Source organism: Siphateles boraxobius, unplaced genomic scaffold, assembly GCF_051911475.1.
Source record: "Siphateles boraxobius isolate OS27281-9 unplaced genomic scaffold, OSU_SipBor_1 17, whole genome shotgun sequence".
Classification (NCBI taxonomy): domain Eukaryota; kingdom Metazoa; phylum Chordata; class Actinopteri; order Cypriniformes; family Leuciscidae; genus Siphateles; species Siphateles boraxobius.
The window spans coordinates 3,006,626-3,150,804 of NW_027508777.1; the positions used below are offsets into that span (position 1 = coordinate 3,006,626).

The 144,179-nt window shown below is 42.3% G+C and overlaps 3 protein-coding genes and 3 long non-coding RNA genes across 6 annotated transcripts; 2 read left to right on the forward strand and 4 right to left on the reverse strand.

Annotated features, from left to right (window-relative positions):
• The first annotated feature begins 46,616 nt into the window (after positions 1-46,616).
• LOC143740231 (uncharacterized) lies at positions 46,617-47,643 on the forward strand. The gene is made up of 4 exons (XR_013204807.1): positions 46,617-46,779; positions 46,898-46,965; positions 47,231-47,274; positions 47,477-47,643. It is a non-coding gene; the product is annotated as an uncharacterized LOC143740231 (long non-coding RNA).
• A 4,582-nt stretch (positions 47,644-52,225) lies between these two features.
• On the reverse strand, positions 52,226-52,996 carry LOC143740179 (uncharacterized). Its single transcript, XM_077232225.1, has 4 exons — positions 52,921-52,996; positions 52,732-52,843; positions 52,504-52,590; positions 52,226-52,425 (listed from the first exon to the last, which is right to left on the reverse strand). The coding sequence occupies exons 1-4, from the start codon at positions 52,981-52,983 to the stop codon at positions 52,226-52,228; spliced, it is 462 nt and encodes a 153-aa protein (XP_077088340.1). The 5' UTR covers positions 52,984-52,996.
• A 69-nt stretch (positions 52,997-53,065) lies between these two features.
• Positions 53,066-55,568, reverse strand: LOC143740180 (uncharacterized). Its single transcript, XM_077232226.1, has 9 exons — positions 55,392-55,568; positions 55,082-55,251; positions 54,900-55,001; positions 54,410-54,642; positions 54,151-54,329; positions 53,968-54,058; positions 53,690-53,834; positions 53,355-53,554; positions 53,066-53,212 (listed from the first exon to the last, which is right to left on the reverse strand). Exons 4-9 carry the CDS (start codon positions 54,629-54,631, stop codon positions 53,066-53,068), a joined length of 984 nt encoding a protein of 327 aa, XP_077088341.1. The 5' UTR covers positions 54,632-54,642; positions 54,900-55,001; positions 55,082-55,251; positions 55,392-55,568.
• Positions 55,569-56,184: 616 nt separating this feature from the next.
• Positions 56,185-56,990, reverse strand: LOC143740230 (uncharacterized). The gene is made up of 3 exons (XR_013204806.1): positions 56,894-56,990; positions 56,313-56,427; positions 56,185-56,215 (listed from the first exon to the last, which is right to left on the reverse strand). It is a non-coding gene; the product is annotated as an uncharacterized LOC143740230 (long non-coding RNA).
• A 23,348-nt stretch (positions 56,991-80,338) lies between these two features.
• On the reverse strand, positions 80,339-82,481 carry LOC143740181 (E3 SUMO-protein ligase ZBED1-like). Its single transcript, XM_077232227.1, has 2 exons — positions 81,653-82,481; positions 80,339-81,363 (listed from the first exon to the last, which is right to left on the reverse strand). Exons 1-2 carry the CDS (start codon positions 82,479-82,481, stop codon positions 80,339-80,341), a joined length of 1,854 nt encoding a protein of 617 aa, XP_077088342.1.
• Positions 82,482-139,260: 56,779 nt separating this feature from the next.
• Positions 139,261-140,238, forward strand: LOC143740229 (uncharacterized). Its single transcript, XR_013204805.1, has 2 exons — positions 139,261-139,429; positions 140,019-140,238. It is a non-coding gene; the product is annotated as an uncharacterized LOC143740229 (long non-coding RNA).
• The last annotated feature ends 3,941 nt before the right edge of the window (positions 140,239-144,179 follow it).

The following is a 144,179-nucleotide window of genomic DNA, read 5'->3' on the forward strand; positions in this document are numbered from 1 at the left end:
TGACACCAGTCGGCTATTTTCCCAAGGTTCCAGAGCCGAAACGCATTTCCTGTCGAGCCTTAGGCGAAACAGACCAGAGGTCCATGCCCGGTGTGGAGCTCGCGCTTTCAGCCATAACTGCAGTGGGCGTATACGAAGCAGGCCCAGCTGAAGTACCGAAGATGCCGAGGCCATGAGGCCCAGCATTTTCTAAAACCTTTTGAGCGGGACTATAGAGCCGCGGCGAAAGGATTTCGCGGCGCGCTGAATGTCCAGTTCGCGCTCCAGTGACAGACCTGCTGTCATAGACAGCGAGTCCCGCACTGTTCCCAGAAAAGAGATTTTCTGGCTGGGAAACAGCGAACTCTTCGCCCAATTGATTGTGAGACCCAGATTCTCGAGATGCTCGAGTAATGTGGTTCTGTGTTCTATGAGCTCTGAATGTGATCGAGCTAAAATCAGCCAATCGTCCAAGTAGTTCAAAACTCGCATGCCCTGAAGTCCATGCACTTCGTAAATGTACGGGGTGCTAGGGATAGGCCGGATGGTAGGACTGTCTATTGATATGCCTGGCCCTCGAAGGCGAATTTCAAGAATCGCCTGTGACGTGACGCTATTTGTTTTTGTAAAAAGGCGTCTTTCAGATCTATTGACATAAACCAGTCTCCCTGGCGCACTTGCGCGAGGATTTTCCTGGTTGTCAGCATTCTGAACTGGCGCTTCATAAGCACTCTGTTCAGCTGTCGCAGATCTAGAATGGGTCTGAGACTCCCGTCTTTTTTCGGTACAAGAAAATATCTGCTGTATAGCCCCCCTTCCCTTTGAGCCTGAGATAAAGGTTCTATGGCCCCTTTTCTCAGCAGTTTCGCTATTTCGGCTCGAAGTAGATGAGTTACTTCATTGTTTACCGTGGTTTCGACTCGCGCAGTGTAACGGCGGGGATGTTGAGCAAACTGTAGCGAATAGCCTCTTTTTATAGTGTTCAACACCCATTCTGATACCCCGGGAAGCTTTGCCCACGCCTCTGCGTGAATAGCTAGAGGTAGAATGAAATCCGGGCTCTAGCCGCGGTATAGCGGCGGCCGCAGAGCTTCGGTGTGCTGAGACATAAACACTGTGTTTACAGTGTGCGAGGCGGGAGACACGCCGATCACGGCGGGCAGCCTAGTCGCGCTCGAATTCTCTATGACAGATTGTGGAGAGAGAGCAAGTGGGACAAACCCCATGGGGTTGAGCGTGTCTGTGAGGGAATGTGGGCGCGGGACAGCGGGCACACTCACTGCACTGAAAACACCGTCGGCTTGTGCTGAATGTCGGCTTGTCGGCTTGTGCTGAATGCACTGAACATTGTGTGAATGTGTGTCGGTTTGTTTCTACAGAAACCGAGGGACACGTATCGTGTAGTGTTTGTGGGCACTGTGTCGTGGGCACATTCACTAAATTTTTTTTTTCACAATCGACGAGTCGATGTTATTGGTGCTAGCCCTGAACTGTGGCGGGCTGTGTCTGTGTGTGGGAATGGGCACCGAGACGTGGGCATTCTTACAACACTCATAACACCATCAGCCGTGGCCGGAATACCAGAAAATACACTCTTTTTTGGGATTTATCTGGGTCGCCGTAAAAATGGCGTTTGTGTGCAGGCAAGCGGGCTGTGGTACCGGCTTGTTTACTGCGAAATACACTGGAACAGTCACATTGTTTGGAACTGAACGAGCGAGAAGTTTCGGTGGAGTCTGGCCGCGGCGAGACAAACACCGTGGGTCTTAGCTGACTGTAAGTGTGTTGGTTTCGTTTTACAGAAACCGTGGTACATGCAGTGTGTAGTTTTTGTGGGCACTGGGTTGTGGGCACATTCACTACATTTAATGCACAATTGACATGAGTCGACCTCATTTGTGCGAGCCCTGCACTGTGGCGGGCTGTGTATGGGTGTAGAAATGAACACTGGGCTGTGGGCATTTTTATTACACTCATAACACCATCGCCTGTGGCCGGAATACCGGAAAATACACTGCTTATATGATTTTTCTGGGTCGCCGTGGAAACGGCATTTGTGTACAGGCAAGCGGGCCATGGTACCGGCTTGTTTACTGCAAAATACACAGGAACAGTCAAATTTTCTGGAACTGAACGAGCAAAAGTTCGGTGGAAGTCTGGCCGCGGCGAGACTTTTTTTTTTTTTATCTGCTGCGAGAGCTGGGATCGAACACGGGTCTCTCGTGCGGATAAGAGAGCGTCATCACAGTTTTGTGTGTGTGTTGGCGTTTGTTTGCAGGCGTGCGTGTTATACAAAAGGCTCATTGCTGCAATATTGACTTTTTCAGCCGCTCAGACTACGAGGAGCTGAGAAATGTTTGAGAAATGTAGATTGGTCCAGCCTCGGCGGGACAAAAACACACTCTTTCCTCATTTCGCCGGTGACGCGTGCCCACGGGTTGAGAGCGTCATGACAGTTTTGTGTGTTTCGGCGTTTGTTTGCAGGCATGCGTGTTATACAACAGGCTCATTGCCGCAATATTGACATTTTCAGCCGCTCAGACTACGAGGAGCTGAGAAATGTTTGTGAAATGGAGATTGCCCAATCCTCACTGTCCGACGCCAGGATAAAGCAGCTGGCCTTCTCTACAGATGCAGCTATCTCGTCGTCATTAACGGCGGAAGTGGCGGCGCGCGGCAGCCGTTGTCCGTCAGCGAACGACTCGAGTGAAGCTGGTGAAGCTGGCGGGTGAACCGGCGAGCTTTCACGGGCTGGAGAAGGCTCGGGGACCCGCTGAGTACGGCGCTTTTACGGCGCGGCACTACAGCAGGCGGAAGAGCAGGCTCTGAGAAGGATGCCAGACGAGTCCTCAGAGTCACCATGGGCTCGTAATGAGGGCATTCGCCTTCAGCAAGCGCGAGAGTTGCGTTATCCTCACCCGGGCAGGAAGCGCAGATGACGGTCCCCGTTGCTGAGTGTAGCTCAGCACGAGCCGCAGGATCTTTGCATCTTTAAAAAGACGCAGCTCTTTTAGCAGAGAGAGATATACAGTGAGAGTGTGAGTTGCAGCGGCGAACACACACTCTTAGCAGTGAAAGGATATAGACGCCGGAAGTGTAGCAGGTACGGTGGCTGAAGGCGGCGAGGTGAAGACCAGCGGCTTGAGGCTCGAAGGCTTGTCCCGCAGAAGGCTTTCTGTCAACGGCGCGGCTTCTCACTCCGGATCCAGCGATGCAGTAGTGCTTCGCTGAAGAGATGAAAATCAGTTTGTATCAGCCTGTCGAGCGTATTTATAGGCCAAGGCCACGCCTATTCTGGCGAGACAAAATGGGCGCGAAGCGCCCCCATTGGTATCACGTCACGCAGGGCCTCTCTCGATAGGCAAGGCAAGGCAAAGCAAGTTTATTTATATAGCACATTTCATACACAATGGTAATTCAAAGTGCTTTACATAGAAGAAATTAAAATAATCAAAAGAAATCAGAATAATTAAAACAGTGTAGAATAAAAGATAAAATACAGAAATAATCACATGAAATCAGAGTAATTAAAACATAAAATAAAATACAGTACAAACAGTCGGACGAACAGTGGCACAGTGCTCATTCAGTAAATGCACAGCTAAACAGATGTGTTTTGAGTCTGGATTTGAATGTGACTACTGTAGGAGCACATCTGATCTCTTCTGGAAGCTGGTTCCAGCTGCGGCTGGCATAATAGCTAAAAGCAGACTCGCCATGCTTAGAGTGAACCTTTGGTATTTCTAGCCGATGTGATCCTAATGATCTGAGTGATCTGTTGGGTTTGTATTCAGTGAGTATATCTGCAATGTATTGAGGTCCTAGGCCATTGAATGATTTATATACCAGTAATAATACTTTAAAATCAATCCTAAATGTAACTGGCAGCCAGTGTAAAGACCTGAGGACTGGTGTGATGTGTTCATATTTTCTGGTTCTGCTCAGAATCCTAGCAGCAGCGTTCTGTATGAGCTGCAACTGTCTTATGGTCTTTTTGGGAAGGCCAGTGAGAAGTCCATTACAATAATCCACCCTACTGGTGATGAAAGCATGCACAAGTTTTTCTAAGTCTTGACTGGAAACAAAGCATCTAATTCTTGCAATATTTTTCAGGTGATAGTATGCTGATTTAGTTATTGCTTTGACATGACTACTGAAACTAAGGTCTGACTCTAGAGACACACCCAGATTCCTGACTTGATTTTTAGTTGTTTGACCCCTAGACTGAAGGTATGCGTTCACCTTGAGAACTTCATCTTCATTTCCAAACGCAATGACTTCAGTTTTGTCTTTGTTTAACTGAAGAAAGTTTTGGCACATCCAATTGTTTACTTCATCAATGCATTGGCAAAGGGAGTCAATGGGGCTGTAATCGTTAGGCGATAGGGATAAGTAGAGCTGTGTGTCGTCTGCATAGCTATGGTAAGCGATTTGGTTCCTTCACATTATTTGGCTCAATGGGAGCATGTACAGGTTGAATAGGAGTGGCGCAAGAATTGAGCCTTGAGGGACTCCGCATGTCATGGATGTCCACTCAGACTTATGGTCTCCAATACTCACATAATAACCTCTGCCTCCTAAGTATGACCTGAACCATTTTAGGACTATCCCAGAGAGCCCGACCCAGTTTTCCAGCCTGTCAAGAAGTATTTTGTGATCGACAGTGTCCAATGCAGCACTGAGGTCGAGTAGTACCAGCACTGATAATTTGCCTGTATCAGTATTTAAGCGAATATCATTTATTATCTTTATGAGCGCGGTCTCTGTACTGTGGTGCGGTCGGAAACCAGATTGAAAATGGTCAAAGTATCCATTCGAGCTTAAGAATTTGTTCAGCTGATTGAAGACAACTTTTTCAATGATCTTGCCTATGAAAGGAAGATTTGAGATCGGTCTATAGTTGTTTAATATGGTCTTATCCAGATTGCTCTTTTTAAGGAGGGGCTTGACGACAGCAGTTTTCAGGGAGGTCGGAAAACTCCCAGAGAGAAGTGAGGCATTTACCACTTCTAGGATATCTGCTTCTAAGCTGTGTAACACATGAGTTGCCGCAGGGCAGCCAATATGCGCGCGAGCCGTCTTGCCTATGTCTGCATGCTGCCGCACAGCGTTTTACATTAATTCAAAATTAAGGATAATTTTTGGCTTCAATATCTCGTGGAAAAGAGGTTTTCCCCATAGTGTAAGATATTACGCAGTACGAGAGATACTCTCGTAAGAGAACCCATTTTCTTGAGAATACTGAAGCCAAAAATTATCCTTAATTTTGCATTCATTTAAAACGCATTGCTGCACAGAGCAGACCTAGGCAATGCAGCTTGCGCGCCTATTGGTTGCTCTGCGGGCGCCTTCGCGCATCACGTCCCGCCAGAATGGGCGTGGCTTATGACTATACAAGCCGAGTCCAGATAGGATGTTCTTTAATTTTTCACCTCTTCTGCGAAGACACCACATCGCTGAATCTCTGGAGAAGCCTGCGCCGTCGAAAAAGCCTTTACAGCGGGACGAGCCATCAGCTTACAGATCAGGAGTTGGCCATCCTCGCCGCTTCACCGCCATTCCTGCTGCGCTATCCGGCGCTCATATCCTTTTCCTTATTGCATTGTGTGTTCGCCCCACGAACTCACACTTCCCTAAAAGAGCTGAGGCGTTGTTCCAAATGCCTCGTTTCACCAAATGCGGCTCTTGCAGAGCCCCTCTCAGCAACGGGGACCGGCACATCCTGTGTGTTTCCTGCCTGGGACGGACCCACGCCGACCTCGCGCTTTCCCAAGGCGGCTACCCGGAATGCGACGACATGGCTATATCGACCCTGCGGGCTCGTCTTGCCACTTTCGACTTGGACCCCACTCCTCCGTCTCTCCTGTCTGGGCCGTAAAAAGTGCCGTTCACAGAGAGCTCCGGAGACCGTTCCCGTGAGCAAATGCACAGCGGACATCTCCCCGTGTGCATCGCCGCCTGGATCCCCCACCTCGATCACAACCGCCCAGCCTCCGTCTGCTGCCGTCATGCATCTTGAGTCGGACGGGGACAACGCGGAAGAGGACAGCTGCTCTCCTGCCGCTTCACAAAGCGAAGGTTGGTCAGGCTCCAATCCGGACCCCGCCCCTTCACTGGAAGAGTTGAGCGGCGTGCGGGCCAGCATCAACGCCGAACTGCTTCGCCTCGTCACCAAGGCCGTAGAAGACCTCTGCCTCGATTGGTCGCTGCCCGAGAAACCCGCACCCAGCAGGCTGGACGGCTGCTTCCCTCCCGGTCGCCGCTCGACGCCTCAAACGAGGCCCACTCTCTTCCTGCCAGAACTGCATGAGGAGCTATCTAAGAGCTGGAAGGTGCCATTTTCTGCCAGGCTGCGGTCTTCTGGCTCTTCAAAGCCCTCCGTTGTGGACGGTGCGAAGGACAAAGGCTACCTCTCCATCCCTCCGGTCAAGGAAGCGGTAGCCACTCACCTATGCACGCCCTCAGCTGGATGGCAGTCTTGTTGTGGTTTTCAATCTTTCTGAAAAATAACTTTGCAGAGATCTTTGATGCCAGAAATAATTAGACTTTATTTTCGAATGCCGTTCCGTTCCATAGAACGACACTCTAACGCTCTGGCCTGCGGCCCACTGGCCCTCTGGCCTTCCAGTGCGCTCCCGAGTATATTTTGGTTCAGAGTTATATACATACATCTTCTTCCAAAGAAGGTAACACACCCTATAGATAGTTTTGGGTAAAGGTCTTTTACCATGTGACTTCTCAGAATAGAATTTTCTGCAGCAAACAACATTCCATTCAAGGTCTTTCACATACACAGAGGAAATCCAAAGTCACAGACAGAAGAACTAATTGTGTCCAAATATATAGCAAAATTACTTGTTTTCTAAATAATAAAATCTTCAACATTCCCTCCTCTGAGGCTTATTAAGCCTCACATTCACTATCCTTTACGAGAGTATAGTTTCAAAATCCAGCTCCCTCAGTTATGCTACCTGGTGACTCAATTGAGTCACTCATTCTCCTTTCCAATTACTGGATTAATCCACCACACTCCGGAGGAGCACTCGAGCCAAACATCTTCTTCCATACATTTTTATTTCTTTTAGTTGTTCTTTCTTTTTTGTTAAATGGAAAAAGTAAAAGAATCGAGTTCTCCCTAATCAGACAAACTTAAACATTGTTATAAGTGTGTGTATACCTTTGTTCTTGCATTGCATGTTATTGTCACAGTTATGTAGAGTATATCAAACATAAAAGTCTCTTATACTATTGAAAGTTTTCTTGCGGTGTAGATATCCTCTAGGGTCTGGCTCATCAATCATCTTCTTCGTCCTCAATTCCTCATTTACTGGAATCAACATCCAGGGTTTGTAGATATCAATTTGGTTGCCCTCTCAAATTAGTTTTCATTATCTTTTTTCCGCATTTTCATTCGTTTAACCGTGGTTTTCCAACTAATTATCTTAATATACAAAGTACACAACAGAATAATAACCCACTTTCAATATCCCTAATTGAGCAAACCTTAATTTTCAAAACTTTTCATTAAGTTTTCCTTAACTTTTGCTCTTAAGTTTTTCTTGACTCAATCGTAATCGCTAAATTTTCCTCCCTGCACGATATTATTTAGTAAAAGTGCAACACTGATCACCAAACATAAGTCATTCTACTTTTTTCACATAATTGTTTTTCTCCTAATGCAGACAAAGCATTATAATAAATATCTGCTTATTATAGTAGTCTAATTGATTTATTATGCATTTTTGTTCTACTTGATCCATATGACTATTAATTCAAAATATTGCTGGGTAAACATAACTCTCTCGTTTTTATCACTTCTTATGAGAGAATATCATTTCTTAAATTCGAAGAATCCATCTTTTAGTCAGTCAATTTTAGTGAACATAACACTTTACACCTATCTAATAAATTGCAATACATTTCGCTTACTGTCTATTTTATTACCAAATTTAAACAATAAATTCCAATTTGACCTTTTTGATCTCGCGTGTTGCTTCCTATTCTCACTGTAGCTCCTCAGTTCAAGACTAAACTGAATACATTTTCTTCTTTTCTACTAATTTCTAAATAAACTATCATGAATAAACTAATTATGTCTCATGTAATCACTCTAACTAAGAAAGCTTCAGAGCAATGTTACATTTATCTCATAAAAGTCATTCAATAAACTCATTAGACAATAAGAAAAATAACTCTAGAAAATAACTTTTTGCACTATCTTACATATTCCTTATATGTACATTTCTTTTTCTTTATATCTAATAATCTAAAAGTTTGTCTATCAACCATTTAAACCATTAGCATTATAACTTAATTATTATTAAAACTTCCTTGTGTTCGTATGCAACTTATTTTTAATCTTTAATACTTCTGTTTAGTTGACATATAATCTGACCTTATTTCTGATAGTTTTTCAATCTAAGGATTACTTCTCTGTTAGAAATTTAATTTCTGTTCCTGTCCCTCCTCTGCTGGTTTCATTGCTTTTACCCATCTATATCATGTCCACATGGTATACTGATATATGGCCTATTTTTGTCGCTGTTCTTTTCTTAACTTTGTTTTTGCCACAAATTTCACAAAACTTTGCAAAAATGCCTTTTAATTTAAAATGCCTATAATTTTATATTCATTTTAATTTTTAATTTCCTTATCTTACTCCCCCCTTGGGTGGGGATCTGGACTGAGAATATTCAAAAGTATTCATTGGTTCAACAATCTGTCCTTCATGTGAATGCTAAATATCTATTCTTGACCCCCCTCTGGTGCCATTTAGATTGTTCACAAGGGCCTGTTAGTTATTGGATTTCAATAAGTTCTTGTAAGTCTATAAACTTTCTATCCTTTCTATCAAGCATATCAAAAATGATACTTGATATCATTTTAATTAATCAATTGCATTTTGAATCAAATTGTATTCTTATCAATTAAAATTAAAATTTAATATTTGTTAATACTTGCTTTAATTTCAACTGTAGCCTTAAATTAATTAAGTATACCCTTGTATTGACAAGTTACATCTGAGTACCCCTTAAAATTTATTTTAAAGTTATTTTTAGTTCTAAAATTTTCCTTCATGAATTGTCTTAATTCCCATTATGCTATATCAATTTCTTAAATTAATTGTTAACATTATTTTAGTTTCTTTTCTTTTTTTTCATTATCATTGTTTTCTATGTTGCTTTAATATATTTTTACTTTCAATCATTTTTGTTATGGTGGGGTTATTATTAAGTTGCTACTGAATCTATTCAAGGGCTGAACATTCAATCATAGGAAAGTTGGTTGATGTTGACTATTGTTTGAGCTTGTACTCATCTCTGTTGAGTCTCTCTTTTGCACAGTTCTTCTCATTCCTGTGTTTCTGGTTAAGTTTGTCTTTTCTTCCATTCATGATTTGATCATTCTGTTAACCTTGTCATCAATCATTACATCTTTCACCAGGGTGTCTCCAGTGAGTCGTTCGTTGCAATGGACTCTTTCTCTCATTGTCAGCATGTCCTTGATCCCTCACTTCAGTTGTGGGGGGTTGCTGAAGTCAGTTGGTGTATTTTAAGTTGAGAGGCATGGACTCAAATGTCACACTGTTGATCACTTCTTCTGAAATTACAAAGCACAGTTACTGGTTGTTAGACTTGTTCCAGAATCCTTCCTGGAATCGAGCTGCTGCTATCTGTAAATTAAAGCTTAATTATTTTTGTTAGTGAAAACAACATGTGATTTCAATCATCTGCTCATCTGTCCCATTGTCCTTCTCGATGTTACCTGTAGAAAGGTCATGTGGGCTGAGTGGTGTCCTTTCTGCTTTCATTAACAGCAGGACTTTAATCCATATATTCCTATTTGTTTTTCATAAATTTGACTTTTCATCATTATTTGCAACTTTTTGCATTTTTCTCACAATAAATTTCAATGTACTCTTATAATTAGGCAATTCAACTCAGTTATCTCTTTGTCTTGAGTTCCACTATCAACCCACTATTTATTAGGCATCTTGGACAATACTCAACCCACTTTGACAAAAGTTACAAGACAATATTTCATACTTTTGACAAAGATCAGCTCCATCACGATATGCTGAAAAGAAAGGCAGACGTGTTATGCTGCAAAGAAAGTCAGATATGTTATGCGCTGCGCAAATGTGGCACTGTTTTTTCTCTTTTTATTTTTCTCTTTTCATTCTTTGTTTTTTCATGTTGTTACTTCAGTTCCTGACCAGGAAATTTAACCAAATCCATCCATGGTCATTATTTTACTGGGCAGAATTTGCCCTGTGGGCCCACATGTTAAATTTTAAATACAGCTATATTGGCAAAATAATTGATTTGCCTTAGATGTCTCTTCAAACACCATCTCTCACTCATTCACACTCAGTGTCTCTCTCACACCCACTGGCCAGCATACATTCTTGCAGGTTGTGCTCTAAATGAGGCATCCTATAATTTTAGCCAAGGGTTGATCAGGTCAACACAGCTATGTCAAACACTATTGAGAAGTGTCAATGATCATAAGGTTTAGTTTAACACCATTGTTATAATCCTTTTTTTTTTTTCATTTTACAAATTCTAATAGACTAAGTATTTTAGAATAATAAGCCATTTTTCAAATGCATTTTGTCATTTGTTTTTCTGATTTTTCCTATTCTTTTTTGTTTTTTGCTCATGAGCTGCTTTATGATATAAATTGGAGATCTCTGCATAATCTTGGATCCATGGCCAACAACATTTCCATCTCATTATCCCAGTTCTGACAGCATTTGCGATTTCATAATTTTGGACTTTTGGAGTAATTTTTTCTCCAATCTATCTCTAAAAAATTATCAAAACAAAATGGAGTGACCAGTATCATTGTTTTGTAAACAATAATGATAATTCTTTGACAATTTTTCCCTATCTTTTTCTTTGCTACAGATTAATTTTTCTCATACTTTTAGCCCTATAGTTGTTTAATGTAATAGCCCTCACTATAACAAATCCAGCCTCAGATTGAACTATTTGGTGAGTTGAGCACCCACTTGTCTCTTTCAGTGTATTCTTTCTTTTTTATAGGGCTGGACTTGAACCTACAGAAAAAGCAGAGAGGGTTAGTTTAGCAGAGAATATAAAGAATTGCTTATGAGATCAGTGAATAATCAGAATGAATAAAGTTAATCTAATAATTAACTAAATTTGAAGCAGTCTTGAGAGTGATAATCGGAGTTGCCACACCTGTGTTGCCCGTAAGGGAAGGGTTTCGGTCAGTTTTTCTGTTTTTAGATTATCAGTCTGTTGAAGCTTCATGGCTGTCGCTCTTCATGTGTCGTCAGCCTAGCTGTCACTCAAGGCTTGTTGTAGTAGACTGTATATTGGCTCTGTTGTTTCTCTGCCTCTGCTGAGTTTGGGCTTTTGATAGATTTTGTCTCAGCTTTGCATCTCAGGATTTTCCTCTTGTCCTCAGGAAAAAGTCTCCAGTGAAATAGTGAAAGTTTCACCTTTTCCAGCATTAAATCAGTCTTTCTCCATGCTGAGTTTTCCAGAAAGTGGTCATCTTCAGAAGGGGAGCTGAACGCCCCTCACCCACTCTTCTTCTTCTCTCTGCAGTTGTGTCTTTGACCTTTCACCTCTTCCATTCGACACTGAAGCCATCTGAAACTTGAACACTCAGAGAGCTGCATAGATCAAATTAGTCTTTATAAATATTTGTTCCTGAGCTATTAGCTCTTTATCTAAATTCCACTTTTAACCATCTTTTTCCTAGTTCTTTTATACTATATAATAATCACTGGTTGACAACAGCAGTTCTCCCATTCTGTTTTTAGTAAAGCAAGTTCTTCATTGCAGGAAAAAGCAAGCTATTTCTTCATTGCAGTATGAGCAATAATCTAACTTTTGATTTTCTGAGTATAATACAATTAAATAATTTTCCCTATCATAAAATCAGCCTTCAATCTTTTTCATATATTTGCATGCTGTGCTCAAAATAATCTAACATGGTGAATCAACTTTTCCTCACCCATTTCCAACAATTCACATTTACTACAATTCTAAGATTGCTGTAAATTATTTATGACTGTTGAAACTTTGTCACTCAATCTTGTTCACTTTTAGCACACTGCACAAGTTATTTTTTCTTAGCACAAACTTAATTATCTACAATGGAATCATTTTTCTCACTTTGTCTTCAGGGATAATGAGATACAAATTTTAGACGTCTTCAGATATAATATATAATATATTAAGCACGTGCATTCTTATTTATCATTATCTATTCATATATATCATTATATCAGTCCATTTATTAATTAAATATATATTTTATACTTTTACTTATTTCATGCTACAATAATCTGTAAGATTAATATCTTGAAACAATTGTTTTCTTTTACTATTTCCTTTATTTTTACTACCCATCATTTATACAGTACTTGTCCCTCAAGCTCATTCACACATTCCTTGTCCCCTATTTTTAACCACAGGCACAGTCAAGCAGACACACAGGACAGGATCCTACATACAAATACACAGAGCTAAATTCTACTCACAGTGTTTCTCACTGTTTTTACAAACAATACTTCACTGAATAACTTTAAACTATCACAGACCTCTGCGATTCAATTTAGCTTACCCGAGCAGTCCATTGTCATTCCTATAACAATGCGGTAACCATAAGCTAAACTTATCTGTGCGCATGCTATCCTATTATCCTTAATAAGAAACACAGATAAAACTGATAACCTTACCAGTATACTCATTATCCTTAACGAGCAGAAAATGATTAACCTTAATCATTAACATTTACCATTATCCTTAACAGTAAATATAAAAAAACAACTGATTAACCTTAACCAGTACACTTGTTAAACTTAACAAGCAAACATCTCAAATCCTTACATACGTATGACAAAACCTTTAGCGGCACATCAGCAGTACCAATATTCATACAATCTGCACCAGGTTATATAAACACAGGCAAACACTAACGGGAGCTCCGCCACGCTATAACACAGTACTTGACATCATCAACAACAATATTTATTTATTTCTAGAATCAAAGATCCTCTTTTCAATTTTTTAGTTCTTTAAACTTGGAGAAGCATTTTAAAGGGTCTTACCACTCTGGCTCACTGGTGACAACACATACTTTTTCAAAAGCAAAAATTGCTCACCTCAAATTACAGTGGCCACTGTTGTCTGTGTCGGTCACCAGAGTCGCCTTTCGTGGTTCCTTCTGCTTCAAAACCCAAGCCCCACGTTGGGCGCCAAATGTTGTGGTTTTCAATCTTTCTGAAAAATAACTTCGCAGAGATCTTTGATGCCAGAAATAATTAGACTTTATTTTCGAATGCCGTTCCGTTCCATAGAACGACACTCTAACGCTCTGGCCTGCGGCCCACTGGCCCTCTGGCCTTCCAGTGCGCTCCCGAGTATATTTTGGTTCAGAGTTATATACATACATCTTCTTCCAAAGAAGGTAACACACCCTATAGATAGTTTTGGGTAAAGGTCTTTTACCATGTGACTTCTCAGAATAGTATTTTCTGCAGCAAACAACATTCCATTCAAGGTCTTCCACATACACAGAGGAAATCCAAAGTCACAGACAGAAGAACTAATTGTGTCCAAATACATAGCAAAATTACTTGTTTTCTAAATAATAAAATCTTCAACAGTCTAAACCCGCTCTGCCCTCGAAAGCCTGCAGGATTACTTCGGCTCTCATCGGTTGCGCCTACGCCACCACCGGTCAGGCCGCTTCAGCGCTTCACTCTATGGTTGTGCTTCAAATTTACCAGGCCAACCTTTTCCGCACTATGGACAAGGCGGGCCCGAATCCTGAGAACTTTACCGATCTCAGTAGCGCAACGGACTTAGCTCTACGAGCCACCGCTGCACAGGCCATCGGGAGGAACATGGCGGCTCTCACTGTTACTTGTAATTCATAAGAGATTCATAATTCATTGCCATAAGAGACACTTATGGTTGACGCTGTCCATCATGAAGGAGTCCGACAGAGCCACCTTCCGCGACGCGCCCATCTCTCCGTCCGGTCTCTTCGGCCCGGTGGTCAAGGGTTTTGCTGAACGCTTCACTGAGGTGCAGAAGACGTCGCAAGCCATGCGACATTTCATCCCCAGGCGCTCCAGTCCCCCCCGGGGACCCCGCCCTAAGATAACGCTGAAACCCGAGCCCTCAAAGTCTTCCTGACCGCCGTGGCCGGACCGCCATCAAAGAAGACATGTCTAGCTCTCTCAGTCCCCTCAACAGAGCTGGCTGGAGAAATGTATTTTGCAGTCAACAAGCCCGTCACACGACCCGCTCGCCTGTACCCAAAGACCGTTTTCACGGCTACCCAGATAAATGGCAAAGAGAGCATTTTGTCTGTTTATCCGGCTCACGCCGAAAATGCTGTAATTGTAAGAAATGTGCCCACTCCCCAGTGTTCACCCCTACACATAAGCACGGCCCGTTCAGTGTCACATACTCATTCACGGCCCACCCCAATAAATCTGGCTCACACTGCACGTGTGACCTGCGGTTTCTATCTTTTAAAACCGCTTTCCTCATGGCTCTCGCTTCAGTCAAGCGGGTGGATGACGCCCTTATATGGGCAGTAATTGATATATTATATATATATTTTATATAAAATATTAATAATTATATTTTTACATTGCACAATTTCATAAACTCAAACTTATATAACTTTTTTCTGTTTCATTTTTAATAATTTCTACACTTCTACAATAATCTGGAAAATGTCTTCTTTAAAACAAGACCAAGCATGGGTCTATATTCCAAAACATTCTTGAATTACAACCATTTAAGTTTGGATAGTGATTGATATGTCTTTTTATGTGAACAAATGGGGGGTGAAACTTAAACAAACTTCACTGCCAGTCCACTTCACTGTTCACACACACAATTCCATTGCAGGCTATGGAAGTCCCCTCTTGGCCAGTGTAGAGCGATAATCCCGTTAGTAATATATGCATATATGCAATGGCACATAACAATGGCAAGTAAATTGTTAGGGACTGCATAACCAAGCATAGAAAGTGTCTATGAAGAGAGAGCGCTAAATAAGAAAAATAATATTATGAATGATAGAGGCGTCTTCTCGCCTCTGTTTTCAACTGTTGCTGCCGGGCCGACGGTATTTTTTACCCCGTTGTATGAAAAACAGATTCAAATGGTCTTCCCTCATGCAATTCAAATGTTTTAATTTTTTATAACTGATGGGGTTGGTCATTATTTTTTTAATTGTATATTGTATATGTAGGGTATCTGGCTAAATCATGGGTCGTTCATCTGAACACATATAAATGCACATTCCTTCTGAAATCACAAAGCTTTTAGCCTCTGAACTCATGAAGGCAAATTATGCATTAGGCTCCGGCCAGTCTGCAATAGATGATTCGGGTGACAACTTTATGGCACCCAGAGGTCCAAAAGACAGCAATACACCGAGCTTCACAGAGATGTGTTATCACCCAACTATCCCCCCTTTCTGGCAAGGAAGAACTCAGGGTGAAGACACACACACACACACACACACACACACACATGAAACTTTCATCATATAAAGACTTTACCGAAATATATTTGATATGTTTTTATGTGTGTCGGCATGCCCAAGTCAGATGGGAATACATATATTGCTGTTGTAGTTTTAAATTAACTATAACGTGTGTAATTATGTATCAAGCCGTATCTTTGTAATTCCTATGCTTTTTCATGTTTTGTCTGGTACCAATGTAAATCTCGCAGTTTATCCCAGCTGAATCCATATCGTATATTGTGCTGAAATGTATTTTACTATGTTTTATCATCTCTGGAGTAAAATTTAACGCATTTCTGTCACTGTCATAAAACATCTAAATGACCTACGTGACAGGACAAAAGAAATTCTGCCCGCCAAAGTTTCGTTGAATGTCACTGGCCAGGGCTCCCCACAGAGGTGTGGACTTCAGTTCCTTTAAGAGAACTGACCCCCCTGCCTCCTCTCTCTCTTACCCTCTCTCCTCCTCCTAGTATCATGTAACGGATCCGCGATTAATCCCGGGATCTTTTCCTTTGTTTCTTTAAGTTTTTATTTTCCATTTCCGAATTCTCCTTTGTTCATTTCCACCGACGAATGAACTAAGCCTGAATCATCAACCGGCAACTTCACCTCAAACGGACATTCAAAATCGCTGCGCTTGGCTCGCTCTGGAAGAGCGAGTGAACGTGACGCTCCCAGGATCGAGACACACACGCCTTTTTCATATCAGCCACACAACAGGGCTGATGTGCAAGTATTTTGTTTACTAGCTTTCATAGCAGTAAGATTTGTTTATCCCCGTTTAGGGTGATATTGATTTCTTGTGGTCTCTCAGAGGGTTTTGGTCCAGGTGAATTTTGCAGAACTGTGATCCTTACGGATCTCTCTCTCTCTCTCTCTCTCTCTCTCTCTCTCTCTCTCTCTCTCTCTCTCTCTCTCTCTCTCTCTCTCTCTCTCTCTCATTCTCTCTCTCATTCTCTCTTTCTCTTTATTGATGCATTCTCTTTCATTGTCGTTGTATTTTGTTGTAAATACCTTTTATTCCTTGTAACGTTAGTAACCGTATATGTAGTTTCCTTTATTAAATTCATTATATTCATTTATTGATTCTGTCTCTCGCTCATATACAAGTCCCTTTAATGTATAAAGTTCCAAAGCTACGTGCTTTACAAAATGTATTCATACTTAAACAGTATCGTTATAGACCAGGAAGGTTGTCCCTTGTGGCCAGAGGGATAACTTCTCTTGAAAGTTTATAAGTGGGATAATTTTGGTGAGGTTTGATTAGCAGTTTCTCTGATAGACATTTAAATTAAAGTTGCTGTCATGATAAAAACACTTTTACTGCACTCAGGGGCCTCCCCTGAGTCCGTAGCACCAAGTCCCATCCCAGAATTCCACTGACCACGAACCCACTATTTTTTACAATGGAACAAATGCTACGTGGGATCTGACAGTTTCTGTGATAGTCATTTTTTGAAAAGTTTTTTTCTTGATAAAAACTATTTTACTGCACTCAGGGGCCCCCCCTGAGTCCGTAGCACCAAGTCCCATCCCATAATTCCACTGTCCACGAACCCACTATTTTTTACTATTGAATAAATGCTACGTGGGATGTCCATAGCTCTGGTCAGGAAGGGTCTAGAGCCTCCATTTTTGCCCTCAGGTCTAAGTCCCATCACCCTCTATCAGAATCCAGAGTTTCAAGAAGATTGGAGAAACTCAAAATCTCGACCCGAAAAACCATTTTTTTCTGGTTGGAAAAAAAAGTTCGTGGACAGTGGAATTATGGGATGGGACTTGGTGCTATGGACCTCCCCTGAGTGCAGTAAAATAGTTTTTATCGTGATTTGGAACTTTCATTAAAACGTGTTTGACAGAAAATGTTTCCCATCCCACGTAGCATTTATCACAGTACCAAAACGTGGTTTCGAGGACACTCGTTTTAATGCAAACTAAACACTGAAATGACTTGAAAATTAGTGAGATGTGTTCAGTGGGGTGTGCTTAGTACAGTAGAGGTGGTTGGGGCTGAAAAAGAAGTTTTTAATCATCTGAAAGTCCCGTTGGAGACATGGGTGACAGCCATATAACCACTGAACGTATGTGAATGTTTGTTTTTCTCGAATATCTCGAAAACCACACGGCGAAAAAAATTCAAACTCGGGTCTTCTGTAGGCCTCGAGGAGCCCTGTCCAACGAGGCCACCCCCGTCCCCGAGGGCCTCGGGGCCAGGGAGTTACGTCCGGTCAAAGGCGCAGCTTTGTCGGCTTATATCTCGAGAACCCCTGGCTCAATGTTCCCCAAACTCTAATAGATCGTAGTGCTGGACGGGCCCTTTCGAATGAGCCCACCCCCGAGGTCCAACTCGCCCGGGTCCCCGAGTTATAGCCGTTCAAAGTCGGGGGGCCCAGCGATCGGCGATCCCGTAGGGGGCGCTCCCGAGGCTCGTCACTCCAGGGTTCGAGCAAGGGCCCTACTGGGACCCCCTCACCCGAATTTGAGCTCTCTGGGTCTTCGCGTTCCCGAGATATGAGCGATTTTGTTCCCGAGGTCGTGACGTCATCAGCGAGCGCCATTTTGAAGTGCGCCCGATGGTTTTCGGCTAATATCTCCGCGAAAACACGGCCAAAATTCAGGATTTATTTATCATTCTTTTCAGCTCAACTAGACGGTTCCAAAGAGCCCAACCACGGCCGGATCCGTCTAAGTTTTTGCTTAGATAAATGTGTATTTTCATCTACATCTCTGGCCCCCGGGGGCCCACGGGGCCGTGGGTGGTCTCAAAGTAAAGGTCTCGTCCCCCTCTAAACGAGATAAAATTTTGGTGTCCGTAGGACCAAGTGGGACATCACAAAAAATTAATACGTTGTAATTTTGTCCAGTCACCATCCACAATCAATGGACTCATCACAAACGGGGGTTAGGAAACGCTTAGAAAGCGGCTAGGGCCCTCAAACTCGGGGGCCCCACTCAGGGACGGGAGACGACGGCACTCGCCGAGTTTCGGGGTCCTACGACTTTCCGTCTCCCTGTGGCAGCGCGTTCCGTTGGTTTGACCTTTTTGACCCCGTGACGTGTTTTTCACCCTTTCGACCCCTGAACGAGGACCCAGGGCCACCAAACTTCTCCGCCCGCACCAGGGGGCCGTGGCGAGTCGGAAAACGGCGCCCCCTAGTCGGTCGGCCCTTTAGAAGCGGCGTCCGCGAAACCACTGTGTCAATACATTCATTTAATGGGCGAGTGGGATTTTCTTGGAAAGCTCCCAGGGGCCCCAAATTCGGCACGGTGACCCCTGGGCCCGCCCCGAGCGACGTACCGAAAGCATTGGGCCCTCGAGTAAAGGCAAGTATTTTTTAGCCTCTATGCAAAATCTCTCCCTCGAGGCTGTTTTTCACTCTCACACTGAAAGAGCCTTTCAGGCCTTTGAATGATTTGATGGCGGGGGAGGGGCGATTTTTTGCAAAGGTCCTCGAGTCCCAGGATTCGGGGCCCCGCGTCAGGGGCCCCTGGAGAGTCGGAATCTGAAGTCCCGGGGTTCCACGACCCTCCGTCTGCGTACAGGGGCCGTCCCACGAGCCATTCAAAAGGCATAGCGGTTTCGCGGACGAGCGTCCCTTTTTCGACCTTTCCGCCCCTGAACGAGGCCCCAGGGCCACCAAACTTTCCCGCCCGCACCAGGGGGCCGTGGCGAGTCGGAAAACGGCGCCCCCTAGTCGGTCGGCCCTTCCGAAGCGGCGTCCGCGAAACCACTATGGCAAAATACATTCATTTAATGGGCGAGTGGGATTTTTACAGAAACGTCCCAGGGGCCCCAAATTCGGCAAGCTGACCCCTTGGCCCTCCCCGAGTGGGATTTTTACAGAAACGTCCCAGGGGCCCCAAATTCGGCAAGCTGACCCCTTGGCCCTCCCCGACCGACGTACCCAAAGCAGGGGGCGCTAGAGCAGAGTCAAATTTTTCTCAGCCTCTGTGCAGAAATCCTCTCTCAGGGCTGTTTCCCTCTCAGACTGAAAAGGCACTTTCAGGCTTTTCATTTTTTTTCGGGGGAGGGGCGATTTTTTTTAAGGCCCCAGGGCCCCACGCTTCGGGGCCCCGCGTTAGGGGCCCCTGGACAGTCGGAATCTGAAGCATCGGGGTACCGCGACCCTCCGTCTGCATACGGGGGCCGTCCCACGAGCCATTCAAAAGGCATAGCGGGTTCGCGGACGAGCGTCCCTTTTGCGACATTTCGGCCCCTGAACGAGACCCCAGGGCCACCAATCTTGCCCGCCCGCACCAGGGGGCCGTGGCGAGTCGGAAAACGGCACCCCCTAGTCGGTCGGCCCTTCCTAAGCGGCGTCCGCGAAACCACTGCGGCGAATACATTCATTTAATGGGCGGGTGGGATTTTTTTCAAAATGTCCCCGGGGCCCCAAATTCGGCATGCTGACCCCTGGGCCCGCCCCGAGCGACGTACCGAAGGCGCAAGGCTCTAGAGCGAAGGCAACACTTTCCCGCCCTTTTAACACTAATCTCGGCCTTGTGTGTCTTTCACTCATGTACTCTAAGAGCCTTTTGAGTGAAAGTTGGTTATAAGTGGCAAACTTTTTTTAGGAAGGTCCCAGATTTTCAAGATTCGGGGCCGTGAGTCGGGGGCCCCTGGAGGGTCAGAATCTCAAATCTCAATGCGCCTGGACCCCGCGTCTCCGTACGGGGGCCGTCCCACGGGCCATTTAACGGCGCAGCGGGTTCGCGGACGAGCGTCCCTTTTTCGACCTTTCGGCCCCTGAACGAGGCCCCAGGGCCACCAATCTTTCCCGCCCGCACCAGGGGGCCGTGCCGAGTCGGAAAACGGCGCCCCCTAGTCGGTCGGCCCTTCCGAAGCGGCGTCCGCGAAACCACTGCGGCGAATACATTCATTTAATGGGCGAGTGGGATTTTTTTCAAAATGTCCCCGGGGCCCCAAATACGGCATGCTGACCCCTGGGCCCGCCCCGAGCGACGTACCGAAAGCACCGGGCCCTTGAGCGAAGGCAAAACATTTTCAGCCTCTAACCCTAACCGTCACGCTAACCCTGACTCACGGTCCCTTTTTTGACCTTTCGGCCCCTGAACGAGGCCCTAGGGCCGCCGAGCTTTCCCGCCCGCACCAGGGGGCCGTGGCGAGTCGGAAAACGGCGCCCCTTAGTCGGTCGGCCCTTCCGAAGCGGCGTCAGCGAAACCACTGCGACGAATACATTCATTTAATGGGCGAGTGGGATTTTTATAGAAATGTCCCAGGGGCCCCAAACTCTGCACGGTGAACCCTGGGCCCGCCCCGAGCGACGTACCGAAAGGGCCCGGGCCTAGGGCCTGAGAAAGTATTTTTTATCAGCTTTGATCCATCTCTCTGTCTGCCATTGAGGTCAATGGCAGACACTTAGAAACAGGCCCGTTTTCAGCCGTACACTCGTCCGGACTTTAAACGCTTGGCAAGCGGCTAGGGCCCTCAAACTCGGGGGCCCGACTCGGGGCCACCAGACGACGGAACTCGCCGAGTTTCGGGCTCCCGCGACCCTCCGTCTCCGTACGGTCGCGCGTTCCGTTGGTTTGACCTTTTTGACCCTTGTAACGTGTTTTTCACACTTTTTTGACCTTTCGACCACTGAACGAGGCCCCAGGGCCACCAAACTTCTCCGCCCGCACCAGGGGGCCGTGGCGAGTCGGAAAACGGCGCCCCCTAGTCCGTCGGCCCTTTCGAAGCGGCGTCCGCGAAACCACTGTGGCAAAATACATTCATTTAATGGGCGAGTGGGATTTTTACAGAAACGTCCCAGGGGCCCCAAATACGGCATGCTGACCCCTGGGCCCGCCCCGAGCGACGTACCGAAAGCACCGGGCCCTTGAGCGAAGGCAAAACATTTTCAGCCTCTAACCCTAACCGTCACGCTAACCCTGACTCACGGTCCCTTTTTTGACCTTTCGGCCCCTGAACGAGGCCCTAGGGCCGCCGAGCTTTCCCGCCCGCACCAGGGGGCCGTGGCGAGTCGGAAAACGGCGCCCCTTAGTCGGTCGGCCCTTCCGAAGCGGCGTCAGCGAAACCACTGCGACGAATACATTCATTTAATGGGCGAGTGGGATTTTTATAGAAATGTCCCAGGGGCCCCAAACTCTGCACGGTGAACCCTGGGCCCGCCCCGAGCGACGTACCGAAAGGGCCCGGGCCTAGGGCCTGAGAAAGTATTTTTTATCAGCTTTGATCCATCTCTCTGTCTGCCATTGAGGTCAATGGCAGACACTTAGAAACAGGCCCGTTTTCAGCCGTACACTCGTCCGGACTTTAAACGCTTGGCAAGCGGCTAGGGCCCTCAAACTCGGGGGCCCGACTCGGGGCCACCAGACGACGGAACTCGCCGAGTTTCGGGCTCCCGCGACCCTCCGTCTCCGTACGGTCGCGCGTTCCGTTGGTTTGACCTTTTTGACCCTTGTAACGTGTTTTTCACACTTTTTTGACCTTTCGACCACTGAACGAGGCCCCAGGGCCACCAAACTTCTCCGCCCGCACCAGGGGGCCGTGGCGAGTCGGAAAACGGCGCCCCCTAGTCCGTCGGCCCTTTCGAAGCGGCGTCCGCGAAACCACTGTGGCAAAATACATTCATTTAATGGGCGAGTGGGATTTTTACAGAAACGTCCCAGGGGCCCCAAATTCGGCACGCTGACCCCTTGCCCAATGTAGTGGGTTATTGGACAAATAGTGGGTTCGTGGGACGGGTGGGGGCGGGGGGTGGGTGGGGGGGTGTCAACGGGAAGTTTGCGCCATATAGTGGGTTATTGGACAAATAGTGGGTCCGTGGGACGGGGGGGGTGTGGGGGGTGGGTGGGGGGTGTGGGGGGGCATTTGCCCAATATAGTGGGTTATTGGACAAATAGTGGGTTCGTGGGATGGGGGGGGGAGTCATGGGGCAATATGCTCTCTGTCGCCCACTAGAGGTGTCCGAAAACCACCTATTCCGTGGCAAGTAGGTAAGAAACCGTGAATAGGGGGGTTAGTAATAAAGGCCCACTTCTCTACAAGTCTGTGGGCAATTGTCACCCAAATTCACCCTACGATCCCTCCGACCCACAGTGCGCCCAATGGCAGCTTATTTGTATGGGCGTTTTTCCACGAACCCACGGTTTGGACTAACTCTTATGATATGTTTGTTACTCACTTCAGAGAGGGGTTTGAACACCCGGCGGATGGAAAGGATCCGGGAGAACTTCTTCTTTCGTTACGCCAGGGAAGTTCCACAGCGGCTGATTACACCCTCACATTTCGGACGCTCGCAGCACAAACGGGCTGGGCAGAGGAACCTCTCAAGCTCTTATACCGAAAGGGTCTCATCTCGGAGCTTCAGGGAGAACTAGCCTGCCGCGATGATGGAAAGACTTTAAATCAGATCATGGATCTCCCCATTCGTCTCGACCATCTCATCCGGGCTCGTCGCTCATCGAACAAAACTAACTTCTTCTTTAATCCCTCTGTCAGCACAGAACCCGAGCCTATGCAGATCGGCGTCACACATATCTCTACGGCCGAACGGGAGAGGAGAAAGCGGAATAATCTATGCATGTATTGCGCTCAACCTGGTCATCTGCGAGCTTCCTGTCCAACGAGACCCCCTGGGAGACCCACATCCACAGATTCTATTTCGGTGAGTCCTCATGTTTCTTCTCTAAATTCACTCATGTTAGAGATTTCCCTATCCTCAGATGGAAGGAGTGTTAAAACTACAGCTTTGATTGACTCAGGAGCAGCAAGGAACTTTGTTGATCTTGCTTTTGCCAAAAGTCATCGTCTTTCTCTCGTCTCTTGTGACCCTCATATGGCAGTGGCCGCGCTGGATGGGCGCCCCCATGGGACAGGGAGAGTGCAGTACATCACACAACCCCTCACGCTTAACATCGGTTCACAGCACACAGAAACTATACAACTTTTTTCCATTAACTCGCCTCTTCATCCTGTAATCCTAGGATTTCCCTGGTTGGAGAATCACAATCCACAGATTTCCTGGTCCGAGAGGAGGATTTCCCAGTGGTCTCCTCTTTGTCAGAAGAACTGCGTGCCCGCTGTCCAAGGTCCTGAAGCATGCCTCGTAACATCGGAGGAGGTGAATCTTCAAGATTTACCGGCAGTTTATCATGATTTAAGCCTGGCATTCAGCGAGAGAGAAGCTGATCAATTACCCCCACATCGAGCGGGCGACTGTGCCATTGAATTTCTCCCTGGGGCAGTTCCACCCCGCGGGAGAGTTTACCCGTTATCTCAGCCTGAGACGGAGTCTATGAAAACTTACATCGACGAGCAACTGTCTAAGGGCTTTATTACTACCTCTACATCCCCTGCTTCAGCTGGATTCTTTTTCGTGAAGAAGAAGGATGGTGGTCTCCGGCCTTGTATTGACTTTCGTGGTCTTAATGAAGTGACGGTTAAATATCGATACCCGCTGCCTTTAGTTCCTGCGGCCTTGGAGATGCTTCGCACAGCCCGGTACTTCACCAAGCTGGACCTACGAAATGCGTATAATCTTATTCGCATACGCAAGGGTGACGAGTGGAAGACAGCGTTCTCTACGACTTCCGGTCACTATGAATATCGGGTTATGCCGTTCGGACTTTCCAATAGTCCCTCCGTGTTTCAGGCTTTCGTCAACGAAATCTTCCGAGACATGCTTAACCGAAACGTCATAGTCTACATAGATGACATCCTGATCTATTCTGAGACCCTCGAAGCGCACGTTAGGGATGTGCGAGCCGTCCTGAAACGCCTAATCGAAAATCAACTATATGCAAAAATCCAGAAATGTGAGTTTCATCAGACCCGAATCTCCTTCCTGGGCTACATTATCAGCGCCGAAGGGGTCTTTATGGATGACAGCAAGGTCCAGGCTGTGGTCAATTGGCCTCAACCCTCGTCTGTGAAGGAGTTGCAACGCTTTCTGGGGTTTGCCAATTTTTATCGCAGATTTATACGAAACTTCAGCATTATCGTGGCTCCTCTCACGTCCCTTCTCCAGGGAGGGGGGAGGAGGTTCATATGGTCCCCCGAGTGCACTTCGGCATTTGAACGGCTGAAAGAGAAATTCACCTCAGCTCCCATTCTTCATCACCCTAATCCAGAGAGGGAGTTTATCGTCGAGGTGGATGCCTCGAACACAGGAGTGGGTGCGATTCTTTCACAACGCCATGGTAACCCGGCCAAAATGTTCCCCTGTGCGTTTCATTCTCGTAAGCTCAATTCAGCAGAGCGTAATTATGATGTGGGCGATCGTGAACTCCTGGCCATGAAGGCAGCTTTTGAAGAGTGGAGGCACTGGTTGGAGGGCGCACGTCAGCCTTTTACTGTCCTCACGGACCACAGAAATCTGGAGTACATCAGATCCGCCAAGCGTTTGAATGCGCGTCAAGCTCACTGGTCTTTGTTCTTCTCCCGATTTAACTTCAAGATCACTTACAGACCGGGGTCTAAGAATGGGAAGGCTGACGCTCTCTCTCGTCTGTTCGATAGTCCCAATGAACCCTCCAAACCAGAGTCTATTCTTCCCTCCGCGCTGATTGTGGCACCCGTGCAATGGGATATAATAGCTGAAGTCACTGCTTCGCAGCAAGATCACGCTGCTCCGCCTGAATGCCCTGCAGATCGTCTCTATGTTCCTCTCGAGCTCCGCCATCGTGTCCTTCAATGGGTTCACTGCACACCCAGCGCTGGACATCCGGGCATTTCTGCTACCACTCAGCTCGTCTCCAACCGTTTCTGGTGGTCAACTTTGCAAACCGACGTCATCACTTTCATCCACCAATGTGTCATTTGCAATACCGTCAAATCCTCTCATCTCAAACCTGCTGGTCTACTACAACCTCTACCTGTTCCTCAGCGCCCCTGGTCCCACATTGCCGTGGACTTCGTTACTGATCTGCCTCGGTCCCAGGGATTCACTACCATCCTTTCGGTAGTTGTTCGTTTTTCCAAGTCATGCCGCTTTATTCCTATGGCTGGATTACCTACCGCCCTTCAGACAGCTGAGGCTCTCTTGAATCATGTGTTCCGACTCTTCGGACTTCCAGATGACATCGTTTCTGACCGCGGTCCCCAGTTTTCATCTTTCATCTAACCCCATTTCAATGTGTTCTAGGCTTTCAACCTCCGCTTTTCCCGTGGGCTGAAGAGCCTTCTGATCTCCCTGCAGTGGACGCGTGGCTTCGGCGCAGCGAGGCTACCTGGGACTCCACCCACATCCACTTGCGGCGCGCTATCCGCCACTATCAGCAGCACGCTGATCGTAGAAGGCGCAGGGGACCGCAATACAGGCCTGGCCAGTGGGTGTGGCTCTCTACCAGGGATTTCCGTCTTAAACTTCCCTGCAAGAAACTTTCTCCTCGGTTCATCGGCCCATTCAAGATTCTCCGCCAGATCACTCCAGTCTCGTTTCGTTTGGCATTACCCGCTCATTACCGCATCTCACCCACTTTCCATGTGTCTCTTTTCAGACCCGCTATTACCCCCAGGAGAGAGGTGGTCCAGGAGGAGATAGCTCCAGTGCAGGCTCCTCCCATTGAGGTCGGCGGCGCAGAGGCGTACCGGGTGCGAGTGGTCCTGGATTCCAGAAGCCGCAGCGGGGCACTACAGTATCTCATTGACTGGGAGGGATACGGTCCTGAGGATCGCTCCTGGGTTAGGTCTCAGGATATTCTAGACCCCTCGTTACTCTCCACTTTCCATCGAAACCACCCAGATCGACCCGCACCAAGACCCCGTGGAAGACCCCGTCGTCGGTCAGGCCCTCGCTTCCGGAGCCGCTCGCAGGGGGGGGGCTCTGTCACGGAGCGCTCAATTACGCCTCCCTGTGGTCTCATCCGCTCCACCTCCCCGGAATTTTAGAACTGCACTTCCCATCTCTCTCTCTGATCATTATCAATCTCCATCCCTGCCTGGTTTATCTGATCATCCTCTCGTCACCTGTTCATCATTATCTCCCCTTTATCTGGACTATCCCTTTCATTGTTAGTTTGCGAAGTCTTGTTTTGCCCCGCAGACATTACCAAGCGTCTCTCCCCGTCTCCCGTTATTATCTGTTCCTTAGATCTTTGCCTGGACCCTGGACTCTGTGAACCTTTGCTGCCGGCCTTGACCCTTGCCTGTGTTTTGTCTCGAGTACTGGATTGTCCCTTTATCTGAGCCTGTTTCAGTTCATGTCTGCTTTTCTCTGCTTTATTTCATGTGTGAATAAACTACTGCAAATGGATCTAAACGCCTCTGACTCACCATTACACTTACATTGGAACAAACACTATAATAACATCTTGTTGATGAGTTTATTTTTACAGAACATAGCCTACTATATATTTAACATGAGCAGAAACTGGATAACAAAAGCTTATTTGATATTTTAGAATAAAAACTTTATAATCTATCCAAAACTACGAAATGTTGTCTTTCATATTTCACTTTCATAAACTAGTAGGCTAGGCTAAACATAAACAACAGACATAAACAGAGAATATTTATTTTAGTTTTGAATTAGATATTTTAAAAGTACAAACTTAAATGATTATAAAGATAAATTGCTCATGCTTGGGTGAATAGCATTCGCTGAGTTTTGTTTAAGTTTAGTGACGTGCTCCAGAATAAAGGTTAACGGAGATGGAGAGACAGAAACCACACCCTGTTTATTTTCTTTATTTTACAAAAGCACAATGTTTTATTTCGATTGTAAGTGGGCACATAAAAAAATAGACATTCAACAGTTTATTTTTTTATTTTTCTTAAGTCTCTATGACCAAAAATGACAGAGTATTTTAAGTCTATGTTGCTGCTATGTGGAAAAAAACTGCAAAACGTGTCTGCGCGTTTCTCGACCCCAGAGGGTTAAATTCATTATATTAATTTATTGATTCTGTCTCTCGCTCATATACAAGTCCCTTTAATGTATAAAGATCCAAAGCTACGTGCTTTACAACATTTATTGATACTTAAACAGTATATTTATAGACCAGGAAGGTTGTCCCTTGTCCCTTGTCCCTTGAGGGATAACTTCTCTTGAAAGTCTATAAGTGGGATAATTTTGGTGAGGTTTGATTAGATCGAATGATCAGGTTTGCTGAACAAACAGATGATTCGATTATAAATTAATCCCCTGAAAGATTATCCTGACGATCGATCTATGATAGACATAATTGATATATTAAATATTAAATTATAATCCGTTGTGATTGAGTATTAATTTACAATTGAGCTGATAATAACCTGTCTGTAAGATATAGTCTAATTATGCAATTAATTATAATCCCTTGTGGTTAATTGTCTAGGTACACATATGAATACAGATGCAGGGAAAATATAATCCCTTTTTGGGAGATTTAACATGTATGATTATCTGGGTCAAACCGTATGAATAATTATTAATTGTGAAATTACTAATTTTGAATACGTATCCCCAAAGCCTGACCCAGGTTTTCGACACATATATCTATGCATATGGTGATCACATGCCTGTATGAACATCATATATAAGACATTAGCCGCGTTTCCACTGCCGGGCCAGGGCAGAGCCGTGCTAGTGCGTGCCAGGGCCAGTCGCGTTTCCACTGTCACTTCCGGTGCTTGAGCGGGGCTAACTCGGGGCCAACGGCCAGGATTTCTGGTACGTCGAATACCTTGGCCCAAAGCAGGTCAGCTCGGGCTAGAGGCGTGATCAAGGTAAAAATTAGTCAAGTTCGGGAAAAAATAGAAAAGTTGCGGGCGCAGTACAAGGCGATTAAAACGCACAATGGAAAAAGCGAAACCCAGAGAAGGAACTTTCCATGGTTCGATTTGATGGACGGTGTGCTGGATCACCGTCCTTCTGTTAGTGGCGAGCCAAGTCGGGACACTATGACAGCCACGGCCGGTGAGTTAATATACATGCTATCTTCCTAACTTTAAAATAAATAATTAATTAAATATTGTATAAGTGGCTAACGTGCGTGTTTATGTTTTGTGTGCTAGAATCGTCATCCCAGAATGCTTTATTTGACTCAGAAGTGGAGCAGGGACCGTCTACACTTCCACTGCTAACGTCGACACCCGGTATGCAAAAAAATATACAAAATGCACCACAGAAGTATTCAATGTTTTGTTAGTTTCTTTGTCAATATGTAATTAACGTTATGTTTATATATGTTTATTACAGAGAGACATGACGACCCTGAAGATCTAACCATAATAAGAGGAGGATCACATCACATTCCACAAAGGACTAGACCAGGTATTTATGCATTTGATGTACCTGCTAAATATATGTAACAGTCTTTACAGTTTGGTATACTGTTTGTGCTATACCACAATCTATAATCTATCAGAAGACATCTCAAATATCCTGCTTATTTGTGTGTCTGCTTTTAAATTGAGTCGCAAACGCAAAGCTGTAAATTTGGCATCAAGGGAGTTTTTGCAGTGTATGCAGGACATAACACAGCAACAGATGAAAGAAGAGCGTGAGCTAAGAAGAGAAGAAATGAAGAAATAAATGATGATGAGACGAAAGGAATTGGACTATGATGCACAACTCAGACGGGAGGAGATGTCACAAAGACAGAAAGAATCTGAGTCTTTTGCATCAGTCTTCAGTCATTTGAGTCTCGCAGGCCTTCTCCAGAGGAAGTAACTTAGATCGACAAAACATCTATCTTTCTGTTTTCCTTGATGCCTTAATTTTTTTTTGTGTAAATAGTAGGCTACTTCTTAAAATCACCTGCTGTTTTGTTTGTAATGTATGCATATTTGTAAGTTCACACACAACTTTTGAGGTACTTCTCAAAGGCACCTGTTTTGTTTCATTTGTAAGTATGCACATTTTATAAGCACCTTTGTATTTTTGCACTCTGATGTAAAGTTAATATATAAATAAAGTAATAGCTGTGCTATTGTAACTGAGGCAAATGGAAATCATGCTTATTAAGGGGCACATTATCAAAAGCAAAATACACATTATTATAGTAAAAATTATACACCTATTATAAGGCATATATGTAAAATGAATGTTACTTAAATACATTATTAGTAATTCATTGTTGGTTCATGTTAGTTCACACTGCATATACGTTAGCAAAAAAAACTTTAGATTTAAATACTTAGTAATATTTGCCATTTGCTTTAATTAAGATGAATACATACTGTGTAGTAAATGCTCACTATTAGTTTATATTATAAAAAGTATTTAGCTAATGTTAACTTATGAAAACCTATTGTAAAAGTTACCCTCATGATTAATTTACTAAAATATATAGACTTTGTGACTCAGATAAGCCATTATTGCAGGTATTCGTATAGACTTCTATGCATACTGATGGACACATTATTTAAACGGCTGTCTAATGGGCACCTTTTGTATTCTATAATGCAAATACGGTCCTAGTCAGTAGAACAATAATTAAGCGAAGACATTTATTGGTATAGACTACTATCCATACTGATGGGAAACATTGTCTAAACGGCTGTCATATGGCCACCTTTTGTATTCTGTAATGCAAATATGATCCTAGTCAATAGAATGATAATTAGCCTAAGATATTTATTGGTATAGACTACTATGCATACTGATGGGCACATTATTTAAACGGCTGTCTGATGGGCAACTTTTGTATTCTGTAATACTGTAAACAATGTAAGCAGTTTAACATTTTAAAGTACCATTAACAGAAGTGACCATATCTAAATAATTTTCAACAGACATATACTTACAACTGCAATTTTTAAAAAAAACTGTAGAGCTGTGTATATTTGATTTTATTTAAAAATAGTGAGAAGATTGTTAAATTGTATGTTATTAAAACATTTTTGCAGTATTCACTCTGTATGCTTAAATGGCCTATTGATCTGATATTGTCTGATGTAACCATGTACCATTTAGGATAAAGAATTGTATTCAAGTCACAGAACAGGGTTGTGCCAAATCTTCATTTCAAATATTTTATTTGTAACAAACACAATATAACAAAAACTTACAATTATTGCTGCTGCATGAACAACTGTTGCAGAGCACTTCTTGCATCTGAACACTCATCACCAACATTGCAAAGTGAACGTTCAGCATCTTTATCACGATCACACCACTCTGGTATAAATCTGTCCATGTACAATTCGCAAAAGTTGTGCAGTGTACAGCACATCTCAACCATATCAACAACAACATTTACATTGCAGTCATTTCGCTTACTAGACACTTCCACCTTCCTTTCAACCCCCCAAACGCATGTTCAACCACACAACGGGCTCGACTTGTTCGAATGTTGTATAGTCCTTGGGCCTCTGTAAGCCTGCCGGTATCAGGATATGGTTTTAGCAACCATTTCTGCAATGGTAAGCAGAATCACCAAGAATGAAGTATCCAACATCAGTTCCACATATGTTTTTCACTCTGCCAGAAAAACCATACTGTCTGTGGCCCAAGCCCATAGGCGTGACTTTCTGAGGACACTTGCGTCATGTTCTCTCCCTGGCTGTCCAACATTCAGGTCCCAGAACATCCCTTTGCCATCCACAGTTGCTTGTAAAATTATGGAGTGCCAACCTTTTCTGTTGTGGAAATCTGATTGGTATTGTGGAGGTTTTAATATAGGGATGTGAGAATCATCAATAGCACCCACGCACTGTGGAATTCCATACCTCTCTTCGAAGTAATCTGCCATCTCAGATAGTTTGTCCTGGTCTGGTGTTTTGATGAACTTGGACCGAAGTATTGCAATCACAGCTTTACAAAAGTCATGCACACAGCGGCAAACAGAAGTCCGACTGACAGCAAACAGGTTGGCTACTGTCCTGTACTCTGTTGTTGATGCTAGTTTATACTAGTTTATACAATGCAATGGCTACCTGTTTCTCCAGAGGAATGCATAATTGATAATTTGTATCTTGTCGCTGTAGTGCAGGCTTCAGAGTTGTACAAATGTATGTGAATGTTTCTTGGGAAATTCTGAAGTCGCCCAGCCACTGCTCATCTGTGAATCTTTGAACAGTGTTCTCCCACCAGTCACTTGTTCGCTGATAGGCCCACACCTCAGCGGTCCACATTATATTGGTGTAGTAGTGATGCATCATCTGAAAAATAATAGAATGAAGTGTAAACATGAATTACATAATTATTTTACAGATCTGTACATGTACATAAATTAAAGGCACTTCTACAGCATTTATAAATATTTGCTAACCCATTTATTATTACATTCCACTCCAATGTTTTAATTGTTACAATCAGTTAACGCACAGTGAACAAACTAACAAACCAACAGCTGATTTTTTGGAAAATCTAGCGTTAACAAAAACAAATACAGTAACAAATGTATTGCTAATGTTTCGTTCATGTTAACCCATACATTACATACTTTACTTTCTTGCAAAGTGGTACTGTAAACATTACTTCCCTAATTATGCGAAATGTAAATGCATATATTCATAATCATGGGTATAAATAGATGTATTAAACAAATAATACAATGACAGTTTAACATTAACACCTAACTTTATTTTTATTAATATAGCAAGCAAGATATAAGCTAACAAAATATTTGTGTCTTTTCAGCAGATAGCAAAGTTAGTGAAAAGCTCATAAAAACAACTCCGTGCGATATGATTTGTAGTTGAAGTCACATCGACAACAAGATACGAATTAACTATACTATAAAATAAAATATTTACTGTTTCCACCCATTGCTGGCAACTCTGCATTCGCTGTAACCGAATCGCACGTCGTTGGATCGCTCTCTTTCGCCTTGCAGCCAACACAAGCTTTCGGCGTTGTCGCCGCTGAACCTCCATCTTCTTATCTTGGCTTTGCTGCCTCATCTTCCACCAAGCAAATACCAAAAAGAGCAAACAAACAGATGCTTCGGTTCACTCCATCTTGATCGCCGTGTGGTTTTAGCAAGCTAATGTGTCCTACCTGAATGAACTTCATAATTCCCGATGAAATGGGTGGGGTTGTATGACGTTCTGTAATAATATGAGAGATGGAGGACCAAAAGGCGAGATTCACAATGATACAGTCTTTAATGAAAATGAGAGGCGAATCACTGAATCAATGAGGAACATAAATCTTCTTAGGATTCTCAGGAAACAGTCAAAACAGAAAACTTCGCTCGTAGAAATAGAACATAAACAGCAAGTAGCTTGTCACAGGATCTCCAGATGCGCAGCAAAGCGTTAGGCGAAGTTGAGGTCCCAGTGGAGACTGCAGAGGGAGAAGAGACCCGCCGAGAGCGAGGGTACCGTAGACTGGATACCGCGTCTGGTCAGGACCTCAGCGTCTGAATTGGCAGGGCAGAGTTCAGTGAGCCTGTAAGAGAACGGATAAATATACCGGCTCGAGAAGAGGTAACAAGTTACATAATGAACACAGACTTCACTGCCAGTTCACTTCACTGTTCACACACACACACACACACACAGTTCCATTGCAGGCTATGGAAGTCCCCTCTTGGAATGTTTTAAAAAAAAAATGCATATTTGAAGTTATATTATAAAAAATATACATATATATGTTTGGGGATGTTTGAAAAGACTTGAAAGTTCCTTAACTAAGCAGTCAATTTTTATATTAGCTCTACAGTCTCTCAGAGCCTCAGAAGTGTGAACGACATGTGCAATGGGCCATTGCAGTTCCTGCTCCAGCCTACAGGAGCGCTGCTGAGTATGGATTAAACACACACACACCTGCAATTCCCCACTTAAGCCCTCATTATGCTTCTGCGTCAACTCCAGGGCATAGCTACGGCATCACTCCTACGGCATCGTGGCCGTTTTATGGTTCTGCGTCAGGTTGAGTTGCATCGCGGTGCATCTGACCAATCACAGCCCTTGTGGTCTGCGTCGCCTCGACGCGTAGTTACAATTTTTTTGAGGTGCACGTCGAGCTACGGAGGAGGGGTTCGCGGCGACGCAGAGGGGTCTGCGGGGGTACGCCGTCGATTCGACGCAGAAGCATAAAACAGGCTTTAGTCAAAAATGTGGTTAGGAAAATGGAGGTGATATATGGAGATGGGCGTTGATTAATGGAAAAGGCGAATGTGTACGAGTTATGATTGTATGTGTTATTCTGATCATTTTGTTATTCATGGGTGAATACGAGAAAATTGGAATGTCTGTTCAATTGGTATAAATGACAGTCTATCCCAAGGATGAACAAAATTATGCAGACTATACAAGTAGCGGAAGTTACGATGAAATGTATTAATTGTTAAGGTATGTTCTTTTTTCTTTTTTCTTTCTGAGGACGATGATAATTGTAATGAATCACGTGAGACTGTGGTATCCATGTGCAGCGTGTTTATTTAGAAAAGAGGGAAGAAACGGTCTGGGAGAAATAATGCCGGTAACGGCTGAGTGAAGAGAAGAGGAATCCAAGGAGAAACACCAGGCAATAGTCGAGGCGGGCTCCAGACAGTCGAAATCCAGTATCCAGGCAGAGAGTCGGTGCAGGCGGCGAACAGGCGAGAGTCAGAGTCCAGGCAGAGAGTCGGTGCAGGCGGCGAACAGGCGAGAGTCAGAGTCCAGGCAGAGAGTCGGTGCAGGCGGCGAACAGGCGAGAGTCAGAGTCCAGGCAGAGGTTAGTAGGCAGGCTGCAGACAAACGAGAACGGAGGTCAGGATAAGGGAAAGCCGGGAAGGTAACAATCAAAGGTAAAACGCTCGGTAATGATCACAGGAGTAATGCAAACATCGCAGTGTTTGAGGAGCGAGTCATGGTTAAATAGCCCAGTGAATGATGAACAGCTGAGAGGATGATTAGGACTGAAACGGAGCTTGTGGGAAATGTAGTGCGTGGAGGAATCAGTATTCGGCGATGGTTCCCTCTGGGGGCCTGAGAGAGAAGTTACCAACCCTGTGGTTGTGACAATAATATTATGTAAAGAGGGTTACAAGCAGCAGTCATCCGTGTTATGAGATGGCGTACAAGGATAGGGTTTGAAATGAGGGACTTTATTTTACTTTTTATTCTTTGTAGTTTTATAGCTTGCTGAATCGACCAGAGATGTGACAACATAATAAATGTCTTAAATTTATGTGTTTTTTCTTACTACTATGATCTACAGTACACTATGTCATACTGAAGTGACTGAGGGTCTGATCTAGGACAGGAGTGCAATAACAGTGTTTTTGTTTCATTTAGCCCGGCTTCAGATAAAGTCTTTACTTGCTTGCTAAAACTTAAGAGACTATCCCCATAAAAACCTTGATTATTGCATTATTATTATTATTTTGGTTATCAGTAAATGATAAAAAGGGGGAATTGTAATGGAAAAATTTTGATTTTCATTGGTCTTAAGCAAATATTACAACCCTTGTAGTGATGTTTGAACAACAGATATATTTGTATCTGTAAACGTGCAGAGTGAAACACCCTAGGAACAGCTGAGCAAGGTCTTTTGGTCCTAGAGGTCAGGATGCAGCTAAATTCGATGGTCCTTGTGTCAGTTAGTGATGAAGAGAAGCATATGCAACAGTGTATTCCTTGTTTGGCAACCTGCCTCAAAAAGACACAGACTGCATGTAACCTTGGAAATGTTATAAAAGCTGTACAGCCCTTCCTGGTGTTGTCTCACTCAAGTCAAGTCAAGTCATCCTCATTTATATAGCGCTTTTAACAATGTAGATTGTTTCAAAGCAGCTTTACAGAGATAAACATATAATTTAAGGTAACAGAGATTGGTTTGGTTTTATAGTGGCTCCTGAAAAATGTTTTTTCCAGCTAAAGTTAGTTTTGATTGATTCACTTCCGTCTAAATGATCATTTGTTATTAAATTAGGGGCCGCTAAGACGACACCGTTCTCTCTAAACAGACTTTAAATGTGAACCTGTGATAGACGCTGATGGCGTTCACATGCGCATTAAGAATTGATTCTATAGTTCTATGTGAGTTTGAATATATGTGCGCAGGTTTGTAATTCCCATACTACTTGTCTATACATTTTGATGCAGAATTTTTATTTTATCTTATCACTTTGGGTAGGTAAGCGAACCGAAAAATTCCACAACGCTTTATCTGTAGAGTGTTATAGGGATCCTCCATAGGGAGAGGCTAGTTGGCACTTCAGCACTGCATTGTCATCAGGTCCAGGCGAAAGTCCTTTGTCAGATCTGGAAACGGCCTGGATCCAGCAGGCTGCGGGAAAACCTCAGGATAAACAAAGACAATAAAATTAGCGTAGATGCCATTCTTCTTATGATGTAACGATTACATCAGGATTTGAGGGAAGTGTTCCCAGTTCCGGCTGACCTAATCTAAGCAGCCTAATATTGAATTATAGAAGTCTATAGAGTGTTATGTGAATGCTAGGTCAAAGAGATGTGTTTTTAGTCTAGCTTTGAACTGACAGACTGTGTCTGCTTCCCGGACAATGTTAGGAAGATTGTTCCAAAGTTTTGGTGCTTAATAGGAAAAGGATCTACCGCCAGCATCGATTTATATATTCTAGCTATTATCAACTGGCCGGAGTTATGAGATCGCAATAGACGTGAAGGACTATAATGCGTTAAGAGCTCGCTCAAGTACTGGGGAGCTAAACCATTTAGTGCTTTGTAAGTAATCAGCAATATTTTAAAATTTATACGATGATTAATAGGGAGCCAATGCAGTGTTGACAGAACCGGGCTAATATGGTCGTACTTCCTGGTTCTGGTAAGAACTCTAGCGGCTGCGTTTTGAACTAGCTGTAGTTTGTTTATTAAGCGTGCAGGGCAACCACCCAGTAGAGCATTACAATAATCTAGCCTTGATGTCATGAACGCATGAACTAGTTATCTTGTGTTATCTACACTTTCCTGTGCAAGTTACTATTTAGATGCTGCATTTTTAATGTAAATTTTAATGAAACGGCACTCCACAGAACAACTTCTGTGTTGGCGACTGGGCCTATTCTTGCAAGAATAAATACCTTTAAAAAGACTACTTGATACAGAGTTCTCTCTTACGCTGTGATAATGTTTAATAAGAATTTTTGCCACAACTGAGACCAATATTAGCATAGACGCCATCCTTCTTATGATGTACCAAGTACATCAGGGTTCATGGGAAGTGTTCCCGGTTCCGGCTGATCTAAACTATGCAGCCTAACATTGAATTATAGAAGTCTATAATTAACACATCCCGGACAATGTTTAATCTTCCTAACATTGTCCGCGGAAGCAGACATAGTCTGCACAGTTCAAATCTAGGCTAAAAACACATGTCTGCTTCCCGGACAATGTTAGGAAGATTAAACATTGTCGGGGAAGGACAATTAAAGATTTAAACAAACCACAAGGTGCCACAGAAACGGCATACTTTACCCTTTAACAAAACTCAGTAATGAATTCTTAGACTTATTCAATTAGAAAAGACACATAGAAACATAACACCTGTTGCTTTAAAATATAAAATGTGTTTTAATTCATATTGATGTACAAATTTACATTAAAAATGCAGCATCTAAATAGTAACTTGCACAGGAAAGTGTAGATAACACAAGATAAACACAAGACATGCACATCACAAAGCGAAAAGAACGAGAAGAAAAAGAGTGCAAACGTTCAAACCCCTCCTATAATTTATAAAGATTATTATATAGACATAAGCCACCCATCCACACATCACACTTATGTATATTACACATCACATAAAAAAAAAGAAAGAGTGCCTGTACCAACTTAAAAATGACAGTATGACTTCCCACAATTTGGCTCCAATTTGCAATGTACTCAGTTTCAATTCAACTCCTGAAAAATAAAACACACACCTGTGGTTGTTACTAAGGCTGTATTCAAGCTTGTACAGTGTTGCCTACAAGACTATTTTAAACTAATGGGAAAAAAATTTATAGATATCAACAGAACATTGTAATTTATGACTGAATTCATGGTTCGGTCAATAATAGCATATAGACATCAAAATGCATAGAAGAAATAAAGATGAAACATGTTACAATACATTTCATTTTACAGTAGTCAACATTCTAAGTGGATCAAAAAAAGTAAATCAAAGTGGTCCTAAGACAAGAACGGGTATTGTTCAAAATTCATGTATAACGTTGATGAAAGGTTTTGATTCACTTGTATATTGAGTCAAAATAATTTTTACTTGAATTGTCATATTTTACAATATGGAAATAAGATGGCTGATCATTTCCAAAATTAAGCTCTGATTTTTCACACAATAAGGCCAGTATTGCAAGCCCATGGGAAGCATTTAGTCAGCCTTACACACCACTTACACTAGGCACAAAACAGAGGTGATATTTTTCAAAGTGCAAACTTTTTTTCTTAAGCACTTTCTGTTCTATTTTCATAATGTTTGTTGCTACTGTAAAACCAACCCAGTCTCACAGCAGTTCGTGATGTGGTCACGTAATTTAATCTATTTATTCGTGGCAGGGCCACGTTAATTTACTTATTTTCGTTACTCCAGCACGTTTTTTTAACTAATGCATTTCAATTGGGTGCATCTTTCGTGCAACATCACGATTCTTTCTGCCGTTATTTTCGTAACTCCAGCACGTTTTTTAAACTAATGCATTCCAATTGGATGCATCTTTCGTGAATCGTGCAACAACACGATTCTTTCTGGAACCCTGCAGCGTTGAAATTTGACGTCTCGGGTCAGCAGGACTCCAAAAAAAAATATTTCATTATATATTCAGGGCGAGTCAAATGGCTGCCAATAGATCATTTTTATCTGGCCCTCCAACTGGTTTTTGATGTATAAAAAATCCTCGTAATCTGATTACAAAGTGCCCTCTGCGCAAAGGTGTAGCGCGTTCATCAACGGTGAGTTTAACAACGCACACGATGTCCAACCGCATTCAGCGGTGAGTTTAACAACACTCAACTGCAGGTAAACCTTAAATCAGAGGTGAGTTTGACCTAACCAACGTTCAACTGCAGGTAAAACGGCATTAAGGTGAGTTTAACAACGTTCCAAGGCGCGTGCAAGTAACGTTAACGTTAATATACCCAGATAGCAAAAAATATCGGCACGGCTTCTTTTTGCCGCCGGCCCCAAACTGTCGGCTATAGGTGCGCCCCGCTGGCGGAGATGAAACGTTTGCCGCCGAATACATCACTCCCATTTCTTACGAGATGCCGCCGGCGAACAGCCGCCGGGCCGCCGACTTCATTCTCTCTGGCGGTTGCCGCCGTCTAAATGAACCGCGGCCGGCTGGCGGCAAGCCGCTTTGAAATCGACCAGCCATGTCATTGGCATGAGTGGAACTGACAGCATTTTAACTTTCACATTTAAAGCGATTATAATTATTATGTGAATTATATCAAATTTTGTTGTTGTTGTTGCTCCAAAGTCATAAGGGTTTATAACAGATTTGACTCAGTCTGATTCCATGATAAGGTTTAGGAAAATACATTTTAATTACGTTGAAACTCTGAAGCGATTCAGTGATATGCCTATGTAAAATATATAGAATTATTTTAGTCACTTAAGGTGACAATTCTTTACATTTCTTTGATTTATGCACAATTGAGATGCACAAATAGTCCAAAAAGAATTCCTTTTGTAAAACTTACTTGGCAATAAATATCTTTCTGATTAGGTTTTAAAATAAATATTTCATTCATGGTATGAACAATTTAGCAGAATAAATGGATGAAGTTAGACTTTTCACCAATGCCTGAAATCAGTGAACAGTGAAAGACATCTGCAACTTGGCCAAAAGCTTGGGTATGCTTTAGATTTTTTTTATTAATTTGCAACTATGGTAATATTTATAATAAACATGAAAATCCCTGTTTTGACCTTAAAGATAAAGTGAAATATTTAGAAATATTTTGTCTCTCTGTCACCCCAGGAAATTTCGTTTATGTCTTTCATTTTTTTACAAGCTCGATTTTTTTATTTATTTGACCTTTTACAGGTATAAGGGATTAATTTGCAATTGCGAGTTTTGCAATCTGTACAAATGTTTAAGAAAGTATTAAAGCACAAACAGAGAAGTACCTCCACCGGCCGAGAGGGGCAGTACCTAAAAAACGGAAGCAGATTTACCAACACAACAGTGGCCACTCGTCACACGATTTCAGTATTTGGAGAGGATATCCTATCTAGTCATTGACTACGATCTTTAAAGTAAGTACATTTTTCCTTTTTGTGTAACGCAATATTATGTTCATTTTTTACATTTTTAGTTCATCTTTTTCAAATATGTTCTTGCCTTACTAGTCAAGCTAGTAAGTTAGCCTTGTTTACAAAGTTTCCGTCATGTTTCTGACATAGCTAACGTTAGTTAGGCTAACGTTACTTAGTTTCTTCCTGGCGTTAGTTTTTTCTTTTCTTCTTTTAACTATATTTACGTATGTTTATGCCAGTGTGAGTACTACAGTATGTGGTTTAAGATAGTATTGGTCAGTCGAATAATTAACTAACTTACGTAACCAAATCCTGAAGGACAATTCTCCCGCCCACGTGGGAATGGTAACGTTAGCAAAATCTTTACGACAAGAAAGACTGATCAGTATAACTTGTGTTGTTTTCTAACTTAACATAATGATGTTTTGTTTGATTCGACAACCATGCTGCTAGTCTAGTTTAACTTACAGTGTTAGCTAACACATGCTGCTTCGCCTTTTTTACTCACTGAATTCAAGCATGTTCGACATGTTGAAATGTATCTAGCTACAGTAAATCGCCAATGCTTTACATCTAGAAAGAAAGCTTTACATCTAGAAAGTTTAACTTTTGGTGTTTATATATATATATATATATATATATATATGTGTGTGTGTTTATATGTATATATGTGTGTGTATATGTATATGATTGTGTTTGTCTGAACATGGTTTTCTGTTGATCCACTTGTGAAAATGACTCGTTTTTTTGAAGGGGTGAGCATTTTAATGTTATTGATTTTGCCTGGAATTTAATCAAAAAGTATACTTTATGCAAAATGTTCTTCTATTTTAGATGGTTCACATTGTTCAGTTTATCAACGAGGAGGATCTGCCATTTGCAGTGGTTCCGCAAGAGTGGCTCAGCGAGAGCATGTGCCATTGGCCCCCATTTAACCTCAGCAAAAAGACGAAGGCAACAATTTAGCCATCCTCTGCACACCTCCACACAGCACCTGGGAGAAACATCATTTTAAGTTCATGAAGGGAGCAGGTAAATGGGTCTGACTTGTGTATTTGATTTTCCTGTATTTCATCTGTGTAATTTATTTTCTGTTTATTGTGGATAACTGACTCTTTCATTCATTATTCCCTACTCTAGAATCTTGGAAGTCTCAAGAAAGAAAAAAAACTCTAGAAAGATGCATCGATTCCAGAAAACCAGAAAAATGCTGAACTGGTATGTAAAATCTATTGCTGTGATGCTGGATTTGTGATCCTGCCACTAAACTATACCATTTGTTAGATTTTCAAATTTCTGTTTCCTCTTTCTCGCAACCAGGTTTCTCCCCAGTAATCCAGACTCCACTTCACAGAGCCAAGAGTTTGAGTACAAGTAAGTGATGTTATTTGTGAAGTTTTTTTGTCTTGGAAACTATTGCTTCTATTTGATGTCGGCATGAACCGGAAGTTACAAACGACTTTTCTCCAGTGTTGTGACGTATTTAAAAGTGAAACGGTATATTGAACGGAGGGCAGGGTTTTACTCTAGCGCTCCTCTTCTCCATCTCTGCTCATAGCACGGTTTGAGGGGAGTTGCCACGCCCTCGCACCATAGCACATGACCGGAAGAGAAGAGAACTCGTTTCGAGGGGGGAGGGAAGGGTAACGTATTTGATTAAAGATTATAAGGCTACATGAATTTTAAAAGAATAATGAAGTGCACAGATAAATCATTTATAATAAACACTACAATATTACATATAAAAATACGAATTGTAAAATCTTACTTCAAGAGCAGGTGAAACAAACAAGTTCAACAAACAATGTTGAAGACGTTTGCTTGCACTGAGCAATTAGGCACAACTTGCAAACAGCACCTGTGGTTGTCGGTTTAATTCCCACTGGGGCTACCTGTACATGTAGTAGACCTAGATATAAAGTAAAATTTAAGATTGTATACTGCATATATTACAGTCTGAATCCTTAGCCTTTCACATTTTTTATTTATTTATGAGAAGCTTCAGAGAAATGTAATTTGTAACACTTTTTTGGATTTTCAGCTTGGTGTAGGGGATAAAGCATGTTTTAGAGACATGTTCCTGAAGACCATTGTTCAAAGTAAGTTGGATATTTTTTTTAGATTTAAGTAGATGTGTATGTCCTATTGTCCTCATGCAATTCAAATTAAATGACAGATCTGTATTTTCTATATTAGCCATCCGGAAGGACCCGGCAACCCAGGATGCACTGATGAGGCGGTCCAGGTTAACGTTACGCGTTACCTGAAAGGAGCATCTGACCGTGAAGGCAGAAAAAGGCGCCGCACAGCTGAGAGGGACCCACAGCCGACCACTTAAAACTAGACTGACTACTGACACCCCAGAATCACTGACAACTGGAATCCTTTCTTTATCTTGCAGTCAGTAGAATCAAGACCCCTAAAGAAGTCAGAAGTGTCAGACTACACTCACTCTTTACTTTCTTTTTTTCTTTTTCAAATAAAGCTTGTAAATCCTTGTGCCACAGGTCAGCATTGCCGTTATAATGGCCTATTCTACTCCAGAGCTTTACTATAAATTACTACCACTTATCATATTGTTAGAAATGGCTTGTAAATGTAGTTATACTTTTATTTATTTGGTATCTTGCACATTATTTGGTATCAAATATCCTCTTTACTTGTCATAATGTTTACTGGTAATTTTTTACCCTAGAGCTGTCCTTTTTATATGAACACTTATTGTAAGTGTTGTAATTTGCTTGTAAGGCTGTTTAACCAAAATTGAATTGGAAACCTGCATGTTAGTATATTGATTTATTTATTTTTCTGTTATGTTTCAGTGATCTGAAATATCTTGTTTAAATGACAGTTACTGTACTTTGAAATGTGGAATAAAAATGCCAATTGTAAATTTGTCTGGTTTGAGCAATCATTATTCTTGCTAAACTGCATGCTATAAATAAATAAAAAATATATATAGCCAGAATAAGCGGCGGCAGAGCGCTCGAAAATAGCGTTTGCCTCCGGCGGGCCGCGGAAGGACGGCCTTCAATATAAAGGCGGCAGAACGGCGGTTGGCCCGCGGGCCGGCCGCTTAACGAAGGCGGTATGAAGGCGGCTGCCGCTTTTAAAAAGCGGCTGCCGCCGGCGGTGCGCCGTCCAACGTGTTTGCGATGTCGCCATTCTGACGCTTCTACTGCCGCCGGAGAACCGACGGTGGTCCGCCGACTCATTGCTATCTGGGTAAGCAGTTAAAGCATTTTCTTGTCATAGGTAAGCTGACTGCTTTCAGCATGCTCCATAACGTATTTTTATCGGAGGTTTGCTGATTTTAATAAATATATATCTTATGCTACGATTGTGTTCAATTAATCAGTTTCATTTGTATTTTTTATTATTATTAAATCTTCTAATTAATAACGCTGATTCTTTCTACCAATCGGGCTACAGCACAGAAGCTGTTTATTCAACATTTATTCAGATCTTATAACAATATATTTACATCTGGCTTTACAATATATTTAGTCTAAAGTTTAAAAAAAAAAAATTAAAGCCCAAAGAGCTGTTGGCCTATCTCTGCTAAATGAATTTAACATAAGTTTGTGATGCCCTTATTTTTAGTTTTTTTTTTGTGGTTCTTTTTATTTAAACTATATTGTTACGAAATGTGAAAATGTGTAAAAGTAATGCGTCAAGGACTTGATACTGAATATAATTGAACTTTAATTTTAAAAAATCAATTAAAAAATTAAAATAAAGAAACATTGAAAAAAAATGTGTTTTGTTTTTTTGTTTACAGTAAGTTAAGCTCCGAAATATATTTTTTAAAAGCTCTAGGGAGTTTCTTTTGATGCCCTGTTAACTGTTATAAAAATAAATTTTAATTCGTTTATTTATACTTTTTTTTTAGTTAAAACTCACTGAAATTTTTTTTTCTTTTTTTTTTTATAATATCCGGATGACGGAGCTCGCTCGCGCCAATTGCTTTCCTCTCTGGAGTCGTTGATTAAGGTAGGTCAAAATTATCATGAACAAGTAGCCTATATAATTTGAATAAATATACATGCAAAAGTGTAGAGTATGTGTCATGTTGCTGGGATATTTTTGTTCCTTCTGTCCTATTTAACTTTTTGTGACATTGCTTTGGTGTTTCCATTTGTCTGATATAAACCCCTATAAAACTGCATGTCCTAGCATGTCACATGTTAGTGTAACGTTAGCCTACTACTTCACAAACATTTTCTTAACTCTTCCTTTTCGCTTTTCGTTTAATAATGTGATATTAACATTTGACATGCAGTATACATGAAATGGCTTTTGGGAACAGGCCAGCAGATTTAACCATTAAGGTCACTGACTGTTAACTTGAAAGGCATTAATGAACTAAGTAACCTTTGCCAAAAAATCACTCTCCAGAATATTCTCATTCACGGTTCCATGCTGGAGGAATGATCTCCCCACCGTCATCCAGAATGCAGAATCCCTGGCAGCATTCAAAAGACAACCGAAAATTAATTTATTTCGTGAGCACTTAACCGTAAAAAAACAAAAACATACAGTATGAATAAGTTCACTAAAGTAAAGAACAAAGCAATATTGTGTATTTTACTAAATCCTGGATCCTAGATGTCCCACCTTCCTCCTCGTAGAACTAATCCTGTAATGTATTTGCAATGCATTGAAATGCATAGATTTTCAGTGTAAACCTATTCATTTGGGGTGGTAAACATGAAAAATCATATACAGGGCTGAACATTAATGTTTGCTCTTGGCTACCAAATTCATACAAGTGGCAAACAGATTTTGACTTTTAACCACTTTTAAAATTTAACGTTGAGCTGTTAATAATTCTAACAGCAAATTCAAGCCAGAGATTATATTTCTGATTAAATAGAAACTTCACTTTTGAGGATGACTCAGTAATTTTGCTTGTGCTGGTCATAAGTGCATTCGAAATATGTCAATATGATCAGAGGAACTTAGTATAATATGACAATGTAATAATGTGTCCAGTTTTTTGTCAATGTTTGGTCTTACAACAAATTTCGAGTCTTGCTTCAAACTGAATTTACACTCTATTTTTTGATAACATGCATTTTTATCCTTTACAAATAAATGTCTTTGCAGCTTGAGAAGCTACATGCCATGGGCTACAAGCCACTCCTCCTCCTTCAGAAAGAAGGCAATGGGAAGAAACCCAAAATAACTTCCCTCACCCCAAGATGCGAGCTGGACCCGCTGGCTACACAACACCTCAGCAAAATGACAGCATTTTATGAGTTGGTTTGTGCAGGTGAGATGTACAGTATATATTTTTCAGTCGCCATACAGTGTACAGTTGATTGTCAATCCTTCCCTATTTTTTCAGCACTTATCAAATATCAAATATTTATAGTTTATAAAACAAATCACAACCTTATTACATTTCAACGTTGTGAAATGTTGGTTACATGGCAAGACAAGCGTGGAAAACAAGACACTGTCCACTGAAGGTAGAACTACTTTTTGTTGCAGAGAAACAAAGTCAAAAATAAATAAATAAACAATAATCTGATGTTTTAAGGTTATAATTCCAGCCATGTTCAATACATAGCCCTGTTAATATAGGTTACCAAGTGTAGTCTGTAAATTTGGTCAAACATAGTTGGGTTTTCTTTAGATGGCAGTTCGATATTTGGTGTATGTTGCACCAAGTTTCCCTGTTTTCCCCATAGTTTTGCCTTTAGCTATTCACGCCTTAACCAAAATCATGTAAACTTGCATCCAGTGTGAAAATTAGCCTATAGACCATTTTTGGCCTGTGTTTCAGAAATATGTAAATGCATACAAGATAAGAAATATATTCTTAAAATTCTTTTGTGCGGGTATGTCAAATAATATGCCTGTTTGAATTTTTAAAATACATTATATTTCAGCCTCATTCCTACTTTTTTTTTTTCTAATCAAATTTGAACAGGTTGGAAGGCGAGTGAGGACACTGTCCTCACCCTGACCCTCACCCCCTGTGACGAGCAGGGTACCTCAGCAGAGGCGGGGCCAGAAAGCCTTGTGGAGGAGGCAGGGCCAGAAAGCCTTGTGGAGGAGGCAGGGCCGGAAGGCCTCGTGGAGGAGGCGGGGCCGGAAGGTCAAGTGGAGGAGTCGGGGCTGGAAGGTCAAGTGGAGGAGGCGGGGCCGGAAGGTCAAGTGGAGGAGGCGGGGCCGGAAGGTCAAGTGGAGGAGTCGGGGCCGGAAGGTCAAGTGGAGGAGGCGGGGCCGGAAGGTCTCGTGGAGGAGGCGGGGCTGGAAGGCCCCGCTGTGGTGACGGCAGGCCTTTTGGAGAAAGTGGGGCTGGAAAGCCCTGCTGTGGAAGCAGAATGCCTTGTGGAGAAGGCGGGTGAAATACATCTACCTAAAAAAGGTAACTCTTACAGCTAACTACAAAGTCCTTAAAGCTACATTCCACTGTGTTTTAGTTAACTACTTGCTGTCTACCAGAGAGTTAGATTAGGCAGGGACAAATCATTTTTTTATATTTACATGCAACATCCCAGTTTGACATATCCCCCTATTAGCCTAATTCAATTGAAGTTGGAGGGGCCGACTAGCATGTAAGCTAAAGGCTAGTTGTCTCCAACTGAAATCATTATCTTAGATTGGCCCAAGTACTTCTGTGATTTGGACAAAGCTAAGCTAAGCTAATAATGTCAGTTGTTACAATGGAGTTTATTGCACACATAAGAAAGAGTATGGTATGTACTGTATCCAACAACTTTTTCAGCAAGGACATAGGACATAGGTTACACATGCGTGTGTGTGTGTGTGTGTGTGTGTGTGTGTGTGTGTGTGTGTGTGTGTGTGTGTGTGTGTGTGTGTGTGTGTGTGTGTGTGTGTGTGTGTGTGTGTGTGTGTGTGTGTGAGCGAGCAAGTGAGTGTGTGAATGTGTGCCTGTTTTAATGAACATGTATAAAAAGACATACCTAGATAGTCCTCAATTGTTTGCCACTCCATGCTTAGTTTGACATCTGATTTCTTCAAAACCACAGGGTCAACAGGAAAGAGAAAGCAGAAGTCAGGCATGTTTTGCATTTTTCAGGTTTTTTAAATGATATTGTTATTTGTAATAAATTCTATGATGAGCAAGACCATTTCTGAATTGTTTTCTTTTTTTGAGTGGATATATGTATTTTTCTATCCCACAGAGGCAGAAATGGATAAAAGCAAAAAAAAAAACAAATAAGTAAGTTTAAATGACTTAATACATTCAGACTTGATATTTGATCACTTTGATGTGAATGCTTGACCTGGAGATGTTAATGATGTTGTTGTGTTCCTAATCTGAGTTTTGATGCCTTCAGATTGCTCCTACCACACAGGCCTGGCTATTTATCCAATTAGGAGTGCTCTGAAAGAAAGAGTGAGAAAGGTAAGACATGCTTAACTGAACACCATACTACTCTTTATTTGTTCTATTTATGTTAAAATAAAGTCTTAAGTTAAAATACCCGTCAATCACAGAAGTAAAGATGGCAAATAGTCAAATAAAGTAAATATTGTATAAAGTATAATCTACAGTCTCCTGACTAAAATTCTTTAAATATCATGGTAAAACAGGAAACAGGAAACATGGTGGCTGTTACCAAAGCCTGATGCAAAAAATGTGTAAGCATGAATTGTTGTTCCTGTGATAGGGCCAAAGAGAAGTACTTATTGACTGGGAGCCTTGTGCATCATGGTATGTGTTCTACTATATGACAAATACAGAAATAAGATTGCTCTGACTCTCTATTTCACTCTCACTCTTACACATGTTTTGAATTCATACGCTTTTACCTAGACCTGTTTTGAAGAATATGCAAATGTGTTTGAAGGTAACATTCCCAATCTAATAATTGAAATATCACATGTAACATCATTCTTTCCCTTCTTTTTTTCAGTGGGAAACAGTGGACTCCTACTTGGGAGCCCAAGGAGTCATTTGTTTAAGTTTTTTCATTTTGTAATATATGTTGTTTTTTTTATTTGTATTGTACATTCCATATTCGATAACGTTTTTTTATAGTAATTTTGTTATATTTCTATTTAAAATAAAGTGTTGTTTACAATCCCTGAGTTGAAGATGGTAGATGTTCAACATTTTCTGCCATTTCAGAACTGGATAATTCAAGAATGCCTAACTCCATACAGAAACAGGTTCTTCTTTTGATATGTAGTTTATCAAGAGGTTAGTAAATTATTAAACCGATCAAAATGTGTGTACAAATGGAAGCAGGACTCTTCATTCTCTCTATGAATACTCTTCAGTACATGCTTTAAGTCAGATGCAATTTATTGTAAAAAAAAAAAAAAAAAAAAAAACCTTACAGATTATTTAAAATGATTGTGCAATATCCATAATGGTCATCACAAACACGTTTCCATCCTGGCAGTTTCCAACATTCATACAATAGAAGGTGATGTAGTGTGATTATTTACAATATTTGATCATTTGTGATTGTTTTGGGGGGTTGTGTGTGATTGATTTAGATGAAACTATATATTCTTGATGGTTTAAATGACCTTACATCTGTCCCTTTACTGATGTTTTACCAGTCACTGCTCCTGATAGGCTGATGTGGTCCCACTCCATTATTTGGTTTCAGTTCCATCAGTGGTCCTTGGTAAGGTAGATAAGTAAGTGTTTTACTGTTTTGGACATCCTCAATTTTTTACTTTACCAACTTCTGTACACCCACTGGAAAATGTCAGCTGAGCATTACATATTTGCCCCCCCCCCCCCCCCCCCCCCCCCCCCCCCTCCCTGTCTGTGAATGACTTGAAAATAACTCCCTACAAGGCGAACAGGTCTTGCTTCATTCTGAAGGGACTTATTTCCCAATAATGACTGGCATTTTGGGCATAAATCTATGATTTTCCAATTTGATTTTTAGGCTCTCCTGTTATATTGTGGTGGTGAGACTGTAGAAGGACCCAAAAAGAAGACCCAAGATGAAAAGAATGCTCCAGTGGACAATGGTGTTGGTGGTGGTGCCGCTTTTACCTCATGCCGCTTTTAGCACACGGCTGTCCAATCAAACAGCCTGTTAAGCCTAAACACAACTCCACACACCTGTCATCTGCTTGCATCCCTGTACTTTCCAATTAAATGTATATTAAATTCAATTATTGCTAAATATTGAGATATTTTTGTCACTTTCATACATACATGCATAGAGAAGACAATAATTGTGAGATACTTTTGTCACTTTCAAATAGACAACAAAAAGAAGCAATGTCTGTAAATGAAAGTAGTATGCATTATATTAATAAATATGGAATAGTTTTTAAAGTTAGTATGTTAACAGTGTTTTATTGTTAAAGGTAGTTGTGCAGTTTGTGTTAGTTGTGAGTTTATTTGATGGTTGTTGATGTTTACTGGCAAATAGATTATTCCCACTACTACGGGTGTGCCCCCAATCTGTGTGGAGTGGACACTCTTCCTCTGATTGAATGTTCATGTATTGACAATCCATAGCATTAGTAACAATAAAATATAATTCCTTCTAACAATGACTCAGTGCGTAATTGGGTGATAACAATCTCATGATTCTTATGCATTATAATTCAATGCATATTATAAGGTTCTGTAGTTTCATGCAGCCTGTTTAGTGTTCTTTAGCCAAGCTATACAGGGTGTTGCTTAGCAAAAGGGGTCAGAAGTACACATTTTTGATATATTTTGTATAATTACACTTTTAATCGTTTGTCATTGAATTATGTAGTTCATATACAGTAGTAACATTTTCTCAGATGCTTCCTTCTATCTGGTTAAATATCATATATAATTTTATTGCCACACACACACCAGGCATATCATATGCAGAGATACAGTACAATTTCATGAGCATGTCATGAACAATAATCACGACCATAAAACATAAAGATATGTGCAATTTTGGCTAAATAAATTCAGATGTGTTTTGCTAAATATATCCAGTTTTAAAGCTGACCTGATTTGTAAACTCAAGCCATTGACAGAACTGGTTAGGGTTAGTCATTGTCACAAGCTATATGCTTTTAGAAAAATATATGGTTTTGGTAGTTGAATCAGCTTTCCTTCAGTGGTAAATAGGCCAAAATTTACCACCTGTAAAGTTGGTTCCACAATCTACAATATGTACTGTAACCCAAATGCTAAAAGCCTGTCTCCTTCTTTGTCTCCCCAATCAAACTAATTAAATGTATTATTATCATTTAATGACTCTAGTGCTCCTCTGTATTTGCATATACTGTAAATTTGATGTATGTTTATAAAAATATATATATATATTTTTTTACATTTGGTCAATAAAAGTTCTGAAATCATACATAAACCATTAAAACGTCCATATTTTTGATTGATTATGATATAAAGAGGTGTACTTTGGTGAAATAAACCTAATTATGCTTATCTTTGGTGCTGTGAGAATTTTGATGCACAAGATATCAACAACCGTTCAGAGAGCATATTTTTGACATATGTTCAAAAAATATGGTCAACAAAAGTTTATGAAATCATACACAAAACCATCAGGGACGTGCACATACATTTTGAGGGGCAGGAGCTCAAGTGAAAAAAAAGGGCACTTCTCATAATTAAATTTTTTTACAACTTTTTTTAAACAAAAAAGTATATATACTTCTCTGAGATGGGTGCCTTTTGGGTCATACCTTTTTTTTAATACCTCAAATAGTTATATTTCTGATCATTTCATGTGATGGTGGATTAGTCAAACCTTTAAGAAAATGTATTTTCCCACCTCAGGCATGAAATTCTAATCAATTTTGAGTGATTTTCTTAATGAAAGTTGTTTTGAAGTTCAACCCCGTCACAGACCACTTGGACCCTGTTCACATATGATTTAAAAAGATTTTCAAGTAAATTCTTGTAGAAGCAAGTGAATTCTTGATTTTATTTATTGCATGTACAATTTTAATTTTAAATTCTCACCATTTGAATACCAAATCAGCTCATGAAAACTTTATCTAACATTGGTCTTCATATCTTATCACAAAATATGCATTAACATTAGGATTTAATCAGGCTTTCGTATTTTTTCAGATTGTCCGTTTTAATATCCAACAATATTATTGATCTGTGTTGTATTATTTTCATGTTATCACTGTGAAGCTGCTTTGATACAATCTGAATTGTAAAAAGCGCTATATAAATAAAGGTGACTTGACAGGTGTGATTATACTTAGCCCATATATAAACCTTACAAGTCCAGAAAAGTGGAACAACAGTGTAACCCTGACCAGGCTCCTTTTTGCCCAGGCAAAATGAAATGGGAGACCACACATGGATTAAGATACAAAAAATAGTGATTTATTACAGTAAATATACGAGATGAAAAATAAGCAATAATCAGTATAAATGATATGATATGAAAAAGTGTGGCGTAATCAGTCATATGGCAAAAAGGCGAACAAAAAGAAAAACAATGTGATACAGGAGCGGAATAGCAGCCATGAAAGTCCCTCACACTGCCCAGGCTGCACTCAATCGATTACAGACACCGGCCCGGTAGCTCCTCCCTGAGAGACACAGACACAAACAGAGTAAACATTAAACATGTCCCTATTCAAACTCTGAAAAACAAATGTAGTATTAATGTTATCTTTACTCAAACTGACAGGTTAAAAAACATTAAGGGTATTAAAAAAATGATACTTTTCACATAATCATTACCTGCACTCCTCCTCTTCATTTTCACTGGTGTCTGGACTGCTGAAATCACTCTCATTTTCCTCTTCCAGCTCTATAGCAGAGCCCTGAGGGCCCAAAACAGCCTTGTATTGAAGATGCACCTCTTTCAACGTATCCGAAACTTCAGATAGACGTCTTCGGCAGAGACAGGAAAGGCCGTTGTTTTGCTTGTCTGAAAAGTGAAAAACATCCAAATTACCATGACATACATTTACATTAATTCATTTAGCAGATGCTTTAAGTTAAACCCAAAGTAGGACAACAATATGCAAGTGCTATGACCTTTCTCAATTTGATCTAATGCAGTACAGAAACGTTTTTGGGTTTATTTTGTTAAGAGAATAGTTATGTTAGTATACTAGATCAAGTGCTTTTGAAAAAGATGCATCTTCAGATGTTTCTTAATAGTGGCTATGGACTCAGCAGCTCTGGTTGAGATAGGCAGATCATTCCACCAGCAGGTAAGTAATGGTAAAGGTCTGAGAAAGAGATTTTGAGGTTCTTTAAGATGGCACCACAAGACGTTGTTCGCTTGCAGAGCGCAAGTTTCTGGATGGCACACACCCACCTTGCTTTGTAATATTCGTTATAACCCATCAAAATTAGATGGTCAGTGCAATGTTTTTCAACTGCTTTCTAGTAAGATATGTCTGTTGTTAGGTAAAGCTAAAGTATGGTGTCATTATCACCATTACTTCCTTGGTTGATTGGTATGGTTACAAAGATGAAACTTGCCTTCCTCTGAAGTCTTTCTTTTAAGAGTTGCCTGCAACTTCTGCAACCAAGAGCAGTGCTGGGCCATCTCCTGAACAAGTATTGTCCTTTCCTCCTCCAGTCTCATTTTCAGCATGGCTTTGTTGAACATTTTTAACTTGTCTTCGATTTGTCCTACAACACAAGTAAAAAAAAATGTATAAATAACAATTGACTTGAATCTTTACTAAATAAATCAGATGCCTCAGGAAACTCCCTTTCCGCTGCCATGAACCTCCCACGGCCATGTTGGGGATGGGTTGTCTCCTGATAGTGACTGCTCCACTTCATTTAGATCAATTGCCATAGCAGGCTCATGACTGTTATAGGTCTCTATGTCTTTCAATAGCAGTCTCTTGCTCTCAGCAGTTTTTCTCCGCAGGCGGTGACGGAACTTGCCGCTATCTGTAAAGACAAGCAGAAGGTATAAAAAAAAAGACCAAAAATACAGTGAGCAATTATCTATAGACAATGTCATTCTACCATTTTGGCGGTATAGAGCCTGCTTCCGCTGCCTCACATTAAGGTAACGTCCCTCAATGGACTGCTCTAGGGAAGTACCTGTTGTATCTGGAAACACAACACAAAAACACAGGCTTACAGAGATAGTGGCATGCAGTATAGTAAGCAGTAGACAGCTTAAATATCATGATCTATGATCGCCGCTTATGAGGAAGCACAAAGAGAAACATGTTATTGGTTGAAACTTACCACCAGCTGCCCATTCCCTCACATCAGACACCCACACTGCTTCATCGGGGCAAGCCAAGCTTTCTTTAAGCTCCGCTAGAAATGCCGTCTCCTCCTGAAGCCTCTGGCAAGTCTAATTCGAAGTTAAACAATACAGTTACACAAAGCTACACAATAACCACAAATTGAAACCATTTACAGAGAACAGACCTTCACATATCTTGCAGACAATGCTCGATGAAGTGTTGTGAATTTTTTGTAGTTCCAGGCCATAGCATGGATTGTAAGCATATATACACACGTGCTGTTGAGAGTAAATGTTGGGTGAAAATCATACAATAAGCATTAAAAAAAATTAGATTAGAGGAGAAATTCTACAATTACCTCCTTTCGACATGTATTTAGTTGTTAAGGCACAGCGGGAGAGGTAGCTGTTCACCTGTTCAACTTCCTCCCCTGCAGTTGACCCTGCTCCTTCTTGATTTTTACCACTCCATGTAGTCTAGAAGAAGGCATGTAAGGGATAATGTAATGTCCACCGATCATATCGAATAATAAGTAACGACAAGGCGAACCGGACCCTGACACGCAGTAGAGGGACTTATTTTCCGATGATAGTTAAGCATAATAAACACTGAACATACCTCACACTTGGAGGAATGTGCTGTAGTGTGTATGACGCTTAGGAAAGACCTGGTTGATGTTAGCCCCTGGAGATCAGGAAGGATGTTTGCGGATTTGTGTAAATATGGCCAGTATTTACACATTACATCCATGGCGATAAACCTTGGCTTTAAACTAATCAACTCCTTGTGCAGATACATGGGGTAGGCAAAGATTTCACCTAGGGATATAAAAAATATTATAGTACATTCTGAAGAGAAGATCATAATGGGAAACTCAACCAAGCAGGGGTATAAGCTGCATACAAATAACAATACAAAGTTACATTTAACAGCAAACAATTTATTAATCTCACCTCTGAACATATTGAGTGCTTTAAGGAGGAAACCATGCCGACACACCGCAACCTCCATGCCCTCTTCGTCCAACTTGAAGGTCCTCCTAGAAGTCTCCTTAGCTGCTGTCCACGAGGAGCTCCCACATCTGCCTTGTCCAGGTAGCTGTGATGTAAATGAAACACACTATAAACACACTGTATATACTCCTTGTAATTTGAAGCTGAGGGCAGTTTTTTCACACAATCTGGGCTGTAAAAGCATTCTAATTGATTTTAAGAAATAATTTGAAACCTGCCTGTTTCACAGCTTTATGCAAGACATCAACAAATGTTGACACAGATGTGTCTTCTGCAATAAATGCTCCTTCAAAAAACGAAGAGTCGGAGCTGAGGAAGAAACCAAACAGAACATTAATCCATGCTGAATATTGAATATAAAAAAATCCAGATCAGTCTATACTGGAAGAAAAAAATATCACCTTCCGCTTCTGAGAAACCGGTATAGCTTCCTGTTGCCATCCACAGAGATTGCCAGCATGTCTGGGGTGCAAGTGGGGCAGGTGAAAGGTGCACCGCAGGACATGCTGTCTTGCTCAAAAGCACAATATGAAAATTCGAGGAAGCTGCGCTGCAGGGTGTCCCCGCACACTGGTCCTGACTGAAAGATGCATTATATTAAATGTTACTTTGGAGATGTCTACATATGGTAAAGAATTCTATAATATGGTGAACACTTACCCGCCCACCACACTTTGTACGGTGCTCCAGCAGCTTTGCCAAGGCTTGTCTGGACAGTGCCGGAGCGATGACTTTTAGTTCCCTCACACTGCCGAAAAGGTTGAGGGAATACAAAGTGGAAGAGCTGGTGGAAGCTGGCCAGTATCCACTGTTTATGAGGTCCATGAACTCTGGAGCCCACTGCTGCTGGCATTTTTGGCATGCAAACAATGGCTGGTGCATGTCATAACGCCCTTGGGTAATAAGAAAACAAACCCATAATTACCTGAGTTTTTAGAGAAAATCAGCTGGCACACCTTAAGACACAACTATGCTGGTGTGATTCTACTCAAGATGTAGCCAGTTCAAATAAGTATTTATTTTTTGGTTTATCATAAAGACAAGATGTATTCTGTCATTTTTAAAGTACTATTATTTTTCATTGCAAAGTCAAGGCAAAAAAGGGGGGAAACAGCTGAATATTGAAAAAAGATCAGTTTAGAAATATTACCATTGATGGAAATTAAAATGACCGCTTTGCCAGGTGACACAGTTATGCTGGGGACATCACAGGGACATTTTTGAGTCACTCTCACCGTTGGCAAAATACAAGCTAGCAAAGGAAAGATAAACACAAAATTAGCCTACTAGATTTATTAGATAAGAGTACAAAAGAGTTTTGCAATTACCTACCTTGGCCGTGTGAGCTGTATCCTCCCTCCCCTCTAACAAAATATTTGGATGGGGGAATAGCTTTAAAAAAGCCCTCAAGGACTGACTCCCTATCGTGGAGTGGCCATCTTCTGTGAGTCTTGCAATCACAGGTTTCACAGAACCACTGGTCTGGCAGACACTCTCTGCATCTAGGAATGAAATCAATGAACCAATATAGTCACCAACTCTTTAAAACAGCCCTGACTCCACCATAAACATGCAGTTTATCCGATACATGTAGACACTCTAAAAACCTACAAAGTATGAAAGAACATTAATGAGATCTCACCTAACAACTGCAGGCTTGCAACAATGGCTACAAAACGGTTGGCCAACATCCTGAGTTTGGATGAGGCATTTAAGGTGGAATGGCCTTGCTTCCTTCCATCTTTGTGAGGCTTGCTGCTGCCTGAAAGCCCATGATGATGATGCCCTCTGGATTTAAGGGGAGTCAGACATAGCAGAGAGGCTCTCCATTTTTTTCTGCAAAGACAAAAATTTATTTAATTGACAAAGGACCATTTCTACGCAGACCCATGATTTCATAATAATGGGTAAATATATTGCCAATGCTTTCAGTAACATACATTTCAGAACTTTTCCAAATCAACTTTCCAACAGTCTAGGGCCAAATTCCGCATACTTTGAAACATGTATCAGGGTAAATTGTATGAACGTGAAAATTGAGACGTAATTCCATTGGGACAAAATTGAAAATACTAAATTGATTGAAACAACAAAAAAGTGGTTCAAAAATAGGACTCAGGCCATTGTGGACATAATTTGTGGCTTTGATGATTTATAAGCAGTTGATGTGGGTACAACTGGCCCTTTGCTAAGCCACGCCCGATACCGCCACAGGCCAATTCATGCCTTAGCAGGCCTTAACTAGGCAAGGGAGGTCAGGCAAGCTTTCGAGTTTTAACGTTTTATGCCAGAATTTTACATGAATCCAGGATTTGGGTGAACTCTGCTTTCAAAACTGCCTCAGGAAATTACCTAAAAATAATTCAAATGTATTTGACCGTATTTTACCAAATTCCACTTGAGGATCAAGACTGGCTGCAGGAAAATCTTCAGTGAGCAGGGAGTTCCCGATCTGGTTGTGTGTAACTACAACAGCACACAGAGAAATAAAACCAAGTTAGAGCACCAACACAACTTGATTTCTTGACAATGATGTGTAACCAATTACTATTATTATTATCACTGGTAGCTGAGGCTTTGGGCCGCCCTCCACGCCTCCCCCTTGGCTTGCCACGCCCTAAACACACCCTTTTTGGGATTGGCGGAGGGGTAACTTGCCTCTGCTCCTCGGATTCTTTCTGGTGGTTGAAGTGAAAATCATGATTAGGCTGTTAAATATCTTTTTAACAAAAGATGCAATGGATATGAAAAAAAAAACCCTCTTATCATAAATTTTATACCCTATATATTTTACGGTGGAAAAACAATTTCAAGAAAGAATCCTTGATCAATGCATTCAGTTTGGCTGGACCAAGGAGTTCAAAAGTAAAAATTAACTCTATACCCATTTCATAAAAATGTTTGACAATTGAGAGCAGCTAGATACAATCACATACTGAATGAGTCTGAGGTACCTAGGCTCATATAATAGTCTACAGAGTGATTATTATAGCCTAAATATTACTTCGACCATTAACGTTCAATGGATTTTTTTGTACGTACGTACTAATACATAGAATAGGACTAGGACCCAATGTAGGCACTCTACTTCATTGCATCTGAAAATTAATTTAAAAAAAATTTAAACGCCTAAAAAACACCTACCCTGGCTTCAGTCAGAGCATGTTCTAAGCTCATTTCAAGAGCCACCCGTCTCCCCTCCATGTAATTGTCATCTTGACAATCGGTGACAAGTGTAGTAGTCGTCACAGAAACGAGGGGAAGACAGAAAAAGAAGGACAGACACAGAGATGGACAGACAGATATAAGAGAAACAGACAAAAATGAGAGACAGACTGAAAGACAAACAGTGCACAAATCCAGAGAGGTTGGCGCTTAAAAGGGCCTTTGGTTGTGGTGGTGTACTGGTAATCTACTAGTAGGTGGGTAACGTTGGAAGAATCTAAAAAAAACAACAACAAGAAAACACTTGTTTACGAGGAGGGAGTTAATGGGACAGAGACAATGAAATGACTTGATGGATAAAATATAACATTTTTGTGACTTATGCACAGAGCTAAATATACCTTTTTTTAATGAGCACCTTTTTTCCATATTGAAAAATTGTGATTCGCCACAATAGTAGTTATGAATTTGTATAGTTTATTATATAATTTTGCGTGGATTTTTAACAATGACACGTTAGGCTGTAAAACTAACGTTAATTTATCTGGCAACACCGTTCTTCATTCTGAACATTTATAATGTTGGATAATAATTGTGGGCTAATGTAATACTGAAAATCTTATATTCCCCTGTGATTGTAGGCTACCTTAGCCTAACGTTACATGATTATATGCGACAAAAATGAACTTGAATTCAATTAACGTTAGCTAACTTTGCTAGCCTGCAAAAATCGTATTTTGGTGCAGAAAACTATAACGTCTTCAATCATTTATCGTCATAAGAATGAAATGGCCACCTTACAAAGTTTCTAAACACAACTTCTTGTCCTTATTCAACAGTTTTTGATGCGTAACTTACATGTAAGAATAGTATCCATCTCTATTAATTAGGGGGTTCCGCGCAAGATGGCGGAGTGAATAGCCGCAACGTTACGAGCTCTTGGCATCAAACCGGTTTTAAAGCACATATTGGCCACCAGCCTCTGCAAATGCAGCTGAAATAATTTACAAGAAAAGATTAACACAAACTCTCAGCGAAAGACTAAACGAACACGACTATAATGCCTAGAAAGTCCGGACAGAAGCGTCCTAACGATTCCATGTCCAACGAGGAGGGGGCTAGTTGCTTAGCTAGCGAACACGACTACACCAACGACGGAATGGATTGCAACCAGCAAACAAGCCTCGTAGAAGAATTCCCGCCCTTGCCTATAACGCCAAGTAAGCCTCCGCTCCATAAGAAACCAACTTTTACTAGAGAAGCCGGGCTCGGCTCAGACGATGCAGTGCGCTCCTTGGCTGATCTTATTAACAACAGGAGCGACACCCTCGAAAAAATGGTGGAATCTGTTCGCGGCGAAATTAAAGTCTTAAATGCAAAGGTGGTTTACATTGAGAAGAGGGTGCAAAGGAACGAGGATTCTGCTTTGAAAACCATGAACCGGGTTAGTGAGCTGGAACGATACAGCCGCCGGTGGAACCTGCGGCTCCAAGGGCTGACAGAGGACAGGGAGGAGGATGTGCGGGCTCGAGTAACCAGTGTTTGTCAGGCGATTCTACCGGAGGAAAAGGAAAGGCTCCCTGCTGCTATAGACGTCGCGCACCGGGCGGGAAAACTTCGACAAGATCAGACGAAACCTAGAGGTGTTGTCATGAGATTTATCTCTCGAAGATACAGAGATGAAGTTTGGAAAGCAGCAAAAAGCAACTCTTATCTCCAAAACAACGGTCTTCGCTTCTCAGAGGACTTAACCCAAGAGGACAGAGAGAACAGACAAAAACTGTGGCCGCATATAAAGAAAGCTCGGGATGATGGAAAAACGGCCTATTTCATGGGAGGAAAAGGATTCGTGAACGGTTCGGAAATTCATCTGTGATCTGTTAAGCTTAGATCAGAAGGTTATCCTAAGAAGTGCCTAGATCGTGTTCAGGTCATTCCAGGTTGATTACTCTGAATTGTTTTATCTCAGGGTAAAATTTAGTGTTACTTATAAAGCAGGTGAAGTTCCTGCTGGTTCAAAAAAAAAAAAAAAGGGGTATAATGTTTATACGTTTCATACTTCTACGGTTATATGATATAGAACATTATTCTTCTTTTACTTGAATGATGTCAAGGTTATATTATGGTGCTGAGTTATAATGCAAAATATGGTGCCGATCTCGACAGCCCACTGGTACTTATCAACACTAGTAGTATTTAACCAAGGTTCCCTTTCGTCCTGGGAACTCCGACGTGTCGTCGGGGGAGTTCCCTGACGAATTGGGATCACGCTAGGGAGACCAATTGCCTTCGAGTGAATTAAAACGAGCCAATGAAAATTGGCATGCAAGATTTGCATTCCGCGACCCGCCTACCAGCGCGGGTATAAAAGGCGGAAGTAAACATTGCGCAATGCTTTTAGCTTCGGAGCCGACCGATTGTGTCCTCTCTGAGTGAGTGAGCTTTAAGATTGTATTTTTCTTACTGCTACGAGTCTGCTGTTTCGGGAGGGGATCTCTCTGTGTTGGTGAGATGGCGTTTCAGCGACCGCGCGGTTCCTGTCTGCCGGCTGCGTCTATATGCTGTTAATTCAAAAGCTGTTTTCACAGCTGGTAAACGGTTGAGTGCGCACAGCGGGCTTGCAGTTTCCCCGCTGTGTTGCCGCGTTGGGTCCCTGTGTGCTTCAGCACGATAGAGAGAGTACTTTCTTCCTGAAAGAGCAACACGAGTGAAGATCGCGTCCTTTTCAGGATGACGTTTCACTCGTGTGTTTCTGGATGCGATCGTTCCCTGTCCTTATTTGACGGCCACGTTCATTGTTTCACATGCCTAATCCGTGTGTGAGACTACGTTCGTGGGTGGTTCATGTTCTCTCAGGGGTGCATGACCACGTCGGCACGTTGTTCGTCTCCCCTTTCTCGTAGAGGCTTGAGCCGCTCAGCGTGCCGTGTGCCGTCGAGCGCCGGCTGACAGCGCGGGTTGTCACGGCAACCCAGCGCGCGTCATTCGGCGCTCAAGATGCGTGGTCAAGATCAAGACTCGCGTGCCTCTATGAGGTGAGTCCCTTTGCTTATTTCCCGATCTAGTTTCTCTTCTGGTGCACCAGAGGAGGGCTACTTTGGCGAATAACATTGGTGATCTGAGGTTTTCAGTGAGCACGAACCACTCACTCCTCTAGCGCATCGCAAACATGCTGAGACTGTGTTCGTGGGTGGTTTATGCTTTCTTATGAGAGCATGACCACGTCGGCACGTTGTTCGCCTTGCCTGAAGGCTTGAGCGCCCAGCGTGCCGTGTGTCATCGAAGCGATGGCCACGTTCACTATCTTGCATGCCTGGTTGACGGCCACGATCACTGTTTCACATGCCTAATCAGTGTGTTGAGACTGCGTTCGTGGGTGGTTCATGTTCTCTCAGGAGTGCATGACCACGTCGGCGTGCTGCTCGTCTCATCTTTCTCGTAAAGGCTTGAGCCGCTCAGCGTGCCGTGTGCCGTCGAGGCTTTCGGATGGGATTCTGGTCCTTCTCATGAGGGACCAAGCATTTCATTCGGGGCCCCAGGGAGGACAGATGTCGATCGCTACATCGGAGAGAGGGCTGTTATACTCTGAAAATGATGCTGAGTTCCTACTATAATGTCGTGTTCTCATGCTGAAGATTCAGACTTAACAGCCACACTTTCCTGGGCTGTTCTAAAGCGCCTGGATGTGTGTGAAGAATTTTGGCAGTATGGAAGTGTTTTGGTGCCAATATGGCAAGCCAAACATGCCTAAATCTGCAGAAGTTTTTCCTCTCTCACTACCACTGCACGTGCGTAGTTCTAACTCGGGGTTGAGCTGTGCTTAGTGACTGACCGTGATTAGTCACAGCGCTGGCCCTCGGTTAGACGATGTCCACACTGGTGGTCCAGAAGCACCTCAAAACCAGCCCGCTCGGAGTTTGTTTTTCCCAAGGGAAGGGAAGCAACCCTGAGAGGAGCGACCCAGAGTATGTGACGATCTGCTCTTTGGGAGTGCGTGTCATCACCACTCCTTCCCCCGGGGGAGGGCCGGGTGGAGAATTTAGTTTCTGTTCCGCCGCTGGTTATCCAGTAATCAGCGGTACCCAAAGTTTGAGCAGTCCACTTCCTCTGAGTCGTTCACGGGCCCCAGCGCTCAGATGGCAGTGAGGGCTACGGCCTTGTCACTCTCGTCTCTCGCTGGGTGAGGGGAAACCAGGACTCGATGCCCCCGGGCCTCGTCCCTCGTTTCCCCTCACGGTCGAGACTGGCAGTATAATAAGACCAGTTTCCTCCGTCCGAGAGGGTCAGAATGGCAGTGCGTGCCGCCCCCGAGCTGCGTCACTCCCGTTCCCCTCTCCCCAGCTTGCAGATAGCAGTGACGCAGCCTCAGCTGCGTCGCTCCGGTCTGCAGCTGGGCCCGGAGGCGCAGAGACCAGCATACGAGGAGTCAGGGCCTCGTTCCTCGTCTCTCCCCCTCCCCTCGCCACCGGGCAGTCCGCAGCAGAACGCCCACGAGCCTTCTCTGCCGTCTGCCCCTCGGTGGAAGCAGGTTGGTGTCAGGCGCACCCAGACCCCCGCTCTCGGTCGCTACAACGCCACCAGAGCCGGGTCCCTGTCTTCCACCTCGCTGCCCCTCCGCGGGTACGCCGGTGGTTCGGGTGGGTTCATTGGGACGGTATCTGGAAGCCTGGCTAGAAGCGCTTCCGGGTCCGTCCCGATGGCTCATCCGCACCATCCGGTTCGGCTATGCAATTCAGTTTGCACGCCGGCCTCCCAAGTTCAGGGGCGTCCACTTTACCCGTGTGCGGTCGGTGGACGCCCCTGTCTTGCGGAAAGAGATCGATGTCCTGCTGGCGAAGGACGCGATCGAGCCGGTCCCTCCTGCCGAGATGAGGTCCGGGTTTTACAGCCCCTACTTCATTGTACCCAAGAAAGGCGGTGGGTTACGGCCAATCCTGGACCTGCGGGTCTTGAATCGGGCCCTGCACAAACTCCCGTTCAAGATGCTCACGCAGAAGCGCATTTTCGAATGCATCCGTCCCCAGGATTGGTTTGCAGCGATCGACCTGAAGGACGCGTACTTTCACGTCTCGATTCTCCTTCGACACAGACCGTTTCTTCGGTTTGCTTTCGAGGGTCGGGCGTATCAGTACAAAGTCCTACCCTTCGGGCTGTGGTTTTCACAGATGCCTCTGCCACCGGATGGGGGGCCACGTACAACGGGCATGCAGTTTCAGGTCTGTGGACGGGGCCTCAACTGCATTGGCATATCAACTGCCTAGAGTTGCAAGCAGTACGCTTAGCCTTGCGTCGCCTCAAAGGGGTTCGAGGACACAAGCACGTACTGGTCCGTACGGACAGCACTGCGACCGTTGCGTACATCAACCATCAAGGTGGTCTACGCTCCTGTCGTATGTCGCGACTCGCCTCCCACCTCCTCCTATGGAGTCAGAAGCATCTGAGGTCGCTTCGTGCCATTCACATTCCAGGGGAGCTCAACCGTGTGGCAGACGAGCTCTCACGGCTGCCTCCCCTGCCAGGAGAATGGCGACTCCATCCCCAGTCGGTCCAGCTGATTTGGAGTGTCTTCGGAGTCGCACAGGTAGACCTGTTTGCCTCTCCGGACACGACCCATTGCCAGTGGTTTTATTCCCTGTCCGAGGGGACCCTCGGCACGGACGCCCTGGCTCACAGCTGGCCCCGGGACCTGCGCAAGTATGCGTTTCCCCCAGTGAGCCTTCTTGCACAGACTCTGTGCAAGGTCAGGGAGGACGAGCAGCAGGTCCTTCTTGTGGCGCCGTATTGGCCCACCAGGACTTGGTTCACCGAATTCATGCTCCTCGCGACAGTCCCTCCTTGGCCGATTCCTCTGAGGAAGGACCTTCTTTCTCGGAGACGGGGCACTCTATGGCACCCGCGTCCAGACCTCTGGAAACTCCATGTCTGGTCCCTGGACGGGACGCGGAGGTTCTAGGTGGTCTGCCACAGGCAGTGGTAGACACCATCACTTCCGCTAGAGCCCCCTCTACGAGGCGCCTCTATGCGTTGAAGTGGAACCTGTTCGTCGATTGGTGTTTCTCCCGTCAGGAGGACCCCCGAACTTGCCCGATCGGAGTCGTGCTTTCCTTCCTGCAAGATGGGTTGGAGCGAAGGCTGTCTCCCTCCACCCTCAAAGTGTATGTCGCCGCAATAGCCGCGCATCACGATGCACTGGAAGGTAAGTCCTTGGGGAAGCACGACCTGGTCATCAGATTCCTTAAGGGTGCCAGGAGGTTAAATCCACCTCGTGTTTTGCACTCGGTACCCTCTTGGGACCTTGCTCTGGTACTTAGAGCTCTTCAAAGTCCTCCCTTTGAGCCTTTGCTGACGGTAGAGCTTAATATCCTGTCCATTAAGACAGCGCTCCTGTTGGCATTGGCCTCTTTCAAGAGGGTCGGGGATCTGCAGGCTTTTTCGGTCGACGAATCGTGCCTAGAGTTCGGGCCAGGCCTTTCTCACGTTGTGTTGAGACCCCGGCTCGGATATATGCCCAAGGTTCCTACCACTCCCTTCGTGGACCAGGTAGTGAGCCTGCAAGCGCTGCCCCAGGAGGAGCCCTAGCTTTTCTCTGTCCTGTCCGCGCCCTGCGGGTTTATATTGACAGAACACAAGCTTCAGAACCTCAGATCAGCTCTTTGTCTGTTACGGAGGCCGGCAGAAGGGGAAGGCCGTCTCCAAGCAGAGGTTAGCCCACTGGTTAGTGGATGCTATCACCCGAGCATATGAGTCTCTGGTTTTGGACTCATATGGAGTCGACGGTGCTGGTCGTGGCGGACCGCCCGGCGCCAGGTCTGCTACCTCTAGTGAGGAGTTGTTAGTAGACTGGGTGCTCCAGTGATCTCTACTGTGAACCATCATGCCACGTGCAGTTTAGCCGTGTCTTCCCCTTGACGGACTCGTTCGTCATCCCTGTTGAGTTCGCTCCCATTTCCCTTGGATTGGGACCACCTCAGGGACTGCCATATGTTTCACTACCCCATTGGGCTAGTACATATGTGTATTCCTGGTCAGTCAGGCTGGGCCTTCCGCAGCTTTCCCCCTCTCTTGGGGAACGCTTTCCCAGTGTTATCCAATGTCCACTGTGCGGGTCTTGCGGAACAGCAGTGTGGTTCCCGTGCTAGCTCCCGCAACTTATTTCAAGAAACTGCTGCAGGGTAGCTTAGCCGGGCGCTGGAAGGGGCCAGGACCATGGCGCTTTATTAGGGATCCCAATTCGTCAGGGAACTCCCCCGACGACACGTCGGAGTTCCCAGGACGAAAGGGAACGTCTCGGTTACGTATGTAACCCTCGTTCCCTGAGTACAGGGAACGGAGACGTGTCGTCCCTTCGCCATGTCGCTGTACCTTCGCGGAGGACTGGACACTGTTCGGCTCCTCAGCGAAAAGCATTGCGCAATGTTTACTTCCGCCTTTTATACCCGCGCTGGTAGGCGGGTCGCGGAATGCAAATCTTGCATGCCAATTTTCATTGGCTCGTTTTAATTCACTCGAAGGCAATTGGTCTCCCTAGCGTGATCCCAATTCGTCAGGGAACTCCCCCGACGACACGTCTCCGTTCCCTGTACTCAGGGAACGAGGGTTACATACGTAACCGAGACGTTTTTCTAAGGTTAAGTTCTTTATTTTTCATAGTTCTTATTTTTTGTCCTTATTAATGTTGTCAATTGTCTCACTAAATGCCAGGGGTCTTCGTAATAGTGTTAAGAGAAAAGCGTTATTTTTGTTCGCAAAACAATTCAAATCAGACTTTACCTATTTTCAAGAATCTCACTCTAATGAGGACGATTCTAACTTTTGGAGGTCTCAATGGGGAAATACTATATGGCTCTCCCACGGAACAGAGCGGTCAGCTGGGGTAGCCTCTTTAAATAACAGGTTTAATGGAAATGTCTTGACCACACAATGTGACCCAGACGGTCACTTTATTTGCCAAATTATTGAACACAATGACTCAACCTACTTAGTTTCTAATATTTATGGGTACAATACCAAGAAAGAAAATGTGAACCTTTTGTTGTCAATTGAAAACATTTTTACAGGTTGGTTGATTAGATTCCCAAATGCGTTTATATTGTTAGGAGGTGATTTTAATATTATTCTAGACGGGTCTATAGATAAAAGTCCACCTTCTCAGCATAACAGTTCAGACTCATACTTGACTGACTTTATAAGAAGATTTAAACTGATAGATATATGGAGAGAGAAGAATCCTAATAGCAGATTGTATACCTGGAGCAATAAATCAGGCTCTAGGCAATCACGACTGGACTATTGGCTTATATCTGACAGTTTAAACAAGGATTATGTTGATGTTAGCATCTGCCCTACTCCCTTAACTGATCATAAAGCCATATGCATATCCCTTAATATCTCAGCTGGTTCTACACTTGCCAGACGCTCAAGCTATTGGAAGCTCAACTGTTCTGCTCTGCAAAATGAGGTAGTCCAATATAAGATTAAGGATATGATTTCACTTTATTGGTCTAAAGCAAACAAAGAAAACTGTTTTGGGCTCAACTGGGACCTGCTCAAATATGAGATAGGAAAATATTTAAGAAAGTTTGGTGCTGAAACAGTCAAAGCCAGGAAAGCGGAGGAATTAAAGATTGTCTCTAATATAACAAAATTATCCTGTAGAGAATTTGACTCCCTAACAAAGGAGGAAAAAGAAGGGTTATCTTACTCACAAATCAAACTTGATGAAATGTATCGGCAAAAAGCAAAGGGTGCCTTTATCAGGTCTCGCTCTAAGTGGTTAGAAGAAGGTGAACAAAACTCTTGTTATTTCTTTAGTCTAGAGAAATATCGTTCCACCAACAACAGTATCAGTAAGTTGAATATTAATGGAGCCATTACTGAAGATCATCGTAAAATATCAGAGTTTTGTTCAAAATTTTATAAAGACTTGTATAGCTCTCAATTTAGCTCAACTGCGTCTGATAATTTTTTTAACTCCCTTTCAGTGAAGATGATAAGCGAAATGGATAGAGAGCACTGTGACATGCCTATATCACTTGAAGAAGTACAGCAAGCTATAAACCAATTAAAAAATAACAAATCGCCGGGGTGTGAAGGGCTACCCTCAGAATTTTATAGATCTTTTATCGCTGAACTGTCCCCTTTTTTATTGAAAGTCTTCGTAGAATCCGTTGAAAACGAATGCCTCCCCACCTCTCTGACCCAGGGAATAACAGTCCTAATTCCTAAACCAAACAAGGACAAATTATTTTTAGATAATTGGCGCCCAATTTGTTTACTTAACAACGATTATAAAATCTTAGCTCTCTTATTGGCTAGAAGATTACGGTCTGTTCTGGACTCCATCATAGACAAAACACAATCAGGCTTCATGAACAAAAGGCATATAGGAAATAACATTAGGCTCATTTTAGATATTTTAGATTACCCAGAAATGGTAGAGGAGGGTGGGCTCATGCTGTTTGTAGATTTTTACAAAGCATTTGACACCGTTGAACATCCATTCATTTTACAGTCCCTTAAAAAATTCGGTTTTGGTGAGTTTTTTTCCTCAGCTATTATAAGTCTATATAACAATAGTAATAGTTCAATTAGACTAACAGGTGGTATGTCTCCTAGGTTCAATGTCTCTAGAGGCATCCGTCAAGGGTGCCCGGCTTCGCCTTACCTCTTCCTATTGGTAGCCCAGCTTTTGTCTGATCATATTAAATCAAGTGAGATAAACGGCGTCAATATATTAGATAGAGAGCTTATTATATCTCAACTGGCGGACGATACCACTCTCTTTCTTAGAGATGAACATCAAGTTTCTGTTGCAATAAATACCATAGAAAAATTTTCCATGGCCTCTGGCTTAAGGCTGAATATCAATAAGTGTGAAATCATGTCTATTAAGGACTGCATGAAATCTTCCATTTGTAGTATCCCAGTCAAAAGTGAACTTGTTCACTTAGGTATCACAATTACCAAGGACCAACAAAAAAGGACTTTATTGAACTTCAACCCTATTATTCAAAGAACCAGAAAAAAGCTGAACCAGTGGCTGTTACGGGATCTCTCCCTCAGAGGCAGAATCCTACTGTCTAAGGCAGAAGGTTTATCACGGTTAACATATCCAGCTCTATCTCTGTATGTGGACAAAAAACATATTACTGAGATTGACAAGCTTCTTTTTAACTTCTTATGGAAAAATAGAACTCATCATGTGAAGAAGTCTGTTCTAACAAATGACTATGAAAAGGGTGGATTAAACTTTATCGATTTTTGTACTCTTAATAATACTTTTAAAGTAAATTGGTTGAAACATTTCTTTAAAAACCCTAATTCTATTTGGAATGTCATACCAAGTCATATACTGTCAAAACTGGGTGGGATGAGCTATTTCTTAACCTGTAATTATAATATTGATAAAGTCCCGATAAAAATGTCAGCCTTTCACCGCCAGGCCTTCCTTTCATGGTCTCTTATTTTCAAACATAACTTTTCACCCAACAAATATTACATATGGAACAACAAAGACATATTGTTTAAACACAAATCTTTATTTATTGATTACTGGTTTAATAATAATATTATTTTTGTTGACCAATTATTTAACAGGGATGGTTGTCTTTACTCTTATAATGAGTTTCTAGAAGAATACAAAATTCCTGTGTCTCCTGGAGATTATGCCAAAGTCTTTGGAGCAATTCCTTCTGGTGTTTGCATGTTATATAGAGCTCAACCAAGATTGGACACACAACAACTAACTTTGTTATCGCTGACTGACACTTCAGTTGGTAAGATTTGTTTTTCTTGTAACAATGGTAAGAACAATAAACTAATTAGATCCCTGTTCAAAACAGATATTATCACAGTCCCATATGTGGTTCCATACTGGAATAAATTTGTGCAAAACATTGACTGGAAGAAGGTCTGGCTCTTACCCAACCGATATTTGCTGACCGACAAAATTAGAGAAATATCATTTAAAATAATTCATAAGTTTTACCCGTCTAATGATCATATTGTTAAAAAATTTAAAAAAGACATTGATGTAATGTGCTCTTTCTGCTCAATGAGTATTGAAACAGTTACCCATTTGTTTTGGCACTGCCCTTTTGTCCAAAGTTTCTGGTCTGATATTTGTAATTTTATTGCAGAAAAAATTGAGAAAGATTTCAAGTTGTTTTGGAAGGATGTTCTTTTTGGCCTTTATGACCTCAACAGAACTAAGACTAGGCCTAATGAAACTTTCATTATAAATCTCATTATTCTCTTGGCAAAATTTTACATTCATAAATGTAAGTTTGCGCATTCCAAAACATCTTTTATTGCTTTTAACAATGAGGTCAAGCAATATGTCAAAACGATTAAGTATTCTCTTAATCAAAAAGCAACAAAAACTGTGAATGTATGTAAACAATTTGATATCTTTTTGTAAATCCGTAGGCCTACTTCCCCTGGCAAAATGAGATGATGTGTGTCTTTTGTTTATGTTTTGTTTATGTTAAAACACCCGCTGAAAACTGCACAATGTATTATTTCTATAATGGAGATGAACGTTCCTGTAAACTGTGCAATTGTTGAATAAAAAAAATTAAATAAAAAAAAAAACTCTATTAATTACCTCTTCTACTTACCGAGTAGAAAATCGCAATGGACCTTGGGATCGACCCATACGGTGACGTCAGCGTTATTAATTAGAAGATTTAATAATAATAAAAAATACAAATGAAACTGATTAATTGAACACAATCGTAGCATAAGATATATATTTATTAAAATCAGCAAACCTCCGATAAAAATACGTTATGGAGCATGCTGAAAGCAGTCAGCTTACCTATGACAAGAAAATGCTTTAACTGCTTATATTAACGTTAACGTTACTTGCACGCGCCTTGGAACGTTGTTAAACTCACCTTAATGCCGTTTTACCTGCAGTTGAACGTTGGTTAGGTCAAACTCACCTCTGATTTAAGGTTTACCTGCAGTTGAGTGTTGTTAAACTCACCGCTGAATGCGGTTGGACATCGTGTGCGTTGTTAAACTCACCGTTGATGAACGCGCTACACCTTTGCGCAGAGGGCACTTTGTAATCAGATTACGAGGATTTTTTATACATCAAAAACCCAGTTGGAGGGCCAGATAAAAATGATCTATTGGCAGCCATTTGACTCGCCCTGAATATATAATGAAATATTTTTTTTTGGGGTCCTGCTGACCCGAGACGTCAAATTTCAACGCTGCAGGGTTCCAGAAAGAATCGTGCTGTTGCACGATTCACGAAAGATGCATCCAATTGGAATGCATTAGTTTAAAAAACGTGCTGGAGTTACGAAAATAACGGCAGAAAGAATCGTGCTGTGGCACGAAAGATGCACCCAATTGAAATGCATTAGTTAAAAAAACGTGCTGGAGTTACGAAAATAAGTAAATTAACGTGGCCCTGCCACGAATAAATAGATTAAATTACGTGACCACATCACGAACTGCTGTGAGACTGGGTTGAACTATTGTAGCATAGCTTGGTGGCAAGCTACCAAGCAGTGTTACAATCTGATCCTATTCTTCGATCCACGCACCTATTGCCCCCAGCTTGTCAGTTAATTCCTTCATTCGTTTCAAATGTTCAGTTACATTTTCTCCTTCTTTCATTTCACATCTAAAGTATTTTTTCTTCAGAAACAGCTTGTTTGCTAGAGTGTATCTTTTAAAATGTCCTTTTAGTGTGTCCCAAGCTTCCTTAGTGGTCTTACAGCTTGTTATCAGATACAACTGAGGCGTACTTACATTCAGCACCAACACAGAAAATGCTTTTTCCTTTCGTTTTTCAAATTCTGCTCTTGCCTGTGCATTTGCTCCTTCTGCCACGTTGTCAGTCTCCATTACCATGCCCCAAAAACCTTTAGCTTTCGGAAAATGTTCCATTTGAAATTTCCACGTTTCCCAGTTCTCTGGCCCACTCAATTTTTCAATAAACAGTTTATCCTCCACGGTGAATACCAGAACACTGTCTATCCCACACACGCACAAAAAAAACTCTTCTTTTTCTTTAGCGAAGATCTGGGCCCATAACCTGTTGTAGTTTCACGTGCTTTTTTATTACTGACAACGATAGAGAAAAAACAGAACTGTGGTGACTCACTTAATACAACAGTGACACCTATTGGCAAATTACTATATTACAACACTCCCATCTGTCTCTCTCTCTCCCTCTCTCTCGTCCCCTTAGCTCCCCAAACCTGTCCCCCTTCCCAGGTCTCGCGGGGGGCTGATGCCCCGGCCAGCGCCGAGGTGGAGAACGGGGCCTCCGTCCCAGCAGCCAGGGGCCCACCCAGGGGGCCCGCAGCGGTCGACCACTCCGCCCCGGTTCCTGCAGCCCTGCGCTCTCCACACCAATCCCTTGACCCGCTTCCCGCCACTAGGGCGGCGGGGAGGCCTGGGCCGGCCTGTTGGCGCTGCGGGGACCCAGGACACTTTATTGACCGGTGTCCGGTGATGGAGGTGGGGACACTCATCCGGGTCCCCGACGTGCCACAGGCTGCCCCCGGTCAAGCTGGCCTGTACCAGATACCAGTGAGTATCAAGGGGGTACTTATCAGGCTTTGGTGGATTCAGGCTGCAACCAAACCTCCATTCATCAAAGCCTGATTCAACCCGGGGCATTGGATAACAGCCGCATGGTTAAGGTGCGGTGTGTGCACAGGGTGGTGGTGAGTTATCCTTTAATGCCTGTGGTAATTCAATTTAGGGGACAAAAGCATAGCTTAGAGTTAGCAGTTAACCAGCACCTCCGGCATCCGCTAATTCTGGGGACGAATTGGCCTGCTTTTGGGAAATTATTGGGGTCTTTATGTCCGGATGCCTCTTGGAAAAAGAAAAACAAGGGAAAGACAGCGGTTGTTCAGGTGGGAGATGCTGAGCCGAGACCTCTGGCTTCTGCTGCAGGGGAACGGAGTGCTCTGGAGAGAACTATCCTCACCGAGCGCGATGATTTTCCCCTGGAACAGTCCCAGGACGAGACGTTAAAACGTGCGTTTGACCAGGTCTGTTCTATCGACGGCCAGCTACTCCACCCAGACCAACCGCTCTCTTATCCCTATTTTGCTATTTTGAAAGATAGGTTGTATCGGGTGACCCAAGACACCCAGTCAAAAGAAGATACAACACAGTTGTTAGTTCCTAAGAGCCGCCGGGAAATGCTTTTTCAGGCGGCTCACTGTAATCAAATGGCCGGGCATTTAGGTCAAACGGCGACACTAAACCGGCTCATGGCCCGATTCTTTTGGCCGGGCATTCACGAGAACGTGCGCAGGTGGTGCGCGTCTTGTCGCGAAAGTCAGTTGGTGAACCCACCGGCCAACCCAAAAGCACCGTTGTGCCCCCTTCCATTAATGCAGTTCCCCTTTCGAACGAATTGGTATGGACCTCATCCGCCCATTAGAACGGTCAGCACGTGGGCACCGCTTTGCGTTAGTCCTGGTGGATTACGCAACGCGGTACCCTGAAGCAGTCCCGCTCCGTAACATTTCTGCCAAAAGTGTTGGAAGCGCGCTCTTCTCGTTAATCTCCCGGGTGGGAATCCCTAAAGAGATTTATGTCACAAACTATTCGCGAACTCTATGAATTATTGGGCGTTAAATCGATTCGCACTAGCGTCTACCACCCACAGACAGACGGGTTAGTGGAACGATTTAACCGCACTTTGAAGTCCATGATTCGGAAGTTCGTTCACGAGGACGCCAAAAATTGGGATAAGTGGCTAGAACCCCTCTTGTTCGCTGTACGCAAGGTCCCCCAAGCCTCCACGGGGTTTTCCCCCTTCGAGCTTCTCTATGGGCGTCAGCCCCGCGGGGTGTTAGACGTTCTTAGAGAAACTTGGGAGGACGGACCGTCCGCTAGTAAGAACGAAATTCAGTATGTCTTGGACCTGAGAACAAAACTCCACACTTTGGGGCGGCTATCAATGGAGAATTTGTTACAGGCCCAGGACAGACAGAGTCAGCTGTACAACAGGAGGGCTAGACTTCGTCAATTTGCACCGGGAGATAAAGTGCTTGTATTACTCCCTACTTCCAGCTCTAAATTACTTGCAAAGTGGCAAGGACCTTTTGAGGTCACACGCGGGTTAGCGATCTCAATTATGAAGTAGTTCGAACAGATAGGGGCGGAGCACATCAAATTTATCACCTCAACCTCCTCAAAAAGTGGGTTGAGGCAGAGTCAGTGATGCTGGCGACGGTAGTGAGTGGGAAGGAGGATCTCGGACCAGAAGCGAACACAAAACCACAATCTCTCGCGCTGGCTCTTGGTGGAGATCACCTCTCGCCCTCCCAGCTCACTGACATTAAAAATTTACAAGCTGAATTTGCTGATGTGTTTTCTCCCCTACCTGGTCGAACGGACCTCATTCAGCACCACATTGAGACGGAACCGGGTGTGGTGGTGCGCTGCTGCCCGTATCGTTTACCTGAGCACAAAAAAAGGTAGTTCAGGATGAATTAGAGGCTATGCTGGATATGGGGGTAATAGAAAAGTCCAACAGTGACTGGGCGAGCCCGATAGTTTTAGTTCCTAAAACCGACGGCTCGGTCCGTTTCTGTGTGGACTATAGAAAGGTGAACGCAGTGTCTAAGTTTGATGCTTATCCAATGCCGAGGGTTGACGAATTGCTTGATCGGCTGGGTACTGCTCGTTTTTATTCGACACTGGATTTAAAGGGCTATTGGCAGATCCCCTTGTCTCCTATGTCCAAGGAAAAGTCAGCTTTCACAACGCCGTTCGGATTACACCAATTTGTCACCTTTCCTTTCGGCTTGTTCGGGGCTCCTGCGACTTTTCAGCGTCTGATGGACAAAATTCTCCGGCCGCATGCTGCATATGCCGCTGCCTACTTGGATGAGATTATCATCTATAGTAACGACTGGCAGCGTCATATGCAGCATTTGCGTGCTGTCCTGAAGACGCTGAGAAGGGCTGGGCTCACGGCCAACCCGAAGAAGTGTGCGATTGGGCGTGTGGAAGTAAGGTATCTGGGCTTCCACTTGGGTCACGGACAGGTGCATCCCCAAATTGATAAGACGGCAGCGGTTGCGACCTGTCCGAGGCCTAAGACCAAAAAGGAGGTTAGACGGGTTATTACAGGAGGTTTGTGCATAATTATTCGGACCTCGCTAGCCCGATGACTGATCTAACTAAAAAGGAGGCACCAGATACGGTCCAGTGGACGGAGCAGTGTCAGCAGGCGTTCACCCAGATAAAGGCTGCTCTGTGTGGCGGGCCGCTTTTACATGCTCCTGACTTCTCTCTCCCTTTCATCCTACAGACGGACGCATCGGACAGGGGGCTGGGCGCAGTCCTGTCCCAGGAGGTGGAGGGTGAAGAGCGGCCGGTGCTGTACATCAGTCGAAAGCTTTCTAAGAGAGAGACGATGTACAGCACCATTCTGAAAGAGTGTTTGGCCATCAGGCGGATCACCCGTTGGTATCTTGCTTTACAGGGGGGGGGGGGCTACAGGCCAGACGGCTCCCCGGCCTGAGTCGGGCGGTGGGGGTATGTGGCGAGGGGGGCATTGTCTCGCGAAGTCTGTAGTGAGAGACAAGTCAACGAGCTGTGCGGTGAGTAAGTAGGTCAAGTGCAGATGATGAACACCTGTGTCTGATTGCAGTGATTGGTGTGGAGACCGCATATAAGCTGCCAGGAATGAGAGAGCAGGGAGAGAGAAGGACTGGGGACTCGTACCAAACACTCACGACCTGCTGGCTGACAATGGGCTGAGTTACACATCGGAAAGAGTTTTTATAAATGGACTGAGTTACACATCGGGAAGAGTGGTCGTTTGACTGAACCTTGAGAGCTGGAGACATACAGCGAGAGCTGGTACAGTGGGCAGAGTGTTTCTTATTTATGTGCTGTACTGGAACACTACGGTGAAGGCGCACGAGCGCACCTTTTGTTTGTTCTTTTTTTCTGAATAAAGTACGAGTCCCAAGTTCGCCGACCTGTCTTCTTCTTCCTTCACCCACACACACGCTAAGATTGACTACAATTATAAAAAAACGGAATGAGTTTTAGTTCTTGAATGCATTGCAATGCAACATTGTGCATATTACTTTTTTAATATTATTCTTCCATGCAAAATGCTTGTGCAATGCAACAGCACACTGTTGCAATAGAATGAAAAGCATTAGTTCTTGAATGCATTGCAATGCAACAAAGTGCATATTACTTTTAAAATGTTATTCTTCCATGCAAAACACTTGTGCAATGCAACAGCACGCTGTTGCAATGGAATGAAACGCATTAGTTCTTGAATGAATTGCAATGAAACAAAGTGCATATTACTTTTAAAATGTTATTCTTCCATGCAAAACGCTTGTGCAATGCAACTGTTGCAATGGAGTGAAAAGCATTAGTTCTTGAATGCATTGCAATGCAACAAAGTGCATATTACTTTTAAAATGTTATTCTTCCATGCAAAACGCTGTTGCAATGGAATGAAACGCATTAGTTCTTGAATGCATTGCAATGCAACAAAGTGCATATCGCTTATATGTTATTCTAACGCTTTTTCATATGTGCAATGCAAAAGCAGTTTTTAAGCGTTAGTTCGTTCATTGCACAAAAGAAATGAGTTAGTCCTTTTATGCAATGGAATGAAACAACAAAAAGTTATTAAAACAGCAGATTGCATTGCCCATCTCTTTAATGCACTACAAAATGAGTTACTTCTTGAATGCATTGCAATTCAACAAAGTGCATATTGCTTATATGTTTTTCTAAAGGGTCCTCAAAAGTATAGCTTTCTGTCCTTACAGACTCTTTCTGATGTTAAGTATCGTTTACTACCACTACCATATCGGACCTTTTGAACTTTTTTCTTGTCAAAGGGTCCTCAAAAGTCCCATATGGACTACTGTCTGGTGGACTTGATCTAAATTTTTAACATCAGAAAGAGTCTATAACGACATCATAGATCTTTTAGACCTTCTGGTGACCCTCTGACCAGAATTTTTTTTCAAAAAGTCCCATTTGGACTACTGTCTGGCGGACTTGATATGACTTTTTTACATCAGAAAGAGTCAATAAGGACATCATGGATCTTTTAAACCTTCTGGGGACCCTCTGACTAGAAAAAAAGTTCAAAAGGTCCCATATGGACTACTGTCTGGCGGACTTGACGAATTTTTAAAATCAGAAAGAGTCTATGAGGACATCATGTAGCTTTTAGACATTCTGAGGACCCTCTGAGCAGAAAAACAGCGGTCAAGTCTGTGGAGTCGACAAGAGCGCGCAAGTAGATTTTTTCTTAATATCCAGTTCTCCTGTTGTTTCAGTTTAGTATTTATCTCAAGCTAGGGCTATTTTTGATTCGGTGGTTATTTTAATTTTTTAACTTCTCACAAATCTGTAATTTAAGTAGACGCGTTGCTACTTTTTATAAGAGCCGCGTCTGGATATTATTGCAGTTTAAATTGCAAAGCACTTAAGTGAGTCACTGGCCAACAGCTAGTTTCGATCTCTGACATTTTCGGATTATTCGAGGGTGCTGTGTTAATTGCTGGTCCGAGGCAGCCACTGTAAACAGATATAAACTCGTGGAGATTCAGGACAAGGCCAGGACAGCGCTCAAGTCTGTGGAGTCGACAAGAGCGCGCAAGTAGATTTTTTCTTAGATTTTTTCTTAATATCCAGTTCTCCTGTTGTTTCAGTTTAGTATTTATCTCAAGCTAGGGCTATTTTCGATTCTGTGGTTATTTAAATTTTTTACCTTCTCACAAATATGTATTTTAAGTAGACGCGTTGCTACTTTTTATAAGAGCCGCGTCTGGATATTATTGCAGTTTAAATTGCATAGCACTTAAGTGAGTCACTGGCCAACAGCTAGTTTCGATCTCTGACCTTTTCGGATTATTCGAGGGTGCTGTGTTAATTGCTGGTCTGAGGCAGCCACTGTAAACAGATATAAACTCGTGGAGATTCAGGACAAGGCCAGGAAAGCGGTCAAGTCTGTGGAGTCGACAAGAGCGCGCAAGTAGATTTTTTCTTAATATCCAGTTCTCCTGTTGTTTCAGATTAGTATTTATCTCAAGCAAGGGCTATTTTCGATTATTCTGTGGTTATTTTAATTTTTTACCTTCTCACCAATCTGTATTTTAAGTAGACGCATTGCTACTTTTTATAAGAGCCGCGTCTGGATATTATTTCAGTTTAAATTGCATAGCACTTAAGTGAGTCACTGGCCAACAGCTAGTTTCGATCTCTGACATTTTCGGATTATTCGAGGGTGCTGTGTTAATTGCTGGTCCGAGGCAGCCACTGTAAACAGATATAAACTCGTGGAGATTCAGGACAAGGCCAGGACAGCGGTCAAGTCTGTGGAGTCGACAAGAGCGCGCAAGTAGATTTTTTCTTAATATCCAGTTCTCCTGTTGTTTCAGGTTAGTATTTATCTCAAGCAAGGGCTATTTTCGATTCTGTGGTTATTTTAATTTTTTACCTTCTCACCAATCTGTAGTTTAAGTAGACGCGTTGCTACTTTTTATAAGAGCCGCGTCTGGATATTATTGCAGTTTAAATTGCATAGCACTTAAGTGAGTCACTGGCCAACAGCTAGTTTCGATCTCTGACATTTTCGGATTATTCGAGGGTGCTGTGTTAATTGCTGGTCCGAGGCAGCCACTGTAAACAGATATAAACTCGTGGAGATTCAGGACAAGGCCAGGACAGCGGTCAAGTCTGTGGAGTCGACAAGAGCGCGCAAGTAGATTTTTTCTTAATATCCAGTTCTCCTGTTGTTTCAGGTTAGTATTTATCTCAAGCTAGGGCTATTTTCGATTCTGTGGTTATTTTAATTTTTTACCTTCTCACCAATCTGTATTTTAAGTAGACGCGTTGCTACTTTTTATAAGAGCCGCGTCTGGATATTATTGCAGTTTAAATTGCATAGCACTTAAGTGAGTCACTGGCCAACAGCTAGTTTCGATCTCTGACATTTTCGGATTATTCGAGGGTGCTGTGTTAATTGCTGGTCCGAGGCAGCCACTGTAAACAGATATAAACTCGTGGAGATTCAGGACAAGGCCAGGACAGCGGTCAAGTCTGTGGAGTCGACAAGAGCGCGCAAGTAGATTTTTTCTTAGATTTTTTCTTAAATCCAGTTCTCCTGTTGTTTCAGGTTAGTATTTATCTCAAGCTAGGGCTATTTTCGATTCTGTGGTTATTTTAATTTTTTACCTTCTCACCAATCTGTATTTTAAGTAGATGCGTTGCTACTTTTTATAAGAGCCGCATCTGGATATTATTGCAGTTTAAATTGCATAGCACTTAAGTGAGTCACTGGCCAACAGCTAGTTTCGATCTCTGACATTTTCGGATTATTCGAGGGTGCTGTGTTAATTGCTGGTCCGAGGCAGCCACTGTAAACAGATATAAACTCGCGGAGATTCAGGACAAGGCCAGGACAGCGGTCATGTCTGTGGAGTCGACAAGAGCGCGAGTAGTATTACCATTCACCTTATGTCAAAATGATTTATGACCCTATGATTGACAGGTGGGCGGGGCTAACCTTTGGGGAGGGTGTTCCGGAGGTCCTTTGATGTAGGGATTAACCTTTGATCTTCCGGAGGATTTTCCGGAGGTCCTTTAATGTAGGGATTAACCTTTGACCTATCGATCGATCAAGTTGACAGTTGTCTTTGCCCTATTGACCTTTGTATGATATATCAAGTTGCCAGTTGTCTTTGCCCCATTGATATTGGCCTATTGACCCCGGGGGGGAAATAACTTCTTGCTGTGGGAAATCCCCTCCATGCCAGCCGTGTCGGGGTTAGTGAGAAAATAATTTTTCTAATGTCGCATATAGATTAGAATAAAACATGGGGGTGTCCAAAAAGTAAAATCATCTTACCGTTTCACTATGGTGAAAAAAAGTTCCTCCGAGTGATTCTCTCCTTTTGCATCTGACAGTCTCCGCACTGTGTGTGTGCGTCTGTCTGTGAGTGTGTGCGTGACATCCGATATCCTGGCATTCCTGAGCACGCTATATAAATGGGGACTGTGTGTTGTAGCCAGACCAGAAAGAGAACCATGAGCTACATGAGCATGGATGGCTCATCCTCCCCTAAAACCCCAGAGATGGCGCTGACCAGCAAGATGATGGAAAGTCTGACTATGGCACCGAGAAAGGCCATTGGACACGTCCGTTTGACAAACTTTCTCCATGAAACTTCGGAATGGACTCAAGCTGAATATATGATGTGTAGTAACCGTGTATTCGGGTACAAATTTCATAGACCCTCACGTATTGTTATACTCTACACCGCCGACGGCGTGGGTGAGTTTCAGCCTGGGGAAGATCCGTGTGTTGTATTTCCTGAAAAAGACTGGACTCTATTTTACACGTTTGTCTGGAAGGATCTGCACGACATCGGCGAAGAGCCTTTGTACACTGCCGAGTGGGACGGTGTGTAAGCCCAAACACCCGGTACCGTGTGGTAGGTGACCATACTAAAAAGAAGCCGAATGATTCTGTCTACATATTCTGCTGTAAAGACAAGACAAAGCTCGACAGCACTCGATCAGGAGTTATCCGGCCTAACGAGCATCACGATCTGTACGAAATGCAATTTGTGTTCAATTGGTGCGATCTGAATCTGCTGACTAGTGTTTTTTCAGCCATCAACAAAATGTTCAAATGGTGTGACCTGCACGACGGATACAACAAAATCAAAGTGCAGCTGTTCCACCCCGAGAGATGCGCGCGCAGCAGTTCGTTTACTAAGCCATCCACGGCCATTCACTACAGTCATCCTAAAGCTCGCCTGTCAGACCCTCCCAAGCGTCTTTATAAACCGTGGTTAAAAGTCTAGAACGTTCCGCCCTCTTCTACAACCTCATAAATTCCAGCGACCAGACCCTCCCGAGCAAACACATATAAACCATGGCTGAAGACGGAGGTCCAGAACCCACACACGTGTGCAGCTGCGGTATCTCTTTCGGCAGCATTCTCGACCCTGACAATAGCGTGATCGACCATATTCTGACCGACGACGCCGGACCATCGGGTCTCCACAAAGACTGGGCCCCGGCCAAAACTACCAGACGTCGCATAGCCTTGGCACCGTGCTTTGAAAACGACTGGGCTCAGACTAAAACTACCAAACGTCGCTTAGACTGGGATTTGGAGATCGAGTGCGACTGCGCTTGCACTAAACCTTCACCACCATCCGACAAAAAGCTTGGATCTCAAAAAGCTTGGATTTGACGCTCCCAACTACTTCTTCGACACACACTTTGATGAACTGTCAGGCAAGCTGTTTAAACCCAATTTTCATACCATCATTACTATTATCCTCAACTGGTGTGGGTTAAAATCTCGACCCCACCGTATTCAAGGAACAGTCGGGGGTAGGGCTGCACGATATTGGAAAAAAATTACATTGCGATATTTTTTTCCCAACGATATATATTGCGATATTGCGAGCCAACAATCCAGGCTAAAGTCAATAATTACCATTCCAATGATATCAATAAATTCACTAATAAGCAAGCTGACAAAAAGGTCACTTATGTTTTATTCCAAAATTAGAACATATTTCTGTAAACAGAAAAGCAGAACAGATTTTTAAATAAAAAAAGCAGCTTTACACCACCAACCCTCTGATTGGTTTACAAAAATATAACTGAAAATATATTTTTTTTTTTATAAAACAACTTATAAGCATTTTGGTTCACAATCTTTTGTTTTTAAGTCAACTTTTCTTAGCCAAAGTGCCAAAGTAAAACAGTGTTGGTCATCATAATAATGGCTAAATATATGAAATAAACAAAATGAAATAAAACTTTAATACATTTTGTATTAAATCTTCTAAACAGAGTATTAGAACATATTGTAAACAGAAAAGCAGAACACATTTAAACAGCAGCTTTACACCAACCCCTGATTGGTTCAAAAAAATATAACTTAAAATAAATATTTTTTTATAAAACAACTTAAGCATTTTGGTTCACAATCTTTTTTAAGTCAACTTTTCTTAGCAAAAGTGCCAAAGTAAAACAGTGTTGGTCATCATCATAATGGCTAAATATATGAAATAAACAAAATGAAATAAAACTTTAATACATTTTGTATTAAATCTTCTAAACAGAGTATTAGAACATATTGTAAACAGAAAAGCAGAACACATTTAAACAGCAGCTTTACACCAACCCCCTGATTGGTTCAAAAAATATAACTTAAAATAAATATTTTTTTATAAAACAACTTAAGCATTTTGGTTCACAATCTTTTTTAAGTCAACTTTTCTTAGCAAAAGTGCCAAAGTAAAACAGTGTTGGTCATCATCATAATGGCTAAATATATGAAATAAACAAAATGAAATAAAACTTCTCCTAAACTGAGTATTCTTTAGCATGATGCATGCTTATGTATTCTGTATGCTTTGCTTACTCAAGGTTTTTAGCTAAGAACACAAGTCTATCAACCTTTGCAGGCTTGAGACAGGTTCGTTGGCAAGTGATGATGTTGCCACTAGTACTGAAAAGTCTCTCTGACGGCGAGCTTGTCGCAGGAATACACAAGTATTTGCGGGCAAGTCTGGCGAGTCGAGGAAAGCTTAGTTTGTGTACTTTCCACCATGCAAGTGGATCCTCCTCTTTGTCTATTGGAGGTGTTAGCATGTAGGTGTTTAACTCTGCTTCCACAGCATCCTTTAGGCTCAGAGAGGAATCACCCTTTGCTACAGTTTCACTCTGTTTAAAGAAGCTTCCCAAGGACTTCTTTGCTTTCTTTGCCTGGGGTGCACTGGCACTGGCACTGGCACTAGGCTCCACGTCAGTGCTGCAGCTTGATTTCTCCTGGCATTCCATCATCTGTGATGCCACTCTGGCCTTAACTTGGGTCTTCTTGTCTGCACTGATGAAGTCCATCTTGAACCGGGGGTCCAAAAAAGATGCCATATCTAGCAGCTTCTGAGTATCATCATCTTCGTATTTCTCGTTGAGGTAGTCCAGTATCTTCTTCTTTATGTTCTTGGTCAGGTCTGTGTCTTCCTCTTGCATTTCCAGTAGTGAAGTGTTGAAGAGCTGAAGAACTGGCTTTACAAAGGACACACTGACATATTCATCCCCTGAAAGTGCATCAGTGAAATCCAGCATTGGGACCAGTGACTTGCTTACAGATTCTAGGACATCTATATCTTGCCAGGTTGGAATTAGATGCCGCACCTTCTTGTCTGCAGACAGGACCTGAGTTAAAGCCTGCTGCTGCTCTAATATCCTGCTGATCATCATCTGTCTGGAACCCCATCTTGTTTGGCATTCTGAGATAAGACAATGTGATGGTAGATTGAGTTCCTTCTGGACTTTTGAAAGGGCATCTCTGGCCTTCCAGCTGTGAGAGAAGTGGCTCACCAGCTTCTTGCAGACTCCTACAGCACGATCAATGCGACCATCGTTTTTCACTGCATTTTCTAAGCGGAGAAAACAAACAAAACATTGCGAACTTTAATTATTGAAGCACACGATTTTATTTTTTAACAATAAATGTGGTCATAATTATTATTTTTTTTGCCACTGATTAAATAAGTTGTTGTTTAAAATTAAATGTTTAGTTTCTGTATTTTTTTTCTTACGTTTTAAAGCTCTACACACATGCAACACATTAATTTTACAAGTTTTTGTCAGGTTCAAGACAGGTTATTAAGTAAAACAGCTGAGTAAAAATGTATATTTAGGATAAGGATCATGGTCATTACTCACCAACTGCAAGATGCAGTCTGTGGCCGAAGCACTGTAGCCTGGTCCACTTGTTCAGAGCGGCAGCTCTCACCATGTTCGCTGCATTGTCTGTTGTTATACAGACTTGACGTGTCTCATCTAAGCCCCAAGCCGCCACCGCTTCTCTCAGGGCCTCTCCGATATTCTCGGCTGTATGACTCTCCGGGAAAAATGCCGTCTGCAAACAGCGACTTTTTATCTCAAAGTCCTCTGTGAGGAAATGGACCGTCAGACTTATGTAGGGCTCCGTTGTCCTGCTGGACCACAAGTCTGTTGTAGCTGCATAATATTCCACGTGTGACAGCAGCTCTGCTTCAATCTTAGATTTGCATTTTTCATACAGCTCTTTTATCGCAACTTGGGAAAAATGTGTGCGGGATGGTATAACATACCTCCTGTCAAGCGTTCGGATCATTTTCTTAAATCCTTCTTTGGCGACGGTGTTTAATGGCAACATATCTTTAGCGATATGAAACGTTATTGCGTCTGTTATTTCTTTATGTCGTTGAGAGCCTTTCTGGTAAGGTGTCACACTGGCAAAAGCATCGCAAATAGTTTTTTGTTTTGGTTCACATCCAGATTTGACTTTGTATTCGTCGTAAAGAGCTTTGTGGTGCCGTTTTAAGTGATCAGACAAATTGGTGGTGTTTCCATGTTTTGTGGCCACAACTTTATAACACTCCAGGCAAATTACCTGTTTTTGGTCAACATCCTCCTTTTTGTAGCCGAAATAGTCCCAAATAGCTGATTTTGACTTTCTTTTTGGTACGAAATCATCCTTTGCTTGCGGCGGATTCTCTTCGTCGCTCATTTTTAGCTACAGGATTGCCAGAGAATGTTGGCTGTGAGCGGTGCCGGTGACCAGCAGCACAGCGAACCAATCACTGTGCAGGAACGCGGAACGTGCATGTCACCCCAGCAACAAGCCATACAACAAACTCGTGTTTACTGTGTGCTACCGTTCTCTTAATACGTCCGGGTGCTACCATTCTTCACATCGCATGTTCCGACGATGTGACTATCGCGCATGCGCACATCGCGATGTCGATGCTAAAACAGAATATCGTTCAGCCCTAGTCGGGGGTATTCTGCATGAATTAAAAGACGAACCATTCATCACAGCCAAGCTAGAAGAAATCAGGGGGAGACTTCTGGAAAAACCCTGCAAGGAGATCATCTACGACGTCGTTGATCTCTGGGAAGGTCTCTCCATCGTGAATGGCGAGTGACCAAACCTCCTCCGACATGGGCGTTGTGGGCAGTATAACACACTTTATAGCATCCATGTTTAAAGATCATTACAAAGACCAGATCATCGGTCTTATGAACAAGATTATTGAGGACGCATCCGATTCCCCGTTTGAAATTTTACGTGATGATGACGACACTACACGTGAGACCAATCTCAAGAAAATGATGATAAATGTAAGAGGTCTGGGTCGTAACAATACATGGTGCTCTATGATCTCTGCATGTCTTGACGATGACGAACAAGTATGCGATGTGATAAAACAGGTTCTCGATTGGCTGTACGGTTCACAGCCTGACTTCGGTGTCTATGATACGTTATCCATGTTCACGTTTGTAGTTGATGTATGTATCCATTTGGTCAAAAAGTCAAAGGGGTTAGACACTGATGATGAGGAGGAGATGGTCGAACGTCGTCAATTGATTAACAACGTCGACCAAATTATTGAACTGTTTACCGATTATGTCCTAAACAGAAACATGTTTGTGTTCCGCGACTTTTTATTCTGGCTAGATTGTGATTAGACCGTTGTATTATATCCGTTTTACTTAGACTGTAACGTCATTATATCCATTTTTTTACTATGTTGTATTATATTCATTTTTACCTTGAGTGTGCATGTAGCATGATTATAACCATTTTTACTTAGCCTGTATATTCTGTAACGTCATTATATCCATATTTTTTTAATAAAAGATTGATTCAAATCATCCGTACCTCTCATTCTTTCACAGCTGGTGAAACATCATCATCATCATCATGTCCAAGCTCATGAAAAAGGCTTATTATACACCATCCAACCCAGGTTCTTTAGGGGGTAAAAAACGATTAAAAGATGCCGTCTTAAAAGATAGCGGAGTCCGTCTAAGCGATAAACAGGTTTCAGAATGGCTGGCTGGTGAGGATGCTTACACATTACACAAAACAGCGCTGATAAAATACAAACGAAATAGGGTGGTTGTATACGGAATCGATACTCAGTTCCTGGCCGATCTGGTCGACATGACCGCTTATGCCAAGGATAATGACGGTCATAAATATCTGCTGACCTGCGTGGACGTTTTCACCAAACACGCGTGGACCAGGGTGTTGAAGAATAAGAGCGGGGTTGAGGTTACTAAAGCGTTCGAGTCTATACTCGAAGAGGGGCGTGTCCCACAGAAATTGCAGACGGATCAGGGGAAGGAATTTTTTAACAAACATTTTCAAAATCTCATGAAAAAGCATGACATTAATCATTTCGCTACCGCTACCGATTTGAAAGCCAGCGTCGTCGAACAATTTAATAGAACGTTAAAAAGTCGCATGTGGAGATTTTTAACGGCTACCAATTCACGACGATACATAGATGTTTTACAGGACATTATTCAAGGGTACAATACCGGTTATCATCGCAGTATCAGAATGAGACCCGTGGACGTCAGCAGAGTCAATGAGGGTCAAGTGTTTCAAAACTTGTATGGGGATGTAAAGAAGAATAAGACCGAGAGACCCGTATTAAAGTTCAAAGTCGGCGACGTCGTCAGGATTTCTAAAGTGAGAGGTCCGTTTGCCAAAGGTTATGAGCAGAACTACACAGAAGAGTTTTTCACCGTATCCTCATGTATTCCGCGCCAACCCCCGGTCTACAGACTCAGCGATTATGACGGCGAAGTCCTTGAAGGGGTTTTTTATGAAAAAGAGCTGCAAAAAATAATTGTGAGTAAAAACAAATCTTTTAAGGTGGAAAAGATTTTAGGTCAGAAAAAACAAGGCAAATCTACGCTTGTTTTAGTGAAATGGCTAGAATTCAACAGCTATGTAGATAAAAAAACTGTGGTGGACTTTTTAGAAGTAGCTATTTAGAAGTAGCTCCGTTATCGGCCCTTTCGGCCTCTGCCCCGATAGAGTTTTTTATCGCGGGAAACGGGGATGATTATGTGGATCTCAATAACACCATGCTCTATCTACGGGTGAAAATCACGCAGCCTGACGGAGACGATATCGCGCATCCGGCTAGGGTTGGACTCATTAACTACCCGGGCGCTACAATATTTTCGCAAGTCGACATAACCCTGGGTGATCGCCTGATATCTCAAAGCTCAAGCACCTATCCTTATCGCTGTATCATAGAGAGTCTGCTCAACTACGGTAAGGATACGTTGGAATCTCTGTTCTCCACATCGTTGTTTCACAAAGATTCGGCGGGTCAGATGGATGTGCATGACCCCCCTGGCAATAACGCGGGACTGACAAAGAGGGCGACCTATACCAGCCGGAGCAGGGAGGTGGAACTGTTTACCCCCATACACGCCGATATATTCTTCCAGGAGAAACTTTTACTGAATGGGGTGGATGTTAAGTTGCGATTTATTCGAGCAAAAGATGAATTCTGCCTGATGAAGGCCTAAGACATTGCTTACAAATTAAATATAACGGCGGCATCCCTATTTGTCAAGAATCAACCCCGTATCACCCCCGGTGAGACTGGCTCACGCACAGGCGTTACTGTCAACAACGGGCAAGTACGCCGTCGACAGGGTCTGTCTAAAAACGTTCTCAATCCCTACTGGGTCTCGTGTTCTGAATCAAGAAAATCTGTTTTTAGGAACATTGCCAAAGTCTATCATCATCGCCATGGTCGACAACGATGCATTCACCGGATCCTACACAAAAAATCCATTCGCGTTCAAACATTACAATCTGGAGTTCTTAGCCGTCTACGTCGACTCTCAGCAATTCCCCGCTAAACCTCTACAACCTAATTTCGAAGCCGGTCTGGCGGCGCGTGAATTTTATCAGCTTTCGATGGCGACCGGTAGACACCTTAAAGACCGCGCACTCTGTATCGACAGTAACGATTTCATAAACGGATACACGCTTTATGCGTTTAACCTCACCCCGGATGAAGAGTGTGGCCAGCACATTTCGCTCATCAAGTCCGGAAATATCAGAGTCGAAGCTCGTTTCAGACAACCGCTGCCAAATACCGTTAACTTAATCATTTACGCCGTTTTTGATTCTCTCATTGAAGTGTCTAACCGCAGACAGGTGCTGATCGATTACTATTGAGAGATGAACACGCTTCAACTCACAGCTATCGTGGATAAAATGACGTGCAGAACACATTTTCTTGGGGTTCTACCGAGCGATCAACTACCCAAAAAACCTGTGAGGACCTTACCTGCGATGGGGATCATTAACACCGACCCCGCTCGGCTACCCGGTGAGCATGGGATCGCCGTTTATTTACCCGAAGAGGGGCCCGCTTGTTTTTTCGACAGCTTTGGCAATCCACCCAACAGCACCCGCTTCCCAACCAGCATCGATCACTTTCTAGCGACCAACCACCCCCAAGTATTATATTCCGACAGACAAGTCCAGGATTATTCATCCAATACCTGTGGGGAGCACTGTTTGTTTTTTCTATATCATTTAACTAAAGGTTGTGACTATGACCGTGTGATGAAACTATACACCGATTATATTAAAAATGATAAAATGGTATCCCTATTTGTGAAGAGATTAAGACCGCATGTGTGTAATGATAAAATGTCATCCTGTGTGCAAACGTGTTTGATCTATAAATAAAAAATCTTAAAACATTTTATTTTTTATCGTCTTTATTTAATCGTAAGATACATTCGTTAAAATTCCAACCATTGCCTCGGATCACCGGTCGATATTTTAAACACAGAGTCATTCGGAGTCCTGTAGCATGAATATTTCCGTGCCTTTTTATAAGGTCAACAAGGAACAATTTCAGTACATCGTCGTACAAAGGCTGCCAGCAATCATACAACCATACAATGTTTTCAATTTTCTTGGAGATTATAGTCAAACCCTTTTCCAACAAAAGTTTTACAAAATAAGACTTTCCAGAATTGGACGGCCCACTTATAACACAACTAAATGGATGTTGAAGTCTGAAATCAAAATCGGAAACAACCTGAGACCCTCTGTGCATCACCTGATCAGTAGCCATAAGGAAGAGTGGTGAAATCGGGCAAAAGTCTGCGTTAATTATACACCACCTTGAACTTTTTAACGACTGATTTGTTGTGCAATGTGAGAGTCTTTTTATTCCTCACAATATTTTCGATGTGAGCCAGGATGTGTTTGGCGCTGTCCTGCGACGTCACATAACCGTCAACCAGACCAATCAGGGATTCCAGACAGATGGCTCGGGAGTTTTTTGCATTCAATGTTATACCCTTAGCTTTCATGCAAGTCTTACCTTTTGCCGTCTTGTACCCATAAGATTTAGGCCCGCTCGTGCAAAAACACGTTATGAAGTCGCCGTCGTCTAGCTCGCTCGTCAGCTCCCCCAAATGATCCCCTAGAGGCGGTTCCCAGTCTCCCTCCCTGGACACAAAGACGACTGAGTCCGTATCTGAGTACAGAAGCCGGTCGCCGAGTCTGTCCATCAATTCGTACAATTCCAGTCGGGCGTGAGCCGTTGTAAACGCTCCTAGAAACACGTTAACGTCGTGCGCCTTACAAACATCGTCTTTGTCAGGTTTATGCTGAACGAGAGCTACGTCGTCCGAGACGAATGTGAAATAGGTCAGTGTGTCGGTATTACCAAAAACGATTCTGGTGAAATCTTCGGGGTCGTTCACTAGGGTCGTTTGAGGCAGGTTTTGTCTTAACGAGAACCGACCCCAAAGCGAATTGAGAATCAATTTCGTGATTGCCCTCTGGGTGGCGTTGTACTTGATCTTTTCGGGGTCGAGTTGAACTCCTTCTTTTTCAAAATACTCGCGAATGTAAGTCTCTTTCTCAGCGTCCGTGACCACATTCGACGGGTACCCTGACGCTTGTTGTTTCAAACGCAGAAACGTTTTGACATAATCGCCAAACAATGTGTCTGACCGCTGAGGAAAATGCCAAACCTCGTCTATCTTGCCTACCACATAACCCTTCTCGACGGCTTTTAAAAGCTCGATGCTGACCCAACAGCCCGACAGCGATCTTTCCTGATCCGTGTGGGTACAACTAGTGATCTGGTTTTGCTCGTGAGCGCAAGTTCTACATAATGGGAACATGAGTTTTCCTTCGCATCTGTAAGGGAGAACCGGGTGCAGTAATTTGCGGGGAGGGTACACGGTCGCTTTGATAAAGCCGAAATAATTTTCAATCGGTTCAAAATCTTTGAAAATGATTTGTGGATGATCGATCGGATAGCTTTTCCTAGCCTGGCAAAAGGGGTAGAGGCTGGTTAAATCGAGATACCTTATTTTTTCACCTTCGGTCACCTTGTGATAGAGTTTATAAGCGTTAGTTCGACCACCAAACAGAGCGTCTCGTGGTTTCAATCTCTCGGGGGCCGAATAATTGGCCATAAATTCTATCACGGAGGGATCGGTCTTTTTCATTTTGCTCCATTCGCATTCCCAAAGAACCTCGATTTGCAAACCGTACGCGTTCTGCAGAATTTCGACCTTATCGTCAAACTGTCTCCTGAGAACCCCGTAAGGTACTCGTGACAAGGGGTGTGTCTGATGGGGTTCAAAGCGACAGCAGTGTCCATTGTGTACACAACCATTGTATTCTAAGCCAAACCTCAACCCGTTCTGTTCGTAGTAACCGTCTAAAAAGTACTTACCGAAGGATACTTCGCCATGGTTCAAGGTGTGGTGTAGGTCGACGTTTCGAGTCTTTTTGACATACTCCAGCCATTCTATTGAACCAGATGAATAGCATTTGCTCTGTCGGATGTACGCTTTGTTATGCGTGAGAGCCAGCGTATTTTTCTTAAGGAAATGTGTTTTGAAGATCCCCATCGCACAACTAGCGATCGTCGTAAAACTGAAAGGGTCAAGTTTGGTGCATTCGATGAACGACTGACGATATTTCATACAACCTTCGCGTAATAACACAACGTTGTTAACGCCGTACTCGTACAGTTCTTTCTTAAAGTCAAAGAACTTACCCTCAACCGTGCTGTACCAGGCATCGAACTTTTGTTGGTCTTTATCCGACATGTTATCGTAGTTGTAAAACTTTTTGTCGGGGTAAGGTCCGAAATACTTCGCATTTTCCACTCTGTTGAAAAGATGTGGAAAGTAGCCTTTTTCAGTCGTCGTCAAGTCTAACGCAGCTGGCATTTTGGCTAGGGCAAACGGGAAAAATGAATAACTGTCGAGGTATCGCTGCGCAAACGTTTCATCATACATAAGGATTAATTTACATCCCTGCATGATAACCTCGATCGCAATCCCAGCTTTGCAGAAATACTCCAGAATGAGAAAGGAGTCAAATCTGGAGGCGTAATGAGCAATGAAGCAGCAGCCTTCATATCGCCGCTGTCTGAAGCGCTTGATTAGCTTAGCTATACAGCCTGTACCGCGAGCTACAAAATTCTCCCCTTGGAACGTGATCGCGCAAACAAAATTAGCCACGTGCCTCCCATTTTCATAACGCGTTTCAAAATCGTAGAAAATGTATTTTTCGCAAAATTCCTTAGGCGCTAGGGGCTGTATGAAGCATTGGTGTTCTCCCTCGTCCACCAGAATTTCGCGACAATGGTCGCATTTGTCCGGAGCGCATATGTGTTTGGTTTTCTTGTTTCCCGGTTTAACATCGTAACGTTTGTTGCATAGTTTACAGTATTTTATAAGATCACAGGCGGGGTTTTCGTGACCCGGAGGTGTGTTTTTTTTATGCATTTCGAAGCAATAGCTCGATTTACAGTAACGCATGCAATCTAGACAGCGTATGGTCGTTTTAGGGTAGGTGTAACATTCTGAGTCGAAGCATACGTTACAGACGTGTTTGCATCGATGGTCTCTGCGACTGGTGTAACTTTTGTAACAAAATTCGCATACGTATTCCGAACCGATGAACCCTGTAAAACTCGTTATCATGTAGTAATGATCGTTATGGTGATAGAGGAACACCGTTTTCGGATGGGGTTCATCACAAGTTTTGTACGTTTCTAAGACAGCTGCGTTTGATCTGTGAAATACAACCATTTTAATGCCTAGAGCTCGTTCAAATGAGGCTATGTCGCTAAAAGCGATTGGATCTTGGATTGAGAAGCCTGCACTGTTTTGGATGGTGGTAGCCAGTTTTTCTAACTCGGTCTCGGGGTGTTGTGGGTTAAGAAAACGGGCGAGACAAATGGAGAAACACAAATTATTCGAAATATTTGTGGGGCAAAATAAACTGTTTTTTTTTCTTTTGATCACCTCACCAATGGCTAGATCCATAAGTTTACGTCGGCCACCTCCTTGCCTGTTCATAACAACTGTAGCTTCTATCTCAACGGCCTGGTCCGATAATAACTGATCGTTGCTCTGTAAAACTTTTTCAATTTGGTCGTAAAGCAAATTGGGGTCATAATTATTTCCATCGGTTAAAACAGCGCTGATGGGTATTTGTAGACTGGAGGCTGACACGGTCAAATTGATCACGGGTACATCCCCACCAAAATCTCTAGCAAAAGTAACAATCCCGCTCAGTGTGTCGTGTAAGTAACGATGATAATCGGCCAGATCTGCAGAGTTGATGGCTCTCAGATTCATGCTCCTTCTCAACGATACGCTATTGAAACGAGGTCGTGGTAAAACGTGATATCCGTTAACGAACCCACCCGGCGAATCAACGCATCAATGTCGAGGGGACTTAATCGCTCATGTGTAGGAGGATCACCTTCGCGGAAAGTATTATCATTGTCGGTAGGATGTTCTACACTATCGTCGTCAGGATCTGGGGGTGGTTCGGCGGTTGTGGGTGGGGTATTTAACCCTGCACCATGTTGTATGGGTGGGTCATAGAGATTCATATTTGGATTTACGGCTAATTCAAAAAGATCCAAATCAGCAGATTGGTGTGACGATTCTACATTAAGATACTGTTCTAAAGAATCTGGAAGCATACTTATCGTTTCAAGCTCATCCGGAGACAGTTCTGTGTCAGATTTGTCTGATTGACGAGCGTCTGTAAAGAAGTATTTTGATCCATCCATTTTTGAAATTCAGACTAACATCACAGAGTATAAAACAATCACAGAGTATAAAACGTGAGATATTACAAAATCATAGAGCATAGATAAAATAGCATAGTGTATACATGTAATATAATAAGAGTATATAAAAGGAATATAAATCAAAGAGTATACAAAGAGTATAAAATCAAAGAGTTTATATAACAATCAATACATGATCTAACGCGGTACAAAATGGATCGTGAGTAAACTATTAATTGTAGCAGACATCTCATCTATGAGGGTATGGATAAGACGAAGCCTGAGCAGCGTTTCACTATGGTGTTGCGTTAACATATGCTCGTTTATATCAGAATCCTCATTCATGATTAATTGAATAATATGGATGCAGTGAAATATTTCATCGCTCACATTCTGAAAAAAACGATCCTGAACATCGAATCTAATATATATCTCTGGCTGAAAGGATCGTAGCTCGTTACGTAAGGCATCTATTCTGCTACGGTTTTCTTCCTGCCTTGCAGAAATTGCATCAATTTTCCTGTTTATATCCGCATTCACCTCACGAAACTCACTGCGAAATGCATCTATTGAATTAATGAGCTCGCGAATCAGAGGCTTATCGTTGGATGGTTCATCGACTGGTTGAGGGATCAGCGCTACTTCTTCAACATCGATCTCTTCCGACGATTGGTGAAAATGAAATGGCGTCTGACCGGCGTTCGACGCTTCGCCACGCTCGCTCGTCCAAGAGCTCTGTTCCCAAGCGTGGAGTTGAGCCACACCCCAGTCAATCACATCGTCATCATCATCATCATCATGGATTCTATCCGAACCTGCTGTATGAAAATATAACAATCAATCATAATGGTATGACAAATTTGAGTTTAAATGTTAATACATGTAGATAGCCTCACCATAAAATAGCTCAGGACTAAATGGGGGTACAGAATAATTCGTTTTTCTAGTCTTTTTCTTTGGTTGGTCTAAAGCTGTGGGGTAGGAACTATTTGATCCCCGACTACGTCTCGCCTATCTGTTACGACGATGGTGTCTTGTTCATTCTCGTCTTGAGTAAGGTCGACCACCGGGAATCCAGGCTGTGTGACGAATTAGATGAAATCTATAAAATAAATAAAACGTTAGATTTCCTTAAACGTAAAACATTACGTTGAAGGTGGATCTTGTTCTTACCATTGGCAGTGCTGTCTCCATCAAACCCATGCGTAGCCACTACGAATTAAAAATAAGTAAAACTTAAAATAAATTAAAATTAATAAATAAAGAGGCATAAAAATAGGTACATTTAATTTATAAAGAATAGAAAATAAGTTCTCACATGAATTAATGGCATCAAAGGCGTTCCGCTCGACGTTTGAATCTGAGGGGGAAAAACATATTATGATTTGAAGCCGCCTGGTGGGCCCGTTTTATATGGTTGATGACGCGCACACACACACACACACACACACACACACACACACACACACACACAAACACACACACACACACACACACACACACCTATAATTTATGAATCATAAAACTTGGAAAATTTAAATACATCACATCAGCATTTAAATAGCTAGATTAAAACAATTTGCTCTAAACAAAATCATCTCCAACCATAGGATGACCTATCACAGTAAGGAGTGCATGGTATATCATTTCAGGGCACTAGGGGGCTATTTGCCTGTGAACTGGATGTTGTTTGAACTCCGGGACTGGTGGGGGCGCTATTTGCCTGTGAACTGGATGTTGTTTGAACTCCGGGACTGGTGGGGGCGCTATTTGCCTGCAAACTGGATGTTGTTTGAACTCTGGGACTGGGGGGGGGGCGCTATTTATCTGTGAACTGGATGTTGTTTGAACTCATGGGCAACCATATCCATTCCATACCTGAATGTGACGCTTCAGAAAGTGTTTAAAACGATGATTATATGGTAAAATATATACCAGTATACCGTCAGAAGCATCAGCAATGTTTTTCTGAAACATATACAGACAAAAGCAAAATGATATAGCGCCCAAAACAATGTGTGAGACCCGTTAGCAGCGTAGCACGAGATGCTAACCAACACACATGTTCTATCAGCATGCCGCATGGTTAGCTATCCGAAAGATCGGTTTACTAAATTATAACGCTATATATATCACCGTCTTTTCACATTAAAAGATAGCGCTGCATTATAACACACAAATAGCATTCGTAGAAGAGTGAAGTATGTTGTGGTAAGCCGACGGCTGATCCATGATTTTCATAATAAAAGCTTTTTCACATAAAAAGTTTCACATAAAAAGTTTCACATAAGCAGTTTCACATAAGCAGTACATTCGATGATAATCCATATTAATACACATAAGCATGGATATGCAGACTGATTTGGTTTAAAATCACCAATGGTCCATATTTTAAAAATCAAACTTTATGATAAATTAATGTGATGTTGCATATTATTAAAAATCATATCTACTGTTTTTCACCCTATGTGAAAACAATATTTAAATCACCGTAGCATAACCCCATAAGCATGGGTATGCAGACTGGTGTGATTTAAAAAAAAAAAAAAAAAAAAAAAAACACACCAATGTTCCATATTTTTAAATTTCAAACTTTTATGAATATAATGTTACATATTTAAAAATCATATCTACTGTTTTTCACCATGTGAAAACAATATTTAAATCAACGTAGCATAACCCCATAAGCATGGAAATAAAGACTGATGTGATTTTTTAAAATGTACATATGCAGACTGATATTTTTAAAATCATAGTTTATGATACTTAATATCTGTACCCATATATTTTTAAAAATCATACTTTATGAATATAATTTTACATATTTAAAAATTCACATCTATTGTTTCACACCCTATGTGAAAAAACAATCTTTAAAACACCATAGCATAAAAGAATTACAAAGAGAAAATACTCACTGTTTTGCATGTTGATGAGTTGAGCTGTGCAGTCTTGAAGTTTGGACAAGATATGGTTTGCCAGGGTTCGAGCCGTCATCTATATATTAGTGCTGTGCGTTAAACGCGTTATTAACGGCGTTAACGCAAACACATTTTAACGGCGTCAATTTTTTTATCGCGAGATTAACGCTCTTTTTGCCCTAGCAAACTTGCATTTTTTTCACATTCTGTTGCAACAACTAGTAACGTTAGAAAAACTACAACATCACACCGGATAGCTAGACCGGAAACAAAACAACAGGCACGCCGCACGTACTTGTTTGGGCTTGCGCGCCGGCCAAAGAGTAGTAGGCTAACGTTACGTTTTGAGTGGATGGAGCGAGCGCGAGACGCCGATCTAGAGACGTGCACGCTCAACGCAATAGAGTGCGGCGCGGGACTAGATTTGATGGCCGAGTGCGAGGGTGGGCTCGAGCGGTAATGCACTCACTCTGTGTGCGGATACGGGAGCATAAAACGATTCGCGGGACTCCCGCAAACTAGAAATATCTATGAATAAAACATAAAAACTAATACATTTTTATTCATATGTTGCAGAAAAGCAACAAGAACAACTAAAACAAAATAGAAACGATTTACAGGCCAGAGTTTCTTTTTATAACATGTTTGCAGCGATGAGGGATGTAGCCAATCACAGACATATGTGTTGATTTCTTGAACGCAATGGCCAATCAGAAGCATTTAAAATAGACTCCCCTAACCGCTCAAAGCAGACTTTTTGTTCAGTGCTGAATTCTGTATGCTGGCAAATCCTCAAATTATAACAAACAAAGTGTATATATTATGGAAGATGCATTGTGCAGTCAGCTTCATTGATAATAACAGATGTGTGAGATTGCGATGAACTGATGTCAGCTTTTTAGGAATTATAAAGGGAGCGCACTTTGCTCGCATTCAGTCATGCCAAACCATGCACTCAGTAGCCTGCTTGCTTTTATGTTATAACAGTGGTTTGTGTGTTAATGCTTTAATAACAAATAATTTATCAGGAGCATTTATGCTGATGTGTATGGTGGCGACACGTAGGCGAAAGTATTTGGAGGTAGCCTACAAAAAAAAGAGTCTATTTGCGGGCGGGAGCGGGACAAAAATGTTGCGGGCGGGAGAAAGTAACATAGAAAGTAGTTGAGAACACCCACATATTAAAAAAATGGACGGGTTTAAATCGGGCTCGGGCTCATAATTACAGTTTATGTGTCGGGCCGGGCCGGGCTCGGACACAATGCGCACGGGCTCGGGTCGGGCTTGATTTTTTGGGCCCGATCTAAGCTCTACAATGGATGACTTCAGACAGAAACACATGGATACCACAGCTAAGAACAAACTTACTGCTGATCCACTTTTCCATGTTGATAAGAGCATTAAAATTAGAAAAAATAATGAGACAAATAGAAATCAAGGGACGTTTAGAATAGATAAAAATGTGCGATTAATCGCGAGTTAACTATGGCATTAATGCGATTAATCGCGATTAAATATTTTAATCGTTTGACAGCACTACTATATATATATATATATATATATTAGGGCTGTCAGTTAAACGCGTTATTAACGGCGTTAACGCAAACCCATTTTAACGGCGTTAATTTTTTTATCGCGCGATTAACGGTCTTTTTGGCCTAGCAAACTTTGTAGTTTTTTTTGCACATGCTTTTGCAATAGGACGCGGCATGGACGTTTTGAAAGCGCAAGCGGATCTAGCTAGACCGGAAACAAAACAACAGGCACGCCGCACACACTTGTTTGGGCTTGCGAGCCGGATGCGCGAGCGCGAATCTCTCTGCTCGTACGTGGAATATAATGTGCCGAGCACGAATCTCTCTGCTCGAGTCGCGCGCTCTCAGATACGCTGCTCTTGTTAGAATTTTCTCTGGGCTCGCTCAGACAATATGTGCCTGCACTTAAAACGTGTTCAGTGCAATCGCGAATCTCTCCTCTTCCCCAGCTAACAATTTTAGGTTATAAGAACGTTTTCATAACGTTCCCATTAAGTTATAAAAACGTTATTTCTGAATGTTATAGGAACGTTCAAAACGTCCAGTTTTGAGTGGATGACGAGCGCGAGACACCTAAATGGATGCCAATAAGATTCTGAATGGAACGTTTACTTTTAAAAAGTTGCCAAATGGTTCCATTGACGATACCAAAGTGATCTGTGTGTTTTGTCGTTGTGAACTGAGCTATCATCATCGCAGCACGTCCAGTCTGAAATACCACTTGATGATGGCCAAACACACACACACACACACACACACACAGCTGATGCGAATTCTCCGCCCCCTCGTCAATATCAGGACCTCGTCAGTATTTCTTTCACCCTTTTATTGATGGACAGTGTTACATTGTGTGAGAGATTAATTGCTCCAAGTAAGAATGTTTTAGTGTGAAATTGAACACAATATATGCCAATGTTGTTTTCAATAAAAAACATTTGCACAAAGCAAGCCGATCCACTTTTCCATGTTGATAAGAGCATTAAAATGAGAAAAAATAATGGGACAAAAGAAATCAAGAGACATTTAGAATAGATAAAAATGTGCGATTAAATGCGATTAATCGCGAGTTAACTATGACATTAATGCGATTAATCGCGATTAAATATTTTAATCGTTTGACAGCACTAATATATATATATATATATATATATACATTCTGAGATGCAGTGAAAATGTATGGGAAAGATATAACTATGTGTGTCCGCTAGATGGCGTGCGTGTTCTATGAATGGTACAGGCGAGTTCACAGAGAGGTCGTTCTCAGAGATCTATCCACCATTTGTCGCCGTATTTCACGGATAGAAGGTCAAAACTGTCACAAAAGAGACACTCCTCTCTTGAGATACGATTTTTTTTTAATTGGAAAGCGTATCGGTAGGGTGAAGTGGCACTGTTATTTACCCAGCCTGCCACGTACAGCGGTACCGGCTCCTTTGAGTCTTGCTACACAGTTGTTGTTTTTCAGGATATGCTCGCAACCATAAATTAGTATGAATCGTGAAAACAACAGGTGCTAAAGACGGTCCATGGATACATCTCCCACTGTTGCAAGCACACACACTTAGCGCTTTGAGTGTCAACTTTAATCCAATTCTTCAGTACTCTGAAACGGTAAGCTGATTTTTATTTTTGTCATCGGTTCGTAAACTGCATGAAATACGATATAATTTTATTTCTGATCATCCGTTCATACTGTATAGCTTCTTCAACAGTCTAAATGGAAGATGATTTTTATTTTTGGACTGCTATAATTGGAATATTTTTTATTTAGAATGAATGATGCAAGCATTTTATTTATATACTTTTAAATGAACAATGTTGTTCAACTTTAGTTACTGGGGGATATTTTCTCACTTTCACTCCCCAGCAGGGGGTGCAGGAATAGGGTGGTGTCTCACTCACAGACAGACGCACACACTTAGCGCGGAGACCATGCCTGTCATGCGTTGGTGTTTGAGAGACTGAGGGGGAGGGAGGGTGTCATGAAACACACACACACACACACACACACACACACGCACATTCCTCCACCACTCTGAATCAAAGAGTGTCAAAACGCCGGTGTGGGAGAAAAACACTCGGGGATATTTTGTATCAAAACTTTAAACTTATTTAATCTGAAATGACTGCTTCAGTAGATTTTTAGTAAGATATTTATTTTTGTTTTGAAAAGATTTTTATAATCATTTATATACTTTTTAAAGAACAGAATGTGTTCAACTTTAGTGTAAGATAATTGTGAATGACTAAATGTACATTTCATTTATATACTCTAAAAGATCAATGCTTTTTCAACTTTAGTGTAAGATATTTGTAAATGACTAAAATTTATAACCATTTTAAAGGAGCAGCATGCTTTTCAACTTTAGTTTGTGAGATATGTAGCATTATTAGAAAATCTCTTTTTCTCACAGTCCCCATTTATATAGCGTGCTCAGGAATGCCAGGATATCGGATGTCACGCACACACTCACAGACAGACGCACACACACAGTGCGGAGACTGTCAGATGCAAAAGGAGAGAATCACTCGGAGGAACTTTTTTTCACCATAGTGAAACGGTAAGATGATTTTACTTTTTGGACACCCCCATGTTTTATTCTAATCTATATGCGACATTAGAAAAATTATTTTCTCACTAACCCCGACACGGCTGGCATGGAGGGGATTTCCCACAGCAAGAAGTTATTTCCCCCCCGAGGTCAATAGGCCAATATCAATGGGGCAAAGACAACTGGCAACTTGATATATCATACAAAGGTCAATAGGGCAAAGACAACTGTCAACTTGATCGATCGATAGGTCAAAGGTTAATCCCTACATTAAAGGACCTTCGGAACATCCTCCGGAAGGTCAAAGGTTAATCCCTACATCAAAGGACCTCCGGAACACCCTCCGGAAGGTCAAAGGTTAGCCCCGCCCACCTGTCAATCATAGGGTCATAAATCATTTTGACATACGGTGAATGGTAATACTACTAGCGCGCAAGTAGATTTTTTCTTAGATTTTTTCTTAATATCCAGTTCTCCTGTTGTTTCAGGTTAGTATTTATCTCAAGCTAGGGCTATTTTAGATTCTGTGGTTATTTTAATTTTTTACCTTCTCACCAATCTGTATTTTAAGTAGACGCGTTGCTACTTTTTATAAGAGCCGCGTCTGGATATTATTGCAGTTTAAATTGCATAGCACTTAAGTGAGTCACTGGCCAACAGCTAGTTTCGATCTCTGACATTTTCGGATTATTCGAGGGTGCTGTGTTAATTGCTGGTCCGAGGCAGCCACTGTAAACAGATATAAACTCGTGGAGATTCAGGACAAAGCCAGGACAGCGGTCAAGTCTGTGGAGTCGACAAGAGCGCGCAAGTAGATTTTTTCTTAGATTTTTACTTAATATCCAGTTCTCCTGTTGTTTCAGGTTAGTATTTATCTCAAGCTAGGGCTATTTTAGATTCTGTGGTTATTTTAATTTTTTACCTTCTCACCAATCTGTATTTTAAGTAGACGCGTTGCTACTTTTTATAAGAGCCGCGTCTGGATATTATTGCAGTTTAAATTGCATAGCACTTAAGTGAGTCACTGGCCAACAGCTAGTTTCGATCTCTGACATTTTCGGATTATTCGAGGGTGCTGTGTTAATTGCTGGTCCGAGGCAGCCACTGTAAACAGATATAAACTCGTGGAGATTCAGGACAAGACCAGGACAGCGGTCAAGTCTGTGGAGTCGACAAGAGCGCGCAAGTAGATTTTTTCTTAATATCCAGTTCTCCTGTTGTTTCAGGTTAGTATTTATCTCAAGCTAGGGCTATTTTCGATTCTGTGGTTATTTTAATTTTTTACCTTCTCACCAATCTGTATTTTAAGTAGATGCGTTGCTACTTTTTATAAGAGCCGCATCTGGATATTATTGCAGTTTAAATTGCATAGCACTTAAGTGAGTCACTGGCCAACAGCTAGTTTCGATCTCTGACATTTTCGGATTATTCGAGGGTGCTGTGTTAATTCCTGGTCCGAGGCAGCCACTGTAAACAGATATAAACTCGTGGAGATTCAGGACAAGGCCAGGACAGCGGTCAAGTCTGTGGAGTCGACAAGAGCGTGCAAGTAGATTTTTTTCTTAGATTTTTTCTTAATATCCAGTTCTCCTGTTGTTTCAGGTTAGTATTTATCTCAAGCTAGGGCTATTTTAGATTCTGTGGTTATTTAAATTTTTTACCTTCTCACCAATCTGTATTTTAAGTAGACGCGTTGCTACTTTTTATAAGAGCCGCGTCTGGATATTATTGCAGTTTAAATTGCATAGCACTTAAGTGAGTCACTGGCCAACAGCTAGTTTCGATCTCTGACATTTTCGGATTATTCGAGGGTGCTGTGTTAATTGCTGGTCCGAGGCAGCCACTGTAAACAGATATAAACTCGTGGAGATTCAGGACAAAGCCAGGACAGCGGTCAAGTCTGTGGAGTCGACAAGAGCGCGCAAGTAGATTTTTTCTTAGATTTTTACTTAATATCCAGTTCTCCTGTTGTTTCAGGTTAGTATTTATCTCAAGCTAGGGCTATTTTAGATTCTGTGGTTATTTTAATTTTTTACCTTCTCACCAATCTGTATTTTAAGTAGACGCGTTGCTACTTTTTATAAGAGCCGCGTCTGGATATTATTGCAGTTTAAATTGCATAGCACTTAAGTGAGTCACTGGCCAACAGCTAGTTTCGATCTCTGACATTTTCGGATTATTCGAGGGTGCTGTGTTAATTGCTGGTCCGAGGCAGCCACTGTAAACAGATATAAACTCGTGGAGATTCAGGACAAGGCCAGGACAGCGGTCAAGTCTGTGGAGTCGACAAGAGCGCGCAAGTAGATTTATTTTTCTTAGATTTTTTCTTAATATCCAGTTCTCCTGTTGTTTCAGGTTAGTATTTATCTCAAGCTAGTGCTATTTTAGATTCTGTGGTTATTTTAATTTTTTACCTTCTCACCAAACTGTATTTTAAGTAGACGCGTTGCTACTTTTTATAAGAGCAGCGTCTGGATATTATTGCAGTTTAAATTGCATAGCACTTAAGTGAGTCACTGGCCAACAGCTAGTTTCGATCTCTGACATTTTCGGATTATTCGAGGGTGCTGTGTTAATTGCTGGTCCGAGGCAGCCACTGTAGAAAGATATAAACTCGTGGAGATTCAGGACAAGGCCAGGACAGCGGTCAAGTCTGTGGAGTCGACAAGAGCGCGCAAGTAGATTTTTTCTTAATATCCAGTTCTCCTGTTGTTTCAGGTTAGTATTTATCTCAAGCTAGGGCTATTTTCGATTCTGTGGTTATTTTAATTTTTTACCTTCTCACCAATCTGTATCTTAAGTAGACGCGTTGCTACTTTTTATAAGAGCCACGTCTGGATATTATTGCAGTTTAAATTGCATCGCACTTAAGTGAGTCACTGGCCAACAGCTAGTTTCGATCTCTGACATTTTCGGATTATTCGAGGGTGCTGTGTTAATTTTCTGGTCCGAGGCAGCTGTCCTCACTCAGTAATTTGAGTGCATTATATCTATGTAGTTTGCGCGCTGTCGCGGAAGCGGCAGCGGAAGCGTTTTAGCCTTCTCGTGTGAAGACCGACTCGGGTAAAGACCATCGACTCTACCTGTGCGACTCCACCGAGCAACGACACCAGCTAAGCACTTAAGTATCTTCTTCTCCCTTTCCTTTCCTACTTGTACTCTATTTCCCTTAATCAACATGTGCTTTCAATACATTCCGGTTGTCTCTCGACAACGCACTCTCATCACGCAGAGAAGGCAGCGCAATACTGCTAATCTGCGTCCCGTTCTCTCATCCACACACACACCTCTCTCTCTTTCCATGGGTCTATTGAATTGTCAGTCAGCAGTCAATAAAGCTGCCTTCATTCCTGCCTTTGCATCTCTTTCAACTCTTAATATCTTGGGCTTGACTGAGACCTGAATCCGTCCAGAAGACTCAGACCCTGCTGCTCTCTCTAACAACTTTTCTCTCTCTCACACCCCTCGCCAGTCTGGTAGGGGTGGGGGGACTGGTATTCTCATTTATAACAATTGGAAATAATCAACTCTCTCTTCTCTATGCAATAACAACTCATTTGAATATCATGCTATTACACTTACAACTCCCTTTAAGATCCAGATTGTAGTCATTTATCGCCCCCCAGGTCAACTGGGAAGCTTTGTTGAGGAGCTGGATGTGCTGCTGTCCTCTTTCCCTGAGGACGGCACTCCACTTGTAGTCTTTGGCGATTTCAACATCCATCTAGAGAAGCCGTATGCTACAGATTTCATCTCTCTCCTAGCCTCATTCGATCTCAAACGGCTCATCACCACAGGTACTCACAAGTCAGTCAACCAACTGGACCTGGTCTACACACGCAACTGCATCACTGACAACATTTTGGTGAAACCTCTCCATGTTTCAGATCATTTCCTCATTACTTTCAATCTACAACTCACTATCCACACTCCACCAACTCGACCAGTTACTTTCAGACGTAACCTGCGCTCACTTTCTCCCTCCCGTCTTTCCTCTGCTGTGTCATCTTCTCTTCCCTCACCCTCACATCTCTAGATGTGAATACCGCAACGGATACTTTATGCTCCACTTTAACTTCTTCTTTAGACACTACCTGCCCTCTCTCCTCCAGGCCAGCACGCGCTACCCCCTCTAACCCCTGGTTATCTGAGGTTCTTCGTGAACAACGGACTAAACTCAGGGCAATGGAGAGGAAATGGCGCAAATCAAAAGATACATCTGACCTGAGTATGTACCAATCTCTGCTCTCTTCCTTTTCTGCTGATGTTCACGCCGCAAAATCTTCATATTTCCACAACAAGATCAACACCGCCTCTAACACACGAACACTTTTCAAGACATTCAACTCTCTCCTCTGTCCACCTCCACCACCACCCTCCTCCTCGCTAACTGCTGATGATTTTGCTAACTTCTTCACTAACAAAACAGCAACCATTAGCAGTCAGTTCTCTCCTCCACACACACAGGAACCTAGGCCAACCTCTCCCACAGCCAATAACTTTCTCTCCTCCTTCTCTCCACTAACCGAGGAAGAAGTATCTAAACTTCTCCTCTCCAGTCATCCTACCGCCTGCCCTCTAGACCCCATCCCCTCACACCTTCTTCAAGCCATCACTCCCACACTTCTACCAGCACTCACACACATCATCAACTCATCCCTCCATACTGACATTTTTCCTACAGCATTTAAGCAGGCTCGGGTAACCCCACTGCTTAAAAAAACAACATTAAACACATCACTTCTAGAGAATTACAGACCTGTCTCTCTCCTACCATTCATTGCAAAAACACTTGAACGAGTTGCTTTCAACCAAGTATCATCTTTCCTGTCTCTGAACAACCAGCTGGATGTTAACCAATCTGGCTTCAAGAAAGAGCATTCAACCGAGACCGCATTACTTTCAGTCACAGAAGCCCTGCGGATCGCTAAAGCTGCTTCCAAATCATCAGTTCTCATTCTCCTAGACCTCTCTGCTGCCTTCGACACTGTGAATCATCAGATCCTTCTGTCCACCCTCTCATCACTGGACATCACTGGAACTTCCCTCCACTGGTTTGAGTCCTATCTCACAGGTAGGTCATTCAGGGTCGCATGGAGAGGCGAGATATCCAAAGCACATCGACTGACCACAGGGGTTCCCCAGGGGTCAGTCCTTGGACCCCTCCTTTTCTCCATTTATACCACATCACTGGGACCCATCATACAGGCACATGGTTTCTCTTACCACTGCTATGCTGATGACACCCAGCTCTACCTCTAATTTCAACCAGACAATCCCACAGTAGCTGCACGTATCTCTAGCTGTCTGGCGGACATCTCGGCATGGATGAAGGAACATCACCTGCAGCTCAATCTGGCAAAGACTAGGCTTCTCGTCCTCCCTGCCAATCCGTCTCTACAGCACGACTTCACTATTCAGCTAGACTCATCCTCAATCACCCCATCAAGGTCAGTCAGAAATCTTGGAGTAATATTTGATGACCAGCTAACCTTCACAAACCACATTTCAAAGACAGGTCGATCATGCAGGTTTGCAATGCACAACATCAGGAAGATCAGGCCTTTCCTAACTGAGCATGCAACACAACTTCTTGTCCAGGCCCTGGTTATTTCTAGGCTTGATTACTGCAATGCTCTTCTAGCTGGTCTTCCATCATGTGCAACTAAACCCTTACAAATGATCCAGAATGCTGCTGCTCGTCTTGTCTTCAGCGAGCCCAAATAGAGCACACGTCACTCCGCTGTTCATCTCCCTGCATTGGCTACCACTCGCTGCTCGAATCAAGTTCAAGGCGCTGACACTTGCTTACAGATTGTCCACCGGCTCAGCTCCCTCCTACTTTCACTCGCTCCTACGGGTCTACATCCCTACCAGAAGCCTACGATCGGTCAAGGAGCGACGGCTCGTGGTGCCTTCACAGCGAGGCACAAAATCACTGTCCAGAACATTCTCTTTCACGGTTCCATGCTGGTGGAATGACCTACCCACCCTCGTCCGGAATGCAGAATCCCTGACAGCATTCGAAAGACAACTGAAAACTTAGCTCTTCCGTGAGCACTTGACAGGAAAAAAAAACAAAAAACTTTTTCTTGAAATCTTCGCTTGTCTGGTTTATGCTACTCTGAGCAATGTTTGAACTTTTTATTCTGAGCACTTCTTGCGTTGTTTTTGCCTCTCCATGATGACTCGCTTGATTTAATCCTCAAATGTAAGTCGCTTTGGATAAAAGGGTCTGCTAAATGACTAAATGTAAATGTAAATGTAACTTTTTTTCTGGTCAAAGGGTCCCCAACAGGCTGAAAAGCTAGCCATATTACTCTTTCTGATGTTAAAAGTCAAAAAGTCAAAGTCAAGTCTGCCAGACAGTAGTCCATTTCGGACCCTTTGAACTTTTTTTCTGGTCAAAGGGTCCCCAAAAGGCTGAAAAGCTATATATATCCTTATAGACTCTTTCTTATGTTAAGTCCGCCAGACAGTAGTCAGTATCGGACCCTTTGAACTTTTTTCTGGTCAAAGGGTCCCCAAAAGGCTGAAAAGCTAGCCACATCCTTATAGACTCTTTCTGATGTTAAGAGTCAAAAAGTCAAAGTCAAGTCCACCAGACAGTAGTCCATATCGGACCCTTTAAACTTTTTTCTGGTCAAAGTGTCCCCAAAAGGCTGAAAAGCTATATTTATAGACTCTTTCTAATGTTAAAAGTCAAAGTCAAGTCAGCCAGACCGTAGTCCATATCCAACCCTTTAAACTTTTTTTCTGGTCAAAGGGTCCCAAAAAGGCTGAAAAGCTTGCTATATCGTTATAGACTCTTTCTGATGTTAAAAGTCAAAGTCAAGTCCACCAGACAGTATTCCATATCGGACCCTTTGAACCTTTTTTCTGGTCAAAGGGTCCCCAAAAGGCTGAAAAGCTATATATCCTTATAGACTCTTTCTGATGTTAAAAAAGTCAAGTCCGCCAGACAGTAGTCCATTTCGGACCCTTTGAACTTTTTTCTGGTCACAGGGTCCCCAAAAGGCTGAAAAGCTATATATCGTTGTACAATCTTTCTGATGTTAAAAGTCAAAGTCAAGTCCGCCAGACAGTAGTCCATATCGGACCCTTTGAACTTTTTTTCTGGTCAAAGGGTCCCCAACAGGCTGAAAAGCTAGACATATGACTCTTTCTGATGTTAAAAGTCAAAAAGTTAAAGTCAAGTCCGCCAGACAATAGTCCATATCGGACCCTTTGAACTTTTTCCTGTTCAAAGGGTCCCCTAAAGGCTGAAAAGCAATATATCCTTAGACTCTTCCTGAGGTTAAAAGTCAAAGTCAAGTCCGCCAGACAGTAGTCTATTTCGAACCCTTTGAACCATTTTTTCTGGTCAAGGGTCCCCAAAAGGCTGAAAAGGCTGAAATATCCTTATAGACTCTTTCTGATGTTAAAAAACGTCAAGTCCGCCAGACAGTATTCCATATCGGACCCTTTGAATTTTTTTTCTGGTCAAAGGGTCCCCAAAAGGCTGAAAAGCAAGCCATATCCTTATAGACTCTTTCTGATGTTAAAAGTCAAAAAGTCAAGATCAAGTCCGCCAGAGAGTAGTCCATATCGGACCCTTTGAACGTTTTTCTGGTCAAAGGGTCCCCAAAAGGCTGAAAAGCTTGCCATATCCTTATAGACTCTTTCTGATGTTAAAAAGAAAAAAAGTCAAAGTCAAGTCCGCCAGACAGTAGTCCATTTCGGACCCTTTGAACTTTATTTCTGGTCAAAGGGTCCCCAAAAGGCTGAAAAGCTATATATCGTTTTAGACTCTTTTTGATGTTAAAAGTCAAAGTGAAGTCCGCCAGACAGTAGTCCATTTTGGACCCTTTGAACTTTTTTCTGGTCAAAGGGTCCCCAAAAGGCTGAAAAGCTAGCAATATCCTTATAGAGTCTTTCTGATGTTAAAAGTCAAAAAGTCAAAGTCAAGTCCGCCAGACAGTAGTCCATTTCGGACCCTTTGAACTTTTTTCTGGTCAAAGGGTCCCCAAAAGGCTGAAAAGCTTGCCATATCCTTATAGACTCTTTCTGATGTTAAAAAGTCAAAAAGTCAAAGTCAAGTCCGCCAGACAGTAGTCCATTTGGGACCCTTTGAACTTTCTTTTTGGTCAAAGGGTCCCCAAAAGGCTGAAAAGCTAGCAATATCCTTATAGAGTCTTTCTGATGTTAAAAGTCAAAAAGTCAAAGTCAAGTCCGCCAGACAGTAGTCCATATCGGACCCTTTGAACTTTTTTCTAGTCAAAGGGTCCCCAAAAGGCTGAAAAGCTAGCCATATCCTTATATACTCTTTCTGATGTTAAAAGTCAAAAAGTCAAAGTAAAGTCCGCCAGACAGTAGTCCATTTGGGACCCTTTGAACTTTCTTTCTGGTCAAAGGGTCCCCAAAAGGCTGAAAAGCTATATATCGTTTTACACTCTTTCTGATGTTAAAAGTCATAAAGTCAAAGTCAAGTCCGCCAGACAGTAGTCCATTTCGGACCCTTTGAACTTTTTTCTGGTCAAAGCGTCCCCAAAAGGCTGAAAAGCTATATATCGTTTTAGACTCTTTTTGATGTTAAAAGTCAAAGTGAAGTCCGCCAGACAGTAGTCCATTTGGGACCCTTTGAACTTTCTTTCTGGTCAAAGGGTCCCCAAAAGGCTGAAAAGCTATATATCGTTTTACACTCTTTCTGATGTTAAAAGTCATAAAGTCAAAGTCAAGTCCGCCAGACAGTAGTCCATTTCGGACCCTTTGAACTTTATTTCTGGTCAAAGGGTCCCCAAAAGGCTGAAAAGCTATATATCGTTTTAGACTCTTTTTGATGTTAAAAGTCAAAGTGAAGTCCGCCAGACAGTAGTCCATTTTGGACCCTTTGAACTTTTTTCTGGTCAAAGGGTCCCCAAAAGGCTGAAAAGCTAGCAATATCCTTATAGAGTCTTTCTGATGTTAAAAGTCAAAAAGTCAAAGTCAAGTCCGCCAGACAGTAGTCCATTTCGGACCCTTTGAACTTTTTTCTGGTCAAAGGGTCCCCAAAAGGCTGAAAAGCTTGCCATATCCTTATAGACTCTTTCTGATGTTAAAAAGTCAAAAAATCAAAGTCAAGTCCGCCAGACAGTAGTCCATTTGGGACCCTTTGAACTTTCTTTTTGGTCAAAGGGTCCCCAAAAGGCTGAAAAGCTAGCAATATCCTTATAGAGTCTTTCTGATGTTAAAAGTCAAAAAGTCAAAGTCAAGTCCGCCAGACAGTAGTCCATATCGGACCCTTTGAACTTTTTTCTAGTCAAAGGGTCCCCAAAAGGCTGAAAAGCTAGCCATATCCTTATATACTCTTTCTGATGTTAAAAGTCAAAAAGTCAAAGTAAAGTCCGCCAGACAGTAGTCCATTTGGGACCCTTTGAACTTTCTTTCTGGTCAAAGGGTCCCCAAAAGGCTGAAAAGCTATATATCGTTTTACACTCTTTCTGATGTTAAAAGTCATAAAGTCAAAGTCAAGTCCGCCAGACAGTAGTCCATTTCGGACCCTTTGAACTTTTTTCTGGTCAAAGCGTCCCCAAAAGGCTGAAAAGCTAGCCATATCCTTATATACTCTTTCTGATGTTAAAAGTCAAAAAGTCAAAGTCAAGTCCGCCAGACAGTAGTCCATTTGGGACCCTTTGAACTTTCTTTCTGGTCAAAGGGTCCCCAAAAGGCTGAAAAGCTATATATCGTTTTACACTCTTTCTGATGTTAAAAGTCAAAAAGTCAAAGTCAAGTCTGCCAGACAGTAGTCCATTTTGGACCCTTTGAACTTTTTTCTGGTCAAAGGGTCCCCAAAAGGCTGAAAAGCTAGCAATATCCTTATAGAGTCTTTCTGATGTTAAAAGTCAAAAAGTCAAAGTCAAGTCCGCCAGACAGTAGTCCATATCGGACCCTTTGAACTTTTTTCTGGTCAAAGGGTCCCCAAAAGGCTGAAAAGCTAGCCATATCCTTATATACTCTTTCTGATGTTAAAAGTCAAAAAGTCAAAGTCAAGTCCGCCAGACAGTAGTCCATTTCGGACCCTTTGAACTTTTTTCTTGTCAAAGGGTCCCCAAAAGGCTGAAAAGCTTGCCATGTCCTTATAGACTCTTTCTGATGTTTAAGTAAAAAAATCAAAGTCAAGTCCGTCAGACAGTAGTCCATTTGGGACCCTTTGAACTTTCTTTTGGTCAAAGGGTCCCCAAAAGGCTGAAAAGCTATATATCGTTTTACACTCTTTCTGATGTTAAAAGTCAAAGTCAAGTCCGCCAGACAGTAGTCCATATCGGACCCTTTGAACTTTTTTCTGGTCAAAGGGTCCCCAAAAGGCTGAAAAGCTAGCCATATCCTTATAGAGTCTTTATGATGTTAAAAGTCATAAAGTCAAAGTCAAGTCCGCCAGACAGTAGTCCATTTCGGACCCTTTGAACTTTTTTCTGGTCAAAGCGTCCCCAAAAGGCTGAAAAGCTTGCCATATCCTTATAGACTCTTTCTGATGTTAAAAGTCAAAAAGTCAAAGTCAAGTCCGCCTGACAGTAGTCCATTTCGGACCCTTTGAACTTTTTTTCTGGTCAAAGGGTGCCCAAAAGGCTGAAAAGCTATATATCGTTTTACACTCTTTCTGATGTTAAAAGTCAAAGTCAAGTCTGACAGACAGTAGTCCATATCGGACCCTTTGAACTTTTTTTCTGGTCAAAGGGTCCCCAACAGGCTGAAAAGCTAGCCAAATGACTCTTTCTGATGTTAAAAGTCAAAAAGTCAAAGTCAAGTCCGCCAGACAGTAGTCCATTTCGGACCGCTTGAACTTTCTTTCTGGTCAAAGGGTCCCCAAAAGGCTGAAAAGCTATATATCGTTTTAGACTCTTTGTGATGTTAAAAGTCAAAGTGAAGTCCGCCAGACAGTAGTCCATATCGGACCCTTTGAACTTTTTTCTGGTCAAAGGGTCCCAAAAAGGCTGAAAAGCTATATATCGTTTTACACTCTTTCTGATGTTAAAAGTCAAAGTCAAGTCCGCCAGACAGTAGTCCATATCGGACCCTTTGAACTTTTTTTCTGGTGAAAGGGCCCCCAACAGGCTGAAAAGCTAGCCAGATCCTTATATACTCTTTCTGATGTTAAAAGTCAAAAAGTCAAAGTCAAGTCCGCCAGACAGTAGTCCATTTCGGACCCTTTGAACTTTTTTTCTGGTCAAAGGGTCCCCAAAAGGCTGAAAAGCTATATATCGTTTTACACTCTTTCTGATGTTAAAAGTCAAAGTCAAGTCCTCCAGATAGTAGTCCATATCGGACCCTTTGTACTTTTTCCTGTTCAAAGGGTCCCCAAAAGGCTGAAAAGCAATATATCCTTATAGACTCTTTCTGAGGTTAAAAGTCAAAGTCAAGTCCGCCAGACAGTAGTCTATTTCGAACCCTTTGAACCATTTTTTCTGGTCAAAGGGTCCCCAAAACGCTGGAAAGGCTGAAATATCCTTATACACTCTTTCTGATGTTAAAAAACGTCAAGTCCGCCAGATAGTATTCCATATCGGACCCTTTGAATTTTTTTTCTGGTCAAAGGGTCCCCAAAAGGCTGAAAAGCTAGCCATATCCTTACAGACTCTTTCTGATGTTAAAAGTCAAAAAGTCAAAGTCAAATCCGCCAGACAGTAGTCCATATTGGACCCTTTGAACTTTTTTTCTGGTCAAAGGGTCCCCAAAAGGCTGAAAGCTGGCCAAATACTTATTGACTCTTTCTGATGTTAAAAGTCAAAAAGTCAAAATCAAGTCCGCCAGACAGTAGTCCATATCGGACCCTTTGAACGTTTTTCTGGTCAAAGGGTCCCCAAAAGGCTGAAAAGCAATATATCCTTATAGACTCTTTCTGATGTTAAAAGTCAAAGTGAAGTCCGCCTGATAGTAGTCCATATCGGACCCTTTGAACTTTTTTCAGGTCAAATGGTCCCCAAAAGGCTGAAAAGCTATATATCGTTTTACACTCTTTCTGATGTTAAAAGTCAAAGTCAAGTCCGCCAGACAGTAGTCCATATCGGACCCTTTGAACTTTTTTTCTGGTCAAAGGGTCCCCAACAGGCTGAAAAGCTAGACATATGACTCTTTCTGATGTTAAAAGTCAAAAAGTCAAGTCCGCCAGACAGTAGTCCATATCGGACCCTTTGAACTTTTTCCTGTTCAAAGGGTCCCCAAAAGGCTGAAAAGCTATATATCGTTTTACACTCTTTCTGATGTTAAAAGTCAAAGTCAAGTCCGCCAGACAGTAGTCCATATCGGACCCTTTGAACTTTTTTCTTGTCAAAGGGTCCCCAAAAGGCTGAAAAGCTAGCCATATCCTTATAGCGTCTTTATGATGTTAAAAGTCATAGTCAAAGTCAAGTCTGCCAGACAGTAGTCCATTTCGGAACCTTTGAACTTTTTTCTGGTCAAAGCGTCCCCAAAAGGCTGAAAAGCTAGCCATATCCTTATAGACTCTTTATGATGTTAAAAGTCAAAAAGTCAAAGTCAAGTCCGCCAGACAGTAGTCCATTTCGGACCCTTTGAACTTTTTTTCTGGTCAAAGGGTGCCCAAAAGGCTGAAAAGCTATATATCGTTTTACACTCTTTCTGATGTTAAAAGTCAAAGTCAAGTCAGACAGACAGTAGTCTATTTCGAACCCTTTGAACCATTTTTTCTGGTCAAAGGGTCCCCAAAAGGCTGAAAAGGCTGAAATATCCTTATAGACTCTTTCTGATGTTAAAAAACGTCAAGTCCGCCAGACAGTAGTCCATATCGGATCCTTTGAACTTTCTTCTGGTCAAAGGGTCCCCAACAGGCTGAAAAGCTAGCCATATGACTCTTTCTGATGTTAAAAGTCAAAAAGTCAAAGTCAAGTCCGCCAGACAGTAGTCCATATCGGACCCTTTGAACTTTTTTCTGGTCAAAGGGTCCCCAAAAGGCTGAAAAGCAATATATCCTTATAGACTCTTTCTTATGTTAAAAGTCAAAAACTCAAAGTCAAGTCCGCCAGACAGTAGTCCATATCGGACCCTTTGAACTTTTTTCTGGTCAAAGGGTCCCCAAAAGGCTGAAAAGCTAGCAATATCCTTATAGAGTCTTTCTGATGTTAAAAGTCAAAAAGTCAAAGTCAAGTCCTCCAGGCAGTAGTCCATATCGGATCCTTTGAACTTTTTTCTGGTCAAAGGGTCCCCAAAAGGCTGAAAAGCTAGCCATATCCTTATATACACTCTTTCTGATGTTAAAATTCAAAAAGTCAAAGTCAAGTCCGCCAGACAGTAGTCCATTTCGGACCCTTTGAACTTTTTTTCTGGTCAAAGGGTCCCCAAATGGCTGAAAAGCTATATATTGTTTTACACTCTTTCTGATGTTTAAAGTCAAGTCAGACAGACAGTAGTCCATATCGGACCCTTTGAACTTTTGTTCTGATCAAAGGGTCCCCAACAGGCTGAAAAGCTAGCCATATGACTCTTTCTGATGTTATAAGTCAAAAAGTCAAAGTCAAGTCCGCCAGACAGTAGTCCATATCGGACCCTTTGAACTTTTTCCTGGTCAAAGGGTCCCCAAAAGGCTGGAAAGCTGGCCAAATACTTATTGACTCTTTCTGATGTTGAAAGTCAAAAAGTCAAGTCCGCCAGACAGTTGTCCATATTGGACCATTTGAACTTTTTTCTGGTCAAAGGGTCCCCAAAAGGCTGAAAAGCTAGCCAGATCCTTATAATAGAGTCTTTCTGATGTTAAAAGGTCAAAAAATCAAAGTCAAGTCCGCCAGACAGTAGTCCATTTCGGACCCTTTGAACTTTCTTTCTGGTCAAAGGGTCCCCAAAAGGCCGAAAAGCTATATATCGTTTTACACTCTTTCTGATGTTAAAAGTCAAAGTCAAGTCCGCCAGACAGTATTCCATATCTGACCCTTTGAACTTTTTTCTGGTCAAAGGGTACCCAAAAGGCTGAAAAGCTAGCCATATCCTTATAGAGTCTTTATGATGTTAAAAGTCATAAAGTCAAAGTCAAGTCCGCCAGACAGTAGTCCATTTCGGACCCTTTGAACGTTTTTCTGGTCAAAGGGTCCCCAAAAGGCTGAAAAGCTAGCCATATCCTTATAGAGTCTTTATGATGTTAAAAGTCATAAAGTCAAAGTCAAGTCCGCCAGACAGTAGTCCATTTCGGACCCTTTGAACTTTCTTTCTGGTCAAAGGGTCCCCAAAAGGCTGAAAAGCTATATATCGTTTTATAGTCTTTCTGATGTTAAAAGTCAAAGTGAAGTCCGCCAGACAGTAGTCCATATCGGACCCTTTGAACTTTTTTCTGGTCAAAGGGTCCCCAAAAGGCTGAAAAGCTATATATCGTTTTACACTCTTTCTGATGTTAAAAGTCAAAGTCAAGTCCGCCAGACAGTAGTCCATTTCGGACCCTTTGAACTTTTTTTCTGGTCAAAGGGTCCCCAACAGTCTGAAAAGCTAGACATATGACTCTTTCTGATGTTAAAAGTCAAAAAGTCAAAGTCAAGTCCGCCAGACAGTAGTCCATATCGGACCCTTTGAACTTTTTTCTGGTCAAAGGGTCCCCAAAAGGCTGAAAAGCTAGCCATATCCTTATAGAGTCTTTATGATGTTAAAAGTCATAAAGTCAAAGTCAAGTCCGCCAGACAGTCGTCCATATCGGACCCTTTGAACTTTTTTCTGGTCAAAGGGTCCCCAAAAGGCTGAAAAGCTAGCCATATCCTTATAGAGTCTTTATGATGTTAAAAGTCATAAAGTCAAAGTCAAGTCCGCCAGACAGTAGTCCATTTCGGACCCTTTGAACTTTTTTCTGGTCAAAGGGTCCCCAAAAGGCTGAAAAGCTAGCCATATCCTTATAGACTCTTTCTGATGTTAAAAGTCAAAAAGTCAAAGTGAAGTCCGCCAGACAGTAGTCCATTTTGGACCCTTTGAACTTTTTTCTGGTCAAAGGGTCCCCAAAAGGCTGAAAAGCTAGCAATATCCTTATAGAGTCTATCTGATGTTAAAAGTCAAAAAGTCAAAGTCAAGTCCGCCAGACAGTAGTCCATATCGGACCCTTTGAACTTTTTTCTGGTCAAAGGGTCCCCAAAAGGCTGAATAGCTAGCCATATCCTTATATACTTTTTCTGATGTTAAAAGTCAAAAAGTCAAAGTCAAGTCCGCCAGACAGTAGTCCATTTCGGACCCTTTGAACTTTTTTCTGGTCAAAGGGTCCCCAAAAGGCTGAAAAGCTTGCCATATCCTTATAGACTCTTTCTGATGTTAAAAAGTCAAAAAATCAAAGTCAAGTCCGCCAGACGGTAGTCCATTTGGGACCCTTTGAACTTTCTTTCTGGTCAAAGGGTCCCCAAAAGGCTGAAAAGCTATATATCGTTTTACACTCTTTCTGATGTTAAAAGTCATTCAAGTCCGCCAGACAGTAGTCCATATCGGACCCTTTGAATTTTTTTCTGGTCAAAGGGTCCCCAAAAGGCTGAAAAGCTAGCCATATCCTTATAGAGTCTTTATGATGTTAAAAGTCATAAAGTCAAAGTCAAGTCCGCCAGACAGTAGTCCATTTCGGACCCTTTGAACTTTTTTCTGGTCAAAGCGTCCCCAAAAGGCTGAAAAGCTAGCCATATCCTTATAGACTATTTCTGATGTTAAAAGTCAAAAAGTCAAAGTGAAGTCCGCCAGACAGTAGTCCATTTCGGACCCTTTGAACTTTTTTCTGGTCAAAGGGTCCCCAAAAGGCTGAAAAGCTTGCCATATCCTTATAGACTCTTTCTGATGTTAAAAAGTCAAAAAATCAAAGTCAAGTCCGCCAGACAGTAGTCCATTTGGGACCCTTTGAACTTTCTTTCTGGTCAAAGGGTCCCCAAAAGGCTGAAAAGCTATATATCGTTTTACACTCTTTCTGATGTTAAAAGTCATTCAAGTCCGCCAGACAGTAGTCCATATCGGACCCTTTGAACTTTTTTCTGGTCAAAGGGTCCCCAAAAGGCTGAAAAGCTAGCAATATCCTTATAGAGTCTTTATGATGTTAAAAGTCATAAAGTCAAAGTCAAGTCCGCCAGACAGTAGTCCATTTCGGACCCTTTGAACTTTTTTCTGGTCTAAGCGTCCCCAAAAGGCTGAAAAGCTAGCCATATCCTTATAGACTATTTCTGATGTTAAAAGTCAAAAAGTCAAAGTGAAGTCCGCCAGACAGTAGTCCATTTTGGACCCTTTGAACTTTTTTCTGGTCAAAGGGTCCCCAAAAGGCTGAAAAGCTAGCCATATCCTTATAGAGTCTTTATGATGTTAAAAGTCATAAAGTCAAAGTCAAGTCCGCCAGACAGTAGTCCATTTCGGACCCTTTGAACTTTCTTTCTGGTCAAAGGGTTCCCAAAAGGCTGAAAAGCTATATATCGTTTTAGACTCTTTTTTATGTTAAAAGTCAAAGTCAAGTGCGCCAGACAGTAGTCCATTTCGGACCCTTTGAACTTTTTTATGGTCAAAGGGTCCCCAAAAGGCTGAAAAGCTATATATCTTTATAGACTCTTTCTTATGTTAAGTCCGCCAGACAGTAGTCCATATCGGACCCTTTGAACTTTTTCCTGGTCAAAGGGTCCCCAAAAGGCTGAAAAGCTATATATCCTTACAGACTCTTTTTGATGTTAAAAGTCAAAAAGTCAAAGTCAAATTCAAGTAGTCCATATCGGACCCTTTGAACTTCTTTCTGGTCAAAGGGTCCCCAAAAGGCTGAAAAGCTAGCCATATCCTTATAGACTTTTTCTGATGTTAAAAGTCAAAAAGTCAAAGTCAAGTCTGCCAGACAGTATTCCATATCGGACCCTTTGACATTTTTTTCTGGTCAAAAATGAGTTTCAGAATAAAAATAAGGCATTGAGTATGATTAACGGGGGTCAATGTGATATAAAGATATAAAGGAATGTTTCATTAAGCAAAATGGGGAACAATTCTTTATTTTAATGGTAAAATAATGATTGAAATTATGTTTAGTTTTAGTTTGACAACCATTGTGTTTTGAACCTAAAGGGTCCAACTATGCTGGGGGTACAGCAACAGGGTTTGCTTATTCAGCCCGGTTTCCGGATGTTAGATATGTACTTGTTCTGTAATTAGGGTTGTTGATGATAATACCAAATTAGTCAAATGTAAAGACAACTCTGACCTAAGATTCTGGAAATCAATAATGTATAATGTCGGATATTTGTTGATATTAAGTCATTGAAGCAAAAGATATTGTCTGTTTTATAAATGAATTTATGGGTCGGGGATAATTTCCCTGGACAAGTATGACTAAAGTTAAACGAAAACTTTGTGAAAACAACTTAGAATATTTTGAGCATTTCGATGCAGCTTATGAAAATTAATGTTCTGCCAATAATAATGATAAAGATTATGATTCGGCTATTGGGATTGAATCTGCCACTGGTGGACTGTAAAAGAATACAGAGAACTGCTTATCAGTGACTCTGTTTGCATTCCTGAATGGGACACACTGCTTCAAGAGTGTGCAATAAGTTGAAGATGACAGAGAGTGTTTTTAAGTGTGGTCAGCAGGACCATTTAACACGTAACTTTAAATGCCCACAGAGAAGGTGTTTGAAAATGTGATAGTGGCACATTTCTGGTAATATTGTGGGTTTGAAAGTAGATCAGTGTTTATATGACGATATTAACATTTTCGTCTGAGAAAAAATAAGAGCTAAAAACCAGGTCAGAAGATTGAAGTGAATACTTTTGAAGAAAGGTGTCCCTGAGCAAGACACTTAACCCGTAGTTGCTCCAGAGGTGTGCGACCTCTGAAATATAGCAATTGTAAGTCGCTTTGGATAAAAGCGTCAGCTAAATGAATAAATGTAAATGTAAATAAGCAGATACAGTAGTACTGGATTAACAGTTGCTAAATGTAAATCGTGCAGAAAGGCATCTGATTAAACAAACAGCTTGTTAGTGTTTTTAACGTAAAGGAAAAGTGTGCTGGTTAAAGGGTTGATAACTAATGTTGACCATGAAAGAACTAAAAGCTGATGTTTTGCTTTTAAAAGATAACCATGTGATTTGGCTGAAACAGTTCTCTAATCTGAATCTGGTGTGTGCTGTGGCTGAAACTGTCAGCGCGACAGAGACTCAATATGAGTGGAAATTTGTAATGTCTAAATTCCCTGATGTATGGGCAAAAGACACCTATAAAATTATGTTTATTTGAAAACGTATGTAAGGTTTGACAAATGTATTAAGCTGGGCTAGCGTTAAAAGATAGTAGATAAAGTTTGATGCTAGAAGTTTATGAGAGGGCAGTGTACCAGTCCTGAATGTCTCAGAGTCTCTCTCTCATTCAATGTCAGCTAAAAGCTGTTATCTGAGCCTCTGTCATAAGTGACAATAAGCTATTAATAGTAAAGCACAGTGTTTCAGTTGAAAATCGTAGACACAGAGATGTTAAAAGAATCATTGCCATTCAGAGGGCAATTTGTATGTGTAAATGTTTTAAAAATAAAACTGAATGACTTTAAAGAAGTCTTTAAAACAATAATGCAGATCTTAAACGATAGAAGTGACGTTTTTGATTAATTTATTTTAGGACCAGTAACTTATTTGTCTCATTTTAGTCTCCACCATACAGGGACGATGGCTCCGGCTACAGATGTAGATGTACACCGAATAAATGGTTATGATGACTAAATTCACTGAGTATAATCTAAGCAGTGCTAAGCAGTTCTCTTACGAGAGGTTCTCTCGTATTGCGTAAGTTTAGCTTACGCTACTGGAAAGATTCATCTTCTCGAGATACTGAAGCCAAAAAATTATCCTTAATTTTGTATTCCTTGTCAACGCAGGGCAGCAGCTAGCAGACCTAGAGCAGGCCATCTCGCGTGCTCATTGGCTGCCCTGCGGGCAACTGCTGCAGCCTACCAGTGAGCCCGGCGTGACGTCACGCCCAATGAAGGGCGCCTGCGCCTTCATAGCGTCACAGCCTGCCAGAATGGGCATGGCTTAGCGTATAACACTAGGGGCTGTAGGCTGACTTCCCTGGTTTTCGTCTCTTCAGCGAGCTCTTCGCATCGCTGGATCTGAGAGAAGCCACCGCCGCCGTCGAACAGCGGACAGCCAGCTTAGGACAGCGCTGAGGAAGCCGGCCGTCTTCGCCACCTTCAGCCATCCGTGCGAGCTACGCTATCCGGCGACGTATCCTTTACCTTGCTAAAACCTATTCTAAAACCTATTCTAAAAGAGCAGCGAGTGTCTTTTTTAAGACGCCTCGCACTTCCGGGGCTGCGAGCTCTGTGAAGCGCTTCCGCTGTCGACCCTGCGGGCTCGACTCGAAGCCTTCAACACCCCCCGCCTCTCCTCACCGACGCGCAGCTTCCGCTCACGAGCCTCACTGCCGTCGCATCTGAGAATGAGGCCGAGGGACACGTACGAGCACGCGGCTAGCTCTCTTTACGTTACAAGAGAGCTACCCCGCCCTCGTGTCCCCGTTCGCGCGTTATGCAGAGCCCTCTCGAGCTCTCTGCATGACCTGGACGGGCATCATCTGTGTTACATGTAGGTCCCGTGCCCACTACTCGTGCGCGCGCCCTCGTACAAACACTGTTCCAGTTCTGCTCGACCACAGAGCACGCGGCTAGCTCTCTTTACGTTACAAGAGAGCTACCCCGCCCTCGCGTCCCCGTTCGCGCGTCATGCAGAGCCCTCTCGAGCTCTCTGCATGACCCGGACGGGCTTGCGCACCGCCGTCGAAATGTCTCGCCCTGTCAGTCCCCTTAGATAAGGCTACTGCAGTGGTGAATTTGGCAGCCAACGAGCCGGTAATGCAACCCGCTCGCCTGCACACATCCGCCATTCTCGCGGCGACCCAGAGAAATCTCAAGTGAGTATAATGTCAGATTAAGAATGTAAGTTACGTGCCCGCTCACAAGCGCTCACGCTTACTAACAGACACATCGCTTCCGAAAAGACGTGCGTGTCCTGCTGCGGCCGGACCGCCGTCAAAGTTTATTCCCTGTCAGTCCCCTTCAAACAGGCTACTGCAGTGGTTCAATTAGCAGCCAACGAGCCGGTTTGTTGACCCTCTCGCCTGCACACAAACGCCGTTTTCACGGCGACCCAGAAAAATCTCAAAAAGACTATTTAATGTTTGGTCCAGCTCATGCCGTCGGTGTTGTAAGTGTAGTGAAAGTGCCCACGCCCCAGTGTTCACCCCTACACATAAGCACTCCGAACCTCGCAGAGCACACTCTCATAAAGCGCAGAAAAGCCGCTCGAGTGTTGAATGTAAGAATGTAAGTCTCGTGCCCGCCAGAGTGCGTTCACGCTTTTCCGTCCGGAGCGCTGCTCTGCTCGCTGCTCACAAAGAGTGAAAGAAGAATGTTCCCCATCCCTTATGATTGGGACATCTTACATAAATCAGCCGGTCTCGGCTTTCAGCGAGCCGCCATTGCCCAGAACCGAGAGCGCGCGCGCCGCGCTTTCGGCTCCGGGTCAGTTTCACAAAAGAATGCAGGTTATCGATGTAAGTCTCGTGCCCGCCAGAGTGCGTTCACGCTTGCTAACACAAACCTCCCCCCGGGCTCCGCCCGCGCGTTTTAAGTGTTATCACAGAACGCAGGGCATTAATAAAACGCTCCCCATCCATTATGATCGGGGCATCAAATGCACTTGTAAGTCTCGTGCCCGCGCACACACGCTCACGCTTACAGGAAGCTTTTCCGCCCGGAGCGCTGCTCGTGCGTCAAAAAATGACAAAAGAATGTTCCCCATCCCTTATGATTGGGACATCTCACATAAATCAGCCGGTTTCGGCTTTTCAGCGAGCAGCCATTGCCCAGAACCGAGAGCGCGCGCACCGCGCTTTCGGCTCCGGTTCAGTTTCACAAGCCCGCAAATGGCGGCGGTCTGAACCCGGAGGCCATTCGCCCCCTAGCGGCTCACATAGCTGCGTGGGAAACTATCCCAGGGATTTCAGAATGGGTGTTGAGCACAATAAAGCAGGGCTATACACCTCAATTCATTCGCCGTCCCCCGCGCTTTCAAGCCCGGACCGCGACGATAGTGAATGCGGAACTAGCACACCTACTTCACGCAGAAATAGCAAAGCTGTTGTGCAAAGGGGCTATAGAAAAGGTACCGCCTTCTCTGAGCGAGTCAGGCTTTTACAGCCGATATTTTCTCGTACCCAAGAAGGACGGAGCCTTCAGACCTATCCTAGATCTGAGACATTTGAACTAAGTGCTTGCGAAAAGACCGTTCAAAATGCTTACGACCAGGAAAATCCTCGCGCACGTTCGCCCGAGGCACTGGTTTATTTCTCTAGATCTGAAGGATGCCTATTTTCAGATTCAGATAGTACCCCGTCACAGGCAATTTTTGAGATTCGCCTTCGACGGTCAGGTATATCATTACACCGTCCTGCCGTTCGGCCTGTCCCTGGCACCCCGTACATTTACAAAGTGCATGGACGCGGCGCTCGCCCCCCTGAGAAGTCAGGGGCTGCGAATAATGAACTATCTGGACGATTGGCTGATATTGGCACAGTCAGAGACAGAACTGCTATCTCACAGAACAGTTCTTCTCATTCATCTGGAAAGCTTGGGTCTCACGGTCAACTGGACCAAGAGCTCATTACTGCCCAGCCAGTCAATTTCCTTTTTAGGAATAGCACTGGACTCGGTGACCATGACGGCTCGTTTATCGACACAGTGCGCGCGCCGTGTTCGCCACCTAGCCGCATCTTTCCAGAAGGGCAGCTTTCTCCCTTTGAAAACATTTCAAAGGATGTTGGGCTGTATGGCATCAGCTGCAGCGGTGCTCCAGCTGGGCCTACTGCGCATGCGCCCGCTCCAACGCTGGTTGAATGCTCGCGTGTCCCGCCGAGCCTGGGTGTCTGGCGGCCAGAAAATCAGAGTGACTCAGGCCTGCATAGCAGCCCTGCAGCCCTGGTTAGTGGCCGACTGGTACCAGCAGGGAGTAATGATGGGAACCATCTCTTATCATAAAGTCATCTCGACAGACGCGTCCAACTCGGGTTGGGGCGCGCTGTTCGAGGCCAGACCGGCCTTTGGCCAGTGGTCAGACCAGGAGAAGGGTTTTCACATAAACTGTCTGGAAATGATAGCGGTCGAGATCGCGCTGAAGTGCTTCCTCCCGTTCATAAAGGACCAGCATGTTCTTGTCCGCTCGGACAACATGTCTGTGGTATCCTATGTAAACCGTCAGGGCGGTGTCAGATCCAGAAATCTCTGCAATCTGACGGAACGCCTCCTTATTTGGTCTCAGATGCACCTGCGCTCGCTGAGGGCGGCGCATGTGCCTGGCCATTTGAACGACGGCCCAGACAAACTGTCCAGGGACAATGTTCCCCCAGGGGAATGGTCCCTGCACCCCCAAACGGTCCAGAAACTGTGGCGCCTATTCGGCAGAGCGGAAGTCGACCTATTTGCGTCAAAAGACAACGCTCAATACCCAACGGTCTTTTCGAAGGACGAGGACGCGCTGGCCCAGGTTTGGCCCAGCCTCCCGCTATATGCTTTCCCTCCGGTCTCTCTGTTGCCACAGGTGATCAAGAGAATCAGGGAAACGCGCCACTCAGTGCTCCTCATAGCCCCGCGTTGGGAGAATCAGATTTGGTTCCCGGAACTAGCACGGCTGTCACATACAGCTCCGTGGCCGAATCCGGTGAGGGCAGATCTCCTCTCTAAGGTTCGCGGCACGATCTGGCATCCCCATCCAGAGCGCTGGTCTCTGCATGCATGGTTGATCAACGGGTACTCGTTGACCTGCCAGACGGAGTGATGAACACGATCACGCAGTCTAGAGCCCCTTCCACGAGAAGGCTCTACACGTCTAAATGGTCGGTGTTCTCTGGATGGTGCACCGACAGAGGTCTGGACCCGCGGACATGCAGGGTGCCGCATCTGCTCACCTTCCTACAAGAGCTGTTGGATAAGGGAAGGTCCCCATCCACGCTCAATGTATACGTGGCGGCCGTGGCAGCGTTCGCAGAATCGACGCACGGCCAGTCATTGGGAAGACACGAGTTGGTCATCCGTTTCCTTAGAGGAGCTAGAAGGATGAATCCGCCGCGCCCCCCGTCGGTTCCCATGTGGGATCTTTCATTGGTCCTCGAGGCCCTGAAAGCTTTTCCATTTGAACCACTAGACTCCGTGGGGTTGAAATATCTATCACTGAAAAGCGTCTTTCTGACTGCACTGTCGTCAGTAAAACGTGTAGGGGACCTGCATGTGCTGTCTGTCAGCGCGTCGTGTCTTGAGTTCGGACCGAATGACTCTAAAGTCATCCTCAGACCTAGACATGGCTATGTCCCTAAAGTGATGGGCACTCCATTCAGAGCGCAAGTTATTTCGTTGTCAGCTCTCCCAGCATCTGACAGCGAAGGTGATGTGAATCTCCTCTGATCTGTCAGAGCGCTGAGGTTTTACATTACGCGCTCCGCCTCCTTCAGGCGTTCGGAATATCTTTTTGTTTCGTTTGGTGGGCGCACCAAGGGTCTCGCCTCCTCGAAACTGAACCTGTCCAGATGGATAGTAGACGCTATAGCGGCCGCTTACGCGTCAAAAGGTCTGCAATGCCCTCTGGGCATCAGGTCTCATTCCACGAGAGGCGTGGCCTATTCGTGGGCATGGTCCAGTGGAATTTCTATCCATGACATATGTGTAGCAGCGGGCTGGAGCTCCCCGTCTACCTTTGTCAGGTTTTATAACCTAGAAGTTCCTGCCTTGCAGGCTAAACTGTTGTCAGTCTGAAGGAGAGGTGTATTCCGCCCAGATCTCCTGCTCAGATCACTCTCACATGACTCAGCTCTCCTGGTTGAGCTGCACTAAGTAGGGTATGTGCCATGTGCCTATACAGACCGGCGCGCTGCTCTGTATTCCCTATGTGTGCTTATGTACAAGTGATGGCCCGCGTGGCTGGCCACCTTATTTTTTCCACTTATGGGGTTCCCCTGAAAGCTCGGGGTATCTTGTGGATGCGTGGCGCACACGGCGTTGACAAAGTGTCCCGTAGCGTAAGCTAAACTTACGCAATACGAGAGAACCTCTCGTAAGAGAACGATACTCGATAACTAACGTAACCTCGGTTCTCTCTAGAGAGGGAACGAGTATTGCGTAACCGGCCGTGCTCGCGCCACGAGCGACTTCGCTTCAGTCGACGAAAACCAGGGAAGTCAGCCTACAGCCCCTAGTGTTATACGCTAAGCCATGCCCATTCTGGCAGGCTGTGACGCTATGAAGGCGCGGGCGCCCTTCATTGGGCGTGACGTCACGCCGGGCTCACTGGTAGGCTGCAGCAGTTGCCCGCAGGGCAGCCAATGAGCACGCGAGATGGCCTGCTCTAGGTCTGCTGGCTGCTGCACTGCGTTGACAAGGAATACAAAATTAAGGATCATTTTTTGGCTTCAGTATCTCGAGAAGATGAATCTTTCCCGTAGCGTAAGCTAAACTTACGCAATACTCGTTCCCTCTCTAGAGAGAACCGAGGTTACGTTAGTAGCCGAGTATCGGTTGCTGCTTTAAGATGTTAAATGTATTTTAGTGATGAAATGCTGCTGTTATTAACCTGTCTCCCTGTGTTAACACTATTAGGCAGTCCAAATGGCTCTGGTGACTCTTGAATGTGCCTTTCCTAAGCTCCAGAAAACAACTGATATGTTGGAGAAAACTGATTTGGTAATGGGAAGAGCGGTTACCAGTGTGCACGAAGGTGATCACTCGACGAAGGGTAAGATCTTCTTTGGCCAGACAGAAGGCAACCTAAGGCAGGGGGTCACCTAAATGTAAATAAAAGCGTCAGCTAAATGTAAATTTGTTTTGTAATTTTCTACAAAAATCAACACATTGTCATATAAACCTTATATAAATATCCGGCTTTTACCATTTTACCATCAGCGCTTTGAAGGCCCTGTCCCAAATGGCGCACTTCATGCGGACTTTCGGTCTTGTGGACTTAAATTGCGCGTGCTCGCCGAGTCTACGAGTCCGTAGGCCATCCCATTTAGCATTTTAACGCTCTGAAGTGTGCTCAGCAGCGCCCCCTTTGTACCCTTGAAGCTGTCTTCCGTGAAGCCCGCATAGATGCAGGCTCCACACACTTTAACTACCCAGGAATCCTTGCGAAATGCCAATCAGAAAACGGATGGGAGGAGATTTCGCTCACGGACTGTTAACATGGCTATTTGATATAGGCGTACATTTTACCAGTTGTTACTTACAGTTTATACAAACATTATCGACCAGTGGTTGATATCTCAAACATAATAATAGCGTGTTAAATAATACGATCGCATTATGATTCATTACATAAAAAGAACCGAATGTCATGGCTTTACTGAGTCATATAAACTTAGTATGAATATTGAAACCTATACATTTTTCTTAAACTCATTTTCATTTTAATTTTGTGTTTAAATTGAACATTATGTATTATTTTGTACAACTGTATTGATCATTTACATAACCATGACATCTATTCTAATGCCCAGGTGGCATATACAATTATGGCTCGTTTCCACTGAGCGGTACGGTACGGTACAGTTCGGTACGGTACGCAATTATTTGCGTTTCCACTGTCAAAGGTTGTGAATGGTACCAAAAAGCCGAACCGTACCGTACCACTTTTTGGGTACCCTTCCGTTGGGGTACCTAGCACAGTGGAACGGTACTAAAGGGTGGAGCTAGACTCACTGCAGAACGCTGATTGGTTGACAGAGTATCATCACTTGCGCGTGCTATAAGGGGAATGACAACATAAGAAGCGCCATTTTTAATATACAGTTGGAATATAATACTACGGTTATTCTTTCACGAAATGTAGTTTTAAGAGTTTTTGAGGCGAGAATGTAGTTGTTTAAAGCTCAAATCTGCGGTTTATTTATAAGGATTTATGATAACTTGATCCATTCCAGGCGATCACCGGGCGCCCGGCGCTCATGTTCCCCGCCTGGAACAGCCTTTCCTCGGCTAGTCGTTCTGACGTTTGCCGCTGACTCTGTAGTGGTAATTCGTCTTGTGTATATCTAACGGGTGTTCTTTGGTCTCGTGAATCGATAATTCATTCCCTGGCCAATCGTTTTGGCTGAGGGCTAAGTGAAGTTTCATATATTTAGGCTATAACTTTTCCGTTGTAACGTTAACGTTAGACTAGCGCTGAATTTGTATGTTTGACTGAATTGTTTGCTTTATTTCTTATTGCATAGCTTCTTGTAACGTTACCTTTTACTTATACTTTTATAATGGCTATTATTGATAAAACTGAAATTTAACAAAAAGAGATAGGGTTGAGTTTTGTCATTTTTTATTACAAGATTATCACTGTAATGTTGTTTATTGCAACATTTGTACAAATGCACATATTGCCTGGAATATGTTTAATATTTTTTTAAATTTAAACGAAATGCGGGGTTGTGTTTTATATTTCGTTTTGTTATAGGCTACCGTTAAACATGCTGTGAATAATGTCATCAGGTCTATACATTGCCTGAACCATATTTGTGTGCCTATAATGTTTAAAATTTATTTAAATGAAAATGAAAAGAGGCAGAGTGGTGTTTTATAACATATTTCGTTTTATTGTTGCCTAAAATGTACATGCAGAGCGAGCTGAGGGACGCTTTCACGAATACGCTGTTCCATTTGGAGAATTACCGGACTCGCGTCCTCAGGAGTCCTTCTGCTGAGAACTTTACATACTTGGTATTGAGAAATGCCTAATGTCGGCGCTTGTCTTCTTGTGACAAACATGCCGAGAAGCAAGGACATTATCTGCTGTATGCCATCCATTGGTGTTTACTTTGTCGCTTTCTTCTTCGCGCGAAAATGACGTTGACCGCTTCTTTCCGGCAAACACCACGCCTATCAAGTAGGGTACTGTTGGCGGTGGAAACGCTAGCCGGATCATGGTTTACTGACCCGACCCGAACCGAACCGTACTGTACCGTACCGTACTGCTCAGTGGAAACGAGCCATTATAGAACTGTAAAAGCAGGCTGTGTAGTTCACATGGACATAAGATTTGGGAAAATAAAATAAATCCTGTTCTCGATGCTAAAGACTGTAATTTTTTTATGATATTTGTGATATTTTTCTAATAAAGGGACTGATGAGATGACCTTTAAGTTTATTCAGCTTCTACGTCTGAGCTGAGACCTTCTTCCTGTTTCCGGCGTGACGATCGAGTCTGTCCCAAAAATACCTCTCAATGCGCCCTCGTGGACTCACGCTAAGGGCCCTATAGGTCTACACTACATGATGTCACCGAAGTGTTGACTCTGAGGAAGTCCACAAGTGTATGGAGTGTGCCATTTGGGACAGGGCTTCTGTCCCAAAAATACCTCTCAATGCGCCCTGGCGGAATCGCGCTAAGGGCCCTATAGGTCTGCACTACATGACGTCGCCGAAGTGTGGACTCTGAGGAAGTCCACAAGTCCTGAGTGTGCCATTTGGGACAGGGCGGAAGATGGTGAGAGCGCGCGCGCGGCCGAGGCTCTATCTCCCTCCGCTCGTTCTTTGAGTGCGCGCCCTGTCACAATGCGCAGCAGTCATCTACATCAATCACCGATCAAATAAGGCTTTTATAAGGCAAATCAAATAATTTCAATGCAGTAAAACCCCTGAAACAAAGCAGTCTACAGTGCAAAATGAATTTATTACATACATTATATTTGCACTTTGTGGTTTCTGTTATAATCAGTTATCACCTGATTTTTTCACCGGAGACTAATCTAACCGCCTTCGATTGGGACGTTGCATTTTTAAACTCAGCAGAAATGCATGTGATTGGCTGTACTGCTCAACGAATGCCTTTGATTGGCATGAACATGTAATGCATCAATCGACATTATTGGATCATAATTCTTTAGTACCATAAAATATATTCTAAATATTACTGTACTAAAATATAGTAAATTTATTTTTCATTTATTAAAGTTACACTTAAGGTGTTTGGTCAGTTTTGAGTCTGACACAATCTACATGGAATGTCTGAGGGTTAAAAACAAGAAAAACATATTAAAGTTGTGTCTCCATCATTTTTCAAAATACTGTGAATGTCGTCAACGTAATCGATGCGTTATGCGTCACATCATGAGTTAATGGGGTGTGTGTTCAAGATGGCGACCTGATCAGACGTGTTCGTCCGAGCTCTTGCACCAACTGTGGTTAGACAATGCAAAAATAACTTTTAGTTATCTGTATACTTTGTTCATAATTTAGTACGACTCTGACTTTAAGTTTTCCTCAATTCTGTGTTAATATGGGGCGTAAACGTGGTCACGTGAATCCCCCGTCGGTCGCTGCTAAATCGCCTGATGATAATGCGTGCTCCTTAGCCAGCGGTGGCCATGATTACGTGGTCGCGTCTCAGGATGATATGTTTAGTTTAGTTGAAGAGGAGTTTCCAGCATTGACAATCATAAAGAAAAGGGCAAGTGACGCTCGAGCTGATGTCTCGTCGCAACTGTTGGGCATAACGCAGCTGATCAACAGATCGCTCTGATGGGATAGAAAAAAAGATTGTAGACATGTCCGCCGAATTGAAGGCTGTTGTTGACAAGGTTGCAAGTCTTGAGCGACATGTGGATGATGTTGATCGGCCCGTAGTGCAGATGCAACGAAGGATGGATGACATGGAAACGTATTTGAGAAGGCGTAATCTGAGAATTGGCGGGATTCCTGAATCAGCGCACGAGGACATCCGCCTTGAAGTGGTCAAGATCTGTCAAAAAGTGCTTCCCAGTGCAAAGGACAAGCTTCCAGAAGTTATTGACGTAGTTCATCGTCTCGGGAAGATTCAACAAGGTAGTGTGGGTAGATCCAGGGCGACCATTATGCAGTTTTCTGTCCGTTCTTACAGAGACGCTGTCTGGAAGGCCGCGAAGAATTCTTCATATCTGAAAGAGAATGGTCTGCGTTTCATGGAGGACTTTTCAGCTGGAGACCGTGAGAGGAGGAGAAAGCTGTGGCCAGAGGTCCAGAAGGCACGTGCAGAAGGGAAGACCGCATACTTCGTCGGAGGCAGAGCTTTTATTCAAAGACAGGGTGAAATCGTTCTTTCTACATGAGATGTTTTTCATCTTAATACCCAATTTTGACATGGTGTACTTTTAAGACAGTCTAACGGTTTTGACTCGTTTTTTAGAGGCTGTCTCTGGTTCGTTTGTTATAGTTCTTTTTGCAATTTGTGAGGTATAAAATGGTGCTGTTGTTAACTGACCCTTTTCAGCACTTTTCGATTTTGTGACCTATTTTCTATAACTGTTTGATTTTCTAGTTCTATCTTCAAGCAGGTTAATAGTGTTTGTGTTCTATTAATGTCTTTTTCTGTTTTGTCTTTAAACGCCAGGAGGCAGTTGCACCAACAGGGCTTACGCCTGGTCTTAAGGTAAGTAGGTCTTAACTCAGCATTCTAAGTCCGACCTAATAGTTACGGCCGTTGCACCATCCAAGCTTAAGTCCTCTTCTCGCTAAGACCGGCGTAAATCTTACGCCTAGTCAGTAGCAGGCGTAAAGTCAAAATCTAGGCAAGTTTCTATAGTAACCACTTGATAACTCAGCAGTAAAGACATGGCGCGCCTTATACACAGACTTTACAATGAGCGGGCTATTAGACGGGAGAGAGTTATTAGGGACAGAAACAATCCATTGGACATTTACAATGATGAGGAGCTGATTGAGAGGTTTCGATTCTGTCTGAGAGATATATATGAACTTGTTGAAGAGCTGTCACCCGACTTACAGTTTGTGTCGAACCACAACGCAGCATTGCCACCGGCATTACAGGTGTTAATAGCGCTACGTTTTTATGCAAATGGTGCGTTTCAAAACACTGTTGGAGACATGATTAATGTCCACAAATCCACCGCATGTCGGGCCATCCGCAGAGTATCACTGGCACTGAGCCGCTGCCTTCCGCGATCTGCTCACCTTCCCACTGAGGCTGAGTGTGCTGTGATGAAACACCGATTCCGCCGGGCCTCTGGGATTCCTGGTATTGTGGGCTGCATCGATGGGACTCACGTCCGGATCCAGGCACCATCTGAGCATGAGTATCGGTATGTCAACCGCAAGGGATACCATTCAATCAATGTGCAGATTGCGTGTGAGGCCAATTATAACATCTTTAATTTGGTGGCGAGATGGCCTGGATCTGCCCATGACGCACGCATCCTCCGGGCGAGTCCGTTATACCAGGATTTCGAGGCTGGAAGAGTAAACTGCTTCTTGGCGACAGTGGATACCCACTGAAACACTGGCTGATAATGCCAATAATTGCTCCGAGGACTGAGCAAGAACGACGGTATAACACCATCCACACCACCACTAGGTCACTCGTTGAGCGGTGCATCGGAGTCCTCAAGCGCAGGTAAAATCCTTTGCCTGTGCCGCTATCCATGGTACTGATATAGTGCGATCACTGAAAACTATATAAATAGACTAGGCCTAGGCTATATAACAAAATATAAAATTGCGTCTTTAACAGTTTCTGTCTGTCGCATCCTGTCACAGTAAACTGACCTGCCCATCATCTTGTCGCAGTTAAAATCCTCCACATTTCGTTTAATTTAATTTCCTACCGAATCGGAGAGAAATGCAGCAGCACGTTGATCTGCAGTCGCTGAGACTCTCCTCATATTAATGCATAATGATACATTTAAAAGTCAATGGCCAAGCGGATCTTTATAAAAGCCCACATTGTTATTGCAGATACAATATAACACGGATTACATTAAATATTTTTTTTTATCAGGTTAAACTTTGATTAGTCACCAATCAAAGTAAATAATCATTAACTATTTTTTCTAGGTTTCATTGTCTTCATGGAGAGATACGGATGCACCCTGAGCGAGTCTGCACCGTAATAGCAGCGTGCACTGTCCTCCACAACATCTGTGTCACCAAGAGGATCCCTCTCCCTAGGCAACACTATCAGCCGGTGCCGGAGGAAGGTGTCGAGCCCGTGGACCATGCAGGGCATGAAGATGTCGGTGGACGACTAGTCCGTACTCGCATTATTAATTCTTTATAAATGTAAAACTATAAAATGTAAATGTAAACTATTATAAAACTATTGCTTCACTTAAAATAATTCTACTAATTATCTGCAGGTTGTAAACCATAAACAATAAAAAAATAAACCACAAAGAAAGTCCAGTAGGTCTATAATAAACTTTTTTTTAAATTTACATATAATTGTCATTGATTCATTGCACATAATTTGTCATTAGGCTTATTTACAGAATTACAAAAGACCGCCCATCCTCTTCAGAAATAAGCGAAGATGATCTGTTTAGGCCTATCTGTTGGAGCAACTGTATTTCTAATTATATTTTTCGCTTTTCAAGTTCCAGCTTTTCCTGCTTGGTCTGTAATTTTTTAGTTTCAGCCTCCACTCTAACAATTTCTTTTTCAAGAAGTGTCTGCTGCAGATTATCCAGCCTCCTCATCCGTTTCGTCGGCGGTGCACCACTGCTGCCTTCATACGAACTTTGTGGAGTGACTGGCGGCTCTATCGAGTCTGAAAATACAGAGAATCTGTCATAGGGATACTGGTTATCTGACAACTACTAAAACTGTTATTGTAGGCTACTCTAATATATAGGCTACACACCTTCACAATTCACACTCTCGCTTGAGTGGTCGTCATCCATCTCTGGAGAGACGCCAGTTTCTAGGTCGGTACCGCCACTTTCCGCACCGACCAAACCAATAAAAGCCGGGGAATCCTCTCCAAAGATATCAACAATTATGTCACTGTACACAGACGTTTTTAGGGGTGGACCCCCGCCGGTCGGGTGGTGTTTTTTTGAAGAAACATCTTTTTGCCTTGCTCAGGAGGTCTTTCCACTTTTTTCTTACATCGCTCTCTGTCAGAAAGCAGCCGGAGTCAGAGCAATCGTTAATCGCTTCCGTTATCTGTCTCCATGTTGTTTGTTTCTTCTTGTTAGTTATTGCGTTTGATTGCTTGGCAGTCAGTGTGTGTTTGTGCTGACTGTACAGCTCTACTAGTTTTCGTATCTCAAAGTCGGTGAAATTTCCTTTCCTTTTTCTTTGATCCTCCATTGATACGGCTACAAGTTAACAAAACAGCGGAAGATAGTTTACAACATAACCACAGCAACGCACGCTGCTAGGCAACTATAGTTATAGTTATATACAACCGCTATAGTTCCGTGGCCATTCACAGGAACGTGCATCGCTAAAACCAGGCGTAGTTATGCCTAGGCTTAAGTTTGGTTAGTGCAACCGACGTTAGGTCAACTCTAAAGACTGGTCTTAACTAAGACCTACTTAGCAGTTAGGATCAGGCTTAGTAAAGCCCTGTTGGTGCAATCGGCTCCAGGGGGTTAAGAGATGCTGTGAAGCGCAAGGCCTTATTTTTGTTTACCAGACAGATTGGCTCTGACTTTGTTTTTTTTTCAAGAGTCTCACTCTCAAGATAATGATAGAAATTTTTGGAAATCTCAGTGGGGTAGCGAGATTTGGTTCTCGCATGGTTCGGAGCATTCAGCAGGGGTTTCTTGTTTAAAAAATAACTTTGCGGGTGATGTTTTACATGCGTACTGTGATGAGAATGGGCACTTTATTTTGTTAATTCTCAAGTGTTACAATGTGAATCTCATCGTTGTTAATTTTTATGGGTATAACTCTAGATCTGAGAAGGATCAGTTATTATTTTTTATGGAGGATAAGCTTTATTACTGGCAGTCAAAATTTCCAAATGCCTATTTATTGATTCATGGTGACTTTAATGTTGTCTTAAATGAATCCCTTGATAGGTGGCCTCCTAGTCGCCCAACAAACTCAAACTCTGCTCTGAAGGCATTTATGAATAGGTTTGACCTTATAGATATATGGAGGGCCAAAAACATAAATGATAGAGTGTATACATGGAGCAATAAAAATTCATCTAGACTTTCACGAATTGATTTTTGGTTAGTCTCCAGAAATCTTGATGAAGATTCTATTTGTGTTGATATCTCGGCAACTCCATTAACTGCTGTTTCCATTAAAGTTTTGCTTTCTCCTGAAGCTAGTGGCAATAGGGGCTCTTCATATTGGAAGATGAACAGCTATTTACTTAACCATAATGAGGTTAAATTAGAGCTGGGAAGACTGGCTGATTTTTACTGGAATAAGGCTAAACATGAAAATTCATTTGGCACCAATTGGGAAATGTTAAAATTTGAAATTGGGAAATTTTTAAGAAAATATAATTCTAATTTGGGTATTTCAAAACGGCTTGAAGAATTGAAAGTGGTCAGTGAAATCTCATCTATTACCAGGATTTTACCTGAAAATTTGTCAGATAGTCAAAGAGCATATTTAACTGAATTGCAATTTAAGTTAGATGACTTGTATAAATTAAGAGCAGAAGGTGCTTTCATTAGGTCAAGGCAAAGGTGGCTAGAATTTGGGGAAAAGATGTCATCTTATTTTTTGAAACTTGAGAAAAATAGAGCTAAAAACAATTCTATCTATCAGTTAAATATTGAGGGGTCCGTCTCAGAAAATCCAAAAGGAATTTCCCAATTTTGTTATAAATTTTATTCAAATTTGTATTGTTCTAAATTTAACGTAGCTGATTTAGATACTTTCTATAAGCACATTGATAATGTTAATTCTATTAATCAGGATGATAAGTTTCTCTGTGATTTAGGCCTACCAATTACTTTTGATGAGGTTAAGGTCGCAATTTCGCATCTAAAATGTAACAAGTCGCCTGGTAACGATGGGATAGTGGCTGAATTTTATAAATCTTACTCTGAGGTTATATCCCCTTTTCTCCTTGAAGTGTATATGGAGAGCTTAAATTGTTCTGAGCTTACAAGAAGTATGAAGCAAGGTGTCATTTGCTTAATACCTAAACCTGAAAAGGACACTCTTTTATTAGATAACTGGAGACCCATCAGTCTCCTTAATAATGATTACAAATTGTTTGCCCTTATTTTCTCAAGTCGTTTCAAGTCGATTTTAAACTCCATCATTGATGAAAATCAGTCAGGTTTTATGGAAGGCCGTCATATTTTCAATAATATTTAGGCTTGTCTTCGACCTTATTGATTACTCTGATCTGATTGAGGATGACAGTTTAATTCTTTTTTGGGACTTTTTCAAGGCCTTTGACACTATTGAGCATCCTTTCATTTTTTTTTTTGTTTAGAGCGTTTTGGTTTCGGGCCCTATGTGTGTAATGCCATGAAAACGTTGTATGTGGGAGGAAACAGCTCTGTGAAATTGGGCCATGGCACAGCCCAGAGATTTCTTCTGGAAAGAGGAATTCGGCAGGGCTGTCCAGTGTCTGTATATCTTTTTCTTATAGTAGAGCAGACTTTCTGTCATCTTATTAAGGATAGTAAGCTTGAAGGAATTCGTATTGCCGGTAGAACTATCTTAATTAGTCAACTAGCTGATGACACAGCCTTACTTTTAAAAAACTCCAGTCAGGTTCATCAGGCGATTAAAAGTATTCAGTTGTTTTCTAATGCCTCAGGTCTGCACCTTAATATTAAATAATGTGAAATTTTAGCCTTGAAAAGCTCGTACCTATGGATGGTATCCCTGTTAAAGAAGCTGTTAATTATTTGGGTGTTGTTGTCTCGAAGAGTGAGCAAGATAGAGTTTCTCTTAATCTTAATCCTGCTCTTGAAAAGATTCCGTAAATCTGTTATTTTAAATTCACTTAAAAGTGGCGGCCTGGATTTTTTAGATTTCGATACTTTAAATAATACCTTGAAAATTAATTGGTTAAAATTTTGTTTGAATAAACCTTCTCTGTGGAATTTTATTCCTAACTTGGTAACACTTTACGGTAAGGGTACATGAATTATCATGAATTCATGTATAAATTCATGAATGAATTAGGCATTAATTCATGCATTAATATCTCATGAATCATCTAGGAACTAACACGAGTTCAACGTTTTTCATTCATGATTTCATGGATGTGAAGTCCACTTCATGGACACCTTAATTAAAACATTAACTAAGATGAGTACATCATCATGAATTATGATTTATTACGCATGATCATTCTTTGTTCACAAAAAAATGTGTGTTTACTATCCATTGTGGATAAAGCTAGTTATGGTACATGAATCATCATGAACTCATGCATAAAAAAGCATTAATTCATGCATGCAAGACTACTCTTCGAATTATTAATACAAAAAATCCACATTACCTCATGCATGCATACAGGCTAGAACAGTAAATCAATTAATTTGAGAACTGTTTTTCTATATTATGATCTGAGTTTCCAAGCATGTTCATGTCTTCTTCTTAGCCTGCAAATGGACAGACCCCAAAATTGGCCAATCACAGCAAATTGCACACGAATTCTGTTTACATTCAAATACAGTCATCATTAACTAAGCATTATCTTTTAATGACTTCATCATGTGTGTGGCCCCTCAACTAAAGTGATGACTTGGTCTTTTGAAACACTGATGAACAATGTGTTTTCATTATGATTTGAGTTATCTAGCATGTTCATGTCTCTTCCCAAGTATTGCTGTTGATTTAACTGGTTTATACTGTTTCAGAATAAACAGCATGGTCTCATTGTTAATACGTAAATTAGGTATTAATACGTTATTTTCAAAGAGAGAGAACTTACTTTTTTGTACGTTTGGATAGATGCTGAAACGTATAATATGGACATATCTGCAACATTTAAACGTAACATTATTACGATTTTACAGCTACAAAACGTTATTTACGTATATTCCTTATCATAAAGATATCTGTATAATTTCCCTTTTACAATTTTATAGATAAATGTAAGATCCCTTAACCCTATTCCCAAACCTAAACATACCCATTTTATACAGAATATAAAAAGGATAAAACGTAATGGACAGAGATGTGTTGAGAAATGGCAGTTTTATTAACAATATAGCATTAAAATATATTTTGAGTCACTAATCCTTAAAACTACGTAGACTACAATTATGAAGAAAAACATAACAGACAGAAAAAATATAACCAATCACAATAATTTATTTATTGCGAAAATGTCAAAACACCGGTACCAAAAGTCGTTCACATGATGATGTGTTGCAGTCACAGTCCTCTCTGGCAATATTATAATAGTTTCGTATGAGGTACAGAGCAGATTTAAATTAATAATCCATGAAAATGTTAATCCGGCTTCGGTTCGCTCTGTGAAGGCAAAGAAGAACAAGAGGCGAAACTCTGGTGCTTTTTTGGAAACAGCCACTAGGTGGCGCTTCGGTAGCGCGGCCGCCATTTTGGGGTGAAAATTCCAATTTGAGTTACTGGACAACAGCACAGATAACAGTTAATCCAATCATTAAATACACATTTGAGGTCGTTTTTTCTTGCTTTGTTGAGTATTTCCATTTTATGCAACTTTACACATTTATTACCTACCAACTCCACTAGGCCTGAAATATATTTTGTACTTTTTACCCATACAAAAAGTTCATGTAATATAATGTTATATTTTAAATAGCATGACATATATCTATACATATATTTGACTTATCTGAGAAGTTCTCAGTTCTATATATACAGTAGATTAACTCAAATATTTTCTTCACATGCTTGGACACATAAATGTTCATTTATGTTGCAGGCATAGGCTATATTGTGTTCTCACTGAGAACACAATACAGCCTATGCCTGCAACATATATGAACATTTATGTGTTCAAACATGTGAAGAAAATATTTGAGTTAATCTACTGTATATATGATACCATATCTGCATATATTACAGACTAGGCTATAGTATTTCTCGCACATACGACAACATTAAGTATAAATATGTGACATACATTTGTTTCCCACATATTTAATAATATGTAAACATACATGCATGTGATACTGATGCATTGAAATAAGTATATATATGCATACATATGCGTCTTAGGCTACATATATTTAACATTTATGTGCATATACGGGAAATGTATGGCACTTACATGAAAACGGCCATTTTTGCTATATTGTTTCATATATGTCTATGTGTTTTATATGAATTTTGCATATATTCTCATATAGGCAGCAGACATACATGGGCACTGACATCAGGCTATATATGTAATTTACTTATATTGACATTACATTTCTGTATGGGTAATCCCCTGGATCATGCTACAAACATGATGATCTTATAGAACATGATGGACAGTGGCTGTGTTTTTTTGTTTACATAGTCTTGCTTTAACGGTTATTAATATAAGATAGACTGATGAATAAAAAAACAAACAAACAAAAAACAGTTGACTGTAAAGCTATTCTATTGCTATTATATATAAATATTGTCCAACTTTCCCAATTATCTGATATAGCATGTCCTTTACTTACTGTTATATGTTGGTATTAATTCAGTGAATACTAAAGGTTTTGTGGAAAAAAGTAGAAAACTTGTCTAAGTCTGTGAAATATACTGTTAAAAGGGATTTGATGATCACTAGTCTAGTCATTGTAGTTATTCTGTGTTGTCATCATTCAGTTTGGATTTAATCTTTAATGTAGGCTACTTAAAAAAAAAATTATAAAGCAGCTGATATTGCCATAGCGACAGCAAAAAGCTAGTGTATAGTGATGGGAAGTCCCGCTCTTTTCAAAGAATCGGCTTTTAGAGCGGCTCGTTCGCGAACGACACATCAACACTAGTGGACTGCCGAGGCGCTTTCACCCCAAAATGGCGGAAGCGTAGCGCTGCTGCTGGGCGCTGGTGTTGCAATGGAACGTTCTATTGAGTTTCGCCTCTTGTTCTTCTATACTCTTTGGAAGGCGTGCGCGCTTTTCCATTTCAAACATACTACACCGTCACCGTCGCCAACTGAAACACGGCATGTCGCAATCTGTGACGAAGCAGGGAAGAGCCAATGAACGTTTGATATCATTGCCGTAAAACACGACGTAACGCTTTTCGCTACTCGATCCCAAGGGGGTAATTAATCCATCAGCCGGAAGTTGAAGCTGCCTCCGGGGGCCGCCATTGTAGCTGGCTCTCACCTGCTGTTAGCATCCCATTGACTCCCATTCATTTTGGCGTCACTTTGACAGCGAATAACTTTACATCTGAGGTGTCCAAAGACTCCATTTGTCCATTATTTATTTCTAAAGAAACACGACAATGTATAAAAGGCTCCATTACTTTGTATCTTACGTTATGGCCCCGTAGAAGCCATTCTTGTAAAAATAGGCTAAAAATTGCGTCATAACCACGCGACTTTATGTCGCACATTACCGTATAGACAGGAGGAGAAGCTCGCTCAGTCTCGCAGGCAGTCTTTTACCGTCTAAAGTCAGCCCATGGCATAGATAAAGTCCATAAAAGCAACGCGACAAAATATTTCAACAACGTTTTTGAGGAATTGGAAATAATTCGATATGTGGCAAGTGAATACATATGAAGTAACATTTATCCACGAACTTTAAATTTTTTATCTACTACTACACCTACGGGGGATGGGGAAATTAATTATCAGGAAATTATACAGGCAATGGAAGAAGAAAAAAAACATCTCAATGTCTATCGCGGTTGACGTTGTTCCTTTATTTATTTACACATCTACGCTTGAAGATGAATGTGATCCCGTTCGGAAGCCATATGTACACAATGCCTACATAACGTGAAATAAAGAAAAACGGTTTTGTTCAAGTGTTTGTGACCGTGATTTATTAGCCAAAACTACATGATTTTACACCTAGCTCACAATTCTTTATATATTGGAATATTATATGGTCATGTAATATTGAATGGATACGAAAATGACTCGAGGGGACATTATTATATGGTTCCTGGGCTCATACTAAGAAGTATTTTTTGGATGGGTTATTATTCTGTTTGATGTAGAAGGAAACGAAAAAGAAGGGAAAAAATTATTTGCATATGTGCCTATATTTGAATCATTTTTAATAATTTTGGAAGATTGTGCTGTAGCCTACATGCATTTATTTATCTGTTATGTTTGATTGTATTATGTGTGTGTGTGTGTGTACTAGCCAAATATTTAAATCTAATGGATATATACATAAACATGTTCAAAATAAACTAAACTAACTAACTAAAATTACTAGAACTGCAGATAGGCTACTCAAACTATTACAATCCTAAAGTAGGCTATTTTAAAGTCGATTTTAGCCACTTCTTTTATCATGTCATATTGTAATTATATAGCGTAATATGTTATATTAAATTAATTATTATAACCACGTCCATGGGGCTGCTTTGACAGGGTCAACCACCAGTGGCGGTTCTAGACCATTTAAACTGGGGGGGCCAAGATGGGGCCAGTTGTACTGTTAGAGGGGCCAGTTACATTTAGACTTTATTGTTGTCATATCATTTTCTGCACTGCACTGCAGGCATTAACAGGCAAAATACCATGTTTATAATCATTCAATGTATTTGCATTTCCATTATATTTTTACATTTGCATTACATATTCAGTATTAGTCACAGTAACTGTAATTGACATGATGTCCTTCTTTCTCTTCATTTTGGTGAGAACTATAGAGCAAAAGCAATGGGGACCAAGAAGCTTATTAATTCATTTACTGAAAATAACTGACTTGCTAGGTAACTATGTCTAACCGTTTACAGGGTTCCTGCACACTTTTTAAAGTCAAATTTAAGGCTTTTTAAGACCTGAAGAAATCTAAAATTAATACCGTACATTAGGGGTGCGCAATATTGACAAAAATATATCTCAATATTTTCAACGTTTTGTTGATAATAATTAGATGATACTGATTGTGTTTTTGTGCTGGTGCCATGGCTGGTTTAGGCCTGTTGTTGACAGCAGACTCACAAAGATATTCATATTTTTCATATTCTATGCAGTGGTCAGCTCACAGCAGTGACAGAAATTAATTTTTTAATTAAGGGCAAAATTTGCCACCTTAAATTGATTTCCAGGGGCAATTTCACCTATGGACATTCTTTCTAAACTTATTTAGAGTTATGCATCAACTTTTATGTCAAATACTAACATTCAAATTATACAGTAATTTTACTTATTTATACAATAATACTTAATTATACAATAATTATACAGTACCACTGTTACCAGTCAAATTAAATCATTCAATCAAAATCCATCTTTGCAGTGCAGAGGAGACACAGAAGCGGCATTAATATATTTACCCTCCATTTACAATTGCATAAATAAAGCTATGAGATTTTTTTTTAATCAATGTTTAAATATGAAATGATTTCGAATTTTGAGTTTTAATTAAAGGGTACTTTAAATATGAAACTAAAACCGCCAGTAGGCCGCGGTAAGTCCCTGTCTTAAGTGAGTTGAGGGAGTCATTCATTCAACCGATTCGTTCAAACGGCTGATTCATTCGGGAAAGAAGCAAGTGATTCCTTTCCAAACGCGGATTTCAGTCAAGTAATCATCGCTGTCTGACTCTGCTACGGTTTCATTTTGAAATTCTAGTCGGCGAAATAAAGGGAAAACAAACAATATTGACAATATTGTGTCTAAAAAGTAACTCCCAATGTTAACTTATTGTTAATTTAACTGTTGTATAACATCAATCACAGTTGCAATTGTGCACGGGAAACAGCGCACTTGTTGATTTGATATTCTAATATAAGAACATAATATGATATAAATATAAGACAAAAACTAATTTGGGGGCATAGGCTACCTATGAACTGCACACAGCAGTGAAAGGACGATAGACAAATGCGATGTCAGCTCACAGTGCCTCCTACTATAGTTTTGATTACAATATCATAATAAAAAATACACATCGCACACCCCATACGCACATAAAGAATGAACTTACAACTGAACTGACATTTACCAGCTTTCTTCTTCTCTCCTCTCTCGCGTGCATGAGACAGACGTTATTCTGCCGCGATTCCCGCGAATGTGATGCGAATTGTCACGTCAACAAGCAAATCCACAAAAATAGAATAATAAAAAATGATAGGCATACAACGATAACAATGATAAACAACGATAGCAAAAAACAGTTTTGTAACTTTGTAAGTTTTGTAATTATTTCACACTCCACATTTAGGGGGGCCACAAGGGGGGCCAAGCTTGTTGTCACAGGGGCACTGGCCCCCCCTGGCCACCCCCTAGAACCGCCACTGTCAACCACACACACCCACACTACTCTTAAAATGTTACTGTTATTAAACTGCACATATCTGTCTATATTGTTCATACTGCATACCCATGTGTTCTGCTCATAATGCCACTGTTAATACACTTCAAATATCCTTGGCACAGCTACTAGAAGATTTACAACTGTCAGTCAGGTTGCTCACGTGACATCTACGTCATCAAGCTCAGTTTGAGCCTGCGCAGAACGCTTGGCTATCAGGAAGTGAGTGCCCATGTTTGGCTTCAACTCTCTCCGTTGAAATCAACGGGGTCGCTCTGACCATAGATATCATATAGAGACTAGATGCCCTATTGGCCGCTGAGCACCGAGAAATACGGCCGCCATCTTGAACCGGTCATACTCCTAGTTTCCTTGCGTGGCAGCAGATAAGATGCCAGAGCATTGTGGAGCATTTTCCTGTTCTAATCGCCGGACCATCGAAAATAGGGCTTTTCACAAGTAAGTCTTAACATTACTGTACTATTGGTTGTATTTTGTGAATAGAATATTACCAGATAACCGAGAAGGAGCAAGGATATTTGCTATTACTGTACTGAAATCGTTGTGAAATGCTGTTTAACTTAACGTTACTACATCAGCCGGTGTTCACCCGGCATGGAGAGGTGGGGTAACGTTAACTGTTAAAGTAATAATTACAAGAGCTTCTAGGTTATCAGATAAGCATTCAACTGCCCTGTTGTATAGGTTATTTGTGTTTGCGCACATGATATCAGGAAGCAATGTAATACACGCATGACAGCGATGCGCAAATTGAGTTACCCCTCCAACTTCTAGTGTTACGTTAACGTATATCTTATCACACGCGATTTGGCTATTGATATTACAGAAGTCCTGTGGTAAAATTACATTATTAACTTACTCCATCAACCCTTGTAAAGTTAATCCGAATAGGGCTTTAGTCTCGACATTTTCCCCTCCCACATCCACATACAATAAAAAAGGTATAGGCTTAATGTTGTCCGAATTTAATTTTTAAAAATTACTGATGCAAACACGTTGAAAAGCTTCTTCTCAATTTTTATTACAGGTGCCTGCGTTCGGTGGATTCGGTGGCTGCGTTCTGTGTGTGAGTGTGTGTGTGAGAGAGAGAAAGAGAGAGAGAGAGAGAGAGAGAGAGAGAGAGAGAGAGAGAGAGAGAGAGAGAGAGTGTGTGTGTCTGTTCGTGTTTGTTTCTGTTCGTGTGTATGTGCGTGTCACAAATCATAAATTGTTTCTTCAACTTATTAAAATATCTTACTTTACTGCAACTACCTGTTTCTGCTTCTTTATTATATTTATAGTGTGTGATTTATAAAATACATTATATCCTTCATCACACATAATGTGTCTGGTCACTTTATATCTTATATCAGAATATTATATTACTGTTAAGCCTACTAGGATATTAAAATACGCCGAACCATGTGTCCTGTATCATAGCTACATGAATGACCTTCGCAGCAAAAAAAAACGCGTGAAAATCAGTTCAGTATTCTGTGAGATATGATTAATTTAATGCGCTGACAGCTCATTTCACCTGCCATTCAGATTACACTGAGCGGAGCGGATGACCGGTTTAAGATGGCGGCTCCAATTCTCGTCCGTGCCAATAGGCAGTAGCGGTCGATAGGGCGTCTATCTATATGATGTCTATGGCTCTGACCATTTCTTTTACTGTCTATGCTCGATCCCTATGCTCGATCCGTACCGGAAACACGATCTGTACTGCGCATGTGCGAAAACGCGTCTCCTTCATGTCTGATGTCGAAACCATTTACGGCAGTTGTTGTTCGACACTACTCGATCCGTATCGTAACCCTAGACAGTAAAAGACCGTAACTGAAGCCCCTTAACTGACTTTTATTTATCCTTTGTCATTTTATTGATTGTTTATTTATTTTATTATAACTTTAATTTATTTTCTTCTCCCTAAAGTTGTGTTATTCTACGTGCTCCGTTTCATGTTAACACTCATATATTTGTCAATTCTGTTTAAGCCAGTTATTGTTGTCAATTTTACATACAGATGTGTATGTAGCCTCCTCTACAGAAGTAATATTGTAATATATTGTAATATTTACAATATTACTACATGTAATATTTCATTTTGTAAAGGTTTGTTCTACTTATTGCAGCATACTTTAACAAATGTCTGCACTCAAGAAAAAACACAGAAACACTCAGAATAACATTATTTATATACCTACCTCCATCCATCTATCTATCATCCATCCCTCCATCCATCTATCTATCTACCCCTCCATCTATATCCCTCCCTCCCTCCATCCATCTCTCCTCCCCTCCCTCCATCTCTCCTCCCTTCCCTCCATCCCTCCTCCCTTCCTTCATCCCTCCTCCCTTCCCTCCTCCCTTCCCTCCATCCCTCCTCCCTTCCCTCCATCCCTCCTCCCTTCCCTCCATCCCTCCTCCCTTCCCTCCTCCCTTCCCTCCATCATCCCTCCTCCCTCCTCCCTTCCCTCCATCATCCCTCCTCCCTCCCTAAGACACTCGCTCTCTCACAAGCTCTCTCGCTCGCTCTCTCTCACACACACACACACTTCCTCAATCCATCACACCCTCTCACTCGCTCTCACACACGCTCTCGCTCTCCATCCCTCACACACACACACACACACACACACACACACACACACGCTCTCGCTCCCTCATGCACACGCTCTCCATCCCTCCCTCACACACAGACACGCTCTCGCTGTCACACGCTCTCTCTCTCACACTCACTCTCTTGCTCTCACACGCTCGCTCTTACACTCACACACGCTCTCTCACACACTCACTCTCTTGCTCTCACACGCTCTCTCACACTCTCGTTCTCACACATTCTCACTCTCTCACATGCTCTCAAACGCTCTCTCTCTCACACACTCTTACACTCTCACACGCTCTTGCACACTCATGAACAAACAAACATGGCATTGACCTTCAGGCCTTGTTCATCAGCACAGGATGATAAAAATGTTTCCATGTCATCTAGACACTGGAATAAAAACAAAAAGTCATCTTTTGCGTCAGGAAGTTCCTCCAGGACCTTCCTGAGGGCATTTTTTTGTTGACTTGCACTCATCTGCAGAAAAGAAGGCTCTGTCACCTTCCCACAGAATAAGTCTCCATGACTGCGTACCCAGTCCCGCGCTGTAAGGTCTCTAACAATGATTGGCTGTAAATATATATAATGGCACAAAATAATTAATCTATTCATCTAGCATGCATGCAACTGCTTGATATATGACCAATAAAATAATTTACCTCATCAGTGTCCTCTTCAACTTCAACTCTTTTGCTGAGCGACAGTTTGGTGGTGGTGGATTTTGACACCCTAAAGACAGGCTCAAGGTTTCCCTGAAGGAGTTGGGATGCTTCCTTTGTCCAAAATGCAAATCTTTTTCCATGACTTTGGAAAATATGTAAATGTAGGAACTCTATTAGTATAAAACCTTTTTATTGTCACTTTTCTAACAGTGGCTAAATGCAGCCAAGATACTGAAATTTTATATGTAGAATCTGTCATACCCTTCTAGGCAAAACCTCTCCATCAGCTGAATGCACCATCACTGGCGAATCAATGGCACCTCCTCCTAAAAACACACACAAAAATAAAAAATAAATATTTGATACATATGAGTTTGATGGGATACTTGTGTGAAAATCCAGCTTACCTCTGTGAATATTAATGGACAGGAAGTACAGGTACTGAGAGCATACTGTGAAATACAAATAACACTGTAAGACTTTGATTTTTATTATCTAACAGCTCTGACAAATGAATTATTCTTACCATCAGCATGTAAACAGCACAGGAATTCTCTGAACACTGTTGAACAGAAACCTCTAAAAGGGAAAGTCCATCCAAAGTAATTTTAAAAACTGCTAGCTTGTTTAAACATTTATACATGCATACTTAAATTAGCTTTACACAATTCTATCCTTTAAAACATACCCCAAGGTCTCTTCCTGTTTTTTCAGTCCAAGATCCTGGGTCAATGGAGCTTTCAATGTGCCTGGCATTCCAAAGAAAACACAAAATACATATGTAATTAAATTATCAGTTATGTATGGTGATAACAAGGCTTTATGAACTTGAAGCCTGAGAACGAGGATCTTATGTGAACTTGAATCCTGAGAACGAGGCTTTTATGTGAACAAAGCCTGAGAACGTGGCTCCCTTTGGAAATTGTAACCAAATAACATGCCTGGAACAAGGCTAGTAAATTAATTATCTTTTGTCTCAACCTAAATATGGTTCTGTAAGTCTCATCTCCAAAACCATCAGGACGAAGAGAATCAAGGAAAAGTATCTCCCTTTTAGCTACCAACATAACCTGAAATGGGTATTTTGTTAATATCCATGAAAATAGAACGCACTTAACCCTACCTTGTGAATTAAAATGTTACAGCTAGAAAGATTATAGAAAAAAAACTCAACACAGAGCAGATAGTGATCTGCTTCATCCGGCTGGCTGCTCCAAGCTGGAAATAGTATGAGATCCTTGGACCTCACGTTTTCCTAATAGTATTGGAACAAAAAAATATTCAATAATCATATACTTCTGTGCCTGTTCCCAAAAGAGTTGGTTGATGAGTATATGATAGAAAAACAAAACAAAAAAACACTTGCAGGCAAACAATGCACTCGGTCCACATTTTGGTCTTTCCAGGTGGGAACCACATAGAGGTCCACAATGTGAAAATCTTTTCCCTTATGGAAAGAACAATATAAGTTACTGAACATGAATAAATTAAAATAAGTACTTTTTAAAAGAAGATATAATAGTATGAATTACATGTCTTTGTGCAGCTTCTTCCGCAATCTTGAGGCAAGCATTTCCGATCTGAAATTAATTGGAAAAAAAATTACATCCCAGTGAAAGCTGCCTTGTGGAACATTATGCATTATCTGGGAATTTCGTTTTTTAACTTCAAAAATAACTTCAATAACTTCAAAATCATCTCCCATGGGACAGGCATTCATGACCTCTGGCAGACGTGGGTGTCGATTGAAGAGTAGGAAGTATGGACTGTGTCTAGTGGAGTACTGATCACATAGGAAGCTTCCCATTTACTATCAAATGTGTATTAAATGAAAAACTTCACCCTTAACATTAAATATTAAATAAGTTCATCAATTCAGTTTTCCCGTCGACATCTAACTGTAGATATAATAAATATAATAAGTAAACGTGTTAAGACC

Excerpts from the sequence above, each read along its gene's own strand:
- LOC143740181 (XM_077232227.1), bottom strand. The coding sequence starts at position 82,481 with ATGAGCGACGAAGAGAATCCGCCGCAAGCAAAGGATGATTTCGTACCA. Across the intron at positions 81,364-81,652 it reads CAGACTGCATCTTGCAGTTG|AAAATGCAGTGAAAAACGAT; the intron begins GTGAGTAATGAC and ends TTCTCCGCTTAG.
- LOC143740180 (XM_077232226.1), bottom strand. The coding sequence starts at position 54,631 with ATGCACCAGCCATTGTTTGCATGCCAAAAATGCCAGCAGCAGTGGGCT. Across the intron at positions 54,330-54,409 it reads GTACAAAGTGTGGTGGGCGG|TCAGGACCAGTGTGCGGGGA; the intron begins GTAAGTGTTCAC and ends TGCATCTTTCAG. Across the intron at positions 53,835-53,967 it reads TGCATAAAGCTGTGAAACAG|CTACCTGGACAAGGCAGATG; the intron begins GCAGGTTTCAAA and ends TTTACATCACAG.
- LOC143740179 (XM_077232225.1), bottom strand. The coding sequence starts at position 52,983 with ATGGCCTGGAACTACAAAAAATTCACAACACTTCATCGAGCATTGTCT. Across the intron at positions 52,591-52,731 it reads GAGGGAATGGGCAGCTGGTG|ATACAACAGGTACTTCCCTA; the intron begins GTAAGTTTCAAC and ends TTGTGTTTCCAG. Across the intron at positions 52,426-52,503 it reads GGCTCTATACCGCCAAAATG|ATAGCGGCAAGTTCCGTCAC; the intron begins GTAGAATGACAT and ends TTGTCTTTACAG.